The following is a 121,896-nucleotide window of genomic DNA, read 5'->3' as shown; positions in this document are numbered from 1 at the left end:
TTTATCAAGAGTTGGGGGTGAGGGGTAGGTGGTGAGACTAAGGGTCCTGGGAGCACACACTACCCACTGTGCCCACAGTTACCCAGCAAGGGGAATGGTGACCTTGTCTCTACCGAGAATCAGGGCAGTCATCACCCTAGCAGGACAGGCACTGAGGGCTCAGATAATCTGTGCTTGGCAAGTGACTTTGGCCCCATGCACTAGACTGGAGCTTGTGTGTGTCTCTGCAGTTTGCACAGGCCTCGACCTGATTCCCAGCCACACCCACACCGGAGTTTAGCAGCTAAGGAAAAGCTTGCGCTCGAATGGCTTGCCTCAGGACCTAAGATTTGAACCTACCGCCTGTCTCCTTTGGGCCTATAGGGAGCAGCCGCTCCAACAGCCCCCTAAGAAGCTCAATGCTGATTAGATCTTGTTGCATCCAATGGGGGGGCCGCGCACAGTGCAGGGGTGCGCCCAGGCTGCCGTTGCCGGGAAACCGCGTACACTCTGCGAGCTCGGCCTCTGGTTCCCGCTGAGAAGTGGTGGCTGCGGGAGGGTTTTCGTCTGCCAGAATGGTGAGCCGCTCCTGGGTCAAAAATTACTTATGTGTTAACTTAATTGTAGTTTAGAGCCTGTTTCTTAAAAAGGACTTGAAGTGCCTAAGCTGAAATGAAGTGGGGCGCTTGCGTTTGCTTTTAGAGGCCTCGCGGGCTGGGACTGAAGGGTCTTCAGTCTTTTGCCTTTCCCCCACCCACGCTGTATGAATCTACTCGGTAAGCATGTTTTGCGTGTTTTTGGAAATTTGGATAAAGAGTAAGAACCTCTGAGCAAACCGTATAAAAAGTCCAGGAAAGAGCGAATGAGTAAGTAGCAATAGACAGTGCGATTCCGAATCTTAGTGGGAAAACCGCTTCAGGCCAGCGCTTCCCGGCCTCAGGGGAAGGGCTGGGGTAATGAGGGGAAGAGGAACTTCTGTGCAGTGGTAAAGAGCTAAGTCTGTACCTCTCATGCCTTTGACTGCAAGTCCTGCTGTTGTCAAAATCACAGAAGTTTTTGTTATGGAATGGCATTAAATGGTACTTAGAATTTAATGATAATTCTAATAGGTGGGATAGGGACATTAAGATACTATTACATTAGAAAATATATTTATAAGATGCATGCCTTTGACTCCAAGTACTGCTGTTGATTAGCTGATGAATCTTGGGTACGGTTGCTTTTATTTTTTTATGCTGGTTGCATGAGATGGGAGTAATAATGGTACCTACCTTCATTGGTATCTCAGTACTTTTTAAATCTACCACATTTATGGTTTTTTTTTTTTATGGTACATATTTCTCTCAATTTAATAAGGAAGTAAAATTCCCTTTATCACTGTTTGCTTTATATCTTTGTATCATTTGTTACTTGGTCTTGGATCAATATATTATTAAAATTAGATTTTGGAATACTAAAATATGCATGCTCTTTTTGCATTATAGGCTTCCAGAAGGAGAGTTCTGAGTATCACTGAAAGACACCAGAAATTAGTAGATGAACACTACAACAAAAAATTGCATGTTGATGCCTTAAAAAAGATAGAGAAGCAAGTCAGGGGTGAAATCGTGCATAATGAAAATGATGACCGAGTTGAGCGCAAGAGATTCCTCAGATTATTACAGAACCAACAATTTGAGTTGGATATGGAAGAGGCCATTCAAAAGGTAAGTTTTACTATTCATTCTCATTATTTTTTTCCTTCATTTTCTCCTTAAAAATGATGAGTGCCAAATGTTAATACTGGAATTGAGCAGAGAGACAATAGCATCAGCAAAGTTTGCCTCATTGTATGTCAGCCCAGTGATGAAGAGCTGGGTTTTTGAATCCTTAATATCAGCTGTGAAACCTTGGATAAGTTGCTTTTAGTTTTTATTATTTATAACAGGGGAATACTACTACTTCATAGGATTGTTTTAAAAATGAATGAGTAAATATGTACAAAGTCCTTGGAAGAGTGCCTGTAACAGAAAAAGTACTCAGGTTTATTTTTCATAAATGTGAAATTCAAACTTACTAACTTCTATAGTTTAGTCATATAAATACAATTATATTGCTTTCCATAAAATTCTAAATACAAAAATTTAAGAATTTTTTAAAATTTACTTAGATTAACCAAGGAGAAACGGTTATTAAATTGTAGAAAATGAACACCTAGGTTTTAGGTATGAACTTTCTCATATTTATTTTAGAAGTATTGCCTTGAAGAATTTAGGCACTGTATATAATTCCTAAAATATGGGGATAATTTATTAAAAATTTCTGAGTAGTTTAGGTGATAAGACTGATAGAAAAGGGAAACCAATAAAAAAATGAGTTCTCATAAATGTGAGGAGGCTGTTTTGATATTTCAGTTATCTTTTGAGTGGCTACTATATGTTCAACATTTTATAGGGTATTGTATGAAATGTCAAAAGCAAGTTTTAAAAATGGAACAGAGAGGGCCTCCCTGGTGGTGCAAGGGGAGCCTATGAAGCTGTTCACAGCCACTGCTGCACGAGTTCCATCCCGGCCAGCCAGGCAGCTACCCACATGGCACAGCAGACCTCTCCTGTCTCACCCACTGCTCCCCTCAGCAGTGTACTTCAGTCAATCTGCCTGTTCTGCTCCCCACTCTGTCTCTGGTGAATCCTCTCATCTCCCCACAGCTCTGGCCTGTATCTCAGTTCTTGTATGCATAAATAAATAAATCTTTAAAAAAATGCAACAGAGAGATATGAATACCTAGACAGGATTTTTTTTATTCTTGAGCCAGAAGATGTGGGGGTTAGATTTTTTTTCTTCCCTTAATTTTAAAGAAAATCACACATATCAACTCTCTTCTGCATGTCAATAAGCATCTTATAAATATATTTTCTAATGTAATAGTATCTTAATGTCCCTATCCCACCTATTAGAATTATCATAAAATTCTAAGTACCATTTAATGCCATTCCATAATAAAAACTTCTGTGATTTTTGACAAAAATCTGCTTTCAAAGTTGATTTGTTTTAATCAAAATCCAAATAAGGTTTACATAGTCTGTTAGTTGCCTCTTAGTTTAAAGCAGTCTCTCCATTTATTTACCTTCATGTTTTTAATGTGTTGAACTGAGGCCAGTTGTTTTATGCGATACCCCACAGTCTGAATTTATCTGTTTGCTTCCTTATTTGTTACTTTAGTTTATCCCACTAGCTCTTGTATTTTCTTTAAAAGGAAATTAGCAGTAAAGCTATGATTAGACTTACGTACACCTTTTTTTGACAAGTATTGCATAGGTGATGCTGGCCTTGATAGTGAAGTGTAACTGCAGGTATATGATGTGTGGTGTTATTCTGCTTTTAATGACGTTAATGTCCATGAGTGGATTGTAAGCAGCCTAGATCCTCCATTGTAAAGATCCCTAGCAAACCTTCCATGCTTCATATAGGGAGTACATGATATTAATGTGCCCTGTTTTGTTATTAAACTCAATCACTTGGTTAAGGTGTTATTTACCAGGATTTGCCTCTGTAATATTTAAAATGAAGTTATTTTAGAATTATTTTACACTTTGTAAATACTAAATACTTTGAGAGACACTTTGAGACTATCCAAGTATGCTGCTTCTGTTTAATTTTTGTCCACTAATGTTGAAATTCAGTGGTGAATCTTGCCTTCAGCAGTTACTACTTTCAGATACTAATGGTTATCTTCTATTTGCCTCATATCTTTTATTTACTTATTGGATTTTTTTCTGTAAGAGTTGTCCTCTCCCATATATTTACTTCTTTATATCAGTGTAGATTCATTAATGAATTATAATCAAAATAATGGTATAAACAATACTTAATTTTGTTGTTCAGTTCCAATTTTGATCTTTCTCGGGGTGTCTGCTGTGCCCTTCTTACATGATCTAGCTTGTTTTGTTGCATTCTCTTGCTTTCTGGTTCCACAAGATTTCCAGGCTCAGCTTATTATTTCCTTGCCTTGAAATCAGCCAATTTTCTTAAGGAGATTTGGTTACTTTTATTGGAGAACTGTACTTAAAAACCAAGCTCTGAATGATAAGGCATGCTCATTATTACTGGGATTTTACAGTTTTACTTTTAGACAGAAAGAACTAGAACTAAAAGTACACTCACCAGTGCATTCACACACATCTGCATTTACTTTTGCGTTTATCTGCATGCATTTATTTTTTTATTTTTTAAATAAATTTTATTTTTATATTCCCCATACAATTGCAACCCCCTTATTTTGACCCCAATCCCTCCCCTCCCAACCCCACATAGTGTCTCTGGTTCATAGTTTTTTGTTGATTTTGATTTTCACTTTCTTATAGTTACTCATTTTCCTGGTCCCTTATTTAAGTTTTCTAGATTCCTGCTATGAGTGAGACCATCCGGTATTTTTCTTTTTCTTTCTGGCTTATTTCACTGAGCATGATCCCTTCCAGCGCCATCCATGTTGCTGCAAATTGCATGTGTTTATCTTTTTTGAATGCTGAGTAATACTCCATGGTGTATATGTACCACATCTTCTTGATCCAGTCATCTATTTTTGGGCATTTGGGTTGTTTCCAAAGCTTAGCTATTGTAAATAGTGCTGCTATAAACATAGGGGTGCAGGTGCTCTTTGGAATTAATGTTTCTCTGTCCTTTGGGTAAATACCTAGGATTGGAATTGCTGGATCATATGGAAGCTCTATGTTTAGTAGGTCCAGAAATCTCCACACAGCTCTCCATAGTGGTTGGACCAGTCTGCACTCCCACCAACAGTGCAGAAGAGTTCCTTTTTCTCCACACCCTCGCCAACATTTGTTGTTGCTAGTTTTTGTTAATATGTGCAGTCATTTCTACACTGGTGTGAGAAGCAGCCGGGGATCGGGCGCTGCATTCGCAACCCAGCGCTCAACCACTGCGCCACTAGTTGTTGCTAGTTTTTTTAATATGTGCCATTCTCACTGGTGTGAGATGGTATCTCATGGTAGTTTTGATTTGCATTTCCCTGATGACAAGTGATGTTGAACATTTTTTCATATGCCTGTTGGCCATTTGCATTTCCTCTTCAGAGAAGTTTCTTTTTAGCTCTTCTGCCCATTTTTTGACTGGATTATTTTCTTTGTTGTTGTTGAGTCTCGTCAGCTCTTTGTAGATTTTTGTGATCAGTCCTTTATCATTAGTGTTGTGTGCAAAAATGTTCTCCCAGTTGGTGGGGTTTCTCTTCGTTTTTGTTATTGTCTCTTTTGCTGTGCAGAAGCTCTTTAATTTGATGTAGTCCCAGCTGTTTATCTTTGCCGTCACTATCACTGCTTTGGGTGATGTGTCTGTAAAGATGTCTTTGATGTGCATATCACCTAATGTTTCGCCTATATTTCCTTCCATGTATTTTATGGTTTCAGGTCTTATGTCTAGTTCTTTAATCCATTTTGAGCTGATTTTTGTGTATGGTGTGAGGTAGTGGTCAAGCTTCATTCTTTTATCTGCATGCATTTATTAATAAAAAACCAGTCTACCTTGGTACCACTCAGTACAGTTTAGCACCACAGGGGTCATGTTAGCCTTTCCCCATTCCATATGTATAACTTTCTCCAACAAAAGGGAAGCTGGCTTTCATTTTCTACAATATATTATTTATTGATTGTTTCAACCCCAGGATACAAATAAAGTAGTTTCTGAATTGCTAACCTTCCCCCATGAATAACAAATTAGTTACTACAATATAGATTTGGGTAAGTTGTTTTTCACTTTACCCTTATAATACCTATTCAAACATTGTTTTCCAAGGTCACTTACATCCACCACTTCCTAAACACCTTTATAGTCATATGTGATTGATTTTTAATACATGTAATATGGCATAGTGTCCATTCCATTGACTGCTAACAATTATGGGGCTCCTTTTTGAAGTGATGAAAATGTTCTGGAATGTTGAAAACTTAAGTCCACATAAAAACCTGCATAGGGAGGTTTATAATTGATAAAACTTGGAAGCAACCAAGATGTTCAATAGGTGAATGTAGAAATAATTCAAATGCTAGGGTATCTTTTGATGATATAAAAGGAAATGAGCCATCACATAATGAAAAGACATGAAGGTACCTTAAATATATATTGCTCAGTGAAATAAACCAATCTGAAAAGGCAACATATAGTATGATTCAAACTCTTTGATATTCTGGAAAAGGTAAAACTATAGAGACAATAAAAAGATCTATGGTCTCAAGGGATTGAAGAGCAGGAGGGCTGAAAAGGTAGAATAGGATTTTGAGGGGAATAAAACTATTCTGTACACTGTAATGGTAGATACATGTGAAAAACCATAGAATGGATTAGTCAAATAAGTTTGTCAAATCCCATAGACTATACAACAGCAAAGCGTAGATCCTGATGTAAGCGATGGACTTGGGTGATAGTGATGTTGGTGTAGGTTCATTGATAACAAATGTACTTCTTTGGTGTCGGTTGCTGATTGTGAGAGAAGCGGTGCATGTGGTGGGTGCAGGGAGCACAGTGTATACGGGAACTCTTTCCTTTCTCCTCAATTTTGCTTAAACCTAAAACTGCTCCAAAGAACAAAAAATAGTCCATTTAAAATTTTAAAAATCTGGAACTAGGTAGGGGTGATGGTTGTACATTGTGACTATACTTAAAAACCACTGAGTTTATATTGTGACATTTCAATTTAAATATAGATTATTCCAAGAACATCATATAAATGGAATCAAACAATACTACCCTTTAGAGATTGATTGTTTTCACTGAACATAATTTGTACAGATCCATCTAGGTCATTTCTTCTTTCCTCCTTTTTTATTGCTGAGTTATATTCCATGGTATGGATGTGCTATTTATTTGACCATTTATCTGGTGAAGGATGTGTGCATATTTCAATATTGGCTATTTTAAATAATATGCTGTGAACATTTGGATACAAGTTTTTAAATAAATGGTGTTTCCATATCTCTGGTATTTTCATTAATGACTTGAGATTGTAGTTGAGTTGTAAGGTAATTGCTGTTAGCTTTATAACAGTTTCCCTAGTGTTATCATTTTTACATTTCCACCCAGCATTTTGTGAGGCAGTTTCTCACCAGCACTTGGTTATGCCACTATTTATTTTAGCCACCCTATTAGGTGATGCAGTGACATACTACTGTAGTTTTAACTTGAATTTTCTGATGATAATATTAATTAAGGCTACCATTTTACCTGAAATGTACAAAAGAAAAACAAATGAATATATCCCAGGGAAGCAAAAGGCCAAATTCAAAACATGGGACATATGTTCTGTTTTCTACAATAAATCAGTGGCAGGGGGGTGGAGGAAGTTTGTTTTAGAGAATAAACGAGCCTGGAGAGAAATAACATGATGCAATAGGTATACTTTGAGACAATTGGAGAAACATGAATATGGACAAGATATTACTAAAGAATGATTGATTATTTAGACACACTGATGGCATGATTGTTAGAGAAGAATAAAATCTTCCTGGGTAGAGATCATTACTGACTTATTTACATGATAATGGCATATTTTGGATCTGTTTTAAAATACTCGAGCAAACAACAAAAAGTGAGAGTGGAGTGGAAGAGTGGAGAAGAGATTGCCAAAATAGGTGTAACTGTTGAAGATGAGTGATGGCCATCTGAGGGGTATTTTAATATTTAGATTTTAGTGATTTGGGTGGTATCTGATATTTTTCATAAGTGATCAAAAAATGCTTATTGAAATAACACCTGGTATTTTAAAATAAAACAATTTCTGTTACTCTGAAGGCATTTTCTGTTACAACAAATTCAACCTTGATGGAAAAAATATAATTTTGGAGGACAAATAACTTTTTTTTTTTATTCAGGCAGAAGAAAACAAAAGACTGAAGAAACTCCAGCTTGAACAAGAAGAAAAATTGGCTATGGAATTGGCAAAACTAAAACATGAAAGTCTAAAGGATGAAAAGATGAGGCAACAAGTAAGAGAGAACAGGTATTGTGGTTTCTACAAATTTCACTTACTACTTTAAACTTGTATGAAATAGTTAGCACCTGATTTTTTTTAATATCATTGTACACAGTTAATATTTTGCCTAGAAATACTGCTTTAAATTCTATATTCATTTCACAAAAATTGTATATGGAATAGGTTAATATTTAAGGTAAAAATAAACATTGACTCTTTCCTCTTAACATGTTTAGAATGACCTTTTATAAATAAACTTACAGAAGCCTACTCTTAAAATCTTTGGTGATAACTAACTTAATTTTATACCCTAGGTAAATTACCTACAGTATTTCTAGAAAGTGGTCACTTGTGGTTCAGCACTTCTAGTGACTAATAGGAACTTAATATTTCATTCAGTCCTGACTTTTTAAAAATTTTTTGAGCCTCTACTATAATTGCTTCATTTTGCAATTTTGTGTTATTACAGGTTACATTGAGGAAGAAAATTTACATCAAAATATTGCATAAACTCAATATAATTGAGTGAGAATGCTAACCTTTAAAAAATTTTAATCTTTAAAAAAATTTTTTTTAATGAAGTACCATTGTTTTATACCCTTGTTAATATTTTGACAGTATAGGATTTCTTCCTCAGGTGTGGTCATCATAGTACTCCCACCACCATGAACACCCATAGTCCTTCACCATAGTCCATTGCACTTAGCCCCTAGCCCCCTTTATTCATTCATCTATCGATGATGGACACTTGTTTCCATATCTTGGTTGTTGTAAAAGTAATGCTGTAATGAACATGGATGTGAACATATCTTCTGATATGTGAATAAGTTTCTTTTGGAACAAATATCCAGAAGTTGAATTGCTGGTCATATGATAGTTTCATGTTTAAGTTTTTAAGGAACCTTTAAACTACTTTCCATTGTGTCTGCATCGATTAACATTCCTGCCAACAGTGCTCAAGAATGTTCTTTTCTCTACATCCCTGCCAATACTAGTTATTCTTGTTTGTTTTTATTTTAATGAAAACTGCTCTCACAAATGTGGTGTTGATGCTGAACATCCTTTCATATACCTGTGAGCCATCAAAAGATACCTAGAGCCTACTTAGACAATCCTATTTTTAAAGAATTTCACCCCTATTTCAAAATTAATTTCCCTGTAACTTTCTATCATTTATCTCATTTCTGATTTAAAAAAACCCCAACAATAACAAATAAACTTAGTTCTTTAGGACATCCTTTCATATTTATGAATTCACTAAATATTGGGCTGTCGGAAAAGTCATGATATATTTTTGCTTGAAAAATAGAGAAAATAACATCAAGACTTTCTGAAAACCCCATATTTTCTTGTTAGCTAAATGTCCCTCATTCCTTCATTTGTTTCTTATATAACATGGTTTCAAGCTTCTTCACCATTTTGGTTCTCCTTTTGATGTTTCCTAAAAAAAAATAAATAAATAAATTCTGCCACCACAATTATTCATAATACAGCAGGATAATGCTTAGTACCCCTAAAATGGTACTATTAGCCACATTTTTCTAGTCTGCTTCTTAATGGTAGCTAAGATTGAATTATGTTTTAGGGACAGCTATATCCCCCTGCTGATGACAACTCAAGGCTAACTAAATGCTCCTCTACTTCTGTAATTGAATATACTGAAATTTTACTTTGATAGTTGTAACACTTTGGGAGCAAGCCTTCTGGAGACAATTATGACTGATGGCTAAGCCTCAGTGTTTGAGCATCACGAAATTATATATGTTTGGCAAATGTATCTAGATATACATTTTTCTGAGTCCACAACTTTTATCAAATTGTTTAGGGTATTACTATTATTTGAAAAGATTTAGAATTACGCTAACTTCATATTGCCATAGTCTCAAACTATGTTTTTTGGACCTTAATTCTTCAGTCATGTTAGCTACCATTCACGGTTTTATGTTATCTGTAAATGAAATAAATATTTCAACATCTTTGTTTAATTCATTGACATAAGAGTGAAATAGAGGAGCTTTCCACTTCAGTTATTATAAATTAGGTGCTTCAGATAAATGCTGCCTCTGAGAAAAGAATGTCTAGAGAAAGTATAAAAATAAGATCTGCCAGAGTGGTAAGAAAGCCTGGCATTTGTAGCTGCATTTCCTCTGAACGTTTCTGCTGATTCCTTAAGTAAGGCTGTGAGTTCAGAAGTTAACAGTGCTTATAGCCAGTACGCTTATGGTAAGGTGTAAACAATATGCTTATGATTTGTGCACTTTATCATATTTTACTTGACCAATACAGAATTTAACTAGATTTTATTAGTTATAAACAGATGATGATGTAATGTGTGAACAGGTTAGTAGAAAATGTTTAGAATAAAGCATGGAGAGACAAAATGATTGGAAAATATGGAATATAATGTTAGAGATGAGGGCTATAGTCAAAAATTCTAACAGATGTATAATTCTAGTACTGGAAGCAGAAATGAAAGGATGATGCAGAAGCAGTATTTGAATAGATAAGAATTTCCAGTATTTGAATAGATAAGAATTTCCTAATCACAGGCTAAAACATGATGGTGACAACTGCACCTTAACTTATCCTAACTGACCATTTCAAATCCAACAATAGAGGAAATCTTAAAAAACCACAAAAGCAGCCCAAAAGGCGTTACTTTGAAAGGAGCAACAATAACAAGTATGACTGCATTTTGAATAGCAACAGAAGTTGAGATGAAAAAAAGCCCATCTATAATTATATACCTTGTGAAGATTTTCTTTAAAGTTAAGTCATTCAATTGAGAACTCTTTCAAATAGTGTGCTCCCTCCCAACATGTCAAAACTGCTAGTTTTTTAATAAAGCAAGGTAAAATTTTTGACTGTCATGCAGAAATGAACCATTTTTCTGATCAGTGTATTCATTTGCAAATTGGCAGGTCTAAATTCAGGTTTAAATAATTAATAAATAATTCAGACCTAAATAATTAAAATTCATCCATATTAATATTGGCTCCATAAAACTAAGAGATACATGTTTAAAACCAGGGTAAATTTTTGAAAATAATTGAGTTCAAAACTCACTAGACTCTTTAGTTGATGTTGAACATATTTTTTTAACCCAAGAAAATATTTAAGTCAATTTTATCACTGCTTTTAATTACTATTGGGAAACTGCCTATTTTTGGAAACTATAGTATAGCTCTTAGCAACTAATCACAATGGCAAAACTGATTATAATTTATAATTATTTACCATTATAATTGTAAAATTGTATATTATTAGCAACTGTATATTTATTATAGTTCATATATAGCTTTATGAAAGCAAAAACAAGCACCTCACATAATTTGATTTGTTCAATACAAAGTAGCTCAGAGGCAAAGATAGTCTTTGTTTATTAAATGTATAACCAGTTTTTTGCAGATTCCAGTAGTTATTTTCTAGACTGACAGTCAAGATGTTAATAAAGTCGGTGACATGGATTTAAAAGTGTCAGTATTTTCAGAAAAACAAAGAATTGATCACTAGTAACCTTGAACAAGCAATTCTTTAGGTGGAAGAATGAAAATCATCCCAGTATTAATTTCAGGAAGATAAATTTCAGTCATGTTAGCTACCATTCATTATTTTGTTATCTGTAAATGAAATAAATATTTCAACATCTTTGCTTAATTCACTGACATAAGAGTGAAATAGAGGAGCTTTCCACTTCAGTTATTATACATTAGGTGAAATTTGAAGATGTAACTCATTCTTTGTGCCTGCTGGGATTTTAATATATGTGTGTGTGTGTGTGTGTGTGTATGTATGTGTATATATATATACAAAGTGCTAAAAATATAGAAAACTAAAGCAGAAAACGATAGGAAGAAAATGCAAGGAGTTACAGTAGTCAAGTATTTTATTGTAAAAAATAATGGACAGTTTTTTTAGAGTTGAACAAACATGTTGTGGTTGCTGTATTGAAAAATTGAAAATGAATATATAATTACATTAATACAGGAGAAAATGTGATGAATCTAATGAATCTAAAAAAGTTGTGCAGAAAAGAGTTACCATAACAGCCCTGAGTCTGACAGCCTTGGAAAATAATATTTAGGAGTTTGCTCCTTGAAAGTTGGGTTTTAGGAAGGTTCTTAACACTATCATGAGCGCCCAAACTGGGAAAACAGCATGGTTTATGCTGAACTCCTCTTTCCCTTCTAGGAGTCTGGAAATTTGGTAGATGCTAGGCAGAGTGCCCGTGTGACAGACCCCTCATAATCACCTTGCACTACCAATGTCCAAGGCTCCAGTGTGTCCACACCTCCACCAACATTTTTTTTTTTTTTTTTAAATAGAGGCATGCTTTATTTATTTATTTTATTTGTTTGTTTGTTTTGTTTATACATGCACTGGGTACAGTCAGAAGCGCGGGAGGGTGAGAGAATTCACCAGAGCCAGAGTGGGGAGCAGAGCAGGCAGAAGGACCGAAGTACACTGCTGAGGGGAGCAGCGGGCGGCAGGAGAGGTCTGCGCGCCACGTGGGATCCTCCTCCGGTGGCCAGGAAGCAGCCGGGGATCGAACCAGCGCCACAGAGGCCGCGGGCAGCTTCGCAACCCAGCGCTCAACCGCTGCGCCACCGGGGAGGCCCACCACCAACACTTTAAAAATTTTTACTTTTATGAAAAATGTGTATCATTGTGATTCTGATGGGCATTTCCCTAATGACTAATGATGTTAAGTATGTCTTGCGTGTGCTTATTCTCCATTGTTTCTTTTGAGGGAATCTGTAAGGGCTTTTGAATTTGAATTGGGTTCTACATCCTTTGTTGTTGAGTTGTAGGGATCCTTTCTATATTCTGAATATTAAATCTTGCTAAGTAACTTGCTTAGATATAAAACTCCTCCACTATAACTTTTCTTTTAGCTTGATAATATTAGCTGGACAGAAATTTTAACCAGTATTGATAAAGCATCTTCTGTGACCCAGGTCCTAGCAAAAATATTTTAAGTGATGATTACTTAAAAGGGTTGTTTTGTCCAGAAAAATAATTACAATGTCCCATTTCACATGCATTCTGATTTTGCTTTGGATTAAGAGAGGAAAGTATTTTTTTCAAAATACTTAAAAAATAATGTCTTACCATTAAAATTTTTAATTTCATTTATTTTTAAAGAAAACGTGATCCTCAAATTAATTTTTTTCCAACAGTTTTGAAATCAGAGAACTGGAGAAGAAATTAAAAGCAGCTTATATGAATAAAGAAAGGGCAGCTCAGATTGCTGAAAAGGATGTCATTAAATATGAACAAATGGTAATCATGTTTGTGATTATGTTCTCTATTTTTAGCTTCATTTAGAAAACTAAAATTAGAGCAATGTTTTGAAAATTGTTAAATACTCTAAAAAATTTATGCTGTTAGGTTTCTCAAATACATTTACACTTTATAGATTATTTAAGGTATAGGAAATTATGGCTTATGTAATACTGGGTCTTCTTAAATATCAGAGCCTTTCAAAGTTGAAATTAAGTTGCTGCTTAGAATGCACAGCTATATTCGAGTAATTTTAGCATTCTTTACACTCTTTGACAAACCAGTACAGTCCAAGTTACTACCATGATCAGTATATTTTATATTAATTTTCTTATTTTTAAAATGTTTCTAAAAGTGATATTTTATAATGCTACATAGGAAACTTTCCTGTTTTATAAGCAGCATTCTTCTTTTCTATTTTATCCCCTTTCTAACTCCTGGCACATATGGTCAACTTCAGGACAAGAGTCACTCAGGGAAAAGTGTCTCAGACACACCAACAGCATTATGCTGTACAGTATAAAGCAGGACTTACTGAAGTAACACTTAAAGAGCTGGGTGTATGTCGTTACTTGTGCTCTCATTACACTGAGAGGTTAGACACACATGAAAGTTCCAATTGGATTCTTAGTCTTTGACGGTCTTCTCTCATTTTTTGATATTAAAGCATTTTGGTGACAGAATTCACTCTTCTACATCCCTTTCAAAGATGATTTATGGCTATTAAAAAAAAGAGAGAAGTTGGCTAGAATACCATGGATTAAAAAAAAAAAACGAGTTGCAGAACAATCAAGTTGGAGAATAATACGTATCACAGATCATTTGAATTTTTTTAAAAAAACCTGTACAGATACTTATGTGTATATATATATATATATATATATATAAACATGTATTTATATGCACAAGTGAACATAGCCACACACAGTACCCCACCATGAGAAGAGTAATATCAAAATGCTGAAAGAGTACAGTACAGCAAAGGCATCAAATAAGAATATTGACCAGAGTGCATGTGTTAGGATAGAAAGTCTGGAGGGGGTTACACAGAGAGCTGTTAATAGTGATAACCTTGGATGTGGGAGGGGAGTGTGAGGAGACTTTAATTACTACAGATGTAGTTCTGTTCTACCCTTTCAAAATTAAAGTGGAACATAAACAATCTACTGTTGGACCAGTAGTTTGCAATTTTAATTATCCTGATAATTGAGGTTATTAAAGGAAGTTTTAGATATTTTACTCTGACTCCTAAAAACACTGCTATTTTTGATTAAAATTGACCCACAAAAAGTTAAAGTCAAATACTCCTAGGGGGAATAGGTGTTAGGATATCTAGGTTCTGGTTTTGGCTGCACCTTCATTTTCTTATCTGAAATGAGAACAATATACATCCATAAGTATGTGGTAATCTGTTCATAAATGTTTTTGTAATTTCATATTTTTTCTAAAGAACCTAGTACAATGTGTTACGAAAACAAGCAAAGAAAAACTTGATCAGATCATATTATCAGTGTATGTGTTAAAGGCATCAATTAGATCAGGAATGGTTTTCAGAAATTTGGCATTTGTACTTTAGTCTGTTTCTTTTCTATGCCTGATATTGCTAATCATTCTAGCATTTAGGATGTGATCAAAATGGTTAAGGGTAATTTTCAGATTGCCTCAATATCTCAATATATTTAAATTTTTAAAAAGATTTATTTATGCAAGAACTGGGATACAGGCCAGAGGCACAGGAGGGTGAGAGAATTCACCAGAGACAGAGCAGGGAGCAGAACAGGCAGATGACCGAATTACACTGCTGAGGGGAGCAGCGGGTGAGACAGGAGTTCTGCCTTGCCATGTGGGAATCTCCCTGGCCAGCCAGGAATCGAACCAGCACTGCAGAGGCTGTGGACAGCTTCACAGCGCTGCACTCAACCTGCTGGGCCACCGGGGAGGCCCTAAAGTAGTGCTTTTCAATGTGTTCTTGAAGGACTGCCAATGGAGTGAGGCTCTTGTGTAATCAAAAGGTTGAGTTTTAAATAGGTAGTTGAGTATGGATCATTACTTTTTTTTTTTTCAACTTTTTTAAATGAGATTTTTTTTTAAGATTTTATTTATTTATACAAGAGCTGGGGTACAGGCCAGAGATGCAGGAGGGTGAGAGAATTCACCAGAGACAAAGCAGGGAGCAGAACAGGCAGACTGAAGTACAATGCTGAGGGAAGCAGCAGGAGAGGCAGGAGAAGTCTGTTCCCTGGCCGCCCGGGAATCGAACCTGTGCTGCAGAGGCTGCGGACAGCTTCACAGCGCTGTGCTCAAACCGCTGCACCACCAGGGAGGCTCTAATTTAAAATTTATTTTAAAAATGATTTCGGAATGCTCAAATCAAGGCATTTACCCTTCAGGAAGCAATACTGTAACTCAGGGAATGCCTTAAATAAGTGAATTAAAAATTATAGAAAAGAGGTACAGCGACATATGCCACCCATTTAAGTTAAAAATAATTACAAAGAACCTTTAATAAATGAGAAAGGGCAGACTTGAAAGTCAGTGGTAGGAAAGAAAATTCAGGCTGGGGCAACAGAGCTGCTCACACCTATTTAATAGCACACCTGTATGAAAACGTACCATCCTTACTCTGAGATGCAGCTGACACAAAATGGAATAAAATTGTAGAAATTGCCTCCATCAAGTTTTAAATAGGAAAAAAAAGATGACTGCTGATCTGGCAGTTAACATAGTTAAGATTTAATAAAGATTTCTACTTTTACTTACTGTTTTCCAAATGTGGAGTTACTATCTTCATCACATATTACCTTAGGGAGCTCCTGAAGTAATAGAAAAGCCTCTTTAGGGTTTGATTCATTCTTTAAGCCCTTTAAGTGGTAGTGACTTTCCTTTGCTTTTCACCAGACAGGTGAAAATATTTTATGTAACAGACTTTATAATATACAATTACATATTCAAAAATATTCTGATATACTGCGCTCCTATGTGAAAATGGAAAGATGAATTTTGTTACAATTCCAGAAACGTGATGCTGAAATAGCCAAAACCATGATGGAAGAACAAGAGCGAGTAATAAAGGAAGAGAATGCAGCAGAGGACAGACGAAATAAAGTGAAGGCACAGTACTATCTTGACTTAGAGAAGCAACTTGAAGAACAAGAAAGAAAAAAGCAGGAAGCTTATGAGCAGTTGCTGAAAGAAAAACTCATGATTGATGAAATTGTTAGAAAAATCTATGAGGAAGATCAATTGTAAGTTTATCCCAACTTTCTTACATGTCTAAATAGGTATATGAAATTAATTTAGGCTTCTTGGGAAGAAGTGAAACACCTAAACATTACCTGACACATAGTTAGCCCTCAGTAGATGTTATGATCACATAACAAATGATTTCATTAGCATGGTAATTATCAGATAATGTTTAGCACGTGACTGAGTGACTAAACCCTTGTTTCATATGCCCATGTATGTTAGAGGACTTGTTTTTGATGAATTTCCTTGTCAGACAGTTGAAGTGTAGAGTATTCTGAAAGTTAGGTAGACAGGTTGTAGTCTTTGAAATGAGATGCGTGACACTTCAAAGATTAGAGAAGAGGCACAAGTGGTAATTGGAGAAAAGTCATACCTGTTATTATATGATGTGGTACGTATTTTAGTGTTGTATGAGTGAATAAACAAGCAGAAAAATAGGAAAAAGCACCTTTCCCCTTTACTGACTAAAAGAAATGACACTTTCTGATTATTTCTGTTACTATAAAACGCTACTGTTTCTTAGGGAAAGACAACAGAAGTTGGAAAAAATGAATGCAACTCGGAAGTATATAGAAGAGTTTCAGAGAGAGCAGGCTCTCTGGAGAGAAAAAAAACGTGAGGAAATGGAAGAAGAAAACAGGAAGATCCTCGAGTTTGCCAACATGCAGCAACAAAGAGAAGACGACCGCATGGCCAAAGTTCAAGAAAGTGAAGAAAAAAGGATACAGCTTCAGAATATAGTAATTGAATAACCACTTTTTTTTTTATTTATATTTTACATCTTTTTTTCATTTTTTTCTTTAGTGTTTGCTTTTCTCAGGAGTAGTCCCCATAGTTTCCACCACCAGTTCACCCGTGCACCATCTCCATAGGCCCTTGTGCTCTTCCCGCCCTCTTTTTGACCCCTCTCCCTCCCCCTCCCCTGCAGAATGTCTGATTTATAGTTGTCTATTTTTGGTTTTGTTTTGTTTGACTAACCACTTATTTAGCACTGCAGAAATCCTGAACTGTGTGTGTTGTGGTTTTTTTTTTTTTTTTTTTTTTAATAGCTGACTCAGAAATTAGAAGAAATGCTGCGGCAACGTGAAGATTTGGAACAAGTGCGACAAGAATTATACCAGGAAGAACAAGCTGAAATACATAAGAAGAAACTAAAAGTAAGTTTCGGAAGTTTCGGAAGTATTAACCTAGAGAATAATAATTTGAGATGAACCCAGACATTTAAACAGACTGACATTAATAATTTCACTATATGGAAATGGTGTAAACATTGTAATGACGAGAAATTTTCAGGCTGGATTTAAAAAAAAAGCTAGATCCAGGCAGCATTCATAAAGTTCATAAAAAACATGATGCAACTATGTTGTGTAAAAGAAACACAATTTAAATATGAAGACACATGTAGTTTAAAAGCAGAAAGATATATTGATACTATACAAATACTAAATCAGAAGCAAACTGGAGTGGAACTCGTGATAATAGGGCAAATTCATCTCGAGGATATAATAGTGCTAGAGGTGTATGAACCTACATTAAGCTTTCAAATACATGAAGCTGAACTATTAAAAGCAAAAAGAGAAGGACAAATCCAAAATTACAGTTGAAGATTTCAGAGATTTTAAAAGATTTATAACTATGCTGTATATTTTCCTCATTAATAGACTGTATAACTTAACCGTAAAATCACAGGTTGTAGTGTAAAACAATAACAAAGTTGACCTCAAGTTAAAATGATTTGCAGCTTTATTAAAACACATTTAGCATATCTGTATGATTCCATTTCTGGGATCTGTTTTTTTTTGTATTTATGTGTGGCCCCCTCCACCAATCCCATACAGTTTTGATAACTGAGGCCACTTAGTAAGTCTTTGATTGTTTTAGTTCTTCTGGTTTCTTTGTCTTTCCATATAAATTATAGCATTATACTGATTCTATCTACAAATAGTACTTTGATGATAGGAATTGCATTAAATCTGAGCATCAATTTTGGGAGAATTGACACATTGAATCTTCCATTTCATGAACACATTGACTATTTAGATCATCTTTGAATTTTTCATCATATTGTTTTCAGAATACAAATCCTATGTTTTGTTAGATTTATATCTAAGGTTTTTTTTTTTTTTGGAGCAATTATAAATGGAATTTGTTTTAATTTCAGTGTCTATATACTCATTGCTAGCAAACTGACATTTATCTTGTATCTCATGGCTTTGTTGAATTTGCATTTTTTTCTATAGTCATGAATATACAAATATGATCAGTTTTAGTTCACCTTATATTGCCCATTTCACTGTCTACCCCTATGTTAAGGATGATGAGAATAGACCTAAGCTTTCTGTATTGCCTGTCTTAACATTTTTACTAAGTTGAAGCCCATCCCTATTTTTCAGGTTTATTTTTAAATGAAAGGGTATTAAATTTTGTCGAGTCCTTTTTCTATGTCTATTGATATGATCATGTGGTTTTTCTTAAGCATGGTGAATTGACTTGATATTTTGAGAATGGAACCAGTTTTGCATCATTAGAATCAACCCCACTTGGTCTTGGTATAATTTAATACATTGCTGGAATCTGTTTTCTAAAATTTCATTTAGAATTTTTAATGTGCATGTTCAGGAAAAATATTAAATTTTAGTTTTCTTCTTATACTAGTGTGAGGATAATAAATAACCTTAAGTATCTCCTTTCAGAGTAAAACTCAAACTAAGATACCTCGGAATTTCTTGTTCAGAGTTGTTTTATAGCAAATTATTTCAAAAAAGCAAATATTTATAGCAAAATATTTCAAATTATTTAGATAAGGGATCTAAAATCTCATGGATTTTAGAACTTAAAAGAAAGGAAGATTATGCAGTTTACATTTTATATCTACATAATCCCAATTCAGCCATATCTAAGGAATACATGAACACTTTTCTTGTTGAAGAAATACAATGAATGATGTTTTATCTTGCCAAACACTTCCAGATGTTTTCACCATTGTATTAAACTAAAATTTATATGGGAGATGGATGCCAGGAAATGTCAATTTCAAGTCATTATAAAATTTCTGTGTGCAAAGTATGGTAAGCTCTGAGGATTCCAAACCTGAGACAGTATCTCTGCCTTCTTTTAATGTCTGTATATGGTAGCTAAGCACAAACTATGTATTATAAAAACACTACGTGCCCAGTATCCCAAAGATACTCTTCACCCTTTTTGGTGAAGAGATAAGGCATGTACATATGAGATAAATGGTGGAACAAATAAATGGTATAAGGCCAAAAAGAGATAAATGAGGTAGATCTCCTAGAAAAGACTTTATGAAAAGTCTTTTTTAAAGGGGGTTGGAGAGAAGTGAAGAGATTGAATACTCAATCACTGAATCTTTATAGCTGATACTGCAGACTCTCTTAAAACCTATACCAACCCTTTTTAAAAACATTTTTGTCTTGTAAAGGCAAGTTAAAATTATATTTCATTTCTTTTAGATAGAATTCTTCATATAACCTGGTTTAATTCCAACAGCCTTCTCCCCCATTCAAAGGTATGAACATGGAAGAGAGCCACATGAGATGGCAGCCACATGCAGCATGAGCACGTCTTTGGGGATAGCTTGGGTAGAGCCAGAATGACATTTGAGCACTGGGATGGCAGCTACATTTCCTGGTCCTCCCGATGATCTGTAGTTAACCCCTTCTAGTTTGCGTTACTTTGAAGAGTCCTGACCATACAGTTTGATGTCAGGGAAATATTATGAATGCTTTTAGGATACTGGACTACTTGGCATTTGTGTCAGAATTGAGCAACATTGGTGAAAGAATTTGAAATTTACATCACTCCTAATTAAAAGCAAAAACAGTAAAATGTTATTGATAGAATATGTGTTAATCAGGGGTGATTACGGTAAAATTATTTTTTGGTTATGCTTGAAATTTTTCATAAATGTTGCAGAAAAGTACTTTACTCCAAGTAAATCTGAATTTCCCTGAAAATTTGATCATCATTGCAAGATTAATGTTCTGAAAAATATTTAAGTGATTTGAGCAAGTTTCAGGGAAGCCTGAAAAGATAATTAGTTGGTACAAATTTCAGACCAGTTTTTATAAATTTAGGTGTGCAAAATAATTTTAAAGTCAGCTTTTTCCAACGTAGTTAGGTATTCTGAGTACAGAAACAAGATGGTAAACATATACAAATTAAGATTCCAAAATATCCTGGTAGCCAATTTGTTTTAAAGGATGGGGCAAAGTGTTATCTTCAAAAGGATTACGTTTTCAGTTTTATTTCATATTGTAACACTTAACCAAATTATCCCATTCTTTTATATATCTGCTAAAGAGAAAGTTACTGAATTAACTTTTCTATGTATTACCGTTTAGGAAGAAGCAGAAGAGAAATTGAGAAAACAAAAAGAGATGAAGCAAGACTTTATTGACCAAATGGCAGTGAAGGAAATAGTACTCCAGGCTGCAAAGGAGGAAGAGGAGGTCTTCAGGAAAGCAATGCTAGCCAAACTTGCTGAGGATGATCGAATAGAATTAATGAATGCTCAGAAACAAAGAATGAAGCAACTCGAACACAGGAGGGCTGTGGAAAAACTGATTGAAGAGCGTCGCAACCAATTCCTTGCTGACAAAGTAAGAGATATTTTCTGGGTTTTTTTTTTTTGTTATTATCATTGAACAGTAATCAGCACATCTATTCACCTACTAAACATTTACATGAGAACCTTTTTATTTGCCAAATGTTATATGTCTGTCTACTAATCATACTATATATTTATATATATCTGTAGAGAAAATATTGCTTATTTCTATGTGTTAGAGATTGATTAGAATAATTACGGAAATCCTGATAAAAGAGCCATGATGTCAGCTCTAGAGGCTTTTTATCATAATAGAATCTTTAACAAGTGGAGAAAATAGTAACCTAAGAGTGAGGTGATGAAGACCTAGACTGGAACAAGTTAAAGGAACAATGAAAAGAGTTTATTATTTAAAGTTTTTTTTTTTTTTTAAATTGACCATACAGGCTAAAGTAGGAGGAGGAGTTAGAATAACTCAAAGGTTTCAATTATGAGAAACTTGAATACAAATGCTGTCATGTTTTGAGTTGGAGCAAAGATATATAATTTCAGCTTTAGTTGAGTTTGAAATAGAAATGCAAGTTGAAAATACCCTCAAGACAGTAAAATAGAAGAGCAAAGCTTAGGTTAAGTTTTCTTTAGAAATGCAGAGAGGCTCAAGCTGATTCCTCCAAAGAATATAACAGGAAACAGTCAAATGGCCAGGGACTGAGTTTTGGAGAACATTCTGACTAAGGAGGTAAAAGGAAAATCATGACCACAAGGTCAAGGAATGGTCAGAAAGATGAAACCATCTGGATGACTGAGATCAGCTGTCTTTTGCTGTTGCATAAAATGTTAGGTTACTTAGGGTTCAACTTTTGGCTCTTCTGTTTTTATTCAACTCATGCCATAGTTCTGTTGCCATATTTCCAAATGCCTAAAGGACATATTAGAAACCTAAATTCTCACAAGTTTTGTAAAAGTGAACAGAAGTTTTTCAATTTCTGTAGCCTGAATCTTGGTTAAAGATAGCATATTCACTCAGTCACCTAAGCCTATTACCTTTACCTTGTAAAAATCATTCCTGTATTTTTTCCCTTTCCTATCTAATAATTTTTAGTCCTATTGATTCCACATCAGCAATAATGCTTAAATCTTTTTTTTCATAGCTTAGTTCAGACATTCAGTACCATTACTGTGGACTACTGAAATGGTCTTCTAGCTGGTCTCCTTGTGACTCGAGTTCATCTGACACCAGTTACTATGCTTAAAAAGAAAAACCAACTCATGTTCTCCTTAAACCAAGTAGATTACTACAGCACAGAATTCTAACCCCTTAGCATTGATATAAGCCAATTATATGTAGAATTACATATAAAGCACCTAGCATTTTGCCTGGCTAATTGGTTATGTACTTTAATAAATGTAATCAATAAGGTGATTAACAGTGTCAGAACACAGTAATCAAGGATGTTAAAAGGCTTTCCAATTTGATCTAGAAGGCTTTGAATATGCATGTGTGGCTGACTTTAACTATAGACCATAATAATCAGTCTGAAAAGTTAGCAAGACAACTATAAATAAAACTTTAAAATATAGGACTTTTAATTTGCATAATTTTAAATTGTTACTGTTTCCAATATGAAGCTTTAAGTGTCAGCAAGATTGGGTCACATTGTAATTTTGAGCCAAGGGTTAAGGCTGGGTTTTCATGATCATGAAAGGCATTAATGCATTCCATTTACAATTCTATAGTTTTTAAGTCTGTTTAGATTTCAGAGATAGTTTTATGAAATGGAATATCTCTAACAATTCAAAAAAGGTATGAAAAACAGTTTCTCTCAACTATTTACCCTAACTTTCATTATTTTAAAAAGATAATGTGGTCTATAGGTTCCTAAGGAAAAGCCTATATACTACCTAAATTAGACCGCACATACATAATCAGATAAATCTAACAGGTGAGCTTTCCTCTCAACATGACACTTGCTTATTTTCCCCTAATAAAAACTTAGTCATGTGTGATCACAACGGGACTAAGGAAGTATTACAAAAAAAATTTCAAGTACAATGATTCCATGTTAGAGTCTATTACCTTATTTTAGAGAAAATGAGATCAACTCAACCCTTTGATTCAATAGCAAGATGAATGACACTGTAAATCTTTCTGCAGTTAGCTCTCAATGCTACTGTTGATTTTGTTAAAACAAATACATCTAATGATATTAAACAAGATATTCTCATGAGAAGTCATTCCATGTTTAAGTGGCAATGGATATGGCTGAAATCTCCCATCTTCTGTAACTTTGAAGAGCTATGAGGTAATACAGAAGAGCTTGACTCCCATTGTAGTAAAGACAAATACCCTTTCTGATCTAAATGACTTTAATAAGAATTGTCTGAAGAAATAATGACTTGGTTATTTCAAAGTTTAGCATCAATATTACTTAAAAGTAATCCTTTACAAGAATTTAACCAATTTCTGCCTTTAGCATTCTTCCCTATCCAATAGAATGATTTGGATACAATTCCATAAAAGTTCATTTAAGCCTGAGAACTTTTCAAAGCTACAGAATTCTTCCATATTTGATGGCACATAATTTTGGTGATTATAAAAGCATATTTACAAGTCCTTTCTGTATGAAGCCTGTGCTTGAAAAAAAATGAAATTTTTATCTTTTACATATATCCAATTTTACTTTCTTTTGATCTTACACTTAAAATTATCTTCAGTGCCTGGTTTATGGTAAGCACTCAATTTGTTGACTTAAGCAGGAAATCACTTCTTTGATTATTTCTTCCCTTAGTAATGAAGGTGTTTTCCTGAAAGCATGTACTGACCTACCTAGAATCCCAGTCATAACTCTTGTCCTTGTAACTTTAAAGGAAGAGACTGTGAAAGATAGATATGTGAATAATATACACAACATATATACATTACCATCTTTTGACGTTAGTGTCCATAAATAGTTCATCAATTATCTAATTCATTGCAAGTATAATTTTATTTGAAAACTACTTAAAACAGTCACAAAATTCATCTTTTATTTATATTTAAAGCAACATGAAATAGAAGAATGGCAGTTGCAGCAAAGAAGACAAGGATGTATTAATGCAATTATTGAAGAAGAAAGAGTAAAGCTTCTCAAAGAACATGCTACAAAATTACTAGGATATCTCCCCAAAGTAAGTGATATTTAATTCAAGGTATAACCTTTATGACCTCTAGTGTGGGAAAAAAATGGTATTAGGAATTCAAAGATTCTGGCTTTTGTTAGGCAACAAGTGGAATTTTGTCCTGTTTATTATATTAGATAGGAGTTTGACTTGGCAAATCCTTAGTTTATATATATTTACTGATTTTAACTTTCAGAGATTCTTTTCCCCTTTCAGTCTAGGTGCTCTAGAACTAACTGAAGCAATTGTGATACTTTGTACACAAGAAAATTCTGTAATTGGTAATACCAACAACAGTCCCATACTTGAACTAAATCTGAGACAGATCTGCTGTCCAATAGGAGAAAAGATTGTTATAACTAACTAGGTAGAAGTAACTTTGGTTTAGAAAGTACTTTAAGAAATAGCAAGCTTTCACATATGAAATAATGAGTTTCATAGGCCCTTTTAGCATCTGGACTTAAGTAAATAAGATTTCCATCCTAATGTAAAAATTGTGCCATTTGGTAATTCAATCAGAAAAATTGAGTGTAATTTTGTGTTCAATCCAGTGGTAAGGAGAAGCAATTCTGAGTAATTACCTGACCACAGGATCTTATAATCTACTTGGTAGACAGAATATGGAATATGTTGATGACAAAAATGATATCTGAACCCCAAGAATCTCCCAGAATATATTTTTTTGTAAGGAAATAATTATGGAAGCAGGGGCGGGACCTAATAAGCCTGCTATCTTTAAATGACCTAAAGTGTCCTTTTGGATACTTTATATCCTTTTAGATTACAAGAGAAGTAAATATTTAATTTTGCTGTAGGGAGTCTTTTACCTATACTAGAAAGGAAAAGTAAAAGAGCTAAATGTTAAGTGGCTAAACTCTTTAAAGCTAGATTCATTCTAACAAGATTGAATGTTTGCTAAATAACCCTAGAACTATGAGGCAAGAGCCAGTCCCATGTATCAGTCTAGCAAAGCTCAGTCTTTTTGACTCGCACCTTCCTCAGATATTGCAGGACTATTTCAAGACAGCACACAGTATACATTACATTTCTTCCCATTCTGCCAATCCAAGCAGTAATGCTTACAGTAGTACAAAGAGCCCAGATTCCTATTACAGGTTCCTATACTGGAGCTCATAAATCAGGAAATTGTTATTGAGTTCCATTAACTTGGAGATAGTTTTATAAATTGCTATCTATATTTGTTAGTTTGCAAGCATTTAATTAAATAGTCTGGCTTTCAAATTAATGCAAAAAACATTTTGCTTGTAGGGAGTATTCAAAAAACAGGATGATATTGATATGCTCGGTGAAGAATTTCAGAAAGCCTATCAGAAAAGGCGCGAAAATTGTGAAGAGAAGTGATACCAACGTTTGGTAAAACTTGGATTCTTTTTCATGTTACCAGTAGATGTCAGTGTAACTTTTGTTTTACTGTTCAGTAATATTAAGACTCCATCATCATATTAGGATTTTCTAAAACATCTCTATTGGAAATATAAAAAGTGTTTTCTGATAAATTAGCAACAAAACTGCTTTTGATTATATTGTTTTTGTACTGGTAATCTGAAAAGCTGAATTTTCACACCTACCAGATTACAGTATTTCATGTATATAAAATTCAGGCTAAAACCCAAGAGACTAACTTCACACTCACCTGCTGTCCAGAAGTTTCTTTCTTCATCCCCTTTCCTCAAGACAGCATTTATCCTGATTAACAGAGCAGTTCACCTTGGGCTACAGTTAGTTCTATGTGTTTTCTTCACTGATTTGGCCAAGGAAATAAATATTTAGAATTTGGGTTTAAAATATCTTTCTGTGTAGTATAAAAAAGAGTAAATTCAAAGACCTTTATTACCTATAGTGCATAACATAAAATATTTACTATTCAAGTGCAGTTAAAAGGGGGCTAGTAGAGCATAAGGACAGAAGTCAAAAGAAGTTCTAACAAGGAACTTTTTGGATATTATCAAAGTTACAAAGACTAAAGTAGATCACCTAGGAATTTCCCCATTCAAGTGCCTTCATAAATTCCTCTTCAGTGAAAGACAGCATCTTGGCAGCTTCAATATGCATCTGTTTTTTAAAAAAACAGTATTTTATAATTTAGTATTGAGTGAAAACATAGGAAACTTGTAAAGATGTATTCAATTGTAAGCACTGTTGTAAGAATGTATAGTCCAATAACCATATTTGAAATGTTAAATGTACTCATAGGTCAACCTATCGAAGACTATTTGTCCAGTGATAGTATTGAACCAACCTACTTTTGAGAGAACAATTCAATGATACTGTAATAACCTTGAAAACAGGAAAGTGGCAGAGCCACCAATGCATGTTCTTACCATCAGATGATGTGTGTCAAAAAGGGAATTGCAATGTTTTGGAATCTGTTTTCTCTCAAGGTTTCAAGAGGCAAACCAATCCTCTAAAATAAATTCTTGCATATACTTTCCTTACCAGTTTTATTTAGACTCACCTTCTGCCTTTTTAAAACATCGATTAATTTTAATTGTTTCTTGAATCCTATCATTAATTCTCCTTTTTGTTTTTCTAGCTTCTTGTTTTCTGACTTTAATGCTTCAATTTTTTTATGTTCTTCATTTGCAATATCCTGTGCAAAGGAAAAAAAAAACTTCTTGAATGCTGCAATCTTTTAATAGAGAAAGTTATAAAACGAGTCACAGAAATGTCACTAAAACTTTGATAACTCTTAATGATCAGCTCACATTTTAAAAAAATGTTTTTAAAAAACTCAGTTATAAAGTAGCATAAATTGGATCAACTTGCTGAGTAAATGAGACAAGTTAGGCTGCCAGGGTGGTAAATATTTCCAGGTGAGAATCCTGGAAAGAATGGTGCCTCAAAATCTGAATGCATTTTCCTTCATATCCTTGGCAGACACATAAATAACTCAGCCTGCAAATGTTAAGACTCCTAGGAATCCATGAATAGAAATAGTTGCGGACTACAGAGAGAATTCAGCTACTGCTCATGACAAGGAAGACAGTGCAGGAAAAAAAAGGTGATCCTTAAGACAGGTTAGTAAGTTATTAAGCACACAAAGATTGATAAATGTTAAAGGAAGTCCAAATGGAAATCTTAACCTATAAAGAAGATATGTTCAAAGGATAACTGAGCATGACATTCACAAGATTAAGATGCTTTATACCATTGTTCCCCTACGGAACACCCATGGAAACAAGAAATATACAGACCAATGTAGCTTTATGAGAACACTCAAAGTAAACAGCAGCATCAACCAGGCAAACACGTGACCAAAATAAAGGGTGGCATTTATGATCACCCTTTCACTTCGCCCTCCTGGGCACAGTGGAATGAAGCCTTTCAATTCCCTTGAGATGGAAAGAAAGAGTGAAACTTGCTTGTGACCTCTGGATGTCTGGAGACTGGCTTCTGTATTGTCTGACTCAGAGCATTAATGGAATGGTGGCAGTTTGGCTATCAGGATAAAGGCTGCTGAAAGTAGTGGTGGACATATGGGAGCTTAGAGGGCAGAGGAATAAAATATAGCATCTGAGGCTCTGACAGGAAGAGGGGCTGAGAGTATTAGGAAACTAAATGAGAGAAAAGCTTTAGGACATAAAAAAAACCCACGAAGTGGCAGCAGGATTTCCTTATCAGGAATAACTTTGAAAGTAAATAAAGTCATCAAAATATATCTAAAGACATATGTAGACTGGAAGGATGGAAATAGATATTCCATGCTATAGTAGCCAAAAGACAATAGGGATGGTAATATCAGACAAAATAGACTAAGCAAAAAAAGTTACAGGACACAAACAAGGGCATTCTGTAATAAAAAAGTTATTCCTCACTGGTGAATATGCACCAAACATCAGGGCTTCCAAATACAGTCAGATGTTGCTTAACAGTATTTAAGTCAATAGTAAACCACATGTACAATAGTGGGCCCAATGGGCTGTAGCATATAGCCTAAGTGTTTAGGTTATAACACTTAAGTTTGTGTAACTGCATTCCATGCTATTTGCACGAAGATGAAATCAAGACATTTTTAGGATGTGTCTCCATTATTAGTGTCTTATATGTGTCTTCATATACAGACCACCATGACTGTATATGAAGGAAACATTAACAAAATTGGGGGGAGAAATAGATGGCTAAACAGTAAGAGTAGACTTCAATAGCTAATTTCAATAATGGTTAAAACAAGACAGAATATCAGAACTTGAAACCCTATAATCAACTGCATTTATAAAAGATAGAACATTCCACCCGACAATACCAGAATTCATTTTTTTCTCAAATGTACAAGTCACATTCTCCAGAATGGATCCTGTGTTGGTTCACAAAACAAAAAGTTTTTAAATTTAAAAAGACAGATTATATAAAGTATCTTTACTATTCGTAGTACAATGAAATTAGAAATCAGTAATAGGAGGAAACTGGAAAATCCAAATAATCTGGGAATTTAACACCCTAACAACCATTTACCTAAACTAACAAAAATAGAGAAGATTCAAATAATGTCAAGTAAAATCAGGGATGCTACAACTAATGTTATAGAAATAAACTTTTAAATGAAAGCAGCCATTTATAGGAATACGAAATCTCCCAACAAAGAAAAGGCAGGAGCAGGTGGCTTTACAGGTGAACTCTGCCAATTGTTTCTATGTACTGACAGTAATCCACATTTAGGAAATTCAGAAAACAATTCCATGTAGAATACTATCAAAAAGAGTAAAACAATAGGAATAAACATAATCAAGTAGGTTAAAGAGTTATGTAATGAAAACTTCAAAACACTGCTCAGACACAAATGAAATTGTGGACTGAAACACTTAATATCATTAAATGTAAACACTACCCAAAGTTAACTACCAATTCAGGACAATCTATCAAAACTCCAATGGGGGCGGTTACAGAATTTGAGTCATATTATATGGAATCTTAAGGAACCAAAATAGCTAAGCATTCTTGCAAAAAAAAGTAAAAGTTGGAAATCACAGTTTCTGATTTCAAAACTTATTTCAAAGCTAGAGTAATTAAGACAGTGTGGTGCTAGCATAATGAAATATGTAGACAAATGGAGCCCAGAAATAAATCCAAACATTTAAAGTCAAAATTTTTTCTTTGAAGAAAACAAAGAGCATGAACAAAATATGCACACCAACAGCCCATATACTACCCTTCACTCTTTCTACCATCCCACACCTCTGCACCTCTGGTAACCTCAGTTGTTAACGTACACTAGTTTGTGTTTTCCTTTGTCAGCTCATCTACTTTGTTTCCTGATATCACCCATATAGGTGAAAACATCCAATATTTATCATTCTGGTGATTGCATAGTCCCTCAAATTTCTTACATTTTGCTGCAAATGGCAAATGTTCATGTATACTTATAGCTGAATAGTACTCCACTATATATATATGTACCACATCTTTAGCCAGTCACATCTGTGGGCATTTAGATTGCTTCAATAACATAGCTATGTAAACAGTGCCACAGTAAACATTATGGAACATATGATTCTTGAGCTGATGGTTTCATATTTTTCAGATAGATACCCGGAAAGGGGCCTTGCTGAATCAAACAGTATTTCTATTTTTAGTGTTTTAAAAAGCTCCACACCACTTTTCACAATTGTTACACCAATTTACATTCCCATTAACAATGTGTAGGGGGGTGTTCCTCTATCTCCACATCCTTGCCCTTTTTTTTTTTTTTTTTTTTTTTTTTAATTTTTTTATAGAGGCATGCTTTATTTATTTGTTTGCTGGTTTTGTTTTGTTTTTTTTTTTGTTTATACATGCACTGGGTACAGTCAGAAGCGCGGGAGGGTGAGAGAATTCACCAGAGCCAGAGCGGGGAGCAGAGCAGGCAGAAGGACCGAAGTACACTGCTGAGGGGAGCAGCGGGCGGCAGGAGAGGTCTGCGCGCCATGTGGGACCCTCCTCCGGTGGCCGGGGAGCAGCCGGGGATCGAACCGGCGCCGCAGAGGCCGCGGGCAGCTTCGCAACCCAGCACTCAACCGCTGCGCCACCGGGGAGGCCCCACATCCTTGCCCTTTAAGGTAAAAAGTTTTGACAAGGATGCTAAGACCATTACATCAAAAGCACAGGAAACAATAGGACTACATATAAGAAAAAATTGTGTGCATCAAATCAACTGTGTGAAGACACATAATGAGAGAAAACATTTGCAAATGAGATCTATATAAGGATTTAGTATCTAGAAAATGAAAAACTACACATTAGTAACAAACACCTACTTTTAAAAATGGACAAAACAATTATTATAAGAAATAAAGGTACTGTCACAGTAATGCTAAGGGATATTAGTACTCCAGCTATGGAATATCAGTAAGACAGAATAAACAAGGAAACACTAGCCTTAAATGAGGAGATAAACCAAATGGATTTAATATGTCTATAGAACATCCCGTAAAAAGCCCCACGAACACATTTTTCTTTCAAAAGCACAATTTCAAGAACAGACTGTTACGTTGGGACATGACAACTATGAATAAAACTACAAAGATTGAAATCATACTCATACCAAGTAATTTTTTGACCCTAAATCTGTAAAGGTAGAAACCAACTATTAAGGAAAAAAAAAAAACCAAAACAGGAAAAGCCATAAATACATGAAGAATAAACAATATGATGCTTAATACCATCTGGAATAAAGAAATTAAATAAAAAATACTCTAAAGAAAACAAGAATACTAGCCATCAGAATCTATAGGCATCAAAAGCAATCTTAAGTGGGACGAGAATTAAAATACCGGCCCACATTAAGCAAGAAAAATCTCAAATATTTTAATACTACACCTAAAGCAACTTGAAAAAGGACAAGACTAAAAATTAGTAAAAAGGAAGGAAATAAAAACAAGAGCGGAAATAAGACATCAGAAACACTGTACGAAAGATCAATGAAACCAAGATTTCGCTCTGTAAGAAGATTAAGTTGATAAACCTCTACTTGGAATAACAAAATAAAAGAGGAGTGATAACAATAAGAAGTGGAAATGAATGGAGAATTATCACAAATGGCATATAAATACAAAGTGCCAGGAAACTATTATGAACATTTACACACCAATAAATTAAACACTGAAGAAATGGATACATTTCTAGATCATGATAATTTACCAACACTAAACCAGGAACAAACAATAGTGGAATAAACCAGCCACAAGTATGGAAATTGAAACAATAAATCTCCCCTCAAGGAAAAGCCCAGGACCAGACAGCTTAACAATTTCTATCAAACCTTTGAAAAAGACTTTATGCCCATCTTGCTTAAATTATTTCTAAAAATCCAGTAAGAGTAAACACTAGTACATCTTACAGTAACATTATCTTCACACTTAAACTAATAGACAGCACAAGAAAATTCCAGACCAACATCCTTAATGAATGTTCATACAAAAATCTTCAAATCAAATTCAACAATATATCACAAAATTTATATATTTTATGATCTAGTGGGATTTATCCCAAGATGTAAGGACAGTTTAATATATGTAATACACTTTATCAACAAAAGATAAAAACCATATGATAATATTGATAAAAGCAAAAAAAAAAAAAAAACTGGTAAGATTCACCACCGTTTTATGAGAAAAACTCTAAACAAGATGGGAACAAAAAGAACATACCTCAATATAAGAAAGGCCATATATTACAAACCACTGGCCAATATGATACTTAATGGTGAACAACTGAAAACTTTTCCCTTAGGATCAGGAACATGACAAGGATGCTAACTGTCACAGCTTCTGATTAGGTTAATATTATAAGTTTTAGCTAGTGCAATCACACAGCAGGAAATAAAAGACTCCAAATTGGAACAGAAGCGATGAAATGATCAATACTCCCAGGAGATATGACATACATAAAAACCCTTAAAGACTCCACCTAAAATCTATTAGAAATAATAAATGAATACAGCAAAGTGGCAGATTACAAAATCAACATACAAAATCCATTACATTTTTATACACAATGAGAAGAAATTTAAAAAATAATTCAGAATTGTTTCAAGAATAATCAGCTATCTCAGAATTAACCAAGGACGTGCTAAGTATCTCAGAATTAACCAAGGACGTGAAAGACCTATAGAATGAGAACTACACGACATATTAATGGAGCTAAAGCATGACTTAAGTAGATAGACATTCGTTGCATGGTCGTGGTTGGGGAGAACAAATATAACCAAAATGGCTACCTAAAGAAATACATGAATTTAATGTAAATGCCATCAAAATAACAGTTATTTGAAAAATTAAAATTAATATGAAACCATAAAAGGCCTCAAATAGTAAAAGCAATCTGAGAAAAAAGAGGTAGAGGTATCATGTCACCTGATATTACCCTATAAAGCAACAGTAAATACAACAATATGGTATTGGCATAAAATTACACACATGGATCAATAGAACAGAATTGACACCCCAGAAGTATATCCATGTACACAGCAATACTTAATTTATGATAAAATAACAAAGACCAGGTACAATGGGGGAAAGGAGAGTCTCTAACAAATGGTGCTGGGAAAACTGGAAAACCACATGTAAAGGAATCAAATTGGATAATACTCTAACTCCATGCAAAAATAAATGAAAGATTTAGATATAACACCTGCAACAATTAAATATACAGAAGACAACAGTGCTGATAAATTCTGTGACATCAACAATTAAATATGTTCTTGGAGACTTGACAAGGGAAATAAAAGCAAAAATAAACAATAAAAGCAAAAATAACTGGGATTACCCCAAGTTAAAAAGTATGACTAATACCAAGAAAAAAAAATGGAGGAGACATCACTAAGATGGTGACAGGAAAATGCTTTTGCTCCTAAGAGAAAGCTAACAACTAGTCAGAAACAGATTATATAAAGTACATGGGTGAGAGAATCCTAGTCTATGGTTATGCTTAAGCACCCCCTGAACCAACACAGACATCAGAAAGGACACCAGAGATAACTATACCTCAGCATAATGGGACATGGGTGGAGGGAGATGTGTGCTGGCGGCAGTCCACGGCAATGGAGGAGGGATGCTGGCCCAGCCAGGGCCCCAGGGGAAGAGAGAGCAGAGATGGTGTGGAGGCACATGCCCTTTGCCCCAGCGAAACCTCAAGTGGAGGTGCTAAGATGGTCCACATGGACCAGGACCCAACAAGAATAACAGTGAAAGCCCTGTAGGCTGCATTCTCCCCTCCCAACCCCTCAAGATCTATACTGGCACCATTAATTATGCCAACAGTGGATAGACTGCCAAGTTTCAAATCCACGGCATTAGCGTAATCCCCACCGCCACACCCACTGACATAGCATCAGATACCTACCACCCTAAGCATCTCATCAGCCAGCAGTGACCATAAAATTAAATAAAAATATGCCCATAGCACCATGTAGGGTAAATGCTTTTCAGGCTTTTCTGCCCTGCCACCATTAGGATTGCCCTGCCTGATGGGGCCCCTGCAGTTGTTACACTGTTGTGTTGTTTACTTCTGTGGGCCATGGGAGGAGTATTGAGATAGTCACTGAGAGAAGCAGGAGAAGAAGCAGGAGAGAGAAGGGGAGAAAAGAAAGCCAGAGAAGCCCAGAATGAAGACTTGCTGGGGGCCTGGAGGCCTACTAGCCTCCTGGCCCCCCGGCCCCCCTGTTTGCCACACTACATGTAAAGCTCAATAAAAGCCTGTTAAAGCCACGGAGAGCTCCAGGACTCCTTCTTTACCTGGTCTGCTCAAATCATAGAAAACCTGCTCTGTACTCATCCTGCCTCTACACATCACCAGTTGGAAAAGATAAGCAACTCAGTTGCAAATTGCTAATCCAGATTCCAAGTAGGCATAGTATACAACACCAGCCATTTGAAAGTTGACTGTAATAAGACATCACAAGGACAGAATGACAACACTCCAGAAACCAAACTCAGTAAGGCATGGAAGACTGTATTGTTCCAACACAAAAATTCAAAATAAGAGACTTAAGGAAGGTGACAGCAGAGGAAATACCTTACTTTACCCCGAGAAAAATGGACTGAGAAAAGTCCAGGTGGGCACTTGACTCAGGATCCTACAACTTGGGGCAAAACGGAGCGCCTCAATCACTGGGGACCAACACTGCATATACCAAAGGAGCCACTGAAGAAATTTAATACTGGGAAACAAAAGCATGAGTTGGAAAGAGGCTTCCACTTGGGCAAAAACAGCAGTTCATATCTGCACCTGAAGGAGGAGAAACTGCGTGTTATCGATCTAACTGTGAGAGAGATGGGTAAGAATACTGTAGTAAGCCAGGAGAATGGCTCCTCATCCATTTCCTCCCACAGTAGGCAGACAGAGGAAACTGAGGAGACACAGTGAAGTCATTCTGGAACTCAGAGGCTCCACGTAAAGCTTAGTCCACTGAACGCAAACATGCAGGTCTTGAACTGAAGAAGAGGCCAGCAGTAACACAGGCAGAGCAAAGCCCAAGCACAGCATTCTCCTAAGTGACTGACGGTCCAAGACACTCCCCCAACCACTAAAAACCCAGCTACAGATTAGTTCCTTCTGATATACAACACCATTTACTGGAAAAGTGGAAGCTCTGCACTCGTAATAACAGTAGTCAAAGTAAATAATGGGGAGATTAAAAAAATTAACAAAAAAATGAAATAGCTATCAAATACAAAGATACAATACTATTGAGTGAAACAAGTCAAAGAGAGACAAGAAAACACAAATGAAAATTAACGAGTTCAGTATTAAATATCAATGAGCAGAAGGTACAAACTGAAGCTTTAATTAAGAAACTAATAGAAGATGACATCACCAAAACTGAGACAGAGGTGGTACCTTCCTTTGTGCCAAAAAGGAGCATGTAACGGTTAACCAGAGGGACACTACACTGAGAGACACCCATGCAATAGTGTGAAACAGACACCCCATGGATATCAGAGAGCAACACAGACTGCAGACAAGAGACACAGGGGAGTCATTAAACAGGAGGCCGGTGGACAGAAACATCTGGAAGCAGCATTCCAGGGTAGGGGACACAGCAGGGCTGTTAGCCAATAGCTCTGGAAAAGAGAACGTGTACAAAGTGCATACACCCTTAAATGAGATATACATATGGAGATGCTGGGGTGCTCTACATAGATTGCATTTCTAGTAAGGGAAAGGGCAGATAAAATGCTCTACATTTTACCCCCCTCCCCGCAACATACACACACTCCTTGGAAGTGGTACTGAATTTCTGAGGTGCACTGACAGAGGAAAGACTGCAATCTCAGATTTGGAAACAGAGGAGTGATACCAGCAATGCCACACACTATTGCAGATGCTCTCCCACCACCTGCTCATTCACTCCAGTCGCTGAATCTCTCTGGAACCCTCCCTTATCCTAATTATGCAGCTATTGCAAAAACAGGTGTTAGTATCTATGAAAACAAACAGGGACCCCTCAAAAAAATCATATCAGACCACAGTGACACAATTAGAAGTAGACCTTAACTTACTGCTACAGATATTTTTTTAAAATAGGGAAATTTAAAGCAGCAAGATGGACGTTAAAAATATATATGGTATCTTAAGGCCTCAAGGGAATAGGACATCACAAGGAGAGAATAAGTTTGCAAAATCCAAGCACAAAGACATAGAAGATTCTATTTCTGATTAAACAGAGTTCAAAATTAAAGAAAATCAAAGAAATAAAACACAGAAAGGCAAATAAAAGTGATATAAGAGTACTGAGACCACAGAATTCAGAAAAACTATTAAGTTCAAAATTAATGAACTGAAAGTAGAAATTAAAGTTTTAAATAATAACGTATTTAGAATGTAAGGAATTCAATAAATTGGATCAAAAACTCTAGAGAAAGTCATAGAAGCAAAATAGATCAATTGGAGGTTCAAATCAGTGACCTTGAGGATAGTAGCACACAAAGGATCTAAGTGGAAAGAGAAAAAATAATATGTAAAAACAAATCAATAAACACATCACAAACTATTCCAACTATGTTAGGAGAGTCAACAGATATCCTCAAGAGGAACAGAGAGAGTAATGGTGAGTTTATTCCAAGTAATAAAAGGAAAAATCCCAAACCTGGGGAAGAAATTGCATATACAAGTTCATTAAACTTAAGCAACACTTGATATCTAAGTGCAATGCAACCTAAATCAAGACACATCATAGTAACACTACAATAATGAATATTGAAGGCAACTTGGGAAACAAAGCAGGTAACTTATACTCCCATTAGGCGTATCAGACTTCTCAGCAGAAAACTATAGACAAGAAGAGAATGGGATAATATACTCAGATGAAAATTGCATGTCAAGAATACTATATCCCACAAGACTTCCTTTCAGAAAAGAGTGAGAAATGAAGACCCTCCCTGACAAACACAAGATGAAGCAGTTTGCCACTACTGTACATCCCCTACAAGAAATTTTGAAAACAGTTCTCCTACCTAAATCAAAGTGCAGAAAGACTAAAAAATATGTGTAAGGAAAAAAAAAAAACAAGACAAAATAGCACTAGTAATTTCTCATGTATAAATAATCACCTCTAATGTAAATGGACTGCACTAATGGATCAAAAGGCACAAAGTGACAGGTTGAATCAGAAAATAAAATCCACCTTAGTGCTCTCTCTCCTGGACTCATCTGAGACCCAAAGGTAAACATCAGCTCAAATATTGGAAAACAATCCTCAAGGAAATGGTACCCTAAAAGTGGCAGGGAAAGCCACAGTAATAGATAAAATAGGGCCTCTCTGGTGGCACAAGGGGTTAAGACGCAGCCTATGCAGCTGTCCACAGCCTCTGCAGCATGAATTCGACCACCAGCCAAGGAGCAACCCATGTAGCGCAATAGATCTCTCCTGACTAAGCCCACTGCTCCCCTTGGCAGTGTACTTCAGTCAATCTGCCTGTTCTGTTCCCCGCTCTGTCTCTGGTGAATCGTCTCATCCCCCACACCGCTGGCCTGTACCCCAGCTCTTGTATGCATAAATAAATCTTTTTTTTAAATCTTTAAAAAATTATATTAAAAAATAGATAAAACAGACTTCCAGCTAAAAAAGGCAAAAAGACAGTTGTACACTATATAACTATTATTAAGGGATAAATCAGGAAGTTATAACATTCATCAATATATGCACCAAGTGAAGGAGGATCAAAATATATACACCAACTATTAAACCTAAAAGCAGACATTTACAGCAACACAACAGTAAGAGACTCCAACACCCCACTTGTATCAATGGGCAGATCAACCAGACAGAAAATCAACAAGGATACAATAGCATTAAGTGAGGAGTTAGACCAGATAGGTTTAGTAGATATGTATAGTGACTACACGCCCAAATAACTAAGTACACAATCTTAGAGCACACACTGAAGGCACACAGATCATTCTTGAGAATAGAATACATTGGGTCACAAAACAAGTATAAAGACTGAAAATATATTAAGGATATTCTCTGACACAATCATATCAAACTAGAAATCAACCACAAAAAAAGTGGGGAAAACCTCAAATATGTGGAGACTAACACTCTAGTGAATGACTGATGGCTTAATGAGGAAATCAAGATGTAAGTTAAAAATACCCGAAGACAAACAAAAATGAAGACTTAGTTACTAGAACCTATGGAATGACACAAAAGCCATGCTAAAAGGGGTTTATATAAGAATACAGGCCTATAGCAAACAAAAAGGATTTCAAATAATGTACATTTATACCTTAAGGAACTAGAAAATAATGAAACCAAAAGCCAGTAGATAGGAAAAAAAATTGGAGTGGATATAAGCAAAATAGAAGTTACAAAGGCAATACAAAAAGATCAAGGAAACTAAAAGCTGTCTATTTTAAAAGATAAATAGACAAATCTTTAACTAGGCTCACAAAGGGGGGAAAAAACTTAAAATACAAACAGTAACAAAAGAAAAGTTACAGATGTCTCAAAAATACAGAAGATCATGAGACTGCTGTGGATATGTTAATGGCAATAAAATAGCATAGAAGAAATGGACAAATTCTTAAAAGCATACAACTTTCTGAGACTGACTCAGGAAGAAACAGAAAACGTAGAGACCAGTTGTTAGTAAGGAAACTGAAACAGTAATCAAAAGCCACCCCAAAAAACCCAGGACCAGATGGCCTCACTGTGAATTCCAGGAAAACTTTAAAGACAAGTTACCAATCCACCAGTCTCTAACACAATATTAAAGAGGGAATGCTTTCAAACACATTTTAGAAGACCAACATTACTACCAAAGGACAAGGACATCACACAAAAAAGAAACTAAAGATCAATCAATATCCTTGTATAATAGAAGCAAAAATCATGAACAAAACTTAAGCAAATCAAGTTCAATATAATAAAAGGATCACACTGCGTGATCAAGAAGGATTTATTACAGTGATTCAAGGATGGTTCAACATGGAAATCAAATACTCACCTCAACAAAAGGAAAAATAAAAACCGTATTATGACATCAACAGATGCAGGGAAGGCATTTGACAAATTCAAAGTTCATTCCTGATGAAAACTCAAAAAATGAGGATAGAAAGAATAATAAAGGGCAAACCCACAGCTTAAATCAGACTCAATGGGAAAAACTGAAAGCTTTTCCTCTAAGAGTAACCCTTGAATTTAGCTTCTCCCTTATTCAACCAAAACATTTTTTTTTTTTTAAGATTTATTTTTATTTATTTATTTATACAAGCACTGGGTACAGTCAGAAGCGCGGGAGGGTGAGAGAATTCACCAGAGCCAGAGCGGGGAGCAGAGCAGGCAGAAGGACCGAAGTACACTGCTGAGGGGAGCAGCGGGCGGCAGGAGAGGTCTGTGCGCCATGTGGGACCCTCCTCCGGTGGCCGGGGAGCAGCTGGGGATCGAACTGGCGCTGCAGAGGCCGCGGGCAGCTTTGCAACCCGGTGCTCAACCGCTGTACCACCGGGGAGGCCCCTCAACCAAAACATTTCTAAGGTGACTTCTGTGTTGTTAAATCCAGCATTTTCTTAAGAACTCAAAGAACTTGACCTCTCAGTAGTATTTAACATTGCTGATCACTTTTTTTAAAAAATAATGATACTCGGGGCCTCCCCGGTGGCGCAGCGGTTGAGCGCTGGGTTGCGAAGCTGCCCACAGCCTATGCAGCGCCGGTTCGATCCCCGGCTGCTCCCCGGCCACCGGAGGAGGGTCCCACATGGCGTGCAGACCTCTCCTGCCGCCCGCTGCTCCCCTCAGCAGTGTGCTTCGGTCCTTCTGCCTGCTCTGCTCCCCACTCCGGCTCTGGTGAATTCTCTCACCCTCCTGCGCTTCTGACTGTACCCAGTGCTTGTATAAACAAAAACAAACAAACAAATAAATAAATAAATAAAACATGCCTTTATTTAAAAAAAAAAATTAGAAAAAAATAATGATACTCTTCAAGGCTCAGCTCTAGGCCCTTACTTCACTGTCTCCTCTCTCTTTCCTATCTTCCTAGTCAACAGGAATGGCATCAGTTACTAACTCTGCATATGCTAGTATCTTGTTACCATACCAACTTTTGATGTCTCCTATTGGACATCTCAGAATAACTTCAAACTTAACTAAATCAACTCAATCTTCCTCTCCAAACCTCTTATATGATTTCATATGTCAGTGAATGGCACTATTTGATTCTCAAAGTAAAAAGAAAAATTCCATAAGCTTCCCTCCCCACAATTCCATACCCAGTTTATTATCAGGTCACAGTGGTTTTCCCTCCTAGACTGATTTTGCTACTTAGTTTCTTTCCATTTCTACCACTGTCAGTTTAGTCTAAGTAACAACATCTCCCATATGCACTGCTGCTCTTAACCAGTCTATCTGCATCCATTCTGGCCCATTCCAATCAATACTACGCTTCCAATCAACAGCAGACACAGAGAAAGTGTTTCCAGATACCTATCTGATGATGACATAGTCTACAACTTTTTCAAAGTATCTGTGTGCTGGCTCTGCACTGCTCTTGGAATACATAACATGGCCTAAGGGACCTAGAAGGTTTGGCTTCTACTTGTTTTTGAAGCCTTAATTTGCAACCCTCCCTGCACAGTCATCCTTGCCTTTCATCACCTTGTCTTCTTTGTTACCAGAGATTTTTTACGTGCCTTTTCTTCCGTAAAATAATCTCTTCCCTAGAACATAATTCCTTTGTATTATTCAGATTTTCATTTAGAATTACATTTTCAAAAATGTGTTTTTTGACCTAGTTACCTGCTCAAAGTATCATGAATCCTTCTTCATAGCATACACCAGAGTGCTGAAATAACACTGAGTGCTGAAATAACACTGATCCTTATAATTATAAGCACATTTTTTTTAAATCACTGAAATCACTGTTCTTTCCAGCTTCTAGTAAAGATCTGGTAGGTACCTAGCAGGCCGTCGTAAACATTTCTAAATGAATTAATAAAAAATTAGAAATTATCTCTTCCTAAATGACGTGATATTGGTGACATTTAAAATGAACAACACAATGAGGTACCATCTTACAACAGTGAGAATGATACATATTTAAAAAACTAGCAACAATAAATGTTGGCGAGGATGTGGAGAAAAAGGAACTCTCCTGCACTGCTGGTGGGAGTGCAAACTGGTGCAACCACCATGAAAAGCTGGATGCAGGTTCCTCAATCTGTTAAACATGGAGCTTCCAAATGATCCAGTGATTCCACGCCTAGGGATCTCTTCAAATGACACAAAAACATTAATCCAGAAGGACACCTGCACCCCTATGTTTACTGCAGCCGTTTACAACAGGTAAGCTATGGAAACAACCCAAATGCCCAAAAATAGATGACTGGATCAAGAAGATGTGGTATGTACACATCATGGAATATTACTCAGCAATCAAAAAGGATAAACTCATGCTATTTGCAGCAACATGAATGGTGCTGGAAGGGATCATGCTCAGTGAAATAAGCCAGAACAACAACAAAAAAATCAGATGGTCTCACTTATAGGAGGAATGTAGAAGATCCAAATAAGGGATCAGGAAAAAAAGTTATAATAAAGTAAAAATCAAAATCAACAGGCCAACAATAAACCAGAGACATTCTGCAGAGGGGGAGAAGGGAGTAGGATCAAAACAGGGGTGGGAAGAGCACAAGGGACCATGGTACAGTTCACGGGTGAATGGGTGGTGGGAATTTCACAGGGACTAGAACCAAGATGAAAATACATACATTGTACAAAAAATGAAAAATGATATAAAAACTAAATAAAATAATTAAAAAATAAAATAAAATGAACTTCAAGCCACCAACTAATCCAATGCCATGTTTTTTAAATAGAATTCTAGTTAAACAATCACCTAGTTGTCTTCCATCAGTCCTTCAGTGTGTTTCGGAGGCAATCACTGCTCTAGGCAATGAGGCACAGTGTGAATGACAGTCAGGGCTCCTGCACTCAAATAGCATCTGGTTTAAGCTGTTTTTTTGGTTTCAAAAGTGTGTTTTCTAGCCTCTATGAAAATTATGTTTATCATTATTTTTAAATAAATGGTTAATTTTCTAATGACTATGAAACAATTCTGTGCTTTTGCATGGAAACCTTATAATTTCATAAACATATAGATCTGAATAATTTTAATTATCTACCAAACAATAATTATGTCTAATCAGAATGAGAAGCAATGTACAAAGAATTAAAATGGAAAAATATACCTACTCACAAAAGAAAAATACACATATAAATAGACTCTAAGGAAAAACTTAATTCATATCCCAGAAACATCAAAGATAAAGTTAGAAATAAGGCAAAATAGTTGGAAAAAATTCAAATTTAAGATACTTTTTTCAGAAACATTTAAAAAACTTCTGATCTCAAAACATCTACTTGATAGCAAATAGTGGGATAGCACCTATAAGATAGACTTGGGGTGAGATGTTTGCTTAAGAACACTTAAGGCCCTCCCTGGTGGTGCAAGGGGTTAAGGCGCAACCTATGAAGCTATCTGCAGCCTCTGCAGCACAAGTTCAATCACTGGCCAGGGAGCTGCCCACATGGCACAGCAGACTTCTCCTGACTCGCCCGCTGCTCCCCTCAGCAGTGTATTTCAGTCAGCCTGCCTGTTCTGTTCCCCACTCTGTCTGGTGAATCCTCTCACCCCTCAAAACTCTGGCCTGTACCCCAGCTCTTGTATGCATAAATCTTTAAAAAAAAAAAGAACACTTTTAAGTAGTTTTATAATAGTACTAATGGTCTTGAACTCAATTATTCTCATACCAAGTCCCTGTTACTTGAATTTACAGAATGGCTGGCTAGAATTAGAATCGTGTGTTGTCATAGAAACAAGTTTTTCTTCCTACTTCTTTAATGTGTATGGAAACCAAATTAACAACCAAAATCAGCAAATCCTGACACATATATGGCTATTCCATTTTATTCTCTTCAAAATCCCTTTAAAATGTACCAAATTGGTGCATTCTCTAATACCAGCTAGTAATAGATGAGTAAAGATGTTACGAAGAGTTCCTAACTTGTTCGTTTAACCACCTCTGTTACAAATCTATTACTGTTAAGTGTTACTAATTTAATCCAAAAGGTATCATCTGTGTATATAGAACAAGGGTGATTCCTAATTTTATCATCTAAGATACATTAAATTGTCAGATATTATCCTAAGGGAAAGATTCCAATGAAGCATCACTTTCAGATTGACACAGAGCCAAAAGCTGATGGCCAATATTTAATAAAGATTGTACAAATGGCTTTCATACACATCACTATTGGAGCCTTTGGATTTTTTCTTACTTAAATCTCTGCCAGGCAGTGGTCAGATCCTGGGGATACAATGATGGCCCTTATCCTAGCTCTAACAGGGCTTATCCAAGTGTCCTCACAGAAACAACAGCATCACCATCCCCTGGGAACTTGTTAAAACTGCACATTCTCAGGCCTTATGACAGATCTACTGAGTCAGAAACTCCAGGAGCGGGGCCCAGCCATCTGTTTTAGCAAACCCTTCAGATAATTCTGACATGAGCTCAAGTTTGAAAACTATACCCTTAAAACAGCCCCTTCCGTTATTTTATATTAGGAAATCGAGGCCCAGAGGAGGATTTAACAGATTTGAGACAGATGAGACTTTTCTCTACCATAGCATATAATGAGGATTTGTTGGATGATAAAACAATGATTCCTCCAAAGAGTTGTACTGTCACCCAATTATGGCACTAGCCCAAGCAATGTAATCCTCACTTATTAAAAAGGCACATATTGATGATGACTTTATCTCTTCTGAAAGAGAAATGTTTACAACATCAAAATTAAAAATTTTAAATTATTGTTTTGGACTCTTGCATCAAAAAGGAAGTAACCAAAGATGATCACTACCAGAAGTATTAAATTTTTCCTTACCTTGTTATTTTGCCTTAATTTACTTAACTCCAATTTATATTTTTCTGCTTCTTCTAGAGCTCTATTCAAGCGAACTTCTATAGTACTTTGACAAGTGGCAGCCTGTTTTAGTAATCTTCTTTTATTTTCTAGTTCCTGTACAGTGAAGAGATATATGGAACATTTGTAAATGTATTACAAATTTAAATTTTGCAACATTTCACATTTACACAATCCTTCCTCTCATATTTTACACACACACACACACACATACACACACACACTCAGAAGCTGAACACTGAGGTCTCAGGGAATTCTTTACCCTCAACTGGGATGAGGAAGATATACCCTTAAACATGTAGTCACAAATTAGGCTTTCCACATCACTTATTGTGTGGATTTTTTTCTTTTTATTGATCTAAGATACAATATACGTCTTCTATGTTTACTTTATAGTCACTTCTTCATAGCAATAGATCTTCCTTTGTGAACTTCCCAAAATGCCAATGTAAAACACAAGTTTTCATAAGTACTATTTTCATGTAAACCTGTTAAGGTCTGTCATTTAAGAAAATACTTATTTAGATACAGATCATTCTACTTTATTTAGCCTTAAGGAAAAAACCCCAATTTTGAGCACAAACAACAGAACTTATTTTCCATATCGTGGGATGAGTGTAGATTTGAATTTCTGCAAATAAGATGCTGCTACAGGCATCTACAGGCCACGCTGAGAAGACACGATCATAAAGGATGAACTCCAAGCACCACCATAATCACAATCCTGCTGCAGATGTGGACTTCAGCTATACCACCAGTACTTGAATCTCTCCTGCCCCTAAGCCTTTGCTCATGCTCTCCTTCTGCCTCGCTCCCTCCCTATTCCTCATTTTTACCTGGGTAGCCCCTACCATCCTTAAGATCCCACTCAGGATACGCGTGAGAATTTTTCACATAAGGATCCTACAAGAAACCTTTCCTCACTATCCTCCCAGAGCAGATCAAGTACTCTTTCCAGAGAGCTTTAACGGCATCTTGAAATACATATATCACAGGAGCTGCTGTGTGGAACTGAAACTATTCATTACTTCACTGTCCCCTCCCACAATAAGCTCTATTTCCACAGTGTTTCAGTGGCATAGAAGAGGCACTAATGACCTTTACTGAATTTATTTTGTAATACTTAACTCACTCTTTTGTATCCCCTATAATGCCTAACACACAAAATCTTATACAGAAAATACATTACACGGAATTGAAATGATGGAGTTAAAAATACAGTTGTCTGTTTTCTTCTTTTACAATTTTTTTCTCCTGGCTGTATCACTGTGTTTTATTTGAAAACTGATCTCCCTGGCTCTGAGTAATTAAGGGCAAAACAAAACAAAACACATGCTGCTCTTTATGTAGGCTTCTAAACAAATCAAACTGTGTATGGATACCATCTGCTATCACCAGCCTTCTTCACAGCTTTGTGGGTGGTAGCTACACTAGGAGCGAGCCTGATTTATCTCACTGCACACATGGAAAAGACAACGATTTTCATTAGCTACTAAGTCCACAATTCTTGCTGCCTCACTTCAGCTTCCTCTCATAAGAATAAGGAAATATATTTTTGCCTTTCTCTTTCCTGCTGGTGACTTTGTAACCTACTTTATAGAAAAATGAAAATCCTTCACAAGATACCCCCACCTCCGCATCTATTCTGCACCCTTCCTGAGAGTACTTGAATCTCTCCTGTCCCCCTTGAGAGAAATGCACCCTTCTTGAGAGAAGTGAAAGAGAAAAATAGGAAAGTAGGAAAGTTTTGCTACATGAGTAAATTCATGAAAGAAAGGGAACACATATCAAAATCTTGAAAACATTTGTTTTCAAACATACTCAACCACTTCTTACCAAGTGAAGATTGTTACACAAGAGCTTGTATCTTGAACATAGTCAATAAAGAAAATCTATCCTTACCAAAAAAATTAAGTAATTTACATGTTCCTAGAAAAAAAAATTATGAAAAAAATCTCAAGCTCTAATGAATGCATGGACCCAAGAAGAAATATTTGCCTTTCTCCAATAATTTTTTGAGTATTCATAAGGCACTGAAAAGGGCAAGAGAAAAGTATCAGTAGCCATAGCACGTGACAAATGGAGTAAAACAAATTGCCCGAGAAGTCAAATGAGGAAAAATAAGATGTGGACAAATAAATGATGAGACAAGGTTCTAAAATCAAGTGGTTAAGATACAAAACCAATGGACTTGGAATAGGAAAACCTGTCAGCTGTGATAGACTGTTTCCATTCCTGAAATTGGAAGTAATGATATTTATGCCTAATAGGTTTTACTTAGTCACCACATTTATTAAGCACTTACTAGGTGCCAAGTACTATTCTACATGATAGGCACACAATAATAAAAGTTCCTCCTCTCACAAACGTGCATTCTAGTGGACAAGACAGATGATAAACACACATATGCACACATTTGGGTAATATCTGGTAGTGGCTATGAACCAAAATAAAGGTAAGAAACAGCAATAGTGACAGGTATCATTTAAGACAATAAAGTTAATGAAAGATTTCCACATGGAGAGATGATTTATGTATGTAAAGATCTGGAGCAATGAAGACAAACTGAGGCACAGAAATCTTTTTAGCATCTTAAGAGATTACCTAGGTGGCTGAAGTGGTTTCTACTGAGTGACAGGCACATTGCCAGGGCTTGAGATAGGGTAAACAGGCGGGGTGAGCTTAGCTGATTTTGTAAGCACAGCCTAGGAATCTGGATTTTTGTTCTGAATGATACAGGATGTCTTTGAAAGAGTTTTAGCAGGGTGTATGTGTTTGTGTATGTGTTGACCTTGGTTTTATTAAGGAATATAGCAGTCACACTGGCGTTGCTATTAAACGTAGGAAATCCAATCTAGGAAAAGAAAATTAAAAAGACTTATATGTACTAAATAAATTAAATTGATAATTAAAATCTCTCCAAAAAGAAGTTTCCAATCTGCATGGTTTTAACAATGAACTCTGTCAAACATAAATCAATTTAACAGAGTCCAGAAAAAGATCCACATAGACTCAATTCCTTTTCTAGATAGGTAATGTGTATTGAAATGGAAAAAGAACCATGTTTTCAATAAATGCTGATAACCTTCATAAGGAAAAAAAGATGAATCCTGACCCTATCCTCATGCCATATATACTTGAAATAAATCATAAATCTTTTTTATATATAATATATACACATAAAAGCCAAAACCATAAAACTTCTTTAAGAAAACAGGAGAATATCCTCATGACTACCTTGGGATGGGCAAAGATTTCTTGAAAAGGATGAAAAAAGGCACTATTCATTATGTATATATGAATTCAACAAAATTAAAAATAGTTTATAAAACTGTATTACTGCAATAATTTTTTTTAAAAAATAAAAATTTCTTCTTCTTTAAAGACACTGAAAAAAATAAAGTCACATCAGACTAGGAAAAACTATACAAAATACATATTCTTCTAGCAAAGGAATTACATAAGAAAACATATATAAGAAAAACTCTTACTATAGTGTTTTTCTCAATGGACAAAAGGTTTGTACAGACACATCACCACCACAAAAGAATTTCTCTGAATAGCCAATAAGCATATGAAAATGTTCAATGATCAACAGTTACAAAGGCAACACAAACTGAACTGTAATAGGTACTACTCTTATGCCTCCAGAAAGGGTAAAATTAAATTGACAATACCAAGTGTTGATGACGATATACTATTATTCACTCATCCCAGTATATCAAAAAAATTATAATTTCTACATGTAATCAATGTAAAACTACTGAGTTTATTTTACCTTTTTATTCTTCTTTGTCTTAAGCCTGCAAAATCTCATGTCTGTTTTATACTTAGAGCAAGTCACTATTTGAACTAACCACACACAGTGAGTGGCTACTACACTGGCTTAGGCTATTAGATACTATAATTTTTATTTCTAGATATGTAGGCAAATGTGGTACATTCATATGTTACACTACTCAGCAATGAAAAGAATCTCAGAAGATGGAAAATAGTCGGCAGTTCCTCAAAGGCTTAAGTCTAAAGTTACCAGCAATTCCACTCCTAGATACACATCCAAGAGAAATGAAGATTATCCACAAAGTTGTGTTCATAGTATCATCATTCAAAACAGCCCCCAAAATAGAAACTACTCAAACATCCATCAACTGATAAACAGATAAATAACATGTTATACCTAGAAAAACAACTATTATTCTATAAGGAATGAAGTATTAATATGTACTACAATGTGCATGAACCTTGAAGAAATTATGTCAAGGAAAATATGTCAGTCACAAATAAAAATAGTTTATAAAAAGTTTTACTGCAATAAAATAACATTTTTAAAAAATTAAAAAAATTTTAAATCATACATAATGTATGATTCTATGCATATGAAAATGTCCAAAATAGGCAAATTTATCAAGACAGGAAATAGATTACAAATTGCCTAGGGCTGGAAGGTATTGAGGAAGAAGGTTTAGCTTCTGGTAGCTGAAGGGTATGGGAGTGTCTTTTGGGGATAAAAATGTTCTGTGATAGTTGCACAAATCTGAATAAGTGATAAGTTAACAAATTGTGTACTTTAAAAGAGTCAGATATACTGTATGTGAATCTCAATAACTCTATTAAATGTTCTCCTCATATGGAGACAATTACTATCAAATACTAACATATGAAATACAAGCAAATATCTAGCAAATACTAACAAAATAACTGAATAACCAAAAGTGATGTCTATACAAACATGTAACTTCAATATTTTAGTTTATTTTGGCATTACGTTAGGAAAAATAGCAACTTTTTACCCTTTCCACTGAAGACAGCTGTTGCTGTAATCCATCACATTTTTTGATTGCTTCTTCAAAAAGTGTTTTATATTTTTCTGCTTGAGATTGTTGCAAATTAATTGTTCGCTGCTGTCTCACACTATCTTCTTCAAAATTTTTTACTTGAGACTTTAAATCCTGAATTTCATCCTCCTATAGTTATCAAATTATAGATTATGTGAATAAACATGAGGATTCAGAATCAGAAAATAAAACAGGGAACAAAAAGGAGCTTCATGTGGTATTTGATAATACCCATTTCATGAGAAAAAAATAAATGACTCCATCTTCATCTGCAAAAATGGATGTGAGGGGCCTCCCTGGTGGCGCAAGGCATTAAGAGGCAGCACTATGAAGCTATCCCCAGCCACTGCAGCATGAGTTTGATCCCAGGCAGGGGGTGACCCACATGATGCAGCAGACCTCTCCTGCCTTCCCTGCTGCTCATCTCAGCAGTGTATTTCAGTCAGTCTGCCTGTTCTGTTCCCCACTCTGTCTCTGGTGAATTCTTTCACGACCCCTCACCCCTGGCCTGTACCACAGTTCTTGTATGCATAAATAAATCTAAAAAATGGAAGTCAGGGCCTCCCGAGTGGCGCAGGTGGTTGAGCGCTGCACTGAGAAGCTGTCCGCAGCCTCTGCAGCGCAGGTTCGATCCCGGCTAGCCAGCGAGAATCCCACCTGGCGTGGCAGACCTCTCCTGTCCCGCCCGCTGCTCCCCTCAGCAGTGTGTTTCATCAGTGTGTTTCTGCCTGTTCTGTTCCCCACTCTGTCTCTGGTGAATCCTCTCATCCTCCCACACATCTGGCCTGTACCCCAGCACTTGTATAAATAAAAAAATAAATAAATCTTTAAAAAAAAGGAAGTCAGATGCTTTATTGGTATTTAATAGCTCATACTTGTAAGTCTAATAGAGAATTCTAATTGCTAACAATTTTTAAAAATTCTTTAGTTCTTAAAATTTAACATCCCAGAATAAAGTTCAGTACTTACAATTTTTTAATTCAAAATTTAACTAGGAAATGTATCTTAAGAAGCTACTTCTAAAAAATAATTTAAATTGCTTCTAAAATGTCTGTGTTAGAGCATTTATTGTGAGAAGTTTTTAAACTTACCTTTTTATTACATTCACATACAACCTTATCCAATTCCTCCTGCATAACATGGAGTTTGGCCCTTAGAAATCTGATCTGTGCTTCTGTGGAATGAAGTAATTGTATTTATTGTACTTCATTAAATCTGAGATATCATCAAATGTGAACAGACGATTATTTTATGAGGTAAAAATGTTCAAGATGGTACTGATGCAAAAATCCTCAACAAAATTTTAGTTATCAGAATCCAACAATGTATCCATAAGATAATTCACCACGACCAAGTAGGATTTATGCCAGGGACACAAGGATGGTTCAACATCCGAAAATCAATCAACGTTATCCAACACATCAACAAAAAGAAATATAAAAACCTTATGATAATATCAATAGATGCTGAGAAAGCTTTCGACAAAGTGCAACACCCATTCATGATAAAAGCCCTTGAAATTCTTGGGATACAAGGAACATACCTCAACATCATAAAGGCCATAAATGACAAGCCAACAGCCAGTATCATTCTCAATGGTGAAAAGTTGAAAGCATTTCCATTAAGATCTGGAACAAGACAAGGATGTCCACTCTCACCACTGCTTTTCAATATAATACAGGAAGTCCTAGCCAGAGCAATAAGACAAGAGAAAGACATACAAGGAATCCAAATAGGAAAAGAAGTCGTCCAACTATCACTATTTGCAGATGATATGATAATATACATAGAGAACCCCAAAAACTCCACAGAAAAACTAATTCAACTCATCAATCAGTTCAGTAAAGTGGCAGGATACAAAATCAACACGCAAAAGTCAGTAGCCTTCCTATACACAAACAATAAATCTGAAGAAGAAGAAATTTAAAAAACCATCCCTTTTATTATTGAAACAAAAAAAATAAAATACTTGAGAATAAATCTAACAAAAGAGGTAAAGGACCTATACAAAGAAAACTATAAAACACTGTTAAAAGAAATAGAAGAAGACACAAAGAAATGGAAAGACATCCCCTGCTCATGGATTGGAAGAATAAACATTATTAAAATGGCCATCCTACCAAAAGCAATATACAGATTCAATGCTATTCCAATCAAAATTTCAATGTCATTCTTCAAAGAAATAGAACAATTATTGATGAAATTCATATGGAATCACCAAAAACCCCGAATAGCCAAAGCTCTCCTGGAAAAAAAAAAAAAAAAAAAAAAAAAAAAAAAGAAGGGAATGGAGGCATCACACTCCCAGACTTCAAACTATACTACAAAGCCATAATCATCAAACCTGCATGGTATTGGAACAAGAACAGACACACAGACCAATGGAATCAAATAGAAAATCCAGAAATAAACCCACAGATTTATGGTCAACTAATTTTTGACAAAGGAGCAAAGACTATGCATTGGAGCAAAGAAAGTTTGTTCAATAAATGGTGCTGGGAAAACTGGGTCGCTACATGCAAAAGAATGAAGCTTGACCATTACCTCACACCATACACAAAAATCAACTCAAAATGGATTAAAGAACTAGACATAAGACCAGAAACCATAAAATACACAGAAGGAAATATAGGCGAAACACTACGTGATATGCACATCAAAGACATCTTTACAGACACATCACCCAAAGCAGTGATAGTGAAGGCAAAGATAAACAGCTGGGACTACATCAAATTAAAGAGCTTCTGCACAGCAAAAGAGACAATAACCAAAACAAAGAGAAACCCCACCTAGGGGTTCCTAAATGTTCCCACTAGGGGAACATTTTTGCACACAACACTAATGATAAAGGACTGATCACAAAAATCTGCAAAGAACTGATGAGACTCAACACAAACAAATAATCCAGTCAAAAAATGGGCAGAAGAGCTAAAAAGAAACTTCTCTGAAGAGGAAATGCAAATGGCCATACCATCTTACACCAGTGAGAATGGCACATCTTACACCAGTGAGAATGGCACATATTAAAAAAACTAGCAACAATAAATGTTGGCGAGGATGTGGAGAAAAAAGGAACTTTTCTGCACTGTTGGTGGGAATGCAAACTGGTCCAACCACTATGGAGAGCTGTGTGGAGATTTCTGGACCTACTAAACATAGAGCTTCCATATGATCCAGCAATTCCACTCCTAGGTATTTACCCAAAGGACACAGAAACATCAATTCCAAAGAGCACCTGCACCCCTATGTTTATAGCAGCACTATTTACAATAGCTAAGCTTTGGAAACAACCCAAATGCCCAAAAATAGATGACTGGATCAAGAAGATGTGGTACATCTACACCATGGAATATTACTCAGCATTCAAAAAAGATAAACACATGCCATTTGCAGCAACATGGATGGCGCTGGAAGGGATCATGCTCAGCGAAATAAGCCAGAAAGAAAGAAAAATACCGGATGGTCTCACTCATAGCAGGAATCTAGAAAACTTAAATAAGGGACCAGGAAAATGAATAACTATAAGAAAGTGAAAATCAGAATCAACAAACAACTATGAACCAGAGACACTCTAGGGGGGGTAGGGGGCGGGGAGGGGAGGGATTGGGGTCAAAATAAGGGGGTTGCAATTTATGGGGAATATAAAAATAAAATTTATTTTAAAAAAATGTTCAAGATGGGGAGTCTAGCAGGAGATCCCTAGTTGGGAACACTAAAGAACAAATCCACCCTACAGAAAGGAAGGTTTCATATCTCAACCCTGGCAGTAAAGAGGGCAAGAGAAGAAACTTGACTGAGAATCTGAACCACAAATCAGCGCTAAGGTAAGTTTCCAGACTGAATTTATATGTACCAAAGTGGTCCAAAATACTTTATGCAGAATTTAAAGTGGTTGCAGGTAGGTTAATACCCCCAAGTATCTGACAGACACAAATACAAATCTTATCTAACAAAAGCCAACTTCAGTACAGGTTACTGTGACTATAAAATGCCACTGACAGTAACACACATCCCATGTAATATGTGTCGTAGAAGTAAAGAAATATACTAGTATCTTACCACTGAAGCTTGCTTCTATCCTTCTTAAAATCTACCTTAGTTATTTCATTGCAAGCAAGAGTTTTTTATTCAACAATACCAGCAATAAATCTTTGAGGTTTATAAAATAAAAACCGAAGTTAAAACTCATCTCTAATTCATTCAGTCTTTCAATGAAAAAAAAAAAAAAAAAAAACAAACATTAAGTTTCTACTATATTCCAGGCCCAATAGTGATTTATAAGCTTTGCCCTCAGGAAGCTTATCTTGAATAAATACCCTGAATTGTCTCTGAGAAGTCATTAGGATACATCCCGCACAGCACAAAAACTCTCCATAGATAATTCCTGTTCCAAAGCTCCCAGGATTACCACAAAGTTCACCAACTACAGAGGCTCTAACCTTGCCTAGACATCACTAGCCTCAATATTCCTTCTGGCTTCTCATGTAACTCCAGCTTAGCAGAGGCTATAAAAAGAAAACGATATATTTTAAAGTGTGAAATTTTCAGCATTTGGTGGAGGAACATAACAGCATTTCTTCTCCCATTTCTTTCTCTCCCCAAATTTAAACTCAGTAGTTTCTCAAAGAGATCAGTGGTCTCATCTCATGAGTCTAATCAGCAGTCTGTGCTACTAAACTGCTTTTTGATCTTTTCATCACCCACATAACCCAGCCACTACAGGCAATCATCTGAAATAAAACTCTCCCAAATGAGGAGACAACTATTCTGAATAGGGAAGACAGGCAAAGTGATTTAAAAAAAAAGAAGTGATTCAGCAATAAAAAGAAAGTAGCCATTTCAGATAGGCAATTTGCACGGGCTCCCTATATCTGGGAGCAGGAACAATGTTAAAGGGCCATCCACGGGTACTGTACTGAGGAACAGCTAACATCTGACCATGTGTTCTTCAAAGCATCTTAACAGTCATAAAGGCAACTTCCTGCTCTTACCTATCTGCCCTCCTGACAACCAGCCTCAGAAATATGGTTAGGTCAGCAAGTGTAATACATGCATAAATGAAGTACTCCTCATGCATGACTAACATACCACACAAAAATCATTACACATACAAATTATTATGATTTTCAAGAAGCAGGAAATTTTAAAGATAAACCTCATGATCACCTAATACACGCTGCTTAATTTTCAAATGAAATTTCTACTACAGAGAGCCAAGTGATTTGCTAAAAGTCACAATTATAGTTGAGGATTACCTATGTTCATATATACTCATTATTTTGTTTACAACAGCATTGGTAGTGCCTCATAAATTCAACAATTTTAGAGGAATTACCGGCAACTAACAGATTTTTTTAGATGATCAATTTTATCATTTTTTAGTAGTAAGCAGTTTATAGAAAATTATATTCATCAGAAAACTCATTTATTTTACCTTATGTTTCATCAATAATTCACTTACTTTTTTGCATGTGTTGATTTAACATTCAATAAACACAGTGACATTAAATGAAAGGAATTCAAAGCTTTTTTCTTTCAAATTTTAATGATAAGCTATGGTACACTTTAACCTTAGTAAGTGGTCAATGAAACCAATAGTATATAGTATCTATTTTTACTTTTTTTAAATGGAAAATATCAAACATAACATAAAAGTGGAGACACTAGTGCAATGAAATCCTAATTATCCATTACCCATCTTCTACAATTATACTAATAATCAATTTTTTTCCTCTATAATCCTACTCATTCCTCCCACTATCATGTCCCACTATATGATTCTGAAAAAAAAAAAAAAAAAAAAAAAAAAGGCAAGCTATCACAATTTTTTTTTAATGTAAGAAAAATAGCTCTTATATATCTTTTTCTAAGTAACTGTCATATAGGATAGAAATAAAAGAAAACCTACCTGTTCCAATGTCTTTACTAACACCACAAAAAATATTATCTGCATCATCAGGTAGGCCCTCTTCTTCCATTTGCCCTTCAATTTTGCTAATTGTTTTTGCAAGAGAAAAATCTGAGAAGTCATCTGGTATGGCAACATCATTGGCAGTATGTACATCAGAGTATTTCAATTTTATACTAAAAAAAAATCAATATATACACATATTATATATTATAACCACATATATATTAAAGACTTCCAGATATGACTTAATAAAATATCCAAAAGCAGATCAAATTATAAATTTTAAATGATGAAATTGATAATTGATATTTTCTTTTTTTTTTTTTTACATTTTTTATTCATTCATGCATACAAGAACCGGGTCAGATGTGCGGGAGGGTGAGGATTCACCAGACGGAGCAGGGAACAGAACAGGCAGACCAACTGAAATACACTGCTGAGGGGAGCAGCAGGCAAGACAGAAGAGGTCTGCTGCACCATGTGGGTATCTCCCAGGCCAACGGGGATTGAACCTTCACTGCAGAGGCTGTGGACAGCTTCACAGTGCTGTGCTCACCCGCCTGCCCTAGCAGGGAGGCCCAATAATTGATATTTTCAAAGACTATAAGAGGTTGCGTAGACTTTCATTCCTTATAAGTCACACAACCACAATGCTAAACAAGGCTTTACGAGGCTATTCGGATACTGCCTCCAAACTCAGCTTCCTATGTCAACTCCAGCCTTTGGCTTTAATTATACCTGCTACTGGAGAAAAATTGTACAAAATGGTATCTAGCCATAATTGTGCAAAAAGTGAACTCTTGAAAAAGAATTAGAGTCAAAAGTTATTAGCTCAATAGCAAAAAATTTTTTCTACCTAAAGAAATATATTCTAACCAGGATGAAAGCTAACCAAAAAGTTGAATTTTTATTGTTTAATAAGTTAATGGAAGAAATATGAAATACAAGTCACTTCTAAAGGCACTGAAAAGTGGGTGATGCCTAATACATCAAGTTTATGGTTCTAAAAGTCTTTTAATTTTTTTAAAAGATTTATTTATTTATGCATACAAGAACTGGGGTACAGGGCCTCCCCCGGTGGCACAGGCGGTTGAGCACCACACTGTGAAGCTGTCCGCAGCCTCTGCAGCACCAGTTCGATCCCTGCCGGCCGGTGAGGGTCCCACATGGCGCAGCAGACCTCTCCTGTCGTGCCCGCTGTTCCCCTTAGTGTATTTTGTCAGTCTGCCTGTTCTGTTCCCTGCTGTCTCTGGTGAATCCTCTGACCCTCCCACGCACCTGGCCTATATCCTAGTTCTTGTATAAATAAATCTTTAAAAAAAAAACTTAAAAGAAAAAAAGAACTGGGGTACAGGCCAGAGATGTGGGGAGAGGATTCACCAGAGACAGTAGGGAACAGAACAGGCAGATTGACTGAAATACATTGCTGAGGGGAGAAGCGGGTGAGTCAAGAGAGGTCTGCTGCGCCATGTGGGTATCTCCCTGGGTAGGGATTGAACTCAAGCTGCAGTGGCTGTGGACAGCTTCACAGTGCTGTGCCTTAAGCCCTTGCGCCACCAGGGAGGTCCTCTGTGTGTAATTATTTATTTGGATAAGTGGTAGGCCTACAAATCTAATAACTTACTGTGAATAAGAAACTGGCTGGCATTACCCACTGCAAGTGTGACCTTCCTTTTCTGGAAATCTATACTCGAGAACCTCTTGGGTCCCCTTTTTATGCCTTATTTTTCACCAAGAAACAATGGAAAATAAATTATAATGGTACTGTAGTCTTTATTTTGAGCAGGTCAAATAATCATCTGTATCTAAATAGACTCAGTAATGTATGGCACTCTGTTATAAACTCAAAAAGTAAAAGACAATTTAATCTATTTGAGAAAATTAGGCAGAGAAAGATACCTAAGTAATGGTCTTAGTTCTAAGAAAACATCTCACTAATAACATTTAAAAAATTTCAAATATGGCAATTTTGCTTTAAAAAACAAAAAAATGTTCATTAACTACAATACGACACTTCTGAGTAGAAAATATTTTAAATTATTGAATGTTAGTAAAATATATACAGTATAGTTTTATGAATTTGGGGTTTAAAAAGATTTGGATAAATAGAGTTCGGTAGTTAATGATGATACTGTGAATTATACAACTAAAAAAATGAAAGTAATACTTTTAAAAGTGTACTGTACCTTGAATTTGTTTTCCTTCCTTTATTTGCAGAGTGTAGTTTGTTTTGAACCTTATTTACTAGATGAGTGTTTTTTTTGGTCTTTGACTTCATGAAGAAAAATTTAAAATATTGATTAGATTCTAATCATTTGCCAAAGGACACACTTTTGTAACACACAGAACTGCTAGTTTTCTACATAAAAGAACTGCTATGCTCATAGAATTAATCAATTGTATTTTAAAGAACCCCAGAACTGTATACCTGGAAAAGACCTAAATATCACTATGACTAAGAGATTCAAAGATAAAGAAAATGAGTCCCATAGATAAGAATATTCATCTTGCCGGAGGAAATTAAACTGGATGTTCTGACTCATAGTATTTAACTTGCGCTGATAATTCCCCAGACAAGCTTTTACTTAAACTGGTCCCTCGGCCTAGATTCTCACAGATGGGAAACTTGTAGATCCTAGTAAGTCCAGCAGCACCTGGAACAGTGATCTAAACACTCTAAATATTTAAAATTAATGAATAAAATTTCTTTGTATGAGTGCCTTTCTTAGTCAGATCTTCTACATAGCAAATCTGTACTTAAAGAGAAAATTAAAATTCCTTAGGTTACAAATTTCACTTAGATTTTTTTTCCAATGTACCTCTAAATTTTTCAGTGAATAAAGACAAAAATTTTTCATTTTCTTTTACAAACAATATTTCATTAAGTCATTTCTTCTGTGTATTAAGGTTTATAGTCTATTTCCATAACTCACACCCCTTTTCTGTTTTGTCTAAGTATATAAAAATCACCTAAATTCTACAGAATACAATTGCATTCACAAAAAGTGTGATTTCATACCTTTGTTTCTGAATGTAGATGAACTGTCTCTTCAGACAATAGACCTCTACAGACCAAAAATAAACTTTATACATTAACCATATCAGGCTGAGACACAATAAAATCCAACATTGATTACATTTGAAAGGAAAACATACAACTAAGAAGCTATGAAGTAGGCCTTGCTATAATTTTAGTTATGCACATGCCAGTTTATTTTAAATGAGTGGCACAAACAAGAGAAGTGCTTTAATTACCTTCGGAAAGATACAATACCAATAGTTTTGCAGGAACATGCAGGACAAATTTTAACAAATGGAACTCATAAAGAAGAGTATTTTCTACACACAAGGATTACCTGTTTTACAAAATGATTCACAACAGGACTTTTCATTGTGAGCCCACTCAATGTTATCCTTTATCTAATGTACTTTAATACTTGGTCAGTGACTGTTTCCACATTACAATGTGAACTCCATGAGGAGAGGAGTTATATCTGTCTGGTTTACTACTCTACCTAGTACTTTGCATAGTGGTAGGCATACAAACCCTTAAACTGGCACTAATACTTGTTAAATGTATGAATAAATACATCTAAAATATAATTCATTCTATGTCTAGGTTTTCAAAAATAGTTGGAAGTTTAAAACAAAGTAAAAATAGGGGCCAGCACACTATAATAGGCAAAATCTGGAAACAACCCAAATGCCCAAAAATAGATGACTGGATCAAGGTGTGGTACATATACACAATGGAATATTATTCAGCAATCAAAAAAGATAAACCCATGCCATTTGCAAGCAATATGGATGGAGCTAGAAGGAATTATGCTCAGTGAAATAAGTCAGAAGAAAAAAGAAAAATATTGGATGGTTTCACTTATAGGAGGAATATAGGAAAACCAAATAAGACATCAGGGGAAAAAATAGTAACAATACAAAACACAGCAAAACAAAAACAAACAATTATAGACCAGAGACATCATGTAAGGATGGGGGTGGGGGGAGCACAGGGGACTGAGGTGATGGTGCACGGGTGAACTGGTGGAGGAAATTCTATGGGGACTACACCTGATTGGGGGTGGGGGTAGGGGTGGGGGGAAGCAAACTGTTTAAAAATGAACAATGGGCCTCCCCAGTGGCACAGCAGTTGAGCGCTGGGCTGCAAAGCTGCCCTCAGCCTCTGCAGCGCCGGTTAGATCGCTGGCGAGGGTCCCACATGGCGCGCAGACCTCTCCTGCTGCACCCACTGCTCCCCTCAGCAGTGTCCTCCGTCCGTCTGCCTGTTCTGTTCCCGGCTCTGGTGAATTCTCTCACCCTCCTGCACTTCTGACTGTACCCAGTGCTTGTATAAATAAATAAATCTTTAAAAAAAAAAAAATGAACAATGATGTAAAATATACATAAATTAAAAATAAAATAGGGGTCTGCAAACTATGGCCCAGACTGAACTTGCAACATCCATTCACTTATGTACTGGTTAAATGACTTTTACAGGACAACAGCAAAGTCAAGGAGTTGCAAAATAGACTAGATAGCCCACAAATCCAAAAATATGTACTACCTGGTTCTTTACAGGAAAATTTTGTCTACCTCTGATCCACTGTCTAGATCATCCCCAACAAACACAGGTGTAAGTATTTCTGAAAACCTACCACATTAATAGATAGTGTTGCTGTGAAGAAAAAAAAAAAATAAACTATCATCTCCCCTGAGAAACTAACCATAGTGGAGTACATAAAAACAAAATTACATCAGATGCTACCTACTAAACTAATAATGCATAGGGGTTTTTCTCAATATTAGACACAAACATATACTTAACAGATAATATCAAATACAACCTCATAAGAATTATGAATAGTTGCAAGAAAAAAATAAGACTTAAAATATTCTAAAATTTCAGAGGTTGCTTAATCCTCTCATGTATGACATGAAAATATCCCCAATTTTTTTTTACAAGATTTATGTATCCTCTTTGATCACCTTCATTTCAAAATAATATTTGTCATATCCTTACATTTTGTACCTTTCATTTCCCCTCGACTTGCCACATACTCATGCATATTAGTGAAAACACATTTAACGGTCATCTGTCTTCCTCAGGTTTGGCAGAGCGATATTATTCCCCAAAGTAATGAACTTAAACATAGTACTCTGACCTTTTTTAAAACTTCTCCATAAAAGGTTTGAATGCAGTAAGACGGAAATGATTTGTGTCGTAAACCTCGCTTTTAGCAGGCTGAAGGATAAGTATGCAAGACAATTGAGAAATTTAAGTTCTGGCTCCCCTACCATATTGTTTGGCAGAGAACATGGATGTTGGACACCTATAACAACATATTCTGCCTAACTGTAATCATTTAGGTGAATTATCACTGTTCTAAGTTAAAATGGATTCTCTTTACAGAACTATCTTTCAACAGTTCCCAAGTTAAGAGCCAAGCTATCATCTTTCACATGATAAAAGCCATCTGTTTAAACAGTGGCATTTAAAAAAAGACCACCTGACCTAGGTAAAGAAAAGTGTCACCACTTTACACCTACGAAAAATTTAGTAAATGAAGAAAATCAACAGATTTATTTTTATGCTTGTGAAATTGGTCTGTCGCTTCAACAGAATCTAGGATTAGCTGTTGCTACCATCATTTCTATATTTTAGTTTACTAGATAGAAGCTAAGCCTAATCTTATTCAAATTCTACAATTTAGATTATGTAAAGCTGTTAAATCACTTACCCAAAAATACCAGTGTTACGTATAATAAAAGTAAATAATTGCATAGTATATGCACACATATTAGATATGTATATATCAAATAAAGTGATAATCATTTTTATGGAATTTGTTTTATTTAAAAATTAAAAGCAACACACTAAGCATTAATTCCTTGGGAGCAGTACCTGTCTGTTTACTCACCACTATATACCACCAGTAGCTAATGGTGTTCAAAATTCTTTTTTCTAGATTTCTTGAGATATAATTTGCATGTAGCAAAATATTTTCTTTTTGGTATCTAGTTCTATAATTTGAAAAACTTAAATGGTAATGTAAACACTGCAAAAACAAGATAGAGAATATTTCCATCATCCCAAAAAGTTTCCTGGTGCCCTTTATAATTATCTTCCACCACTAATCTGATTTCTGTCCATATAATTTTACCTTTTCAGAATGTCAAATAAATGGAATTGCATAATATAAAAGTGTTGTTTCTTATACATAGCACTCATTTTGATGCTGTATCAGTATTTCATTGCTTTTTATTGTCAAGTAGTATTCTTCTGCATGGATATACCGTAATTGCTCATCCATTTACTCCTTGATGGATATTTGAGCTAGTCTCAATTTTTTGGCAATTATGAATAAAGCTGTTGTAAACATTTGCATATAGGTTTCTGCTTGAACATACTTCATGTTTCTTGAGTAAATAACTACAGAAAATTGCTGAATCATATGCAAAAGTTATTTTTTGGTAAAATGAACAGTGTCCCAACATTTTAAGTCAAATAAGCTGTCCCTTAAGTAGCACATCTTTTTTCTTTTAAGTTCCTAAGTCCTCAGGTATGTTCAAAAACATACTCTCGTAGAGCTGTGCAACTCTCATAGCCTGCTTCTTCATCTTAGAAAACTGAGAGGACTACATAGTTCTTTTAAGATTTTTTACAGTCACAATTTCAAGTTTCAGTCCATTACTCTAAAGGTTTCTTTGCTGGTACAACCCTCAAAAACTGAGTTTCCTACCGACTAGATTATAGTCAGTTTTAAGTATCATTAGCATACCCATAGTTCTTCCCCAAATTAGACTTTTTTAGAATTCTATTTCTTTACCCTGAACACTTCTGTCCCTTCCTCCGCCTTCTTTCTCCCCATTCCCCCAACCTTTTAAAAATAAAAATGGTTTACTCTGAGTTTCAGGCTTCTGTGGAGAGGCTATACCTTTAGTCAGGTCTTTGCCATGAGTGATTTCTTAAAAATATTTTATATATTTCTTACATCATTTTTCATTTTTGCACAATGTATGCATTTTCATCTTGGTTATAGTCCCCATACAATTCCCACCCCCCTTATTTTGACTGTAATCCCTCCTACTCCCCCCTCCACCATGCCCCCACGTAGTGTGTCTGATTTATAGTTGCTTGATTTTGATTTTTACTTTATTATAATTAGTCTTTTTCCTGGTCCCTTATTTAGGTTTTCCAAATTCCTGCTATGAGTGAGACCATCCAGTATTTTTCTTTTTCCTTCTGGCTTATTTCGCTGAGCATGATCCCTTCCAGCGCTATCCATGTTGCTGCAAATTGCATGAGTTTGTCAAATTGGAAAGATTCACTAGGCCCTCCAGACACTTCTTGCCCTGAAAACCTTAAGTCATTGAAACATTTGGTCAGTGATTGTGAAGAATGCACCTGAAGTCTGGTGTTTGTCTTGAGGTTGTTCTTTAATAGGCTTTGCTCGTCAAAGCACTTTCTCTATTTTATCTCACAATATTTGTGGCTAACTCTATAAAGGGTCATCAAGACTCTGGCCTGCTGATTTCTGTCAAGGGAACCAAAACCATTCAATGGGAAAAGAATGGTTTTATCAAAAATGGCGTTCAGACAACAAGATAGCCACATGCAGAAGATTATTCATGCCTATGTTATACTAGATACAAAACTTAACTCTAAGACCTAAATATAAAAGCTAAAACTATAAACCCCCTTAAATGAAAACATATGGATAAATGTCAATGACTTTAGATTTAACATTGTATTCTTAGATATGGCTCCAAAAGCCCAAGTGACAAGAAAAGATAAACAGTGATGTAAAATATATATATATGTGTGTGTGTGTGTGTGTATATATTTTAAAAATGGCGTTTGAGAAATTAAGTCACTTACCTTAAACTGTAATCATCATCTTCATATGATTTAACTTGTGTTGAAGTAGGCCTAGAGTGTACCTCTTGCTGATCTCTCTAGTAAAATGAATAAAGAAGACATATAGAGAAAAAGAACTAGAATATATTTAACTGTTTCCATCCTATGGTATGAAAACAAAAGTCTGTAACAATGTAGTTCCACATTTCATTCATTCTGGGTTAAGAAAGTCAATTCTCAGGAAAAATGTAAGTGTATAAATGTCTTCTTATGATCTTATCTGACCCCTGCTTCCCTATATTAGAATCTCCCATCTTGTGTAACATTCAAAACAAATTAGACTCACAAGAAATGAAAATATATCTGTTTAATGGGTAGAAAAACTTTTCTCAAGTTAGACAAAGCTTGAATGTTAAGACCAGAAAGATGCTGAAAATGAAGCACTTACGAGTAAAAGGTTCTGGCAAAGATCTAACAAGAAGTGAAAGTAAGTAAACAAAAATTCAACAAGGCAAAAGGTATATCCTTTAGTTTCTGTGGGGATAGGATGTACTTACTCTCCCCTTTTCCCAACTCATCCCAGTTTTATGCTACACTCTTGTTTGAAAAAAGAAAAGGTCCTTATTAGGGGACTCTGAGCACAATACACAATGAATCCCTCATTCTACCATAACATTGGGTTTCTTTGTTCAAATATTTTCCTATTCTTCAGATACTGGCAAGGTCTAAGAGACAAATAAAAATATCTAATTACAAATGCAAGTTAGCAAACTAGTAACCATTATCTAAATGTATTAGTTGCAATGTTATATATATTTCTCATTCCAGAATTAAAATAAAATATATTACCTATTATTCCCTATCCCCATCAACTCCATACTACATGACCAGGGAGAGGTGGATTTGAAAAAATGATTATGATTAAGTTAGAGTGAGAACTGAAAGATTTGAAAGCACTCTATTCCTGTAAGGCGTGCTACTTTATCTTATTAATAGTGGGAATGTTGATGCATAAAGAGGAGTGCTTAAAGTAGGAACCTTCAATTTGGTACTCAAAATGAAGCCAAAAATGCCTGCAGTCTAGTGAAATTACATTACATTCTTCCTAAATTTAAATCTGATTATGGTCTAGCTCTAAGAATTTGAGTTATATCCCACTGAAAAGTTTAAAAAACAAACTCCACATATACACAATGGAGTATTACTCAGCAGTCAAAAAAGATAAACTCATGCAATTTGCAGCAACATGGATGGAGCTGGAAGGGATCATGCTCAGCGAAATAAGCCAGAAAGAAAAAGAAAAATACCAATGATCTCACTCATAGCAGGAATTTAGAAAACCTAAATAAGGGACCAGGAAAAAGACTAATTATAATAAAAATCAAAATCAACAAGCAACTATAAACCAGAGACACACTATGAGGCGGGGGGGGGGGTGGAGAGGGGGAGGGAATAGGAGGGATTACGGTCAAAATAAGCAGGGTGGGAATTGTATGGGGACTATACCAAGATGAAAATGCACACATTGTGCAAAAATGAAAAATGATGTAAAAAATACATAAAATAAAAAAGGAGGAAAAAAAAAAAAGAAACAAACTCCCACCAGAGTACAAATTAACCAGGAAAATGCAAGTGAAAACCACAATGAGAAACCACTTTGCTAGTGAGAATGGACCACATAAGCAAGCTAGAAACAAATGCTAGAGAGGATGTGGAGATAAAGGAACCCTCATACACTGCTACTGGGAATGCAAACTGGTCCAGCCACTACAGAAAGCTATGTGGAGGTTCCTGAGAACACTAAAAATGGATCTGCCATAGTTCCAGCCATTCCATTCCTAGGAATCTACTCAAAGTACACAAAAAAACTAATTTGAAAGGAAACCTGCACTCCTATGTTTATTGCAGTACAATTTACAATGCCTGAGATAATGGAAACAACCCAAATGCCCCAAAATAGGTGAACAGATCAAAAAAAGTCGTGGCATATTTACGCAGTGGAATATTGTTCAGCAATCAAAAAAGACAAACTCATGCCATTTGCCGCAACATGGATGGAGCTGGAAGGGATTATGCTAGCCAAAATAAGTCTGAAGGAAAAAGATAAGTATCAGATAGTCTCACTTACATATGGAATATACAGAAACCAAACAAAAAGTCAAGAAAAAGACAAAACTAGCAAGCTGATCACAGATCTGAGGCCTACAGCAAGAGAGGGGGCGGGAAGGGGGTCAAAACAGGAAAGAATACAGGGACTATGGCAATGGCTCATGGGCGATACAGTAGTGGATAAACTATGGGGAGTACATTTGAGGGGAGAAACCTATTACTGTACAAAAATGAACAATGATGTAAGAAAATAAATGACTATACAAAAACATTAAAAAGCTAGCACTTAAAAGGCATTACTTAAAACTGTACATTTACTTACAATTACTGCCTCAGCTTGTCGAACCAGATCAGCCGTTTTTGCCTCCAATTCTGCATTTAAACGCCTAAAAGCAGAAAATAATTTATTAGAATATGAAGATTCTCAAAAAAAACAATTAAATTTCAGCAATGACACATTAGCAAATATATTAAGCAACAAATGCCAAAACACAGATGTGACATTTTTATTCTAAAATTAACAAACATTAGGACATTTTCCAATTTCCATGACTCCTTTGTGGTAGACTCTCAGACAGTGTAACTCTTGGCTTCTCTCTGGCCCTTACTTCAGGTGAAATGACCTATTTGGGTAGAATAATCAGTAAGGGTTCAACACAGTTCCACTCTCCATTTTCTGGGATCAACTCTAACTAGGATCATGAGTGGGGCAAGATGGGGAAGGAAAGGCCTGGATTGGCCTAAATGCTGCTGCAAGGAGGGATATAAATCTGTGGTTTAGTGAGCACACCTAATGTGGTACATATCTCAGTACATACTTCAATATCAGCTTCATCAGAAATAAAGATGATGATGTTGAACTTCACCTGTCACTCTTCAAAAAATTCTCCCAGTCTGTTTGGAATGTAGCAAGGAATAGAAATACTACTTGTCCATTAAGGTTGTAAATATACCAACAGACCAATGGAATAGAACTGAGACCCCAGAAACAAATCCACACCTATATGGACAATCTACAACAACAGAACCAAAAACATACATTGGAGCAAGAAAAGTCTTTTTGATCAATGATGTAGGGAAAACTGTACAGCCATATGCAAAAGAATGAAGCTGGATCCATATTGCACACCACACCAATATTGATAAAACATAAAGATGTAAGATCTGAAACCATAAAACACATAGAAGAAAACATAAGCAAAACACTTCATAACCTTCAATGATACCTTCATAGATATTTCTCCAACAGCAAGGAAACAAAGAGAACATAAACAACTGGGACTACGTCAAATTAAAATGCTTCTGCATTGCAAAAGAAATTGTAACTAAGATAAAAAGACACCCAGGTGAATGTGAAAAAAAATGTGTATACCATACATCTAACAAGGGGCTAATATCAAAGATCTCAAAAAAAGAAAAGAAAATAACCTAATCAAAAAATGGATATAAGAGCTAAATAGGCAGTTTTCAAAACAAGACATACAGATGGCCAACAAGCATATGAAAAAATGCTCATCATCACTCATTAGGGAAATGGAAATGAAAACTGCAATGAGATATCATCTCACTTCTGTGAGAATGGCCCATATCAAAAAGACCCAAACCCCCAAGTGCTGTGAGGATGAAGAGAAAAAGGAACACTCACAATGTTGGTAAGATGGGCTCAGCTCCAATGGAAAGCAATATGGAGATTTGTCAAGAGAGTACAAATGGATCTACCACATGACCCAGCAATTCTACTATAAGTATCTACCCAAAGAACACAAATAAATGAATTTGAGGGGCGACGTGCAATACTATGTTCACTGCAGCACTATTTACAGCAGCCACGATATGGGAACAACCTAAGAACCCCAAAGCAGACCAGTGGATCAAGATGTGCTATATATTCACAATGGAATACTACTCAGTGATCAAAAAAAATAAACTTATGCCACATGCAGCAACATGGATGGAGCTGGGATTATGCTAACTGAAACAAGTCAGACGGCAGAAGGCTAATACCGGATGGTGTCGCATATGTGGACTATAGAGAAACCAAACAAAGGGTCAGATAAGGTCTAAGCAGACTGCAGAACTGAGACATTCAAGGCGGGAAGGAAAGAAGTGGGGCGGGAGCATCATGGGCTATGGTGGTGGACTGTGGGTACTTTGGTCCTGTGAGCATTATGGTAACAGCACTAGAAGGGAGGTGTTGTATACTTCTAAAATACAAACAGCATAAATCAAAAAAAGCCAGTGTTAGTAGTTACCCTATTATAATAAATTAATGAAAGTATTAAAAAAAAAAACCCAAGAGTTCTGGTAACAGACAAACCTGTTTGAATTTGAAATATGGTTATACATTTTACTTCATAATTTTGATGAAGTATCTTAACCTCAGACTGGTATTTACAATAATAACACTTATTTTCTTAATGTTTGGTATTATATGTACTTCACGCATTTTCAATCTTGCCCATCATCAGTTCCACGTACTCAGTCTGTTTAATAATAATAGTAATAATAATGCTAAAAAGACCACAAGAATGGCAGTACCATTGAAGAAAACTGTTTCAAAGGAAAAACTGGTCAAAATCCTACCACATCTTGCAATCATTTTTACTTCTACATTACCTTCTAATTTTCATTATAGGGTATATACAATTTCTACTGTTTTCCCCTAGTAATACAGAATCTGTTTATCTCAAAATCTTTATAACTAGTGCTTTAAATTGCTAATTTACCAATATTCTAATGAGTTGTAATTGACATAATGTACTGAATTGTTCCTATTGTTAAAGCCCCTTTTCTACTTTTAAAGGCTAAGACTAATAAACATTTTCAAAAGCATGTTTTTTTATTCTATTTACAGGTCACATTTTGAAGGTCACATTTACATATTCTATTTACAGGTCACATTTAGGCTTTTTTTAAGTTATCTGAAGGAAATATTTTGAGCAATTTTAAAATTGAGATTATCTTTGTTGTTTTTCATAGATATAATTCAGAAATGACAAGTCCCACTTCCAGAAGAAAAAAAAAGACAACAGTACCATATCCCTTCTTGAAACAGCCTATTTTTTTTTTTAAGATTGATTTATTTATTTATACAAGCACTGGGTACAGTCAGAAGTGTGGGAGGGTGAGAATTCACCAGAGCCAGAGCAGGGAGAAGAACAGACAGACTGATGAAGTACACTGCTGGGGGGAACAGCGGGTGGCTTTAGAGGTCTGCATGTCATGTGGGACCCTCGCCCGGTGGCCAGGGATGGAACCGGCACTGCCGAGGCTGTGGGCAGCTTCACAACCCAGTGCTCAACTGCTGCGCAACCGGGGAGGCCCCCAGCCTAATGTTTTAAGAAATAATTTTATATCTTAGGAGGAATTCATAAATATCTAATAAGACAAAGTTGCATTTAAAATGCTACTACCTGATTTTTCACATTTCTCTAACAAGAATCATGAAAACCTAAATATAAGCTTCTGGTAATACAGTAGACTGGGATGACTCACAAGTCTATTATCCTCTAAACCCATGGAAATGTTGAATAAATTGGAATGAAGGAAATATTACTAAGCTCAAGCTCAGGCAAGGGAAATACCCTGGCACTAAAAATAAAACAGCATTCAAAATGAGCAGTAAACAGAACAGGAGCCAAAACAGCTTACCAGTTAGAAACTGATGCACATGTGGGAGTCATGAAGGGCTACACCTGCGAAACAGACTGCCTACACCCTACCCATAACCTTAGGTGACGGGAAATCAAACTAGAGCCATGGGTGGAAACTGTTCACTTGTGAGTAATCAGAGCACGCAGGACAGCAGCCCAAGTTCACCTTACCTGGATGGTGCAGAGACCCTATGTGAAAACTCTAAGATAGAAAGTTCCCAGGAAGCAGTGAAAACTCTGATAAACTAGAAAAATTAAATGCAAAACCACCACCCTAATGGACATTTACTCTTCTAGAACACATGGAAGTCTCTAAGAAAGCAAATCCCACTAAGGATGACTTTACAAATGTAACAAATTCATAAACAAGTCATCAACATGGAAAATCAGCAGAGACAACAAACTCTGTACCATAAAATGTGGAGATAGTAAAGCAAAATTTTACTTTGGGGCATGGGGGCAGGCAGCAAAAATAGAAAACATTAGGCAAGAATCAGACATTATTACAAAAGAACACTGAATTTGTTAAAGAACAAATAGAAATTACAAAAATGAAAAGTCACTGAAATTAAACGCTCAAATTCAGTGAATAAATTGAATAGAATGAACTGAAAAGGGAATGAATTAGAAGACAGATATGCAAATATCACCTATGAGGTGTTACAGATAAAAGGGGAAAAATATAAAAAAGCAGAATGTATGATAAAAACACATGCATATCTACCTAAAACATAAAGTACAGAAGGAACTAGAATAAGAAAATGTCAAACTATGAAGAGATAATTATTATGAGACCTTTCCAAAACTGGACATATGGATCTCAAGCACAATTAGAAAAACAAATCCACACACCTGTACACATCAACAGTGAAACTGCAGAACTTCAATGACAAATAGTATTTAAATTATCAAAGCAATTATGTAAAAAACAGAAAACGTCCTTATAGTATTATTATCTAAAAAGCTAATAGGAGATGGCATATCAGCATTGCTAGAGTCCAGTGGATATGAAATGGTACTTTAATAGACTGTAGGAGAAAACACTGATCATCTACAATTCTATGTTCACTGAACTATCTCTGAAATGCAAAGTAACAAAATTTTCAGAAAAGACTGGAAAATTTAAGACTCAGAGAACACAATTAACTAGCTTAATCTAACAGATTAGTCACCAAAAAGCGTTTATTTCTATCACAGAGCACGAAGGATATTTACAAAAATTGACCATTTACCTACTCACAAATAATTTTAATACATTTTAAAAATCAATACCATATTCTTTGATCGCTGTTCAATAAATTTAAAAATAAAAATGAAACATATGCTTCACAATTAAAAGCAAAATTCCTAAATATTCACTATGAAAATCAAACTATTTAAAACAAAATTACAAAAGAATAAATATATATATATATATATATATATATATATATATCAAAACAGGCCCTGAAATATAGATAAGCTGTAACTGGAGAGAACTTCATAAAAATTAATGGTTTTTGTAAAAATAAAATTAAAAATGAAACTAAAAAAAATCCACCACAAATAGAAGATAGGAAGAATAAAGACAAATGAAAATTTTTCAAGTTGCCTTGAGGTAAAATTGGTGTATAATATTGCATATTATTTAGAGGCATAGGACCATATTTCCTAGGATGCATGTCACCGCACAACACCCACCACCCGTAAGTGGCTTTACCATAAGCCACTGTGACCAAAACCTCCACACTTTATCCCTCTCCTCCTCCCCATCTTGTAGCTCAAGTCTACAGTCAGGTTTGGTTTTGTTTCTCTGTATTTCACTTAAAAGTGACACAATCCAGTATTTGTCTTTCTCCTTCTGACTTACTTCATTTAGCATTATCCTCTCCAGTTCCATCCATGTTGTCACAAATGGCAAGAGTTCCCTTTTTTTTCCCCCCTATAGTTGAGTAGTATTCCATTGTATATAAACACACCATTTTAATCTACTCATCTGTCCCCGGGTCCCTGGACATTTAGGTTGTTCCTATAACGTGGCTATTATAAATAGTGCTGCAATGAACAAAGGAGCTAGAAAAACTATCAACTAACCAAAATTTATCCTGGAAATAGTAATCATTAAAGAAATTGAAAATAACTCCCTCAACAAAAAGCCACATCAGACTCAGTTTCACCATTTTAATCAAAGGACAGCTTATTTAGTGTGGTTAGGAGAACACTGTTGTTATTACAAGGAAAAACACTAGAAAAAAATGTAAGATTGATCTTACTCTTGTTAAAGACACATAAAGCAATCAAATCAAATGGTCTATAAAGATATACAAGATATGTACTTGTGTGTTAGAACATTAAACAAGGGGTACATAAAACCATTTTATCAACTAATTAATTTTGGCGGGGGAGTTTTGGTAAGACAACCTTCATACAAAATAGGAATGGGAAATAACATCCTTAAACCTGATAAAAGGAATCTACCAAAACTATATGGCAAACCTCAAATGTAATTATTAAAAGCAGATTCCATAAAATCATAACCAAGATAAAGACAATCACCATCACTTTTTCTGTTCCATATTGTACTAGGGATACTAACCAGATTCCAAATAAATAATGCATCACAAAATATAAAGGGACAAAACTTAAAATTCATATCTATCTGCCTTAATCAAAGGCCAAGGGCCTCTATAATGAATGAAAAAGAGTTCTATTAACCGATCACTTGGATCTATATAAAGGTGTAGGGTCAACACACAAAAATCAATGGTGTGCCTACACATCTAACCAATAACCAATTAGAAAATGTAGGAGGAAAAAAGTCATTTCATTATAGCAAGAAAAATTTACATAATATGCAAAATTTCTGACGAAGGACACCAAAAATGGACATGTACCATTGTAGGGTAAGTAAAGTATCAGGCTTTTCCACCCTCCCACCATTAGATTAAATGCATGCCTGATGGCGGACACCTGCCATCAGGCAGGTGGGCATACGTAGGTGGTTTCACCTGGGCTGAGAGACTGGGCTCATAAGGGCAGCGTCACGGGATGCCGATGAACAGAACCACCAGAAGAAGAAAGAGAACCCAGGAAGAGTCAAGACTTGCTGGGGGCTGGGAGGCCTGCCAGCCTCCCAGCGTCCCAGCCTGCCGTGTACCTGGTAAATCCCAATAAAAGCCTGCAAAAGCCACCGAGGGCTCCAGAACGCTCCTTTACCCGTCTGCTTGGGTCACAGAAACCTGCACTGTGCCACTCTGCGCTAAAACCCTATTAGTGGAAAGGAAGATTCAATAGCATAAAGAGATCAGTTCTCTGCAAATTATTATATAAATCCAAGATGATTGGCATTTATGGGCAGGGGCTGGCAGAGGGCAGGAGAGGTTTTTCCTACCAGTTATCAAGACCAATTAAAACATGTCACATAATCTTTATTATTTAGTTCTCTGGTTATATAACAGGCATAAAGCTTGAAAAATCTATTGACTGGAATGATAAGCATATTCCTTAGTCTTCTCAGTGATTATATTTCTTTCAATTATTTGACATGAACTGATTGTACGAGATTCTGGACTGAGGTTGCAGAAAAGTATTATGTTCTGAAGATTGAAAAGACACCCCAAAATGCTTAATACCAATATACGTGGCAAAATAGTCTAATAAACTTATTCTTGCCTGTGAGAAACTTCTGCATGGTGAACAACCAGCTTCATACAAAGCAGATTTGCACACTCACAGTACAGATAACAGAGTAAGTAACAACTAGGCACCTTTGCCACAAAACAACTTCTGCTACAACAGAAAAGCTCCTGTAGCTGACTTTTAAGCAGGACCATATTCCTCGCCACACAGCAGATCCAGGTGAAAAATACACCCTTGAAGATCTAAACTAATTAACTCAATCAATGCAGTTATTTAGTGCTATCTGGTGATGGTAATGAAAATAACTACTTTGTATTAAGCACAGCTGACTCAACTGTATGTGGACAACAAACTTTTTTTTTTTTAAGACTTATTTATGCATACAAGAACTGGGATACCGGCCAGAGGTGTGGGGGTGAGAGGATTCACCAGAGACAGAGTGGGGAGCAGAACAGGCAGGATGACTGAAATACACTGCTGAGGGCAGCAGTGGGCAAGACAGGAGAGGTCTGCTGCCCCATGTGGGTCACCAACCTGGCTAGGGATCCAACTCATGCTGCAGTGGCTGTGGGTAACCTCATAGTGCTGCAGTCTTAACTCCTTGCACCACCAGGGGGGCCCAACAAACTGTTTTAAGTGCACTCTCAAACTGGAAGAGTGGGCCTATTTCATCAAAGGGAGGCTGATTATGGTCCTACGTGTCTAGGTCCTAAATGCTAAAGTCAGCACACTTCAATTTTAACTTTAACTGTGCTTTAATTTTAAATACATATCATATGCTAACTCTGTATTTGAGGAATTGCCAGGATGTTTTGCAATTTCTAAATTAGCTACTTTAAAAAGACTTGTTAAAACATAATTTTTGGGAAGTAAAACTATATACAATGGCAAATAAAAGGTAGGGTCTCCAATCTTGTGAACTTATTGTGCATTGGAAGAAATAGACAATACTTAAGCTAACAAATGAATATGTTGTAACAAAGTATACTAATTCCAAAGAAAAGTTAAGACAATAAAATAACCAGGAGCCTACTTAGCATGTCAAGGAAGACTACTTTGTCATTACAGGTAGATGACTTGTGTGACTGCATTCAAGGAAAGACAGGAACTAAAAGGTCGCTGAGACTGGAGGCCAAGAGGCAAAAAGGAGAAGGTACAGGATCAAACAAGAGGCAGAGGCCAGGACTGACAAATTTTTGAAGTGCAACAGGAAACCACAGGAAAATTTTAAGCAAAGTAGTAGTGACTTGATCAAATTAAAAATATTACTCTGGCGTGTGAAAACTGGGGAATGAAGAGTGGAATGCTCTGAGAATGAAAGCAGGTGTGGTCAGGATAAGTGTAATTACACTGAGAGCAGGTAAGGTAAGCCTCCTTACCTCCACCAAACGTGGATAAAGACGGCAATTCCAAATGTGCACTAAGAAAATTCAGAAAAACCAGCCTCTAAGAAATTTACATCTGCAACTCTAGGAACTTGAAATTAAGTAAAATCACTGAAACTAAAAACTGAACTAGTCATGGTATTTCTGCTACCCAAAACCTTCTAGCTCCTAGTAGCATCTTGCAAACATATTTACTAGGATTAAATTTCGCCCTTGGAGGACACAGGTGAACTCAAGGGAAAGAAAAAGGGGAGAGGGGAGTGCAGAATATGAGGGTACAGAAGTCCAGGGACCAGGAAAAGTACTTATAAGCAGCCTTATGTGGGTGAAAGAAAAAAGAAAAAGGCTGAACTGCCGACTTTCTTACTTATATTCCTCCTCCTGGGCGAGGAGGTCCCGTCGACGCACCGCAGGCTGCTGAACGCGTGGCTGGGGCGGGGTCCCCGAAACGCTCCGTCTCTGCGAAAGGGACATACTTTCAGACACGAAGTCCAGCGTCCCGGTAACCTAGCGGCCCACTAGGCGTCTGGGGAGGAGCTAACCCTGAGTCTGTAGCTTCTCCCCGCCATCTTTTGTAATGCGACGCTGTTACCGGGGCAACGACGCAACTTCTCGCGAGACTTCCTGCATCTCAGGTGCTCTCCAGTCTGGGGCTGTACCTGGATCCCCTTCGGCGCTCCAGGCGGAGGGTGGTTTTAAGGTGCCGGCTGGGAAGTGGGCGCAGCAGAGGTCCGCGGCCCAGGCACTGCCAGAGCAACCCAAGCAGCCAATGAGGTGCGTCGACTTAAAGGTGATTAAGAGGAGGTTTGGAGGGCTTTCAACCAAGAAAGGCAGGTTCATTTCTAATACTCGTTAGGAGGCAAGCTAGTCAAGCCCTGGAGGGTAAATGAAATAATTGTCAGGCTTTTCTGCCCTCCCGCCATGAGAATTGATGATGGATCCCTGCGGTCCTCAATGCATGCCTGATGGCGGGCACCTGGAGGAGGGTGTGGGCATGCATGAGTGGATACACCTGTGCTGAGACGGGCCCATAAGGGAGGTGTCACGGGGATGCGATCAGAGAGAAAGAGAGACCAGAACAGACCAGAACAAGTCAAAGAGCGAGACCAGGAGAGAATGCCGGAGAGCCCAGAAAGAGTGAAGATTCGCGGGGGGCTGGACAGCCCGCTCACCTCCCAACCCCTGCCTGCCGTGAACTGGGTAAACTCAACAAAAACCTGAAAAGCCACCAAGGGCTCCAGGACTCCTCCTTCACCCATCTGCTCAGATCAAAGAGAACCAGCTCTATGCCTTCCTGACACTACAAGCCCCAACTCTGTTGTGCTTTTCCAAATTTAGTGATCCATCCCACTCCACCGTTTTTAAAATTTACTATTCAGTAGGATTCCAAGTTCCGATTTCTTACATTTATTTACAGCATGGTGTAGAGGCAGGAAGACCACAGTGCAGGTTTTTTATGATCCAGCAGACCGGGTAAAGGTGGAGTCCTGGAGCCCTCAGTGACTTTTGCAGGTCTTTTATTTAGATTTACCAGGCATATGGCAGGCAGGGGTGCTGGGGGGCAGGGAGGCTGGCAGGCCTCCCAGCCCCAGCAAATCCTCACTCTGTCTGGGCTCTCTGGCATTCTCTCTGCTTCTCTTCTCTCGGCTTCCCTTTGTTCTTGGCTTCTCTATTCCTCTGCTTCTTTCTCGGCTTCTGCTGGTGTCCCCATGACGCCATCCTTAAAAAGCCCAGTCTTAGCCCATCTACCTATGCCCACACCCTGTTCCAGGTGCCCGCCATCAGGCATGCATTCGGGACCACAAGGATCCATCATCTATCCTAATGGCGGGAGGGCAGAAAAGCCTGATACTTTTTACCTTACCCGCACATGGTCAAGCGCTTAGCCTCTCAAGTCAGTCTGCAGAAGGGCAAGGCCTGTGTGCACTTGCCTACTATTATAGCTATGTGATCTTGGGCAAATCACTCTGTGGCTAGACTACTACATCGGTGAAATGGAGGTGAGAGTAATGCCCGTCTCATAAAGTTAATATAAGGAATAAATGCATATGTGCTTAGGATTATGCCTGGAACACAGTCAAAAATTTCAAATTGTTTTCATAAAATTTGAGAGTTCAGAAATAAACTTTTACGTATAAGGTCAACTGATCTTCAGCAAAGGTGCTAAGACCATTTATGAGAAAATAGTCACTTCAACAAATGGAACTAGGATAACTAGATTTCCTCTTGTAAAAGAAGCATCTCCTTTTTTGGGGTACCTTTGATAAAAATAAAATATAGTCACTGCATTTTGCTCAGCAGAACACTGCTGGGAGACATATAGTAGATAAGGAAGGGACTGTGATAAAACCAAGGGAGCCAGACCCTGGGTCTACATGACTTAGAGCTATCAGACTTCCAGAGAATGTGGAAACAAGGCAAACAGAACCCAGACATCGCCTAAAGGCAGAAGCTAGCTGAAAACCTGATATTCCAATTGATAACACCAGCAAGAACCAAATCCCCAGGTCAGAATAAGCCTGGAAAAATAGGGTATAAAAAACAAAAAACAAATACACCAAATCCTACGTGGGCATGGACTTCTCCCTGATCTTCTCCCTATAACACCCTTATCTTATGTACAAAAATTAACTCAAAGCAAACCAAAGACTTAGCCCAGAGAGCTAAAACTTAAAAGTCCTTTTAAGTCAATAAATGATACAATAAAAATTAAAACTGTTTTGTTTCAAAAGATTCCATAAGATGAAAAGGCAGACCACATAGAGGAAAATTTTGCAAAAATCTTATATTTCATAAGAGACTTGTGTCTAAAATACACACAGAACTAATAAAACTCAAAAAATGAAACAACATACAACTCAAAAATCAACTGGTCTTCAGGGAAATGCAAATCAAAACCACAATGAGATGCCAAGTCATATCCACTAGGATTACTGTAATAAAAAAGATGGACAATAGCAAGTGTTATGAAGCTGTGGAGAAATCCAAACCCTTGTACAATGTTGGTAGCGATATAAAATTGTACAGCCACTGTGGCAAACAGTCTGGTAATTTTTCAACAGTTTATACACAGAGTTACTATACAATCCAGCAACCAACTACTAGGTATACCAAAGAGAAATGAAAACTTACACCCACACAAAAAGTCGTGCACAAATACTTATAGCAGCCTGCAGCGTAAGTGATTATCAGGCTTTTCTGCCCTCCCACCAGTAGGATTAATCATGGATCCCAGTGGTCCTACATGCATACCTAATGGTGGGCACCTGCAGTGGGGTGTGGACATACATAGGTTTGGACACCTGGGTTGAGACTGGGCTTATAAGGGTGGCATCATGGGGAACCAGAAGAATGAAAGAGAAGTAAGAGAGAGAAAACGGGACCATGACAGAACGCCACAGAGGCCAGAAAAGAGTGAAGATTTGCGGGGGTTGGAGGCCTGCCAGCCTCCTGGCCTGTAGGCAGCCCTGCCTGCCATGTACCTGGTTGCCACACTACAAGTAAAAGCCTAATAAAAGCCTGAAAATCCACCGAAGGCTCCAGGACTCCTCCTTTACCCCTCTGCTCAGATAATAGAGATCCTGCTCTGTGCCCTTCCTGCCCCTACACAGCATTACTTAGAATAGCCAGAAAGTGAAAATAACCCAAATGATCATAGACATTAAAGTATATTCACACACAGGAATGTTATTCAGCATCAAAAAGGGAATAAAATGCTGATACATACTAAAATACAAATGAGCCTTTTTAAATAAAGCTACATGAAGGAAGTAATTCACAAAGAACACATATTATCTAATGCCATTCCAATATGACCATATATTACATGAAATATCCAGAATAGGCATAATCTATAGAGACAAAAAGTAGGTTAGTGGTTGCCCAGGCCTTGCAGATGCTGGGAGATTGACTAAGGGGTTGCAATGTTTTTGGAGAGGGTTACAAAAAATGTTCTAAATTTGATTGTTATGATGATCAGACAATTCTATGGCTATACTCAAAGCCAATGAATAATACGCTTTATATGGGTGAATGGTAGGTATATAAAATATATCAATCAAGGGCCTCCCTGGTGGCGCAGCGGATTAAGCACTGAGCTGTGAAGCTGTCCGCAGCCTCTGCAGCGCAGGTTCAGTTCCCGGCCTGCCAGGGAGAAACCCACATGGCGTGGCAGACCGCTCCTGCCACACCCGCTGCTCTCCTCAGCAGTGTCTTTGGTCCGTCTGCCTGTTCTGCTCCCCACTCTCTCTGGTGAATTCTCTCACCCTCCCGTGCCATTGACCTGTACCCCAGTTCTTATATAAATAAATAAATCTTTAAAAAATACATATCAATCAAATTGTGAAGACATTAAAACAATGGTGAAAGTGTTAGGGGGATCGATCACATACTGGGGCACAAGACAAACATCAACAGATACACCAAGATTGAAATCATATCAACCATCTTTTCTGACCATGAAGGCATCAAACTAGAAATAAACCATAAAAAGAAGGCAAGGAACTTTCCTACCTCATGGAGATTAAAAACCACACTACTGGAAGACCATTGGACTAATGAGGAGATCAAAAAAGAAATTAAAAAATTTTTTGAATTGAACGACAAGGAGGACACTAATATCCTAAATGTATGGGATGCAGCAAAAGCAGTAATAAGAGGAAAATATATAGCAATAGAAGCTCACATCAAGAAACAAGAAAGAACGCAAAGAAACAACCTCATCTCGAAGCTCAAAGATCTAGAAAAAGAACAACAAAAAAACCCCAAAACCAGTAGAAGAAAAGAAATAATAAAAACCAAAGCAGAAATAAATGAAATTGAAACTAAAAAAACAATCCAAAAGATCAATGAAACCAAGAGCTGGTTTTTTGAAAAAATCAATAAAATAGACAAACCCCTAGCCAGGCTCACAAAGGAAAAAAGGGAGAAAGCACAAATAAACAGGATCATCAATGAAAGAGGAGAAATCACAACGGACACAGCAGAAATCAAAAGAATAATCAGTAACTACTATGAGCAGTTATATGGAAACAAGTTTAACAATCTAGAGGAGATGGACAAATTCCTACAACTCTACAATCACCCAAAGCTAGATAAAGAAGAAATAGAACACCTAAACAGACCAATTACAATTAGCGAAATTGAAATGGTAATAAAAAACCTCCCCAAAAACAAAAGCCCAGGACCTGATGGATTTACAAATGAATTCTACCAAACATTCAGAGACGAATTAGTGCCTATCCTTCACAAACTCTTCCAAAAAATTGAGAAGGAAGGGACAATACCAAACACGTTTTATGAAGCCAACATTACACTAATACCAAAACCGAACAAGGACAACACAAAAAAGGAAAACTACAGGCCAATCTCCCTAATGAACACTGATGCAAAAATCCTCAATAAAATTTAGCTATCAGAATCCAACAATGTATCCATAAGATAATTCACCACGACCAAGTTGGATTCATTCCAGGGGCACAAGGATGGTTTAACATCCGAAAATCAATCAATGTTATCCAACACATCAACAAAAAGAAATATAAAAACCATATGATAATATCAATAGATGCTGAGAAAGCTTTCGACAAAGTGCAACACCCATTCATGATAAAAGCCCTTGAAATTCTGGGGATACAAGGAACATACCTCAACATCATAAAGGCCATCTATGACAAGCCAACAGCCAGTATCATTCTCAATGGTGAAAAGCTGAAAGCAATTCCATTAAGATCTGGAACAAGACAAGGATGTCCACTCTCACCATTGCTTTTCAATATAATACTGGAAGTCCTAGCCAGGGCAATAAGACAAGAGAAAGACATCCAAGGAATCCAAATAGGAAAAGAAGAAGTCAAACTATCACTATTTGCAGACGATATGATATTATACATAGAGAACCCCAAAAACTCCACAGAAAAGCTAATTCAACTCATCAATCAGTTCAGTAAAGTGGCAGGATACAAAATCAACACGCAAAAGTCAGTAGCCTTCCTATACACAAACAATAAATCTGAAGAAGAAGAAATCAAAAAGACCATCCCTTTTGTTATTGAAACAAAAAAAATCAAATATTTGGGAATAAATCTAACAAAAGAGGTAAAGGACCTATACAAAGAAAACTATAAAACACTGTTAAAAGAAATAGAAGAAGACACAAAGAAATGGAGAGACGTCCCCTGCTCATGGATTGGAAGAATAAACATTATTAAAATGGCCATCCTACCAAAAGCAATATACAGATTCAATGCTATTCCAATCAAAATTTCAATGTCATTCTTCAAAGAAATAGAACAATTATTGATGAAATTCATATGGAATCACCAAAAACCCCGAATAGCCAAAGCTCTCCTGAAAAAAAAAGAAAGGGAATGGAGGCATCAGACTCCCAGACTTCAAACTATACTACAAAGCCATAATCATCAAAACTGCATGGTATTGGAACAAGAACAGACATACAGACCAATGGAATCGAATAGAAAATCCAGAAATAAACCCACAGATTTATGGTCAACTAATCTTTGACAAAGGAGCAAAGAATATGCATTGGAGCAAAGAAAGTTTGTTCAATAAATGGTGCTGGGAAAACTGGGTCGCTACATGCAAAAGAATGAAGCTTGACCACCACCTCACACCATACACAAAAATCAACTCAAAATGGATTAAAGAACTAGACATAAGACCTGAAACCATAAAATATATAGAAGGAAATATAGGCGAAACACTACGTGATTTGCACATCAAAGACATCTTTACAGACACATCACCCAAAGCAGTGATAGTGAAGGCAAAGATAAACAGCTGGGACTACATCAAATTAAAGAGCTTTTGCACAGCAAAAGAGACAATAACAAAAACAAAGAGAAACCCACCAACTGGGAGAACATTTTTGCACCCAACACTAATGATAAAGGACTGATCACAAAAATCTGCAAAGAGCTGATGAGACTCAACAACAACAAAGAAAATAATCCAGTCAAAAAATGGGCAGAAGAGCTTAAAAGAAACTTCTCTGAAGAGGAAATGCAAATGGCCAACAGGCATATGAAAAAATGTTCAACATCACTTGTCATCAGGGAAATGCAAATCAAAACTACCATGAGATACCATCTTACACCAGTGAGAATGGCACATATTAAAAAAACTAGCAACAACAAATGTTGGCGAGGGTGTGGAGAAAAAGGAACTCTTCTGCACTGTTGGTGGGAGTGCAAACTGGTCCAACCACTGTGGAGAGCTGTATGGAGATTTCTGGACCTACTAAACATAGAGCTTCCATATGATCCAGCAATTCCACTCCTAGGTATTTACCCAAAGGACACAGAAACATCAATTCCAAAGAACACCTGCACCCCTATGTTTATAGCAGCACTGTTTACAATAGCTAAGCTTTGGAAACAACCCAAATGCCCAAAAGTAGATGACTGGATCAAGAAGATGTGGTACATATATACCATGGAATATTACTCAGCATTCAAAAAAGATAAACACATGCAATTTGCAGCAACATGGATGGCGCTGGAAGGGATCATGCTCAGCGAAATAAGCCAAAAAGAAAAAGAAAAATACCGGATGGTCTCACTCATAGCAGGAATCTAGAAAACTTAAATAAGGGACCAGGAAAATGAATAACTATAAGAAAGTGAAAATCAAAATCAACAAAAAAACTATGAACCAGAGACACTTTTAGGGGGGCGGGGGTGGGAGGGGAGGGATTGGGGTCAGAATGGGGGGCTGCAATTGTATGGGGAATAAACAATAAAATTTATTAAAAAAAAAAAAAAAAAAGAAAGTGTTAGGGGGAAAAGGCGGTCCCAAAGCTAATTCCATACAGGCTTTGTGGACTCCACCCCCACCCCAGGTCAAAGCCAAAGACACTGGGAACTCCAAATCCCATCACCACCAAAGGGAAGGTGGCTGGGACCTGAGGGTGGGGTTAAGCAGCCAGGTGGATACAAAAGGCAGACACGTGGGCTTTGGGGCTCTCTCCATTTTGGGGCGCTCGGCCAGCGCGGAGCCTCCGGCCAGCTCTGGGAGTGACTTTGGGTTTCCAGGTCGTCGGATCGGGTAGGACGCATTAAAGACTTTATTTCCCTATTTTTCCCCTGAGTTGTACATTTTCCTTATTTCCTTTCCTCTTGTAAATAAACCTTTTATTAACCCTTTTGTGTGTGTCTGTAGTAGAGTATTCATAAGTCCCTTTAAAGCGCGCGGGTGAGGACCCACAGCCAGGAACCCGTTTAATATCGGGGTTGCTCTATAACAAAAGGATGGAGGGATGGAGAAAGATACACTAAACTAATGCTAATAACTAAAAAAGTCAGAATAGCTATTTTAATTTCAAATGAAGCTAAATTCAGACAAGGGAAATAATCAGGGACAAAGAGGAGACATAACAATCCTTAACGTGTATACACCTAAAAGCTGGACCTTGAAGTACATGAGGCAAAACTAATAGGCCTACAAAGAGATATAGAGAAATCCACTATTATATTTGGGGACTTTATCACCCCTCTTTCAGTAATTGATAGTTCAAGCAGGCAGAAAATCAGTAAAGATATAATTGCCCTGAGCAGCACTATCAATCAAATTGAAGTAATTGACATTTAGAGAATACTCCATACAACAACAGCAGAATACGCATTTTTCTGAAAGTCAGAAGAAACATTCACCAAGAGAGGTCACATCCTGTGTCATAAAATGCATATTAATAAATTTAAAAGAGCAGAAATGTGTTTAGTTTCCTAGGGCTGACTCTGTAACAAAGTACTGCAAAGTGGTTGGCTTAACATAAAAGAAAATTATTATCTCACCATTCTAGAGGCTAAAATCAAAGCTTTGGGAGGACCATGTTCCCTTTGAAACATTTAGGGGTGCATCTTTCCTTCCCAAGTCCTAGGATCTGCTGGTGGCTATCACCCCTTGGCATACCTTGGCTTGTAGCTATATCACTCCAATCTCTGCCTCGATGACCACATAGTATTCTCCCCATGTGTTAATGTATTAACATGGCATTTCCTCTTCTTATAAAGACTCCAGTCATTAATTTAGGACCCTGTTTCATGTCCGTCTCAGCCTATCAATAGTGGTGCTATCATCTAGGAATGCTTGGGGGCACTCACATCTGTGCTCAACTGGGATGTCAGAAAAGTCATGACATATTTTTCCTATGCTTTTTCAAGCAAAAATGCAAAGTGTCTTTTCCAACAACACAAACTTGTGGTGCGCCCTCATCATTTCTCTAATTAGAGCAGTGTTGTGGTTGGACTGGCCCTTGAGGTTCTATTTAGGACTGCAAGGTATACCACAGCAACAACCATCAGGAAACATTGAAAAAGCAAGATTAATTACTCACAGACTTCAGAGGATGCCTGGTATGCGTGGGGCCATAGAGTGAGGTAACATAGTGAAAGTAAACTGGGGTTCTGCTATGTTGGGGTGAGGTGTATCCAGGTTTTCATGGATTTACATTTTATGGTGAATTTTAAAGCATTAGAGTGGGAATCAGGGTGTGGGAAAGGAAATGTGGAGTCACTCAAGCAGTCATCTATCTAGTTTATCCAGGGCTTTCTTAAAGGTTAACTCATAGGTTACCTCTGAGTGATGGGGGAGGCATGACTCTTTATCTAGTTGTTAGCATTAGTAGGATGTCATTCAGCTAGCAATATGTTTTATTTAAAATTAACATCTTTGAAATAGATGACTTGGCAATCAAAGTTTAATGTCAAGTACTTACATTACGATCAAAAAAATTTATTGCTAGGTGCTTACACTACAGACTCAGAATTGACTATTGAATAATTTTGGCAGGCCTTGAGGTGTGGGGCATGTTCCTAGTTGATTGGTAGCTGGCCGTGGGATGATTAAGGCACAGGAATATTGCCTACTGGGTTTACAGGACAGAAGAGATATGACTCTGGATCAGTTAGTTTGCATAGCAAAATGAGTCTCCAGAGGGAGCACTTTGCCATCTCAAAGAATTGGTTAGCCACATGACAGTCTCCACAGTCAGAAAGGTTTTATTTTAAGATGTCCTAACATCATAATACAGAAAAATTTAAAAAATTCAATACTAGTATCAGAAATGGAATAGGGATTATCATTAATGATCCCATGGAAATTAAAAGTATAATAAAAAATACTATAATTATATACCTCCAAATTCATACATTAGATAAAATGGACAAAGTCCTTTAAAAATGCAAACTGGCAAAAATTATACAAGGAGAAATAGATATTCTGAGCAGTTAAGGACTGAGAAAATAAACTCCCAAGAAAAAAAAGCACCAAGCCCAGGTGGTTTCACTGATGAATTCTATCAAACACTTAAGGAGGAAATGATACCAATTCTCTAGAAATTGAATCTTCTAGAAAAATGAAGGGAACAGTTCCAAACTTAAGTACAGCACTGGGAAGCTTTCTGCAGCCACTGCAGCAAGTTCATCCCCAGCAGGCCAGGGAGCTGACCCACATGGCGCAGTAGATCTCTCCTGTCTCACCAGCTGCTCCCCTCAGCAGTGTATTTCACTCAATCTGCCTATTCTGCCCCCCACTCTGTCTCTGGTGAATCCTCTCACTCCCCATACCTCTGGCCTGCACCCCAGTTCTTGCATGCGTAAATAAATAAATCTTAACAAAAACTAAAAAAAAAAAAAAAAAAAGAATGTCTATAAAAAACCTACAGTTAATAACATACTTGACTGTTTGACTATGAGAAACTAGATGATTTTCCCCTAAGGTCAGGAACAAGGTAAGGATGCTATCTTTCGCCATTCTTACATCTTACTTAAAGATCTAGCTAGTAAAAAGACAAGAAAAAGAAGCAAAATGTACACAGATTGGGAAGGAAGAAATAAAATGTCTTTGTTCAGAGATGACATGAGTATCTACGGAGAAAATTCCAAAGAACTAACAACAACAAAAACCCTGGAACTGTATAAAATGGATGACCCTTGAGAACATGCTAAGTGAAATAAGGCAGACACAAAAAGACAAACAGGGTGAGATTCTACCTATATGAGGTACCTAGACTAGGTAAATTCAAAAACAGCAAAATAGAATAAAGGTTACCAGAGTGTCGGGGAGAGAGAGGATTGAGGAGGTTTGGTTGTTTTTGCTTGTTTGTTTTTTAATTCTGTTTTTATTTCATTTTTTAAATTTAATGCATTTTCTTACATTGTTGTTAATTTTTGGACAATGTTTGATTTCTCCCCTCAGGTGTAGCCCCTGTATTTCTCCAACCACCATGGCACCTGTGATCCACTGCCATAGTCCCTTGTGCTCTTCTCTGACCTGTTTTGACCACTCTCCCTCCACTGCCCTATTGTAGGCCTCCGATTTAGGGTCAGCTTGCAAGTATTGTCTTTCTCCTGACCCTATGAAGAGTTATTCTTTTTTTTTTTAATTTAAACTTTATTTGTATATTCCCCATACAATTACAACCCCCTTATTTTGACCCCAAACCCTCCTTTCCCCGCCCATACCCCCATAGAGTGTCTCTGGTTCATAGTTGTTAGTTGATTTTGGTATTTTCTTTCTTATAGTTATTCTATTTCCTGGTCCCTTATTTAAGTTTTCTAGATTCCTGCTATGAATGAGACCATCCGTTATTTTTCTTTTTCTTTCTGGCTTATTTCGCTGAGCATGATCCCTTCCAGCGCCATCCATGTTGCTGCAAATGGCATGTGTTTATCTTTTTTGAATGCTGAGTAATATTCCATGGTGTATATGGACCACATCTTCTTGATCCAGTCATCTATTTTTGAGCATTTGGGTTGTTTCCAAAGCTTAGCTATTGTAAACAGTGCTGCTATAAACATAGGGGTGCAGGTGCTTTTTGGAATTGATGTTTCTGTGTCCTTTGGGTAAATTCCTAGGAGTAGAATTGCTGGATCATATAGAAGCTCTATGTTTAATAGGTCAAGAAATCTCCACACAGCTCTCCATAGTGGTTGGACCAGTTTGCACTCCCACCAACATTGCAGGAGAGTTCCTCTTTCACCACATCCTCGCCAACATTTGTTGTTGCTAGTTTTTTTAATCTGTGCCATTCTCACTGGTGTAAGATGGTATCTCATGGTAGTTTTGATTTGCATTTCCCTGATTACAAGTGATGTTGAACATTTTTTCCTATGCCTGTTGGCCATTTGCATTTCCTTGAAGAGCTATTCTTTTTTTTTTTTTTTTTTAACGATTTATTTATTTATTTATACAAGCACTGGATACAGTCAGAAGCGCGGTAGGGTGAGAGAATTCACCAGAGCCAGAGTGGGGAGCAGACCAGGCAGACTGACAAAGTACACTGCTGAGGGGAGCAGCGGGCGGCAGGAGAGGTCTACGCACCATGCGAGACCCTCCTCCAGTGGCCATGGAGCAGCCGGGGATCGAGCTGCGGGCAGCTTCGCAACCCAGCGCTCAACCGCTCCGCCACCAGGGAGGCCTTGAAGAGTTATTCTTTTTTTTTTTTTTTAAATATTTATTTTTTATATATTTATACAAGCACTGGGTACAGTCAGAAGCGCGGGAGGGTGAGAGAATTCACCAGAGCCAGAGCAGGGAGCAGAGCAGGCAGAAGGACCGAAGTACACTGCTGAGGGGAGCAGCGGGCGGCAGGAGACGTCTGAGCGCCATGTGGGACCCTCCTCTGGTGGCCGGGGAGCAGCTGGGTATTGAACCGGCGTTGCAGAGGTTGCGGGCAGCTTCGCAACCCAGCGCTCAACCGCTGCACCACTGGGGAGGCCCTTGAAGAGTTATTCTTAATGGGTACAGAGTTCCAGCCTGGTGTGATGAAAAAGTTCTGGAAATGGATAATTGAAATCATGGCATAACATTATGCAAATATTTAATGCCACTAGACTGCTGAAAAAGTTTAAATGGTAAATTTTGTGTTACATATATTTTACATAATTAAAAAAAATCCCAAAGAGCAGCATCCTATAATGTATCTGATCAGTTCTTCTCAAAACTATCAAGGTCATCTGAAAGAAAAAGTTTGAGAAACTGTCATAACTAAAGGAGTCTAAGCAGGCATGGCAACGAAATGTGAAGCGCTATCCTAGATAGCATCTTGGAATACAAAAAAAAATATATGAGGCTAATAACGAGAACAATCTGAATTGGTTATAGACTTTAGTTAGGTGATAATGTGTCATTAATGGGTCATTAATTCTAACAAATATTCCATACTAAAGTAATATGTTAATAATAAAGGTAATGGTATATATGGGAACTCTGAACTATATTGTGAAATAAGCAAAACTGATTCTGGAAATAGGTAATCAATAATAAATGGACTAATGCCCATAAATGGAATGTCCTCAGAAAACACAGCTTAGGTCTATAGTAATATGGAAAAGTTGCTCTAAGGTAATAAAATGATAGCTCTAAATTACTACTATAACTGAAAAAGACTAGAGTAGTTATAGATTAGTATTGTCCCTACGCTGCTAGCAAAATCAAACACAAATCCTCTTCAGAGAAAAATATCCCCAATTAAACCAAACAGATTCCTGGATTAAGATCAAGAGAACATGAGACTATGGTAAAAAAAAAAAAAAAAAATCACCAGGCATAAAAGAAGCAAGTCACAAGTAGTAAGAAATCACAAGAAATAAATATTTAGAACTTGCAAGAAATTCACATATTAAATTTTAACAGCTGAAATAAAGAATACCTATTTAGAAAATATTTAAAGAAATAAGAAATAGAATCATAATCATGAGCAAGCAACAGGAGCCTAAGCAATGACTAAGCAGATGAAACTGAGAATAAAATGAAACTTCTAAACATTTTATATTTATTGACCTGAAAATACTCAGTAGATGGGTCAAGTGGCAGAATAAACACAGATAATTTATAAGCCATAAAATATCTAACACAATTATACAGAATAAACAGAATGGTAAGGGCATGGGACCATAAAAATATGTCAAACCATTAGAGAAGTTACACTGAGAAGATCAGTAATATAAATAATCAGATTCCAAGGAGAGCAGGCTTTGAAAATTAGAAGCAGTATTACAAAAGTTAATTGCTTATAAGTTTCTAGAATTGAGGAAATGAATTGAGGAAATGCACAGATTCAATAAGCACAGAGTAGCAGAAGGAGGGTACATTTTGAAATCTATTTCTAGACCTGTCATAAAATCCAAAACACCAAAGAAAAAGAGATCTTTAGAGCTTCCAGAGGGAAAAAAAGGCAGGTAGCCTACAAAGAGGCAATTAGACTGAATACTCATGCTTAGGTAGAAACAATGGAAGCCAGAAGATGGTAAAATAATGAGTGAAATCCCAAGGTCATAGCCCATTATAATGGGAATTTAGATTAAGTATAATTGATGATTAACCACAAATTAATAATTAATAATGAATGATTAACTCCCTCTTTCTAATCCCAATTCACAAATTGGGTAGGATAAAGTTATCATCTGAGTGGATGCTGTAGAGGATGTGGAGGAAAGGGTAAAGCTGGGTAAAAATTAAACAGAGAGGAAGAGGGTGAGTCTTCTTTTGTTGCCCGTAAGTATCCTTCTAGCCTCACCTCCTTTTATTAGACAGTCTAGATGAGTCTCAGTTAAACAGGAGAATACCATAATTGCTAGCACTGACCTAGAAATTCTAGCCAGTATGACAGGATCCAGAATTGGCACCATTGGCATTTATTTTGAAGCAGATGGTCACCAACAAGTGATGCCAAACCACAACTAAGATAAGCAAAGATTTTAATTATAGAGCCAGACCCCTAGAGCTTCTAGTCAATCAATTAGACAAACTCAGATGACTCACTAATTTTATTTTCACAATAAGCCCACTCTTTTCACACAATTGGAAATTTTTATCTTTACTAATCTTATTGTAAGATTTTATTCTATCTTCAAAGTGATCAAAGAGAATGATTTTAGTCTAGAAATATGTCCACACTCACAAATGCTATATTGCAAGAGTAAGAGAGAAATAAAGATATCTTCAGATAATAAAACCTAAGAGATGTACAACCCATGTTGATAGTAAAAGAAGTTATACAAGACGTACTTTAAAAAATGACAAACAAGGGCCTCCCTGGTGGCATAGCGGGTTAAGCACAACACTGTGAAGCTATCCGCAGCCTCTGCAGCACCAGTTCGATGCCAGGCTGGCCAGGGAGCTGCTCACATAGAGCAGCAGACCTCCCCTGATTTGCCCGCTGCTCCCCTCAACAGTGTATTTCAGTCAGTCTGCCTGTTCTGTTCCCCACTCTGTCTCTGGTGAATCCTCTTGCCCCCCACATCCCTGGCCTATACCCCAGTTCTTGTGTGCATAAATAAATAAATCTTTTTTAAAAAGACAAATAAGTAGTACCAGAGGAATGCCTTGAGATGCCAGAAGTATGATAAGCAAAAAATGGTAAATATATATAAAGGTCTAAATAAATAATTTTTCTAAAATCCCAATTATGAATAATGCCTAATTTGTGATTTTTTAAAAAAAGGAACAAAAATTGGATTCTTATCAAACTGGAAATAGAAGGGAACTTCTTCAACATGATAAAGAGCATTCCTTGCCCCACCCCCAAAAAAACCTTCATCTAATATTTAACAACAAAAAATTCCCACCCAAATCTTTTCCCCCAATATAAGGAACAACACATAGATTTCCACTCTCATCACTCTTCTTCATAATTATACTAGAGAACTGTAGGTTTGCCCTGTGCAATAAGGTAAATTAATCAATTGATCTACCTCGGAATGGAGAAAATAAAACTCTATCTATTCATGGATGATATGATTGTCTCTTTGGAAAAATTCCAAATAGCCTATTTAAAAATCCATGGAACTACTTCATGAGTTTAGCAAAGTTATAGGATACAATGTCAATATACAAAAACTTATTATAGTTGTATTACTTGCAAATCAAAGTTTAAAATGCAGTACTATTTACAACAGAACACTTACCAAAAAAGAAAAGCAAAACAAAACCCCATGAAATGCTTAGGTTTAACTCTACCAAACTATGTCAAACTGTATGTAACCTAAAATTGAAAATAAATTAAAAAAAAAAGCATAAAGGCATTCAATGGAGAAAAAAATGGCCTTTTAAAAAGAAATATTGCCAGAAGAATTATAAATCCATATAAAAAAAGTTAAGCTGGATCCATACTTCACATCATATAAAAAATAATTTGTCGGTGCCTCATGAAGTTAGACAGCTCCATATAACAACAATCGATACAATTACCCAACATAAATGAAAACATGTCAAACACAAAAGACTCTGGTTCATTAATATTAAAATCTGCAAAAGGCAAAGCATGTGGCTGAAAGCAAATTTATGGTTGCCTAGAATTGGAGATGGAAAGAAAGCATGGATTAGAAAGAGCCAGAGGAAATTTTAGTTTTTGAAAATGTTCTGTATCTTAATTGTGGTGATAGACCCATGCTTATCTAAAAATGCCCAAATTCATTAAACTACAAAGTTAAAATGAATTGTCTCATGCTGACCTCTTTTAAAGAATTTCTTATGATTTCTTTGTTTTTTTTTTTAATTTTTTTTACCACACCATTCTCTTTTTGCTAGATATTTTCCACTTTGCATTAGATATTATTTTAAGTAAATAATTTTAAATCACAATTTAATCACTGTCCAAAATTTCTTTTAATAATTATTTGATTTCTTTTAAATCAACCTTAAAAAAAGCTATTATTCACAACTCACAAAGTTATAGATTACAATTTTTAAAAGTGGCCTGTATTAATTTGGTGCTGATGTGATTTTACAATTTTATGTAGATACCAGAAAAAATTTTTAGTTGAATAATAACTGTTATTTTCATTTTTTTAACTTAAAAATATACAAGATAAACATTTTTTTGTGTCTTCTCTGGGTGGTAACTATTCATTTTTCAGTAGACTAGTCATGGTTGGCTTCAAGGGAATTAATCACCACCAAAACAATAGCATACACACCAAGCAATAAATCAAATATAATGTTTAAAGTAATTATAAGTGGATAGAAAGAATCCAAGTAAGTCCAGTCAAAACAATGGAAAAGGGTTATAAAATCAACATAATCTTAATTTATCTCTTCTTTGATATGTGTACTAAAAAGTTTTAAATATTTTCTTCGGCAACATAAATTCACTAACACAAATTCAATTCATGTAAGGAAAGTTCTTCTTCACTTACAGAAAAAGTTACCATTATTAAAATATGGATTATCTAGTCTATTTGGTATGATAAATGTAGATGTGTAAGTAAAACCTATCTATTTATTGAAATATTTTGCTTTAAAATTATTACCAGGAAAAACATTTTAAGTTAATCTTTAAGAAAAAGACTAGTGCAATGCTATACAATATGCAATAGGAAAGTTAACATCTTATGAGTCGTGCTGTATACATAAAATGAATAATCAAGAAAAATTCCTTTCCATCTCACTGCTGTTCTTAAGCATAATAATCTATTTTGGGGAAGAGAGATGGTTTCTGTATGTTCTTCCTCAGCAGATTGGCAATTGGCAGCAAACTACAAGACACACTGACAGCCGCTTATTCTTTATTGTGTATTTTTCAGCAGCTGTTTCCTACCTTCAAACATTGTGTAATTAATGTCACATGAGGTCAGACAGAGTGTTAAATCTGTAGGCCTTCCTGAGCAAAAGTGGAATACTAGCTATAATTATTCAAAATCTTCTCTGTGCCAATGTTAATGTGCAATAATTATTAGCTCTGATTGCAAAGCTGCACCATACTTTGATCTGTCATCCCCTAAATGACAGAGGTCTCCTCAAGTCCTGCCCTGATAATACCAATTTTCTGGTATCTTTCTGATAATACTTGTCTACCTATGAAATGACTAAGAAAATTGTCCACAAATCAAATCAGGGAAGGCATGTATCATGTCTCACTCTGCCACTTTTGAATAAGGAAGTATGCCGTGATAACAATGATTTTGATTAGTCCTACTATAAATGGAACCTGTAAATTCAAAAGTAGTCTTCCATAATTCAATTCCACAAATCTTTGGGGAAAAAATTTAAGGAAGTTTGTAATTCTCTGTAGTTATCACATCTGTTGTAATATTATGTTTCAGGGTAATGAGAAAGAATAAAATGTAGCATTGGCTATGGAAACATTGTGAAAACAAACAGGAATTTAAAGGATGTTGCAAATTCTGGGTCTTTATCCAATAGTGTTCATCACTCTGCATCTGACATAAATAAACAGTCATAGCTGATTCAATAATGTGGAGCTAGTAACTGGATAGAGAAAGGGCTTGGCAGGGTGAGGGCAAGGGAAATTGATGGGAATTAAGTTTAATATGTATATAAAACAAATACAACATGGAAAATGTGAGTGTCTTAAGAAATCCTTAACATTATCTATAAACAACCCCCCATCTATTCAAGATAAAGTATTTTTAAAGTTCAGATTATACAATGGAATAAAATTTTTGAGCAGAATAAAGTCTACAATAGGCCTATATTATAGAGAAATGAGGAAGCAGAATTTTAAAGAAAAGTTTAAAAATTCTCTCCAGATTGTATGGCTTATTAACAGTAGATTTGGTATTAAAAGCCAGGTTTTATGATCCCAAGCCCATTGATCTTTTTACTATAAATGTTTTTCAATTAGAGTAGTATTTTTATAACCAATATATATTTCTTATTTATAATGTGTTTCACAATCATAATTTAACCTTTAGAAATGCTAATAAAACAGATTTTAAAAAACTCCTGTTCTGACATCATGTATAACAGCCAACTATAAAAAGTATAAAAATAAAATACTTTGTATTTTAGAGGTGTAAAACTGGGCTGGATTGGAAAATCAATTACATGTAACCTGTAAGTTCGCAGTTCATAAAATGTTTAAAATTATGTTGGAGGAAATGAGTCTGAACAATGTAAATGTTAAGACAGCAATATGATAGAATTTCTGATTAAGGAAAGGCTAAAACATGTAGAAGGCAAAATTTCATGAAGTCTTGATAAAACTTCATGGAGAAGGAAGGACTTTACTTAAGGCCTTCAAGAATTTGTTACATGTGGAAAATATTGGGAAACAAATCATTTGGATCTGGAAAAAAAGGAAGAAGAGACTGGAATGTTAAAAAAAGGCAGTTTATGATGGGTAGCAGTGGGCAATAAGGTGTGAATGATAATTAAAAGATAATAGAAGGCTCTTGAACATGGGAATACTACTATAATTTAAAAAGAAAACTTAAAAGAAAAAAATACATCCAACAAGAATGAATAAAAAGAATAGAAGGAATATGTAGGGGTCCTGGCTGAAAACTATATTGGTAATCTAGGCATTTAAAATATTTGAAAGAAACAAAATCAAACTTTGAAAGACAATGGTAATGTGCAAAGAATATCCTCTTAGACTCAGAAAGATCTGGGTTTGAGTCCAGACTCTGCTACCCATTAGCTGTAAAACCTTGGTATAACTATTCTGAGATTCAGTTTATTGGTAAAATGAAGAAACCCATTCTATAGGATTATTTGGACAATGAATAAGTGGTAGATATGATTTTTAAAAAATATACTAGATTCATAATTTTTGCACATTTAGACTCAGCTATGCTAACAGTTAGGCTCTTCCTTTGGGAAGCCTCATAACCAGCGTTGTTAACCAGTGGAATGGACTGTCTTGCAGAATAGTGGATTCTTCATTACTAATAAGCATTCAAGCAGAGGCTGAATGAGACTATGTATATGGACATAGTAGACAGAATCTGACATTGGATGAGACATTTGTTATGACCTAAATGCATAATTCTAAAATTTATATGGTGAAATACTAACCACCACTCCCCTGCCCCAACACACAATGTTATGGTATTAAGAGGTGAAATTTTTGTGAAGTAAATAGGATTACATGAGGTCATGTGGGTGAAGCACTCATAAAGAGAATTAGTGCCCTTATTAGTGCTTGCTTTCTCTCTCTGCTCCTTGCCTTGTCAGGATACAATGAGAAGTCAAAGTCTACAAACTAAAAGAGAACCCTCACAAACAAGCTAGCGCTCTGATCCTAGACTCCCACTTTCCAGAATGGTGAGGAGTAAGTTTCAGTTGTTTATAAACCACCTCATCTATGGTATTTCTGTTATGGCTGCTTGGAATGACTAAGATAACACCAAACAACATAATTTCTCCAGTATTAAAGTTCTATTGTTGAAGACTTTGAAATAATCATTGTATCTGTTATTTCTTACAAGTAGCAGCTAACAAGTTATCAATCACTTAGCACACAGCTTAGAGAAGAGGGGTTATCTATACTCTTTTCACCCACAGTATGATCCATGGTCATGAATTAACAGCGTCAATACTACCTGGGAACTACTAAAATACAGGCTCTCAGAACACATCCCAAACCTACTGAATCAGAATCTGCATTGTGACAAGATCCTCAGGCGATTTGTAAGCATGTTAAAATTTGAGAGGTGCTTCTCTGGACTTTTTAGGATTATGTGGTATATTTCCATGTTATTTTAACTAATGGGGCTCTATTGTGGACACAGAGGGAAGATCTTTAAAAGAAAATAGTTTTAAAAGCTGTTCAGCCAACCATAGAGAATGGGAGTGTCAATAAAGAAATAACATCACATTAGGAGTCAACTTACCTCATCATTCCCACAATAGCATTTCATTGCTCCTAATTCTAGTGCTCCCCCATAAAGGTACAGTCTTGAGGCTGCTGCTCCTGCCAATGACAAAATAATCCTTTCAGAGAAGATGTCTCACTGCTGCTCTCTAAGAGAAATGTCTGTTGGCAGTGGCCAATAACTGGCTCTAGGCCACCACATTTTCTTTTAAATTGAGGAAACAGGTGCCTGGTATCATGCTTTGCTGAATTTTGCCTCCCTCACTGGGGGCCGCATGTGCTGGGACCACCACAGCACTCATGCCCGTACCTCCCACAGCTAGATCCACAGTAGTCAGCTTTTCAGGATACCACTTTAAGCCAAAGTTGTAAAGAGAGGCTCATTTACCTATTTGACTGATTATTTGCTACCTTTAGGTCTCATAAGCTATGGCTGTGATATGAATCCTGTAAACCTGAGACTGACTGTTTATGCTTAAGGACTGTTGCTGGTTTATATGTTTATACAAGGGCTATGGGTACATCAGACACTCAAATATTATCACAAAGTTTCAAATATCTGTACATTCATTTTGCATAAATCCTCTAAGGATAGGAAAGAACTTACTTTATCTAAATTTAGGTGTTTTAGAGAATGAACAAAGTTAAAGAAAAGATGGAGTGGGGAAATCAGTGAGTCAAAGATATTTAAAAATACATATTTCAAGCAACCTTAGGATGCAATTATGAACATAATATTTATTAAATGACTTATTTCAGAGTTTTCGGGGGAATAACTAAAATTTTCTGCATGGAAAGTTTATTTTCAAAATTTTAAAATAATATATCTCTGATGCAACAATAGAAGTGTTTGCTGCTTTCCAATAACCTGATTTAAAATTTCACATGGTAAGAGTACTAAAACCAACAGAGATAATAAACAAGAATAGAATTGCCACCAGCTACTACATTGTCAAAAGAAGAGTAAATTATATACCAAGATTTATACTAATGGGAGATACTTGCAAAGTTAGAAATAGAAATGCAACAATTAACATCTGAGTTTGCCTGTATTTAACACCTCATCATTCAACACTTTCTATTGATAATTCATTCCTGTCTGGGTCTCCTTTTAAATATCACACGCTAACTTTCTGAAAATGAAGTGCATTTCCCAAAGCACTGAAGTCTCTCCTTATTTAAACTTTAGAATATATTTAAATTCATTTATAGGAATATCTTCAGACCAAGAGTTTCATCATGTACTTATCATGTTTCCTCTCCTACTTATTTCAAGTACTAAGGTGGATGACAATAGTGTCCGACGTGCCTCTAGAGCAGTTACATCTTAGAACTTAGATGAATATAAAAGAAATGTTTTGTATACATTAACTTGGTAGTTTAGTTGAAATATCATCTTTAATAAAGGAAATATATAATTTTAAATAAAATAGTTCTTTTTATACAAAATCTTTGTGACTATATTTTATTTTATTTTAAGATTTATTGCATTTATTTATGCATACAAGAGCTGGGGTGTAGGCCAGAGGTGCAGAGGGGTGAGAAGATTCACTAGAGACAGATGGGTAACAGAACAGATGGATCTACTGAAATACACTGCTGAGGGGAGCAGCGGGCAAGACAGGAGAGGTCTGCTGCTCTTGTAGGTTAGCTCCCTGCCCAGGGATTGAACTCATGCTACAGTGGCTGCCAATAGGTTCAGAGTGCTGAGACTTAACCCCTTGTGCCACCAGGGAGGCCCATGACTATATTTTAAATGACTTCATGAAACCAAAATTTTTTTCAGTTCAATATTTCAGCAATCGCTAAATCTGATTGCTTAAGGCATTTTGCTGAAACTAGGATCAAGAGTCTCTAGGTAGGCCTAAGTTTTTGCCTAACTAGAAACCTAGAGATCAGTCCAGAGTTGCCCTGTTGTCCCTTCATTCTTCTCCATTCAAAACATTATTACACAATATGCAGGTATTGCCAAACCATGCAGCTGGCTGCAGTCCAACTCTAATGTGGTTTTAGTTCTCTGTGATAAAATTTTTTTATGTTAAAGTGCATCTCCACGCTTCAATATTTTGAACACAAATCCAGAGGCTTTTGCATCTAATCAGATATCTTCTTCAAAGGAGGATAGGGTTCTCACCCTTTTATAATTGCTTTTGGGGCTAAAATGGTATCTTATCATAACACCATTATCTCATTTGAGACAGGTTTATTAGGCAGGTCTTTTTTTTTAATCAGAGATAATAAAGAGTAATCTGGCATAAGTTTCAAACAAAGTTACTTTGGACCTATGGTGTCCTTTTTATTTCTGTAATGTGAAATATATCTTTCTCAGAAAGATACACAAAACAATGGTGAAAAGTCACGAGTTATTGGGCCTCCCCAGTGGTGCAGCGGTTGAGCGATGGGCTACGAAGCTGCCCGCAGCCTCTGCGACACGGGTTCTATCCCCAGCTGCCAGTGAGTGTCCCACATGGCGCACAGACCTCTCCTGCCGCCCACTGCTCCCCTCAGTAGTGTACTTTGTCAGTCTGCCTGGTCTGCTCCCCACTCTGGCTCTGGTGAATTCTCTCACCCTCTCGCGCTTCTGAATGTACCCACTGCTTGTATAAATAAATAAATCTTAAAAAAAAAAAAGTCAGGAGTTATTCTCTACTTTCTCTCAAGAGAGAAGGAACAAATGTTACTCATAATATCCTAAGTGTTTGGGGTTTGATAGCCTATGAAGGAAAACTGACCAATGAAGCTATGTAAATGTTGTACAGTGCTATTCTTTCATCTTATGCACTCCATTACCACACATCCTACAAACACTATCTTTAAACACTCGTTAAATGTCATATCCCTACCTGCCTTGACCTAAGCTCACTATCAGTTAATTGACCATATTCTAAACTTATCCATCCCATTGGCATTTTCACTTTAGTTAGGAGGTTTTTAAGGACAAATGCAAACTCAAGGTCTACTTCAATGAAACCATAATTGTGATATTTCTGGGACCAGGACAGATGTATCTCCAAGCAAAAATAAAGTTTAAATGGTTAAAGATCACTAGACTTAAGGTCAGACTCACCCAGTTGCAAGGCTCTTCCACACTAAGTGACTAGAATCTGGAAGTAATTGGTGTGAAAGGAATGAGAATCCTCCAGACACTATAGGCACTCTATGCAGTTGCCTCCTTCTCTGGCACCCACCATTAAATGCCTACACAAAAGGAAACAGATTCTACCTCAGTTGCAAGTTTGAATTATCATTCTCACTGCTGTACCTAGAACCTTTCCCAGAGTCCCAGTCTGCCTATCTCCATAAGTATGCAACCCTTAGTAGGCCAAGAGTCAAATTGTCATGTCCACGGAACTCTGTGGTTTAAACATCTGGATGCAACACACCAACAGGGAGCAAAATCATAAAAATTAAATAAATACATAGATAAGTATATATAAAAGTATCACTAGAGAATTCAACAAAATATTTAGTCTATGTACCAGATGATATATTAGACACTAGGCATATAGAGATAAATAAAATGGGGTTCCTGGGCCTCCCCTAGTGGCGCAGCAGTTGAGCTCTGGGCTGCAAAGCTGCCCGCAGCCTCTGCAGCGCTGGTTCAATCCCCAGCCACCGGCGAGGGTCCCACATGGTGCACAGACCTCTCCTGCCACACCGGCTGCTCCCCTCAGCAGTTTATTTCATCACTCTGCTTGCTCTGTTCCCCGCTCTGGCTCTGGTGAATTCTTTCACCCTCCCGCGCTTCTGACTGTACCCAGTGCTTGTATAAATAAATCTTTTAAAAAAAAATAATAAAATAAAATGGAGTTCCTGAGTTCAAATTCTTATAGTCAGTTTGGTAAGAAATAAACATATAAGTAATTTCCTAAAATATAATAAATGCAATAAGCAAATGTGACACAGGATTCTTTGAAAGCTAAAAGGAGGTACAACTAACCAACCCTTAGGTAGCTAACTAACTTTCAACCTAAAGGAGAGGGGTTGTCTTAACTAATTTTCTGCTGATTAGTTGATGTTCTTTACATAAAAAGAGACTCACATTCTAGGATGATTCAGAAATGTATTCAAATAACACTTTCACAGATTATAATTTGAAACTCTGGGCACAAAACAAAACAAAAAAACCAAGCCTCTGTCAGCACTGACAGATAATCAAAAGAAGGCAATATGGGTAGTAAGTTATTCCTGGGTAAAGTAAGTTTCCCATTTTTTGTAGCTTTTAACCTGAGGGCAAGATGGAGTTCACACATACAGAGTAGCTTAAATGCTGATAGAAGACCTGGAGTTTTTTGACCTAAAGAACCAGAGGACAGAGTTTGGGGCAACAGAAGAACATCAGAGAGGTGGAGCCTAAAATTCTGTGTATAAACTACCCAAATCTCTAACTGATCACTGAATTACAGTCTTATGCAGATATCAAGCAGCTCATCTAAAGATGGATAAGAGATTTGAGGTGTTTCCAAAGACAGAAGGTTTTCAGACTGAGTCTGACCAACATAATCTCATGCTAAACATTGGAAAAATAGAACAGAATACAGATTCTCCACACATCAGTAATCACATTTTCCAAAGTACAATGCAAAATTACTTGACATATGTAGAAATGGGAAAATATGACCCATTTTCAAAATAAAAAGCTATCAACAGTAACCAACATTGAGATGACCCAAATATTGGAATAGCAAACAAGGAAATTGAAAGAAGTCATTCTAACCATCACTAGAGAAATTTTGAAAAGTTCATTAATTAGAATGAAAAGAAGAATGGGGATGACAAAGGAAAGGGTCATTGAATCTGAAAATAGATCATTACAGATAATTCAACATGAACAACAAAGAGAAAAAAGTTAAAAATATGAACAAAAATTCAGGGCCTATAGGACAATAGCAGAACTTTAATATGTGATATATTAAGTTCTGAACAGCAATAGTTCTATTTCCCAAACTTGGTAAAAGAAATAAATTTACAATTTTAAGAAGTTCAATGACTACCAGCTAAACAAACTGAGGGAATTTATCCTCAGTAAAGACCAATTTACAGCTTAAATTTCTGGTAACATTGTATTGGGCACTAATCTGCATGGCCTGTCTCTTTTATAGGCCCTACTTAAAGCTCAAGCCTCCTAATTAATACCCTCATATCTTTGACAACCACTATTTTAACTAACTGGTAGAGAGAGATTAGACAGTCTATGCATAAACCTACCTATATCCAGTGATAGAGCTAGTTCTAAAACTGGCTGAGTTTTAGAGTCCATCAGATATTCTCTCAGGAATTTGCTTATTTTTTTATTTTTATTTATTTATTTATTTATTAAAGATTGATTTATTTATGCATGCAAGAACTGGGGTACAGGCCAGAGGTATGGGAGGTGAGAGGATTCATGAGAGACAGAGTGGGGAACAAAACAGGCAGATAGACAGAAATACACTGCTGAGGGGAGCAGCAGGTGAGACAGGAGAGGTCTGCTGCACCACGTGGGCAGCTCCCTGGCCAGGGATCAAACTCGTGCTGCAGTGGCTGCGGATAGCTTTGTAGTTTGCCTCTAAACCCCTCGCGCCACCAGGGAGGCCCTCTCTCAGGAATTTAAATGAAAGAATCCCAAAATTATAAGTTCTTTAACAATAGAAGTCAAGGCTGAAAATTGATATCAGAGAAACTAAAATGCTCATGCAAGCCTGAGAACTAAAGATGATACACGGAAGGTAGCAGAGGCACTCAGAACAAAGTGACCCCATAGTTCCAGAGAGGCAAAAAGAACAATTTGACAGTTAGATCTTCGTTGTTTTCTGTGTCTGGAATATAACAGGGTCACAATAAACATTTTGTTTATTGGAGAAACAAAAGAACAAGCAAATAAATGAGTAGGGATTATTTTTCATTGCCAGTTTCTGTAATGCAAAGTTTCTTATGGCCTTGTTTTCCAGTTCTTCGGAATTTCCTGTCCTCACTATTGTCCCAGTACTGTTTCAGAGTACACCTAACTCCACTACATCACATTTCATGAAGTCCCTTAAACATCAGTATTTTTTTCCACACTAAAAAAAACTGAGCTCAGTGACTACCAAGCTTGTTGCATTTTTTTTCCTCAGCATCTCCAGTCTCCAAAAGGTCAGAAATTCTCAATATATACCGGTAGCATTGATGGATACATTTTTGACACAGAAAACCAGACAGCCTTCCCAAGTATTAACAGTTTTTTGGTTTGAGTACCTCATGTACCTCATGCAGCTTTGATTACTCAAATTTTGAGGGTTACGTTCGCTCCTTCTGTTTCACTCTTTTCCTGCTAAAAGCACCTGTATTCTCTGTAGGTTTCAGTCTTTGCAGTCTGTTTTGGATAGCTCTGTAGGCTGCTACTTTTCCTAGACCAGGTGTTCTGTTTGGATCACAGCCTAGGTGACGTGAGGAATGGTGATAATGCGCCGTCATCACTACAGAATGACTTTCTATACTCCAGATCTGTAACTTTGCCACATTTATTTCAGAATAACATAGCAAAGTGTCTGAGCCACTAGCAGAGAAGTCTAGCACAGAGATCCCATTCTACAACAGGAAAATATCTTCTTTTGCACCACGGAATTGGAATGGAGGAATAAAAGGAAAATGAAGTTTTCCTTTAAAAACCTTTTTTTTTTTATAAATTTATTTTCTTTTTTTTTTTTATTTGTTTGTTTGTTTATTTATACAAGCACTGGGTACAGTCAGAAGCGCGGGAGGGTGAGAGAATTCACCAGAGCCAGAGCGGGGAGCAGAGCAGGCAGAAGGACCGAAGTACACTGCTAAGGGGAGCAGCGGGCGGCAGGAGAGGTCTGCGCGCCATGTGGGACCCTCCTCCGGTGGCCGGGGAGCAGCCAGGGATTGAACCAGCGCTGCAGAGGCCGCGGGCAGCTTCGCAACCCAGCGCTCAACCACTGCACCAGGAGACCCTAAAAACCTTTTTTTAAAGAAGGGAGATGTTTTTCTCCCTTCTACTGCTTAGAATTGCATACTGTTCTACATTCCACTTGAAGAAGGAAGTAAGATAGATGATTAAGGAAACAGATGCAATTAGTCTATCACTGGAAAAGAACATTAAAGGACAGAAAAACAGAATAAAATTTTCAGTGCCTAAGTAACATATGAAATAATTAAAGCTAATTGTTTCTGAATTATCCAGCTAAGGCATATACTTAAGTCCTTTATTTCTGAATTTTTCTTCCTTCCAATTATATTTAAGACATAGCATCTGAATTTCACATGCCCCTTCAACAAGTATCATTTCTCCCATCACACCACCAAGCTCTGTTGAACATAACCTAAACAAATTACATAATTAGCATGTGCTTAAATACATGAGAATGAAAGTGTATAGAGCTGTGGTCTAAAGTAAGCTGCTCATCTAAAGAAATTCTACTGAATTCTACTTATATGCTTTTACAAACTTTGTGTACAGGTGCTTCAAGGCACTAGCCTGGAAAAGACCAATTAAAAACAAACAAACAAACAACTACCAATGGTAATAAAATCATCTTTTTCTGTCAGGTCCCCAGTACGTAGAGTCTCAGTTCGCCTATTTCTTGCTTTCCAGCAATTTCTGTCCCTAACAGGCCATTTGCTGGAGGACTCACAAACTTTCCATCACATAATAGATGCCAGTTCATGTCATCTTAATCACCTCAATTTTAAATTAAACTCTTCTATTTTGAGATAATTGTAGATTCACATGCAGTTGTAAGAAATTATGCAGAGAGATTCTATGTGCCCTTTACCAAGTTTCCTCCAATTACAATATCTTATGAAACTATGACAGAATATCACACCCAGGATATCAACATCTACTGTCAAGATATAGGACATTTCCATTACCACAGGATCTCTCATGTTACCTTTTATAAACCACAACCACTTTCCCAACACCCCCAACTTCTAATCCCTAGCAACAACTAATTTCTTTTCCATTTCTATAAATTTGTCATTCCAGGAAAGTTTTATAAATGCAAGCATACTGAATGCAACCTTTTAAGATTGGCTTTTTTTTTTTTTTTTTACTTAGCACAGGTTATAATTCACCCAGGTTGTTGTATATGTATCAACAGTTCATTCCTTTTTCTTGCTGAGTAGTATCCTTAGTATAAATGCTTGTAGTGTTTTTAATATTTCACTCATAGAAGAAAACCAAGGTTGCTTTCAGCTTGGGGATACTATGGAAAAAAGCTGCTATAAACATTCATGCATAGTTTTTTTTTTTTTTAATGTAAACATAGCATTCATTTCTCTGGGATAGATTCCCAGGAGTGGAATTGCAGTGTTGGCATGTTACATGTTCAGGTTTTTTTTTTTTTTAAAGATTTATTTATTTATACAAGAACCAGGGTACAGGCCAGATTTGCAGGAGAGTGAGAGGATTCACCAGAGACAGAGTGGGGAACGGAACAGGCAGACTGATGAAATACACTGCTGAGGGGAGCAGCGGGCAAGACAGGAGAGGTATACTGCACCATGTGGGTTTCTCCCTGGCCAGCTGGGATCGAACCTGCATTACAGAGGCTGTGGACAGATTCACAGTGTGGCGCTCAACCGCCTGCACCACCAGGGAGGCCCTGTTTAGGTTTTTGTTTTTAAAGAAACTGCCAAGCTATTTTTCAGTGACTATACTATTTTCCATTGTCACTACTTTAATTTTAGTCATTCTGACAACTGCATAGTGATTCATATGATATTAATTTAAATTTATATCCCACTAGTAGGTAATAATGTTGAATATCTTTTCATATGTTTATTTGCCATTTGTATACCCACTTTGATAAAATGTCTCTTTAAGTCCTTTGACTATTTTTAGTTAAATTGTTAGCATTTTGTTTTTTGCTGTTGAGTTTTAGCAATTCATTATACAGTCTAGACACTAGTCTTTTATCAACAAGTGGTTTGCAAATATTTTCTCATTCTGTAGCTTGTCTTTTCACCCTCATATCAGTCTTTTCATCAACATAGTATTGGAAGAACAAGCTAGAGCAATTGGGCAAGAGAAAGATAAAAGAGGAATTCAAATTGGGAAAGAAGGAGTAAAACTTCACTACTGGGAAATAGCATGATAATAATCTAAGAAAAATGTAAATACTCTTCTAAGAAACTGGTAAATCAAGAAATCTGTACAATAAAGTGGGAGGCAACAAATACACATAATTGGTTGCATTCTTATATGCAAACAAGCTGGAAAATAAATAAAGAAAACAGTCCCACTTGTAATTGCATCCCAAAATAATTAAATACCAAGGAATAAACTTTAAACATTGGTGAAAGATCTATTCAGCAAAAAATTTAAGACAATGATAAAAGAAACAGAAGACACAAAGAATAGAAAGATAGTCTGTGCATGAATTGGAGGAATTAACACTGTTAAAATGGCCATCGTATCCAAAGCTATACACAGATTCAGTGTAATTTCTATCAAAATTTCTGTCATTTTCAAAGAAATAGAACTGAAATTTAATCCATGACAAAGGAGCCAAGAGTATATAATGGAGAAAGGAAAATCTCTTCCAAAAAGTGGTGTTAAAACTGGACAACCATACACAAAATATTGAAACTAGACCACTATCTCATGTCGGAGACTTTCAAAATCCAGACTTTGGGCTTCATCATAGGAATAGGCATAAAATTGAATCAATATTAATGTAATTGAAAAAGCTCATTTGTCAAAAATACCAATAAATAAGAAAAGTTGGTTACAGGCACATATGATAAATTAGGAAAATCAATATAAACTCAGAACATTTTTTAAAAGAACTATATTTCCCATCTCTATCACTGTGATTATCAGCAATTTTACCACCACCAACTTTCATGTGTACCTTAAGTTCACATTAAGGATCTCTTATGAAAGTCATCATTTTAATGTTTATGCTTCTTTATATACTTTACTATAATTTTTCTTTTTTGTATATTCTTATCATGACCTTTCATAGACTAATACTTTTTAAATAGTAATTATTAACATGCTATTTTTTTACTCAAATTATCATAGTTTGATCAGTGGGAATATTTAACAGGCTCCACATTTGTTTTCAGTATTATTATAAAATTAAAATAACAATAAAATTAACAAGGAAATCTTGGAAGAGAGGAAACAACAGGAAGAATCTCAGACCACCTTTTTTTTTTTTAAACTTTCTAGTTACTGCTGAAAGTACTTAAGAGACAGATATCCCAGGTGTTGGCAGTAATGATGAAAGTGTTAGTAAATGACTAATGCAGGAATCTAAGAGCACACTTCCCTTGTTTTAAGCCAGGAAAAGTCTGTAGTATGATTTATACTCTATAGGACCACCCCCCATTGTTCAGGCAAAGGTCAGACTTCATTTGAGATCACATTATGCACATACCCCTTTCCTATTCTCTTCTCTCCCTCCTCCAACCTTCTTTCTCTCCTTTTCATGAAGTGTGCTCATTTAATAAATCACATATAGAAAATCCCATACATGCACATTGGTATTAGGAATGGGTTAGGAAGCAGACTGAGGATGATATTTAGAGAGTGATTCACTTGCTGATCAACTGCCAAAGAGGATCTCTTTGCTACTGGTAGGTGGAATACTGGTTAAGTCCCTGGTATGTGAAGCAATCAAATCATAAAGATTTTCTAACTGTGGCTAACTGGGGTAGGACTTGGGAGGGGATTCACTGGCTTGTAGAATAGCTCTATTATTTGAGAAGTATGGTGGAAGTGGTAATTATGATTGTGGAACTGCATAGTTGTTGCTGAATATCATAAATTCTTTGAAGTGGAAAAAAAAATGTGAGGCTTCTTAATAGCAGTGATATCCTGGAGTAGTAGAGGCTATTTGGCAGCACCTAGTTATCAGAAGCAAGATAGGTATAATCATTCTCCTGGGCTATAAGGATAAAATGACAGCTAAAGAAGCTTATCCATGGAGATCTATAGAGATGGCTACTAGAACACAATGTATTCAGGAGGAAGACAGAAAGGGATCCAACAAAGATATTGCTTAATATAGACAATGAAAGTGATATATATATTGCTGGATGAGCAAAAGCTGCCCCAGTGGAAAGATACAATTTCTTACCTAATTTCTAGACCCGACGCAGTTCTCAGACTCAGAAACTATCAATTAAAAGGGAAGCCAGGTCCCTCGAGGAATGACACTACAATAAAATAGCAAGTGTATGTCATAATGATACCCCAAAAGACTTTTCTCAGGAAATTATAAATGAAGGGAAAGACCCATAGAATTCAAGTTCTGATAGATGTTGGATACAAGGTCTAAGTGAATGCCCAGTTAAATGCCCCATGATTCAAAGTGTTATCATGACTTCTCTGTTAGAATAAGGAATGAGGTCAAATACTAAGTGGAGTCTTGGCTCAAGTTCATCTCATGGTAAGTTCATTATTCCAAAAATAAAAATAAAAATTAACAAATCATCATTTCTGTGCTACCTTAATATGTAATTGGAATGGACAAACTCAACAATTGGCAAACCCTTATATTGATAAGTGCTATTGTAATAGAAAAGACCAAGGGGATCCCCTTTTTAATTGCCCTCCCCATCCTTAAAAGACTGCCAAATCAAAGGTAATTCTTCTTAGAGAAGGAGTAGCAGAAATTAATGCCATACTCAAAAATTTGAATGATACAGGCTTGGTGGTATCCATCATATCTTTGTAATTGTCTAGTCTGGCCTGTAAAATATGAGGCAGATAATAAATCAAACTTAACTAAGTAGTCACTCTAATTGTAGCCACTGTGCTGGATATAACATCTTTGTTATAGCAAACTGACACAGTCTCTGATAAGTGGTATGGGGCTATTAATGTAGAAATGTTATTTCCAATGTCTAGCAGACAGGAGAAGCATAAACAGTTTGTCTTTATATGGGATGGGCAACAGTATACATTAATGGTCTTGCCCAGCACTAGGTTAACTCTCCTATATTCTATTATAACATAGTTGAAACTACCTGGACCATCTGAACATTGCATAACACTTCACATTATTGTATGACATTAACACCAAGTCAGTCAGACTGAATGAATAGGAAATGGATGTATGGAGAATACGCCATACACCTTGGGAAGGCTACACACCCCCAAGTATAGAATAGAGAACCTATGAAAACTCAAATGCCATTTATCAGTAGAGTTCTTAGTAGTCTGGTGATCTGGGACATTCTAAGACATTCCATCTAAATTAAATAATGACATATGGGTTTATATTTCCTGCCTAAGGTTTCCTAGCAAATACCCACTATACAAATCTTAGTCCAAGGGAGTTATTTTATAAAGTGGGTGAGGTGGTAGAGCTGTGACCATGATTTCACTGGTCCTATGACATACTGTACTAATCCCAAAACTGCAGGCCTGATAGAGAGATGACACAAACTTTTGAAAGCACAACATCATATAAGGATGAACCCATCCTTCAGGATAGGGTTGACAACTTTAATCAATAATGGTGTATGGTGATAATTTTCAAAACAGGGGGACCCAAGACTGAGGACGTAAGAGAAGTTTTTTTAGCACTCAAGTATTTCCTGTCACAGCAACTTCATGTTCTGTAGGCTTAGAGGTTCTAGTTTGCATATGGGAAATGCTTCCAAAAAGGGACACTGTAATAGGAGCCTCATTTAACTTTAGGTATGTCCACCACCTGGTCATTTCAGATTCCTTGTGCCAAGAGGCTAGCACGCAAGGAAAGGAGTCTCCATGTTGGCAGGGTAATTGATTTATTTTCAGTAGAGCTGCCATTACACAATGGGGGAAAGGAACTCTACTTTGCAGTTAGTAGATCCACTGGAATGCCTTGATAATTTCCTTGCCCAATTTTGATGGAAAATGGTCAAATGCAGTTCCCATAGCCAAAGACAGGCATTGTAACTGAGGGCTCAGAATTCGCAAGGAGAGTCTGGATAGCTCCACCAGACCAACCACTTCACCTAGCTAAAGGACTAGTTGAATGTTAAGGGAATATACAGTATGAAAGAGGAGAGTGATGATAAGAATCAGCATCAAATACAATATCAGGACTTGGAAATATCCCCACTAACCTTCTTTTGATAAATTATCCAGGAAAAAGAGTAAGCAGCAAAAAGATAAACTGTCTCCAGATGAGGTGAAGTTATGTTTCTCAGAATGTTCCTTAGACTACGCTCCATTAAACTTCCTGCATGCAAATCTCCACTCAGTCTTTTTCCCAGAAAACCTAACCCAATACAATATTATATCCACTGATCAAGTTGAGGGCATGGGAATATGATGCATAATTTAGCTCTGCTATAAACAAACAAATCACAAGGATTCTGAGGAGAAAAAGTACTCCATCCATGCAAGTGCACATGGGTGGCCATGATAGCACTGAACAGGTGCTACTGAGCTAGAATCCAAGTCAATCTTCATAAATATAAAGAAATGGATCCTAAGTTGTGTTAGTGGCAATAAATGAAGCACACAAAATGGAATCTCTGGAACCTAAATGGCTGTGTCTTGTGATATAATCAATCATAAGATACAGTGTTTAAATACGAACTTATGTATATTAAGTATTTTTTCTTTTTATTAATTAATTAATTACACTATTCTTACATTGTTGTGGTCCCCACAGTTCTCCCGCTACCATATTACCTGTCAATTATCACCATAGTCCTTGCAGTCTTCTCTCTCCTGTTTTGACCCCATTTCTCTCCCCTCCCTTGTTGTATGCCTCAGACACATGGCCAACTTGCTAGTTTGTTTTTTTTTAATTTTTAAGATTTATTTATTTATTTATACAAGCACTGGGGTACAGTCAGAGGGGCGGGAGGGTGAGAGAATTCACCAGAGCCAGAGCAGAAAGCAGAATAGGCAGAGTGACAAAGCACACTGCTGAGGGGAGAAGCAGGCGGCAGGAGAAGTCTGCGTGCCATGTGGGACCCTCCTCTGGTGGCCGGGGAGCAGCCGGGGATTGAACTGGCGCTGCAGAGGCTGTGGGCAGCTTCGCAACCCAGCACTCAACAGCTGCGCCACTGGGGAGGCCGCAGCTTGCTAGTTTTAACTCTTTCGTTTGATTTCTCTATATTCCGCATATAAGTAAGACCATCTGATATTTATCTTTTTCAATCTGTGTTATTAAGTAATGTTTTGAATAGACATATAATTAATATACAACATGAGTTTCAGCTGTGTAATATAATGATTGAGATTTGTATACAATGTGAAATTATCACTACAATAAGTCTATTTCCTACCTATTCTTAGAAATTGTTTGAATTTGCAATACAATCTTATTGCCTATGAATATCATGCTGTACACAATATATCCATGAGAATATATTGTAAATTTGTGCCTCTTGATCCCCTTCACCCATTTTTGCCCACCTCCCCAAAAGCCCGCTCTTCTGGTAACTAACAATCTGTTCTCTGTGTCTACGAGTTTTGTTTTGTTTGTTCTGTTTCTGGATACCAAATATAAGTGAAATAATAAAGCATTAGTATTTCTCTGCCTGACATTTCACTTAGCATGATATCCTGAAGGTCACCATTGGCATTTGAGGATATATATATATAGTACTGTTTATATCTTTTATGCATTATCACAATATATAGTCAATTGGCAACTAAACCAAGTATAAATTCATTGTTCATTTTGAGATTGAAACAAATTCATTGTTCATTTTGAGATTGAAACAAAGTATCTCCCTTAAGTATAGCAAAATCCTAGAATGAATCCAAATGTTCAACCAAGATATTAATTAAATAAATTATGTACAGTATATCATCATTAGTGATGATAAGAGCAGATTTATATTTGCTGACATTAAAAGATGTGATACATAGTACTACTAAATACCAAAACAGACTGCAAATTAATATTGTGGAATGATTTTATTTTTATAATTCATATTCAGATAAATACACAACTAGAAAAAATTCTGAATGGACGCGCAAGATGTTGATCATTGTAATTATTATTATTTTGCTTATTGTGTCAGAATCTGTTAGTGTTCGGTGCAGTACTCCAGCCAACTACTAACAGCTCTGTGCCTGAGAGTTCTTTATTTCAGAACTGTGGAAGATAGCTTACTTCTAAGTAGGCTGGAAATGCTGAGGAAAGAGCTCACCCCTGAGGTAGCATAATTCCAAGACATTTATTTTGCAGGATTTTCCAGGGTTACTCCATGAGATTTCTCTGCAGTTGCCCATGTGATACCTGCTTTAATCATACACCCTTCATTGGCTGAGTATTACTTCCTCACTCCCCTAAGATACTTTGCATTTCCCAAATATTCTGCTGACAATTAACTCCTGGTTTCTGGCATACTCATTTTAAGAAATTTATCTGTAATTTTCAAATGCTTCTATTAAAACTCAGATTACATATGGAAAAATTTTAATTAATGTTTAAATCATTTTATATTTTAAACCTAAATGTTTCATCAATCATATATATCAAAACATAATCAGAAAAAATAACACATTCTATGTTCTTCCATAAAGTTATTTGCTTATACATTTTTGTTTTAGAGTTGTGACAGAGAGAATTTTGGACCAAGATGGTGATAGAGGAGGTTACTTGCTACTGCCCCAAGAAGAACAGTTAACAACTAGTGGGACTCAAATCTCCATGGATCAGGGATAGACTAGAGTAACCCTTCCACCTAGAAAACCATCACAGGCTACAAAAGAGGGGACATGGAGGAGATTCATACTTTACTGGACAGAAGATGGGTGGCAAAAGAGCATCGAGGCTGCAGTCCAGGGTGAGAGAGACAGATGGCAGGCTGTCAGCTGAGCCACAGGCTCTGAGGAGAGGACAGTGGCAATGGTGTGCAAGTAGTCACCCTTGACCCATGTTTAGCCACACAAGGGAGGTGAAGTGTTCCACATAGGGTGAGGCCCTGGTAAAGAGGACAACAGAGAAGGGGTTATCCCCCTCCCCATCACTCCCCTCCCCAGGCCAGACCTAGGGACTGGTACTTGTGAAGTGCACTGAGAGCACAGAGACTTCTGACTCAGCTCTGGGACCCCAGAGAGGAGGGACATCAGCAGTATCATGAACATGAACCAAGCTCTTTTGTCCAGCATGCTTGTAATGTGGCTGGATTTTTCCAAACCCCTTCCTCACCATTCTGATAGAGCAGCTATAAATATTGGCATTGGTACCTATGGAAGTTAGCAGAGGCAAATAAATAAATAAAACCAGAACAATACTTAGTGAAAAAAATAAAAGTAAATCAACTCACTAAGTCGCTGATCTGGATGTCCAAAACCCAAAAAATTTAAAGCAGCAAAATAGGCAGACAAAAAATTATAACACATGGCAACTTGAGACCTGGCAACATACTCCACAACATTGGCTGCCAGGAGGTCTTTGGGGACTCAATTTCAAGAACAAGGAAAAAGAAAGCAAAATAAAAAAATGGGACAGCATGAAACTAAAGAACTTCTGCACAATAAAAGAAACAGGTATTAAAATGAAAAGGCATCTTACCAGACAGGAGATGATAATTGCAAAGCACACATCTGCCAAAAGGTTAATAGCCAAAACACACAAAGAAATCATAAACTCAATAGTAAAAAAATAAAATTAAAAAATGGGCAGAGAATCTGAATAGACATTTCTCTAAAGAAGACATATAGATAGCCAGTAGGCACAAGAAAAGAGGCATCTCTAATGATCTGTAAGAATGGCTATTATTCAAAAGACAAGAAACAGCAAGTGTTGGAGAGGATGTGGAGAAGGGAACTTTTATACACTGTTGGTGGGACTGTAAATTGGGGCAGCCATTATGGAAAGCAGTATAACGATAACTCTATAAATTTAAAATAGTAATTTATAACCCAAATAGCCTTCTTTAGGGTATTTTCCTGAAAAATGTGAATGCACTTTGTGAAGAGACACTTGCACCCCATGTTTACTGCAGCATTATTCACAATAGCCAGGAGCTGGAAACAACCTAAGTGCCTGTCTACTGATGAATAGGTAAGAAAGATGTGCTGTATATACACAACAGAATACTATTCAGCTGTAACAATAGTGAACTCCTGCCATTTGCAACAACATAGACAGGACCTACACAGTATTATGATTAATGATACAAGCCAGATGGAGAAAGAGAAACACTATATGTTTTCATGTGTATATGGTATATACAGAAAAAACTAAATGAACTGAATAAAACAAAAATGATCTTTTCAACTACAAGACCCAACAAAAGACTAGTGCTTACCATCCACAGCAAAACTAATTAAACTAATCAATCAGTTTAGTAAAGTAGCAGGATACAAAATCAACACACAAAAATCAGTAGCCTTCCTATACACAAACAATAAATTTAAAGAAGAAGAAATCAAGAAAACCATTCCTTTTATTATTGAAACAAAAAAAAATCAAATACCTGGGAATAAACCTAAGAAAAGAAGTAAAGGATCTATACAAAGAAAACTATAAAACACTGTTAAAAGAAATAGAAGTAGACATAAAGAAATGGAAAGACATCCCCTGCTCATGGATCAGAAGAATTAACATTATCAAAATGGCCATGCTACCAAAAGCAATCTACAGATTCAATGCTATTCCAATTAAAATTACAATGTCATTCTTCAAAGAAATAGAAAAAATATTGATGAAATTCATATGGAGCCACCAAAAACCCCAAATAGCCAAAACCCTCCTGAAAAAAAAAAGGAGGGAATGGAGGCATCACTCTCCCAGATTTCAAACTATACTACAAAGCCATAATAATCAAAACTGCATGGTATTGGAACCAGAACAGACACACGGACCAATGGAACCGAACAGAAAACCTAGAAATAAACCCACAAATTTATGGTCAACTAATCTTTGACAAAGGAGCAAAGAATATGCACTGGAGCAAAGAAAGTTTGTTCAATAAATGGTGCTGGGAAAACTGGGTCACTACATGCAAAAGAATGAAGCTTGACCACTACCTCACACCATGCACAAAACCAACTCAAAATGGATTAAAGAACTAGACATAAGACCCGAAACCATAAAATACATAGAAGGAAATATAGGCAAAACACTACATGATATGCACATCAAAGACATCTTTACGGACACATCACCCAAAGCAGTGATAGGGAAGGCAAAGATCAACAACTGGGACTACATCAAATTAAAGAACTTCTGCACAGCAAAAGAGACAATAACAAAAACAAAGAGAAACCCCACCAATTGGGAGAACATTTTTGCACACAACACTAATGATAAAGGACTGATCACAAAAATCTACAAAGAGCTGATGAGACTCAACAAAAACAAAGAAAATAATCCAGTCAAAAAAATGGGCAGAAGAGCTAAAAAGAAACTTCTCCAAAGAGGAAACACAAATGGCCAACAGGCATATGAAAAAATGTTCAACATCACTTGTAATCAGGGAAATGCAAATCAAAACTACAACGAGATACCATCTCACACCAGTGAGAATGGCACATATTAAAAAAACTAGCAACAACAAATGTTGGCAAGGATGTGGAGAAAGAGGAACTCTGCTGTATTGCTGGTGGGAGTGCAAACTGGTCCAACCACTATGGAAAGCTGTGTGGGGATTCCTCAACCTACTAAAGATAGAGCTTCCATATGATCCAGCAATTCCACTCCTAGGTGTTTACCCAAAGGACACAGAAACATTAATTCCAAAGAGCACCTGCACCCCTATGTTTATAGCAGCACTATTTACAATAGCTAAGCTTTGGAAACAACCCAAATGCCCAAAAATAGATGACTGGATCAAGAAGATGTGGTACATATACACCATGGAATATTACTCAGCATTCAAAAAAGATAAACACATGCAATTTGCAGCAACATGGATGGAGCTGGAAGGGATCATGCTCAGCGAAAAAAGCCAGAAAGAAAAAGAAAAACACCGGATGGTCTCACTCATAGCAGGAATCTAGAAAACCTAAATAAGGGACCAGGAAAAAGAATAGCTATAAGAAAGAAAAAATCAAAATCAACAAACAACTATGAACCAGAGACACACTATGGGAGGGGGGGCGGGGAAAGGAGGGGTTGGGGTAAAAATAAGGGGGTTGCAATTGTATGGGGAATATAAAAATAAAATTAAAAAAAAAGACTAGTGCTTACCAGAAAGAAATGGGGAAAGGAGATGGTAACTGGAACAAAGGGACAGTTGTATGAAGAATAAAAATAGACTTTTACTGTTGGACTTAGAGTAGTTATACACATGCTGATATTCAAGGATGCACACCTGAAACTCAATCCAACCATGTAATTTGTGGGGTAGATATGATATAATTTAATACTATATATATGTTACAATTGAATGTTTCCTCATAAAAAAAAGATTTTTAAGTTGTCACTGGTGCATGAAAACTGCTTTTAAATATCTAAGTAAAGGAAAACTCAGATATATTCATCATGACACCAAAGAAAGCACTAGGAAAGAGGCTAATAGGTAGAAATTAGACAAAAAGAATTTCTAGTCAAATAAAAGTCTTCTAGCCATTAAAGGTACCCAAACTATAATAAACTGTCTGTGGGAAAAGAGCGTTTCAGTCAGTGACAAGTGACAGTGCATAAGTAAAAGCAAAATAACCGCTTGACAGGGAAAGTTGGCCTCAAGGATCTTTATGATCCTTTATGATCCTCTTTATGAAGAGTCTCTAACTCGAGTCTAAGTCATCAAACTATGTGACTATCAGAAAACCAGTTATACTTTATTCCAAATGATATCTGGAATGTTGAATTTCAGGACCATATGTTCATTTGTAGACTTTCTGACCTGAGCACAAGGATCATTGTAGTCCCTGTAAGAGCTGTAAATGCACAGCCTCCAAGCATAGAAATGGAACAAGATTTAGGATACTGAATATATCACTAAATTTGTGTCCCAAAGTGTTGACTTTAAAATTTTCTTTATTAAGGGGGTCACAAGTTTCAAATTTCCAGTTATACTGGACAGTTGCATGCAAAAGAATGAAACCAAACCAGTATTTCACATCATACAGAAAAACCAACTCAAAATGGCTGAAAGACTTGCATATAAGACCTGAAATCATAAAGTCCACAGATGAAAACATAAGTAAAACTTCACCTTCACGACATAAGCCTCAGTGATGTCTTTGCAAATTCATCTCAACAGCAAGGAAAACAAAAGAGAATATAAACAACTGGGACTACATTAAACTAAAATGCTTCTTCATAGCAAAAGAAACTAAAATGAAAAGACATTCTACTAAATGGGAGAAAATATTTGGATACAATATATCTGGGAAAGGCTGATATCAAAGATCTACCGAGAACTCACATAACTCAACAACAAGTAAGTAAATAACCCAATCAAAAAATGGACAGAAAAGCTAAACAGGTACTTCTCCTAAGAAGACATGCAGATATTAAAAGGCACATGAAAAAATGATTATCACTTATCATCAAGGAAATGCAAAACAAAACCATAATGATCTAACACTTCACTCCTGTGAGAATAGCCCATATCAAAAAGTCCAGAAAGAACCGGTGAAGAGTGGAGAAAACATAACCCTCTAACACTGTTGGTGGAAATGTAGACTGGTCTAGCCCCTATGGAAAACAGATCCAGCAATTCCACTCTTAGTTATTTACCTGAAAACTATAAGAACAAAAATTTGAAGGAAAACTTACATTGCCATGTTCATAGCAGCACTATTCACAAATAGTAGTTAAGTTACAGAAACACTTAAGTGCTCCAAAACAGATGAGTGGATCAAGAAGATGTGATATATATTCACAATGGAATACTATTCAGCCATCAAAAAAAGACAAATACATGCCATTTGCCACAACATGATTGGAGCTGGAAGCGATTATGCTAAGTGAAATAAGTCAGGAGAAAGACAAATACTGGATGGTGTCACCTATGGTGGAATATATAGCAATCTGACAAAAGGGTCAGACAAAGCCAAATTTAAAAACTGAAACTTGAAAGGAAAGCTACTATTGGGTTATTGGAAAAGTTGTAATGTATTTTTTTGCTTGAAAAACAAGGAGGGCCTCCTTGGTGGTGCAACGGTTAAAGTCTCAGGGCTATCAAGCTATCACTAGTCACTGCAACATGAATTAGATCCCCAGCCAGGGAGCTAATCCACCTGGCACAGCCGACCTCTCCTGTCTCAAGCCCACTACTGCCCTCAGCAGTGTATTTCAGTAGATCCTCCTGCTCTGCTCCCCACTCTGTCTCTGGTGAAACCTCTTACTCCCCACATCTTTGGCCTAACCCTCAGTTCTTGTATGCATAAATAAATAAATATTAAAAAGAAAAATATGCCATGACTTTCCCAACAACCCAATATAACTGAGGAATCCAGGGGTGGAGAGATGGGTGTGGTGGTGGTGTAGGTTGAGAATAAAGTACAGAGGAAGCACAGGGACTACAGTGGTTAATTATGGGTACCTTGGTGGTAGGCACACTATGGTAATTATACCCAGTGGGGACATCTTATACTCCCAATATAAAAATAATGATGTAAACCAAAATTACCTCAATCAAACAAACAAGCAAAATCCAAATAAATAAGAAATAGTAGTGGCCTTGGTGTAACATAAAAATGTTTTTATCAGGGATTCTAAATTTCACATTCACCTATAGGTTTACATTATCAAAACCAAATGACTACTGAATAAACTGCTTTAAATAACCTATTCTTTAAAAAAACAAACTTCCAGTTAGAAAAATCATGTGGATAAAATGTTTGCCAGGGTGAAGACAGTGAATAATGTGGTGTTACATATTTAAAAGTTGCTAAGAGAGCATATGTTAAAAGTTATTACAAGAAAATAAATTTTGTTATTGTGTATAGTTTTATACATTTCTTAATATATACAAATATGGAATCAATTTTGTATACCTGAAACTAATATAAGTCACATATACATCAATTTAAAAAAAATTGCCATTATTAACACTGGCTAGATTTGGACCATGAATAGGTTCTATTTTATACAATGTTCCAGCATTTGAAATACCTTACATGTAAACCAGGGATCATCTAGAAGTGGTCAATTTGGACAAATAGGAAAATTTTTTAAGTATCCTTCTGGCAAGGGAGCAAGCCACATGGTGCAGCAGACCTCTCCTGTCTCTCCCGCTGCTCCCCTCAGCAGTGTACTTCATTTGATCTGCCTGTTCTGTTCCCCACTTTGTCTCTGGTGAATCCTCAGCCCTCCCCACTTCTGGCCTGTACCCCAGCTCTTGTATGCATAAATAAATAAATCTTTAAAAACAACTACAACAACAAAACTTCTTCCTTGACCAACATTGTGAGAGAATAGAGAAAAGATGAGTCTATGTGTAATACAGTTAACCCCCTTAATTTTGCAGATGAGTAACTTCCTTGTGTGGTTAAAAGAGATTAGAAAATATGGAATCATAAAAATGGAAAATGGGTAAGCAGAGAGCAATAAATATGGCTAAAAGTAATAAGGATTTTTTTAGTACATTTGGAATCCCAAGTCCTCTGTGCTATCATCTCCATAAGTTACAGACTTTATAGATCACATATCTCATGTGTGTTGGTTTGGAAAATATGGCTCTGTTAACCATGGCAATGAAATTTCCAAAGGGTCTTAAAACCCATGCCTAGTAACTCTTTCCCCACTAACTTGTGCGTTAACCTTGAGAATGTTACTTAACCGTTCTAAGCCTTCATTTAATCCCATGTAACATAAAGACTATATGATTTTAAGTTTTCAACATTAACATTTTGTATTTCTACAAGGATGAAGGATGTTCCCAAGTCTTACGCTCTTGTGTTCATAGAAGCACGATTTATATACAACAGCTAAATTATAAAAACACCTAAGTGTGGGGCCTCCCTGGTGGCACAAGGGTTAAGTTGCAGCACTATGAAGCTATCCACACCTCCCCAGCCAGGGAGGTGACTCACATGGTGCAGCAGACCTCTCCTGTCTCACCCACTGCTCCCCTCAGCAATGTATTTCAGTAGATCTACCTGTTCTGCTCCCCACTCTCTCTGGTGAATCCTCTCACCCCCTGCACCTCTGGCCTGCATCCTTGCTCTTATATGCATGAATAAATCAATCTTTAAAAAACAAAACAAAACACCTAAGTGCCCCAAAACAGATGACTAAAGAGAGCACATATACATCTAATCAAAGAATGAAAGGCCTTATAAAGCAGACTCTCTGTTTCACCTGGTGCATTCCCAAACTGACTTAAGCTGGTTTGATTATTAATTATTAGGCTGATTATTTGGCAATTATTAGATTGATTATTTGGCACCTTTGTTCCTCCCTCACACTTATCTGGCAAAACAATGACTCTCAATTAATTAAACTATCTGCTTTCTTAATTCATATACCTGGACTTCTGTATACTATAGAGAAAAATCAGAGTAGTATGTTTTGAAGCCAAGAAAATTTGTTAAGCCCCCAACTTCAGCTAGATTTCAAGTTGCCTAGAAGCATTTCTTTGTGTACCACAATGTCTATTTCAAGCCCAAGAATAAGGAATGTAAAGATATATCACATCTATCATTGCAGTAATGAGCCAGAAATGGAGATCTGGCTGGGCAACAGAACAGAAGTTTTGCTCTCACCTATTCTGTTCACACTACAGCCCTCCCGAGCCACCACCATCTCTTCACGGCTGCAATGGCTTTCTTGCCTCAATACTTACCTCTAAGTATCTGTTCTCCATATAGCAACTAGAGTAAGCTTTTCAAAAATGCAAATGAGACTAGATAATTCCTCTGCTTACTCTCAAGGGCATCCTTCCATACTTAAACTAAAACCATTTTTATTAAGGCTTATCAGATTCCACAGATCTGGCTGCTCCCCAATTCTTACCTAATCCTCTCTATCCACACTAGTGTCCCTGGCCATTTTCTTTTTTGTTGTTGTTGTTGTTCAATTTTATTTTATTTTTTTTAAAATAAATTTTATTTTTATATTCCCCATACAATTGCAATCCCCTTATTTTGACCCCAATCAAACCTAAAGCATGTGCCCACCCATTTTGTGCATGCTGTGGCCTCTAACTCAAACACTCTTCCTTAGTTTGTCATGGTATATATACTACCTCACTTTAGGACTCTGTTCATATGTCACCTTCTTCTACCTCCATACCAATCCTCTCTCTTCTACCATTTATCTGATCATTGAAAAATATCAGTACTTGAGATTCTATATATTATTGTATTTGGGGAATTTTAAAATTTTTTTTTTTTTTTTTATTAGGTTTTTTTTTTTTTTTTTATAGAGGCATGTTTTCATTTATTTATTTATTTATTTATTTAATTTGTTTGTTTGTTTATACATGCACTGGGTACAGTCAGAAGCGTGGGAGGGTGAGAGAATTCACCAGAGCCAGAGTGGGGAGCAGAGCAGGCAGAAGGACTGAAGTACACTGCTGAGGGGAGCAGCGGGTGGCAGGAGAGGTCTGCGCACCATGTGGGATCCTCCTCCGGTGGCCGGGGAGCAGTCGGGGATCGAACCGGTGCCGCAGAGGCCGCGGGCAGCTTCACAACCCAACGCTCAACCGCTGCGCCACCGGGGAGGCCCGTATTTGGGGAATTTTAATGCTGCAAGTTACATAATTCCATTTCTACTGTGTCATTAGGCCTACAACATGCCTACACATAGATAGATAGAGATATCTTTGTAACCATCAGAAAGATAAAAACTTGTTAAAGCAACAGTCTGGAATGACAAGGAGGTGGTGCATGGGAGAGGAGACTGTTTATCTGGTTTTGCCCGTTCGGGTCTCAGATATTTAAATCTATTTTTTAATCTTACACACAGTAGTATTCTTTGTGATAAACATGTCCATGAATTTGACATCTATGCCGAGAGTCAAGTATCCATTCCCACAATCAAGATATAAAACAGTTCTTTAACTCCTCAAGATTCCCTCATGCAGGCCCTACCTTTGTAGTGAAATTCTTCTCTCACCTTTTATCCACCTCCTATAATCTTTGATCTGTTCTGCATCCTTGTAGTTTTTAGACCCTAGAATTTTATTTTATTTGCTTTATTATTTTTTAATTAATTAATTAATTAGTTAATTTATACAAGCACTGGGTACAGTCAGAAACGCGGGAGGGTGAGAGAATTCACCAGAGCCAGAGCGGGGAGCAGAGCAGGCAGAAGGACGAAGTACACTGCTGAGGGGAGCAGCGGGCGGCAGGAGAGGTCTGTGCGCCATGTGGGACCCTCCTCCGGTGGCTGGGGAGCAGCCGGGGATCAAACCGGCGCTGCAGAGGCTGCAGGCAACTTCGCAACCCAGCGCTCAACAGCTTCACCACCGGGGAGACCCTAGGCCCTAGAATTTTAACTATAACTATTTCATTCCAGCTAGTTAAAATGTCTACAGGAGTTACTGAAATCTGGACTTGATGATAGCAAAATAATTAATTCTCCATGACTAAAAGATTGTTAGCTTTAGTATAGATATACTCAATAAATGACAAGCACTTTTGAGGAAGGTAATGTCTTCTCATGGCAAAACCTCAGCTGGGCTGGTTAGAATTATTTCTTATCTGACTTAGCTCATATTCCTCCTCTTCTGCTTGTCAGAGTGCTGCCAATTTTCACCTAATATCTGTCCCTGCCCTTCTTCATATAGTTTTCTGTTTGTAATGTGCTTTACACCCGTTGCAGTATTTTTCTTTTTAATTTACAAATGTCCATAGTTCTTTTTAGCACAGAACCATGGCCACTGAATTTTGGAAACTGACTTTATTATGATGATCTTTGCAAAATGTGAACTACCTACTCAGTTTCTGTAGCTTCCTGTCTCTTTCCTTCTGGGTCCTTGTAGGGTAAATGGTTTTTCAGGCTTTTCTGGCCTCCTACCATTAGAATTACCCTGCCTGATGGGGTACCTGCAGTTGTTATATTGTTGCTAACTGACTTGTTTACTTCTGTGGGCCATGGGAGGAGTATTGAGACAGTCACCAAGAGAAGCAGAAGCAGTAGCAGGAGAGAGGCAGGAGAGAGGCAGGAGAGAGGCAGGAGAGAGGCAGGAGAGAGGCAGGAGAGAGGCAGGAGAGAGGCAGGAGAGAGAAGGGGCGAAAGAAGCCAGAGAAGCCAAGAATGAAGACTTGCTGGGGGGCTTGGAGGCCTGCAGGCCTCCTGGCCCCCTCCCCACTACTCCTGCCTGCATTTACCTGTTTGCCACACTACATGTAAAAGCTCAATAAAAGCCTGAGAAAGCCACCAAGGGCTCCAAGACTCTCCTGTACCCGCCTGCCGGATTATAGATAACCTACACTGTGCCTATCCTGCCACTACAGTCCTTCACTCGCAGTCTGTGCTCCCAGCTTCAGGCTGCAGTTGTGTCTTAACTTAGTCGTTCTGTGCTCTGCCCTTGGTTCTCTGGTTTGTAACATCTGTATTGTGTGTGTGCTGGGACAGAGAGCTTAAGTGCTAATGTCCAACTTCCGGCTTGCTTAATGAGGCTCTGGTGTATTCTTGCTTGACCATTTCACACCCACTAATCATTCGCATCCTCTGGGAACTCTGTCCCATGAGATAAATAGAGGAATTGAGTTTGCCAAGAGTAAGAAATAAGATGCAACAAAAACAAGAAAGTTCAGAGACTGTGACTACTACAGCTGCAGCACCAACACCAGGGGCTAACATACCTGGCAGACCAATTGCTGAGTAGCTTTAACAACTACTGGTAAGTCATAAATCTGCATAGGCTTTGTTCCAGGCATATTAGAGGATACACACTGGGTTCTAACCCTGAATTCACCTTGGAGGCCTCTTTATTTCCTAGTTTCAGCCATTCCTCCCAAGATCTCTGAGGAATATAGAGGCACAAGCAACAGAGCAAAGGAAAACAAAGTAGCACATCAGTCTTAGACTAGAGTGACCATGTGACCTGGTTTTCCAGGACAATGCTGGGTGTCCAGGTATAATTAATCATAGTACCTTTCACCCTCAGAGTGTACCTATTTTGATTATAAAGTTAATGGCTACCCTATTTATATACCACATACATATTCAACATGAAACTCTCCCCATTCCACCAGATCTGGTGAGAATATGGAATTATTTGAAATTAGAGGAGAGGGGTAGAGGGTCAAAGTCATTCCTAGTATTGATAGATAAAATTGGTAGGTAAATATACTAACACTTCTCAGAAATGAAATTGCATAATCACAAAGGGAGTTCTTAGGATTTGGAATTTGAGTTTTCACAAATATAGACTAATGACTACTAAGACCCTGAAACTAAGAGTGACCTCCTCAAAAAACGATTGTAGTCAGCGGGTGAGGAGATGCAGGAAAGCCATGTACATTGTATCAGAATTGAGATCAACTCCTTAGTCAATGACTGAAGGAGGAACTGAAGAATATAATCTAAACTAGTATGACAGAAGTTCTTATCTTGTGCTCCATGGATGGCCTTTGGGTTCTAGGTCACTTTTACAAATTTTAAACAAAATTTCTCATGTATATAAAATTTTCTGAAAGTATATCTATAATTTTCATTAGATTCTCAAAAAGTTAAAAGGGCCTCCCCTGGTGGTGCAGCGGTTGAGCGCTGGGCTGCGAGGCTGCCCGTAGCCTCTGCAGTGTGGGTTTGTTCCCCAGCCCCCGGCGAGGGTCCCACAAAAAAAAAAAAAGAAAAAAAAAAGAACCAATGTTCTGTGATGTTTTCACTCCCAGTATATACATTAAAAGATAACGAGTATCTTATTCCGTGATGGGTTTGGTCATTCTTAACACATCTACTACTAGTTTCACAAAATCCTGAGTTAAAGAAGTCTTAAGTGGACTAGGTGGGCCCTATCTGAATTTTAGAACAATTCCAATACCCACAGTAGAGAAACTAGATAAACACCATTTTTTTTTAACTTTTTTATAAAAGATTTATTTACTTATTTATACAAGCACTGGGTACAGTCAGAAGTGCGGGAGGGTGAGAGAATTCACCAGAGCCAGAGCAGGGAGCAGAGCAGGCAGAAGGACCGAAGTACACTGCTGAGGGGAGCAGCGGGCGGCAGGAGAGGTCTGCGCGCCATGTGGGACCCTCACCTGGTGGCCTGGGATCAAACCTGCGCTGCAGAGGCTGCGGGCAGCTTCGCAACCCAGCGCTCAACCGCTGGGCCACGGAGGAGGCCCTAAACACCATTGTTAATAAAATATGCTCTTACTGCTTATTTCTGTCTAGGTATGTTGCTCTTTACTGAAGCCTTCTTAGGATAACATAGAGACAGTTTTGCACTTTCACCATGTAAGTAAAATACTACAAAGATGAGAGATGTGCCATGCATGAGAAAATAGACTGGCCCTGCAATGCCATCTGAGGACACTTTGTTCCTCTTGACTTTTGGTTTAGTTTTTTCCTTTGGGTATTGCATTTATGA

At 36.7% G+C, this 121,896-nt stretch overlaps 2 protein-coding genes across 6 annotated transcripts; one reads left to right on the top strand and one right to left on the bottom strand.

The window, feature by feature from the left end:
• Window positions 1-466: 466 nt before the first annotated feature.
• Window positions 467-26,672, top strand: MNS1 (meiosis specific nuclear structural 1). Its single transcript, XM_037502550.2, has 10 exons — window positions 467-557; window positions 1,464-1,685; window positions 7,839-7,966; window positions 13,120-13,222; window positions 16,238-16,467; window positions 16,992-17,208; window positions 17,518-17,625; window positions 20,833-21,090; window positions 24,081-24,206; window positions 25,467-26,672. The coding sequence occupies exons 1-10, from the start codon at window positions 555-557 to the stop codon at window positions 25,557-25,559; spliced, it is 1,488 nt and encodes a 495-aa protein (XP_037358447.1). The 5' UTR covers window positions 467-554; the 3' UTR covers window positions 25,560-26,672.
• On the bottom strand, window positions 24,024-96,756 carry TEX9 (testis expressed 9). 5 transcript variants are annotated; one of them, XM_037502549.2, is made up of 12 exons: window positions 73,523-73,648; window positions 73,348-73,439; window positions 64,647-64,710; window positions 62,237-62,313; window positions 57,380-57,425; window positions 56,547-56,632; window positions 54,358-54,533; window positions 49,541-49,623; window positions 48,405-48,578; window positions 43,576-43,710; window positions 26,674-26,808; window positions 24,031-26,270 (listed from the first exon to the last, which is right to left on the bottom strand). In XM_037502549.2, the coding sequence occupies exons 1-12, from the start codon at window positions 73,547-73,549 to the stop codon at window positions 26,193-26,195; spliced, it is 1,173 nt and encodes a 390-aa protein (XP_037358446.1). In that variant the 5' UTR covers window positions 73,550-73,648; the 3' UTR covers window positions 24,031-26,192. The 5 variants fall into 5 exon arrangements, with proteins under 5 accessions (XP_054557716.1, XP_054557720.1, XP_054557714.1 ...); XM_054701737.1 differs by lacking the exons at window positions 73,348-73,439; window positions 73,523-73,648 and adding exons at window positions 93,578-93,657; window positions 96,626-96,756 and having other exon boundaries at window positions 24,032-26,270; XM_054701739.1 differs by lacking the exons at window positions 56,547-56,632; window positions 57,380-57,425 and having other exon boundaries at window positions 24,030-26,270; window positions 73,523-73,607.
• Window positions 96,757-121,896: the final 25,140 nt, after the last annotated feature.

The sequence above is a fragment of the Talpa occidentalis genome, unplaced genomic scaffold (assembly GCF_014898055.3).
Source record: "Talpa occidentalis isolate TD23 unplaced genomic scaffold, MPIMG_talOcc4v2.1 talOcc4.11, whole genome shotgun sequence".
Taxonomy (NCBI): domain Eukaryota; kingdom Metazoa; phylum Chordata; class Mammalia; order Eulipotyphla; family Talpidae; genus Talpa; species Talpa occidentalis.
Note: the sequence above shows the minus strand (reverse complement) of the source record. Positions and strands in the feature narration are given on the sequence as shown.

Excerpts from the sequence above, each read along its gene's own strand:
- TEX9 (XM_037502549.2), bottom strand. The coding sequence starts at position 73,549 with ATGGCGGGGAGAAGCTACAGACTCAGG. Across the intron at positions 57,426-62,236 it reads GATGATGATTACAGTTTAAG|AGGTCTATTGTCTGAAGAGA; the intron begins GTAAGTGACTTA and ends TTTGGTCTGTAG. Across the intron at positions 43,711-48,404 it reads AGCTGTCTTCAGTGGAAAGG|GAACTAGAAAATAAAAGAAG; the intron begins GTAAAAAGTTGC and ends TTCACTGTACAG.
- MNS1 (XM_037502550.2), top strand. Across the intron at positions 16,468-16,991 it reads ATCTATGAGGAAGATCAATT|GGAAAGACAACAGAAGTTGG; the intron begins GTAAGTTTATCC and ends ACTGTTTCTTAG. Across the intron at positions 24,207-25,466 it reads TACTAGGATATCTCCCCAAA|GGAGTATTCAAAAAACAGGA; the intron begins GTAAGTGATATT and ends TTTTGCTTGTAG.